The sequence below is a fragment of the Carettochelys insculpta genome, chromosome 7, assembly GCF_033958435.1.
Source record: "Carettochelys insculpta isolate YL-2023 chromosome 7, ASM3395843v1, whole genome shotgun sequence".
NCBI lineage: Eukaryota > Metazoa > Chordata > Testudines > Carettochelyidae > Carettochelys > Carettochelys insculpta.
This window is the reverse complement of record NC_134143.1, coordinates 59,585,393-59,729,571: the sequence shown is the minus strand read 5'-3', so window position 1 is coordinate 59,729,571 and position 144,179 is coordinate 59,585,393. Positions and strand designations below refer to the sequence as shown.

Genomic DNA, 144,179 nt, shown 5'->3' with positions numbered 1-144,179 from the left:
TCCTTTGCCCCGGGAGCTATTCGGCTCTTGTTGCTCATATCTAGCCTGAGTCTCCCTTTTGCACTCCCCCCACTCCATCACATGCTGCTGCTGCTGCTGCTGCTGCTGCGGGGTGTCCCACTCCCTCCTCCCGGGGGCCCCTTGAGGTTCTGCTCCCCCCTGCCCTGGGGATGGGGCATGGCACTGTTGTGCGGGGTGGTGGTGGGGGGCAGGGGCTGATGCACTGCTGTGAGGGACACGGCCCTGCTGTCCTTGGGGCCATGGCCATGTGAGCATGTGGGGGGCCCTGGACACATATCTATTACCCCCTGCCCCTCAAGCCCAGGGGTGTACACCAGAGGGGGGTACAGACCTGTCGGTCCACTCCCACGGTCCGGAGATCCCCGGGGGGGCGGAGGCCCGGCTGCTGCTCCGGGATGGCAGGAGGAGGATCTGCAGCCCGGATTCTGCGGAGGAGGAGCCCCCCTCCTCCTTCTCCTCCTCCTCCTGCCGCGATGGCCCGGGGGTGGGCTCCGGGGGGGGTCCCCGGGGTGCGGGGCTTACCTCCGGGGCAGACTCCGGCTGAAGGGCCTGCTGGGGCTTGTTGGCCGAAGTATCAAGGGTGGCCGGAGGGGAGGAGGTGTGCTGGGGGCCCAGGATGTCCCTGAGCTCCCTGTAAAAGGGGCAAGTGACGGGGGCGGCCCCAGATCGGCCGGCCGCATCCCGGGCCCGGGAGTAACCCTGCTGCAGCTCCTTCACCTTACTCCTGACGTGATCAGGAGTGCAGGCAGGGTGACCCCGGGCAGCCAGGCTGTCGGCCAGCTGAGCGAACGCATCCGCGTTCCGCCTCTTGCTCCCCATTACCTGGAGCACCTCCTCCTCGCTCCAGAGCCCCAGCAGGTCCCGCAGCTCGGCCTCCGTCCAGGAGGGGCCCCGCTGCCGCTTGCCAGCCTGGCTGCCCGCCTGGCTGCCCTGGCTCCCCTTGGGGGGGGGTCTCCTGGGGGCGCTGGGGGGGCTGCCGGGCAGCCATCGCAGCTGGGGTGGCTGTCTGTGCTGGCTGAGGAACGTGCAGGCTGGCCACGTGTCTGGGCTGCCGCCTGCACGTTCTCTCAGCTTCCTGCACAGGAAGGGAGGGGGAGGGGACCTTTAAGGGGCCGCTCCACGCGGCCACCATTGAGCTGATGGGCTGCAGAGAGCGTCTCTCAACCCCTCAGCTGATGGCCGCCATGGAGGACCCGGCAATTTCGACGTTGAGGGACGCGGATCGTCTACACTGTCCCTACTTCAACGTTGAACGTCGAAGTAGGGCGCTATTCCTATCCCCTCATGGAGTTAGCGACTTCGACGTCTCGCCGCCTAACGTCGAAGTTAACTTCGAAATAGCACCCAACACGTGTAGCCGTGACGGGCGCTATTTCGAAGTTAGTGCTGCTACTTCAAAGTAGCGTGCACGTGTAGACACGGCTGTGGTGTCCAGAACAGGACATGATACTCCAGTTGCCCCTGCATACACTGCATACAGCACTGAGCAGAGCGGAAGAATGATTTTTCCTGTCTTGCTCACAACACTCCTGTTAATGCATCCCAGAATCATGTTTGCTTTTTTGGCAACAGCATCACACTGTTGACTCATTTAGCTTGTTGTCCACTATGACCCCTATGTCCCTTTCTGCAGCACTCCTTTCTAGACAGTCACTTCCCATTCTATATGTATGAAGCTGATTGTTTCTTCCTAAATTGAATACTTTGCATTTTTCCTTATTAAACATCATCCAGTTTACCTCAAACCATTTTTCCAGTTTGTCCAGATCATTCTGAAGTAGGAGCCTATGTTTCAAAGCAGTTGCAATCCTCCCAGCTTGGTATCATCTGCAAACTTAATAAGCGTACTCTCTATGCCAATATCTAAATTGCTGATGAAGATATTGACTAGAACTGGTCCCAAAACAGATCCCTGCGGAACCCCACTTGTTATGCCCTTCCAGCATGACTGTGAACCATTAATAACTATTCTCTGATAATGGTTATCCAGCCTGTTATGCATTCATCTAACAGTGGCCCCATCTAAGTTGTATTTGCTTAGTTTATTGATAAGAAGATCATGCGAGACTGTGCTAAATGCCTTATTAAAGTCTAGGTACACCACATCCACTGCCTCTCCCTTATCCACAAGACTTGCTATCCTGTCAAAAAAAAGCAATCAGATTGGTCTGGCGTGATTTGTTCTTTACAAATCCATTCTGGCTGTTACCTATCACCTTATTTTCAGCCAGATGTTTGCAGATGAATTTCTTAATTATTTGCTCCATTATGTTTCTCAGCACAGAAGTGAAGCTGACTGGTCTGTAGTTTCCTAGGTTGTTCTTTTTTCCCTTTTTATAAAGGGGCACTATGTTTGCCCTTTCCCAGTCTTCTGGAATCTCTCCTGACTTCCAGGATTTTTCATAGATGATAGCTAAAGGCTCAGAAACCTCTTCTATCAGCTCCTTAAGTATTCTAGGATGCATTTCATCAGGCCCTGTTGACTCGAAGACATCTAATTTTTCTAAGTAATTTTTAACCTGTTCTTTACGTATTTTATCCTCTAAATCTACCCCCTTCCCACTAGCATGCATTATATTAGGCATTTCTGCATTGGCCTGCTTGGTGAAGACTGAAACAAAGACATTATTAAGCACCTCCTCCATTTCCAAATTTCCTGATATTGTTTCTTCGTCCTCCCTGAGTAGCAGGCCTACCCTGTCCTTTATGTTTCTCTTGCTTCTAACATAGAATGACTTCTTGTTACCTTTTATGTCTTTAGCTAATTTGAGCTCATTCTGTGCCTTGGCCTTTCTAATCTTGCCCCTGCATACACACATTGTTTGCCTATATACATATTTTGTAATTTCTCCTACTTTCCACTTTTTATACAACACCTTTTTGATTTTGAGATCATGCAAGATCTCCTGGCTAAGCCAAGGCAGTCTTTTACCATACTTTCTAACTTTCCCATGCAGCAGTATAGTTTGCTTTTGGGCCCTTAATAACGTCCCTTTGAAAAACTTCCAACTCTCCTCAATTGTTTATTCTCTTAATCTTGCTTCCCATGGGACCTTACCTAACAGCTCTCTGAGGCTACGTCTACACGTGCATGCTACATCGAAATAGTCTATTTCAATGAATAACGTCTACACGTCCTCCAGGGCTGGCAACGTCGACATTCAACATCGACGTTGGGCAGCACATCGAAATAGGCGCTGTGAGGGAACGTCTACACGCCAAAGTAGCACACATCAAAATAAGGGTGCCAGGAACAGCTGCAGACAGGGTCACAGGGCGGACTCAACAGCAAGCCGCTCCCTTAAAGGGCCCCTCCCAGACACAGTTGCAGTAAACAACACAAGATCCACAGAGCCGACAACTGGTTGCAGACCCTGTGCATGCAGCATGGATCCCCAGCTGCCGCAGCAGCAGCCAAAAGCCCTGGGCTAAGGGCTGCTGCACACGATGACCATAGAGCCCCGCAGGGGCTGGAGAGAGAGCGTGTCTCAACCCCTCAGCTGATGGCCGCCATGGCGGACCCCGCTATTTCAATGTTGCGGGACGCAGATCGTCTACACGTGCCCTACTTCGACATTCAACTTCGAAGTAGGGCGATATTCCCATCCCCTCATGGGGTTAGCGACTTCGACGTCTTGCCACCTAACGTTGATTTCAACTTCGAAATAGCGCCCAACACGTGTAGCCGTGACGGGCGCTATTTCGAAGTTGGCGCTGCTACTTCAAAGTAGCGTGCACGTGTAGACGTGGCCCGAGTTTACCAAAATCTGCTTTCCTGAAATCCACTGTCTCTGTTTTGCTGTTCTCCCTTTCACTATTGCTTGGGATCATGAAGTCTATTATGTCATGGTCACTTTCTCCTAAACTACCTTCCTCTCTCAAATTCTTAATGAGTTCCTCCCTATTTGGTAAAATCAAATCTAGAACTGCTTCTCTGCAGTAGCTTTTTCTACCTTCTGAAATAAAAAAAATGTCATCCACACAGTCCAGAAACTTTCTGGATATCCTGTGCCTCACTGTGTTAATTTCCCAACACGTCTGGATAGTGGAAGTCCCCCATCACCACCAAGTCCTGTGTTTTGGACAATTTTGTTAATTGTTCAGAGAAAGTCTCATCCACCTCTTCTACCTGGTTAGGTGGTCTGTAGTAAACCCCTATCATGACATCACCCTTGTTTTTTTACCCCTTTTAACTTAACCCAGACACTCTCAACCTGTGTCTCCTGCATCTATCTCCACCTCAGTCCAGGTGTGCACTTTTTGATATATAAGGCAACACCTCCTCCCTGTTTACCACGCCTATGCTTCCCGAGTAAGTTGTACCCTACTATACCAACATTTTTGAACATCTAGCTCCAAAAGGAGAAAGATTATGTCAATTCTTCTGTGCCCTGAGCCATCTGTCACAGTTATACACACAGAGCTGTTTAGTACCACAGAGTGTATTTTGAAAAAAGAGGTATTTCTTAGCAATGATTTGAATCACAAAATTGTGATCCAGATTCAGATTGGAACTTCTCCAAGCTTCCAAATTTGGGGATTCGGGGTTTTGGGTTGGGCCCATCTACAGATTTTACTGAAGTAGAAATGGAGTAAGGCATTTGATACAATCTCGCATGATATTCTTATCAATAAACTAGGCAAATACAACTTAAATGGGGTACTATAAGATGGGTGCAAAGCTGGCTAGATAACCACACTCAAAGAGTAGTTATTAATGGTTCTCAGTCCTGCTGGAAAGGTAAATAAGTGGGATTCTGCAAAGGTCTGTATTGGGACCAGTTCTGTTCAATATCTTCATCCACGATTTAGATATTGGCATAGACAGTACGCTTATTAAGTTTGCAGATGATACGAAGCTAGGAGGGGCTGCAACTGCTTTGGAGGATAGGGTCAAAATTCAAAAGGGTGTGGACAAATTGGAGAAATGGTCTGAAGTAAACAGGATGAAGTTTAATAAAGACAAATGCAAAGTGCTCCCCTTAGGAAGGAACAATCAGTTTCACACATACAGAATGGGAAGCGGCTGTCTAGGAAGGAGTATGGCAGAAAGCGATCTAGGGGTTCTAGTGGACTGCAAGTTAAATATGAGTCAATAGTGTGATGCTGTTGCCAAAAAAGCAAACGTGATTCTGGGATGGATTAACAGGTGTGTTGTGAACAAGACATGAGAAGTCATTCTTCCACTCTACTCTGCCCTGGTTAGGCCTCAGTTGGAGTACTGTGTCCAGTTCTGGGCTCCACATTTCAAGAAAGATGTGCAAAAATTGGAAAAGGTCCAGCAAAGAGCAACAAGAATGATCAAAGGTCTAGAGTACATGACCTATGAAGAAAGGCTGAAAGAATTGGGCTTGTTTAGTTTGGAAAAAGAAGATTAAGGGGTGACATGATACCGGTTTTCAAGTATCTAAAAGGGTGTCATAAGGAGGAAGGAGAAAACTTGTTCTTCTTGGCCTCTGAGGATAGAACAAAAAGCAATGGGCCTGAACTGCAGCAACGGAGGTTTAGGTTGGACATTAGGAAAAAGTTCCTAACTGTCAGGGTGATCAAACATGGGAATAAATTGCCTAGGGAGGTTGTGGAATCTCCATCTCCATTTCCGGAGATATTTAAGAACAGGTTAGATAAATTTCTGTCAGGGATGGTCTAAACAGTACTTGGTCCTGCCATGAGGGCAGGGGGCTGGACTCAATGACCTCTCAAGGTCCCTTCCAGTCCTACCATTCTATGATTCTATGATCCATCCCCTGACATATTTTAAGAATTCTTCAGAGTCTGATTAAGCAGCAGGATTGTCAGGTGGCATCACTTTCATTGTGTCACATGCTGTGCTGCTAATGAAATGATGATGATTGTGAAATTTTATTCATTCTGTATCCTGTCGCCTTGCATGGGGCTGTGTAATGGATCTTATGCACAGAGTCCAGACAAGGCAAGCAGGCAACTTAGTGTTGTAGCTTCTTGAAATCAAAAGCTTCAAAGCTGGGTTAATGAGCACAAATGACAAAATGCAGCAATAAAGAATACCCAAAAAGGACAGTACATGCTATCAGAAAGGGTAACAGATTTCTCACCCAGGCCTATATGATGCGCAAACACTCGTTACAATCTACATTATTATATGCTATTTCGAGTTTTAAACTAACTAAAGGATCACAAATTGAAAGAAACAACTTCTATGCATTCCAGTGCAAGATCGAAGATTAGAATGTCACTGTGTCTTGATGCAGGTAACATAAGTAACATCAACTTTTTGATCTTGAAATCACTGCAAAGCAGTTAATGAAACAAATGTTCCAAAAACATCAATAGGCCATCAGAGATGTAACTGCTTCAAGCTGTATGTGATTCATGTTAATATCTAAAAAGACCTAAACATTTTTCAGTTTGAATTTTCCAATGAAAGCCTTTATTTTGGACATCATGATGATGAGATAGGCATGAACAGCAAATTAACAGTGACAATAAGTCAACAAATTATGCAACAGATTTTGTAATTTTAACCTTATAATGTGCACATTAACGTCCCGCCCTGTGAACATTGAAGCCAATGGGAATACTTGCATGTTTAAAAGTATTGCATGGGTACCACTATTTGCCAGAGTAGGGCCCAAGTAAGGCCATATTTTAAAGTATTATTTTCCCATTACTTCCTCAGACCTTGATCCTTCAAATACTTACACGATTCTTAGCTTTACGTCTTGAGTAGTCCCATTAATTTCATGGGTTGTTCTTGGTGGAAGAGTTAAATATGTGTGTAAATGTTTGCAAAATTGGGGTTGACAGTTATATGTAAAATATTCATATATTTTTTCAAAAATTATTGAACACGTTAGTATCTATATATATTAGAAAAATAATACTTTCTGTAACAGGAAAATTAAAAACAAAGAAACCTATATAGCTTCTCTGAGCTGCTACTTCTTAAAGGCCATGATAAAAGACAGTGGTACTATGTTGCATATAATATCTCAATATAAAGTCACATGCTTATTAAAATGCACGAATTGCAAGGTGAGAATATTTTTGCAGAGTTGACAGAAAATATTGGATTTTTTTATTGTTCTATGGTTTAAAAGTAGAATTGCTTGATTATAGACACATTACTTTTCAAAAAAATTGTGAAATATATAAATGAGGTTTAACAACTTTTTCACCATTTTTGTGTACTGTATTAACTGGGTGATCAGATGTCCTATTTTTAAAAGGGCAGTCCTATATTTAAGCCCTTCTGTGGGTATTGCAACTTTTTCTTTAAAAAGAACAAATTGTCCCATATTTTCAGTCTTTCCCTCCCCCTCCATTAGGTGCTGGTGGGTGCTGCTGCTGGCTGGATCCCTGCTTGCCGGCTGCTCATTTGCCAGTGGTGAATGTGTATTGGGGGGAGCTCTGTGGTTATCAATGAGAGTGGGGTTACAGTTACACTGTAGCCCTACCTCAAAATAACGTTTGCAATGTGTTGGCTGTTCCCACTGCTGGTCTATCACAACAGCCTTTAATGTGTTGGCTCCTGGAGAGCAGGGCCCCATCACCCACCCCATTTCTGGCCACCATAGGCTGTGAACTGTGGTAGCTGATGAGTGTGGGCAGGCACCAAGTGGCAGCTGGCTACATGCCACTTTTGTGGCCCTCCCATTGGTTTTTTACTTGCTACTCCTCTCTCTGTACTCTCCCTGCTTTGCTACTCACACCCCAATGCTTCTCCATTCCCCTTCCCCTCACTGGGGTGTCCTACTCCTACCACTGTGTGAAGACCTAGCCTCTCATGCATGGCTCAACTCACCAGCAGCCTGACCAGCAGTCGCCTTCCTTCCCCAACCTCCTCTGGCTGGACTGGCACCTAGGAAGCTCCAAACCCTCTGGCCCAAGCTCCTGGCCAGAAGGAAGCAAGCTCTGCACAGTGCAGGCATGGATAAACCACTCTCTGCCTCTCAGCTACGTTCTGGAGTAGGTGGGGAAGAGAAGTGATTCCAAACTGTTCATGCCCCACATCTGCAGGCTCTGCAGCCTCCCACCTCCCCATCCTGCGCCCGACGAGTTCAGGACTGCTCCACTGCCTTGGCTCCCTAGTCTGCTGATCCCCTTCCTTTTTCCAGGTTTGCTGAAGCCCCTGCAGTCTGGTTCACTGGATTCTGGTGTGCAACACGTCCCTAGGGCTTAACTTCTTCCTGGCTGCACTTTCACCAGCCAGTATCAGAGGGGTAGTTCAGTCTGATTGGAGCACAGTGTCATTACTTGGCATGGGATATACTGGGTGTTAAGTGGCAGTTAACCTACCTTCAAAGTGCAAACATGTTGGTCCTAAATTTATATCAGAACTGGTCCCCATCTTTCAACTTCTAATCCATCCAGAGCCAGTTGTGAGTTCTATCCAAGTTTGGGAAGAGTTAGCTCAAAACATTTATAGCTTAGACCCCATGTCTTTAATTACACAAGTGAACGTTCAGAATAACGTCACTAAAGTTAGTGCTGCTGATTTACTCGAGTGTCCACCATTTAAAACAGATTTAGATGCCATACACTTATTTCCATAGGCATTCATAAATCCTGCAAAATAACCTTCTGCTTGCTAGCGTTTAATGATTTTCTATGGATGCTCCCTATGCAGGGTCTTCACTGTCTTCCACAGTTTAGCAACTGTAACACTTTGCTCTGATTTGCAGAATATAATGATCTTACCTTTGGTTGTTGGGAGCTTCTATTTTTGGCACTGGCTGTGCTCCTGGAATGCGGCAGAACATGAAAGGATTATGTGCCTCACACCCATTGACGGAAAATGGCTCCCGGGGTGATATGTTGAAGTCTGAAAAGAGCAGTGGAGTGGTGCATGAGGAAAGGGTCAAAAATCTGACAGAATTCACTCTAACAGAAGGCCTTGAAGTGAAATATACTGCATGCCAGTTCATGTCTATCAGCAATGTCAAAACAGGCCTTTCCACATTATACAGCATGAGATTCTCAACATGGTGCCAAACTGAAGTGCTGACACCTTGATGTGCATTTGAACACAGACAGACAGCATCATTACTTCTAAATTACTCAAGCGCTTGCTCTTGGATGATGTTTCAGACAACTGAACTGGCTAATAAGAAAGGGTAACAAAGATGACTTATGTTTAGCATTGGGTTTAATGTTATTCTCTTGACTCTTGTGTAAGCCCCCATAAATTTAAGCAAGTTATAAGCCTTTGGAAAGTCTGCAGTTTGCACATGATCAGAAGAGATTTGTTAGCACTTCACAACTAAACTCCCCCAAGACCTACCTGCATTCATTATGCTGAGCAGGACTTTCACTGCATTTGCACCTCTGGGATGTTGTGAACTAGTCTGGGCTAGAACCGCCCACAAAAGTGAGCAAGCAGACTCTCTCTTCCCTGTGTTCTTTACTAAATACCTGAAAACTTGTATTTTTCAAAGGCTTATCTCTTGACCAAATTTGGATAGATTTTCTCAGATATCACAAAAGACACAACCTTTACACAAATGCAACCATCTGCAGATTTTCAAAATCCTGCTCAAAGGATGGGTGTGCTACTGCTTCTTAAAGAACAGATTGCTAGTATGTTCTAACAAGAGCAAAACAATATGTGTTCCTCCCAGCTTCATTTTAATCACTTTCACTAGTGATGTCATTAAACAGCAAGTCTTTTTGTACTCACAAACTGCCTGGACTATGGCAAATATAACAACTTTGGGAGCAACATTATATGCTATTCATGTACTCTAATATTAGGTTATAAAAGAAAATTTCATTGCAATAACCACAAAGGGATATTAAATCCAGCTCTTATTTTTCAATACAATAACCTCTAAGGGCCAACTTCTACTTCCAGTAACACCTGTGCAAGTCTAGAGTACAGCAAAACCAAGACATTTAGAAATGTGTGAGGAATAAACAAAAGACATCATCTAAACTAATCCAAAGCACAGGACTTGGTGGTGATGGGAGACTTGAGTGATCCAGACATCAGTTTAGAAAATAATACAGCAGGGCACTGATTATGGACCAAATTCTTTGAATGCATTGGAGACATTTTTTTTTTAATTTTAGAAGGTAGAAGAAGCTACTAGAAAGGAAGCTGTTCCAGATTTGATCTTAAAAAAGGGGAGGAACTGGTTAAGAATTTAAAAGCAGAAGGCAGATGGGGTCAAAGTGATTACAAAATGCGAGAGTTCATGATTCTAAGTCAGTGGTTCTCCGAGTGTGGTCTGTGGACCACTAGTGGTCCACAACCATCTTGCAGGTGGGCCCCAGGACTGGGACTTAGCCACCCCCTGCAGCAGGGAACCACCCTGCCACTCCAGACCTGCCTCCCCCTGATGTTATGTTATAGTACACCCATGCTTTGAGCAGAATTTTGAAAATCTGCAGATGGTTGCATTTGTGTAAAGGTTGTGTCTTTTATGACATCTGAGAACATCTATCCAAATTTGGTCAAGAGATAAGCCTTCAAAAAATAAAAGTTCTCAGGTATTTAGTACTTTAGTATTTTATGTTATGTTCCAGTACACTAATATGAATAATTTAGTATTTAAAGTATTTCTCTCTCTTGGCAGTCACTTGATAACAAGTAGGATGTTTTCATGCCACGCTCCTATTTGTGAGTCTGTTGACGGCTGATCAGCCCACTTCTGGAGTCACAGATCTTATCACAGGAGAGGCAAGTGTTAGTAGCTGTTGGAGGGGTGCAGGACAGTTTTTGATGCTCTTCTCTTCTCTGCCTGTCCTTATTTGCACTGCACGGAGACCTCTCAAATTGCACCATCCCCACACAAATTACTGTTTTCCACTGGGGACAGTCTTGGGCAAGGTTCTCCCAAGTGTTGACACCAATGCTGCACTTTTTCATGTGTGCCTTCAGCATGTCCTTATATCACTTCTGTGGCCCCCAACGCTCCTCTGTCCATCCTCCAATTTGGAAAACAGAATCTACACAAATATATTTTGTCATCATGGGTGGCTGGCTAGTGATTTGCAGGAAGTTTTGTATTGAGCAAGGTGGGCCAAGGACCAAAACACTTGAGAGCCCCTGTTCTAAATAATAGTAAGAGGGAGAATAGCAACATAGACAATGGATTTTAAGAAGGCAGACTTCAGAAAATTCAGGGAGTTGGTAGGTAAGATCCCTTGGGAAGCAAGTCTACAAGGAAAAACAACTGAAGCCAGTTGGCAGTTTTTTCAAAGAGATATTATTAAGGGCACAAATTATTCCTATTCCACTCCATAGAAAAGATAGGAAATATATCAAGAGACCACTGGCTTAACCAGGGGATCTTGAATGGTCTAAAAATGAAAAAGGAATCCTACAAAAATTGAAAGCTAGGTCCAGTTACGAATTGCTAGGTCAAATTACAAGGATGCATACAAACAAATAACACGAGCATGTAATGGCAAAATTAGAAAGGCCAAGGCACTAACAGTCATCAAAACAGCTAGATACAGAAAGAATAAAAAAAACATTCTACAAATATATTTGAAACAACAGGAAGACCAAGAACAGAATAGACCCATTATTCAATGAGGTGGGAAAAAACAATACTAAAAAATGGGGAAATGGCTGAGGTGCTTAATGATCTCTTTGTTTCAGTTTTCACCAAGAAGGTTCGTGGTGATTGGATGCCTACCATTGTAAATGCCAGTGAAAGTGGGGGAAGTTCAAAAGCTAAAATAGGGGGAGAAATGAATTAAAATTACTTAGGCAAGTTAGATGTCTTCAAGTCACCAGGGCCTGATGAAATGCATCCTAGAATACTCAAGGAGCTGACTGTGGAAATATCTGAGACATTAGCTATTATCTTTGAAAAGTCATGGAATATGGGACTGGGCAAATATAGTGCCCATCTATAAGAAGGGAAAGGAGGACAATCCAGGGAATTACAGACCAGTCATCTTAACTTTTGCACCAGTTCAGATAAGACATCGTCCAGAGGGAAGGGACATGGAGCAGCAGCCAGTGATGGAGTATCAGTTCTGGGCCTAAGAGATGAGCATAGACTGGCAGGTTCACTTCATCCTGCAGGATTGGAACAATGAGCAGTGGCTGCTGAACTTTTGTATGCAAAAGGTCACATTCCTGTATCTATAAGCCAAGCTCACACCAGCCCTCCAGCACAATAACACCAGAATCAGAGCTGCATTGGCACATGAGAAACGAGAGGCAATTATACTACGCAAGCTTGCAAAGATGGATTGCTAGTGGTGTATGGCAAATTATTCTGAAAAATCCACAGTGGGGGCCCTTGCCATGCAAGCATGTGGGGTCATTAATCATATGAATAAAACAATGAAAACTAGATACTTGTATCTTGCTAAATTGGTGCTGGGCAGAGCATCATCTTCATATTCAAATATTTTAGGGGAAAATGGACTTACCCAAGTTTCTTTCCTCTGGATCAAGCTCTTCTGTGCTTGGCTGAGGGGACTGACTAAATTGTAATAGAGACTAAAAAGACCCTACTTTAATTGATTATATAACCAATTTTCCTACCTCCTATTTCTTCCAACAATTCTAGAACTCCTAACACGTCAGATAAAGCTTCAGAAACTGCAGCTTCCTGGATACACAGGGCTGGATTGGCCTCCAGTGTTACCAAATTGCACTTTGAGCTCAACAGATCACGCAAGCCAGCCGAGGTGCAGCTTGGCATTAGCTGATAGGAGACTTCCAGAGAAAATGTAATTACAATGTAATTTAATAGGTGGTGCCAAAGCATCTTAGGGGCCATGATGCTATTGGAGCTTCCCTCTTTTGTACAGGATACATAACAGAGGATCTAATCACGTGATCATTAAAATCCCATGGCTCTTTTCAAGGTAGTCTTTGATCTGAGGTCTGGGTGTTTTTGGAACGTTCTTTAGAGCCTCTCCCACTGTGTTAGCGGCCATCAGAAAGGAATCATCAGCGGGTGAAAAACATTCTCCTCTGCATTCTCTGCTAGCCAACTAGGCAACCTCCAGTTCTGGATTCTTCCCCACTTCCAAAGAGGACAGCTGAAGGCGGTGGAAGAACTCAGAGTAAGGAGATCAAGCAGCTGGCAGAAGGCGAGGAAGAAGCTGCCATTGGTCCAGTGGCCATAGCTACTGCAGCCACTGATCCAGACCCTGTCTTTTTGAGGGGCACCAATGGGCCAGGTGGGAGGGACTGAGGAGTGTATGCTGAAGAGCTGGGAGGACAGAACTGAGGATGTTGGGAGAATTGGTTGAATGAGAAGACAGCTAAAATGCTCATGCAATCGTGGAGGGAAGGAGAAGAAGCAGCTGGGAAAGGAGAGACAAAGCTGAATTGCGAAGGGGAAGACTGATGCACACACTGGTGAAAATGATGGAGTAGATGGTTTTGTGTTGTTGGGTTCCAACATGGGATTTTATGCACATTTCACACAATTTGTCTCCCCTCAGGCACTCCCTATGTAGGCAGATTGCCCACTCCTGAATACTGACTCCTTGTAACACTCATTCTTCTTTCAGAAACTGGTTCAAATTACCCAGCAGGCAACACTCCCTGACCCCACTCCTTGCCTTCACCCACCCAAGCTCCCTCTTCCCATATTAGCTCCCATCAAACCCAACTCATTTGCTCAGGCTCATAATCACTCCCCCATCAGGCCCCTTTGTTAACAGGCCTGGAGAAATGCATAAAGCAAGCAGGAACTCCCACTCAGATGAATCCACCCTGACTAGGTTCCAGGCAGTAGGCACTTGGGGAGTCCAGACCAGGGTGTCTAAAATTAGCCCTTCAGAGTACTGGGTTTGGACTGTTCTGTCTCTTCCTTTGCTAGCTACAAAGTCTCCAGAAACAGGAGAACAATCAGCTGCACTAGGATCCTGCTTTGGCAACAGATAGCCCTGCCGAATAGCAGCAATTTTGAGGCTACATCTCTACTTGGAATTGGAGGTGGGGTACCCAGATCACTAAAAATAGTACTGTAGCCAGGGCAGCGGAGAGCTGAGCACAGGCTAGCTGCCCCAAGTATGTACCCACGGAGTCCAGGCTGTTTTGTACTTCAGGTAGCTGGCCTGTGCTGTAGCTGCTGCCTATGCTACTGCAGCTACACTAACATTTTTATACAGCTAAAGCCAAGAATGTCTATCTGAGCTTAGAAACCATATCCCCAGCTAGGGTTGCCAAATTAGTCTCTCCCACCCCGTTTCTCCCCACAAGGCCCCACATTGGCCCCACCTCTTCCCTCTGAAATCCCTGCTCCCATTCACCCATTTTACTCCTGCCCCTGTTGCTTGGTCTTCTCCCTACTTCCTTCCTGGATCAGGAGGGATTCTCCTGCGGAATTGGAGCTGGAGCTGCCTGATGCAGGTCTGGGGCAGCTCTGGGTGAGTAGGGTCTGGTGCCTGCTCACTGACCACACCACAGTAACTGGACTTCGGTTGCCTAGTGAATAGATCTGACTGGACACTCTCAGGTCAACTGGACTCTCTGGTTGAAAGCCAGACCTCTGTCTACCCTGTCCCCATCTTCAAGTACAAACCAACCCTTAGTTTCTGATGCTGTAGGGGATCTTGGTGCAGGAATAGGACCTTAACTCAAGATGTTCAAAAGCAACCAGTGATTCTGTTTTCTCAACTTCAGATATCTTAGGAGAGGTTTGTTTTCAGGAATTTTACCACAATTTTATCAAAAGGAGGCATCTTCAAAGTGCTTCTCCTGGGAGGTACATACATGTTGAAGTAAACAAAATTGCTGTCCACTTTTGAAACTCTTGGCTTTACTCTAGATCAGTGGTTCCCAGCAGGGGGTCTGCAGACTCCTCAGGGTCCATGACAATATTGCAGGGGAGTCTCTGAAAAAAGTAAAAGATGAATAGAAATGAAGATAGTAAATAAGTTTTAAAAAAATTGCAAAGTTACAATCAATTATTTTTAAATTAAATACTTTCCAATAACGTTGTTATACCACTATCTTGCAGTTTCCTTTTTCATGTAATAAAGAGTCCATAGCAGCTAGAATTGGCTTTGATGGGGGTATGCAAAATTTGGGGACGCAATTGGGGGTCCACACTAGTTGAAAGGTTGGGAACCACTGCTCTAGACATTGTATAATTTCTGGCTGCTACAAATTCTATACTTGGTGGTCAATGCAAACAATTTGAATATCTAAAACTGTTTAAACCTCTCACCAAACATCTGCAGACCAAAAACTGAAATAAATTAATATACTTGAAAAGTCATAATCTTTTCACAGATAATTAAACAAGAAAAGAGGTGAGATTTGTCAGATGAATTATTTGTTACAAATTTTTTGTCCATTTCTATCTGGAGATGAGAAGCTTAAATCAACATCATCGCACACTGTGAAAGTGTCAGATCGGCTGTGTAATTGTTAAAAATGGAAGTAACTGAGTATTTCTTCAAGTGTTTTGTAGCAAAAGTAGGGATTTTATTCTGCTGACTTACATTAAGCTGCGTGTTCAATTCCCTATCCAGCTTTTCTTTAAACAGCTGTATTGATTCAATTGCATATGATAAATTCTGGACAAAAGAATGCATGTTAAAGATCAAATGGGAATTCCTAGCTAGTTCAATTACCTTGAAAGCTACAACAGAGACTGTGGGTAGGATTCAAAGTGAACATTTAAGGCATAGCTTCAGCTGCTTGTGACTTTGTTTTTGATTATCTGGAAGATTGAATTTGGCTTTCAGTTGCCAAAAATTCAGCAACATGTTATTTTGATATAAGCCCCCTATGAACCTGATGCCCTTCTGCAAATAGTCTTACCAAAATATCATATTTTCAGTTTCATATTCCACCCCAGAGAAAAGAGTGATTTGAAAGTTCAGGAACTGGGTTGCTTAACCTATGATATTGCATCCAGATTTCTCCTGAACTGTAGAATGGGATGCAAATTATATTCTGGCACCACCAAATCTTAATCTATTCTTTCATATTTGCTAACTCCCCTAGACTAACCAAGCCAAAGGTACAAATTTGTTATTTACAAGTTGAACAAATTGAACTTGCTCATTTGCTAAATATTAAAAGAAATCCCAGCTCTTCTCAGCACCCTGCACAATTTTTTTGTTGAAAAGTAACAGAGAGACAGCCTTGCTAGTCTATACACTAGCAAAACACAAAAGAAGTCCAGCAGCACTTTAAAGACTAATAAAATGATTTATTAGGTGATGAGCTTTCGTGGGACAGACCCACTTCTTCAGATCATAGCCATACCAGAACAGACTCAATATTTAAGGCACAAAAATAGAAATCAAAGTTGACAAATCAAAAAAATATTATCAAGTCAAGACTCCCCCTGCCCTCCTTCTGCTCCTCTGCTCTTTGATTTGCTCATTTTGAGAACAACAAGAAGTCCTATGGCACCTTATAGACTAACAGATATTTTGGAGCATAAGCTTTCATGGGCAAAGACCCGCTTCATCAGGTGCATGACTGAAGACACTGAAAAATCATCAGAACAGTATAGGGAAAGTAAGTCCTTAAATGCTTCCTCCCAGCAACATTTTGTTCTGCATGGGTTTCATTACAACCTTCCTTTTCCAGCACCCACTGAAATCAATGGAACGCTCATTGATTTTAGTGGTGTTGGCTGCAACCCTGAAAGACCTGATGGGTTGTTCATCATATAAAAGAGCTATATGTAAAAGTTGGGTGTCATCTGCATACAACAGCAACTTCAGGCCATATGGTCTTTCCAGATCTCCTAATGGCTGCACATAGATACGGAACAAGTGATAGGTGTGTATCAAACCTTGTGGATAGTAGAAGAGGGGGGGCTCTGTAGAGTGAGGTATGGTCTACACTATACCTTACGGTCAACTGCAGATGGGCAATTCTAGCTACGGCAATTGTGTAGCTAGAATTGACATATCTGTAGTCGACTATAAAGTCAGTCCTCACTGAGGGAGGTTGATGGGAGCGTTTCTCCCATTGACCTCCCTTATTCCGCACAAGAGGAGACGTACAGGGGGTTGACTCATAACCCCAGAGAGATTAACTTTACGTGTCTTTACCAGACCCGCAAAACTGAACTGGGTCAATCTCTTAGTAAGTGTGGACATACCCCAAGAAGGAGTTACCCATAGTGACCCTGGTTTGGTCTGGTCTGAGAGGGAGAATTTGAGCCAGTTCACTCCATTGACTCCTGAAGCCTTTTGGAGGTAAAACACCTCTATTTGATGATCATCAAATGCCAGCAAGATGTCCATTTAGTCAGGACAAGGATTGGTTCAGAAGGTTGGAAAGCCTGGCCCAGGAGCTGAGCAGCAAAATTTACAAATATACTTTAACATAGTGTACTGGCCTTGACAAAAGCAACTTTAAATATATTCGCATGGAATGATCTTCAATTCATTTATTTGATTTATTACAGCTCCTGCTGTCTTATTGTTCATGTAAGTTACTTTCTTATTTATTAAAGATGTCATAGCAAATCCCCGAAAGCACAGCTGCTTATAAAAATGGGTGGAACAAGGCACCTATGTCAGATAGCTGAACAGAATCCAATATATTGTCATTTTTTTAAAAAATCCTGAATAATTATTATGGATCAGTGAACCTGTCAGTTTGGAAACTCAAGCCATTTCCAGTCCAAAAAGGGGAGTTGCTTGAGGGAAAAAAGTGCACATAAAACCAAGCTACCTTGTTTTTCCCCCCAAAGTTATAAGAATTTGTGTAGAGTAGTATAATATTCACTAAAATGGTGAGCATCTTTTCATTGAATAAATCTGATGAAAAGTTTCATAGACGTAATGGTTTTATGAGTCATTTAGTGGAAAAGATTGATCTCTTTAAGAACATCCAGCTGTAACTTGCCCAGAGCATTTTATGAATTCTTCAGCTGAGCGGATGACTTTTTTTTTTTTTTGTACGTGTGGTTGAAAGTGATACCCAGTAGTTTTTTTTTTGTTTATCAATGGGAGAACTTGTTTAAACACATTCAGGACTTTGCTACTCTTTTTTATTGAATCTAACCCATGTGTTTGCCTTATTTAGAACACAAAGATTAATAAAATCTAATTTTTGAAACTGTGTGCCTAAGATTCATACTTAAATTAAGAAACATTATAACTACACTGTGTGATGTTGCTTTCCAAGCCACAAAAGTTTGTTAGGCTATAATATTTCTTTGCAGGTAGGGTTTGTTTGTTTGTTTGTTTTTGTGGCGAAGAAATAGGGTCTTTTGTAATAAAGTAAATTCCTTTTTTTAACCAAGAAAACTGAAATATTTGGCACCTTAGTCACACAATCTTATACAAAAGTTACCCAGACAAACGGAATTTGACTTCATATTGTAGCATTGTTGGAAGTCGCTGTCTTAAACTGTTGCAGATTTTCTTTCTAGTTCCATTTATTTGAAGGTACAGGAGTTAGATCTGGGAAAAATATTTAAGTCAAATGTGAGGCTGTTTTGTTTTATACTCCAGGAATTTAGTAAATCAAATCTGTTTGCCTTAGGCCTGGTCTACACTAGGAGATAAAGTTGAATTTAAGGCTCTATGGCTGATTTTATAAACTCTCCATCTACACACCAGTGGTCAACAAGTCAATTCTAAACTGCTGTAATGCTGACTTCTACACTGCTCACTTCCCAATGAAGTTACTCAAAAAACCCCCAAATTTGCAATGCAAATCTAAAACAGTGTAGATTACCAGGTTTAGAATAAATTTTATTAGCCCTGGAAATTATCCCACAATGCCCCTTGAGGTGTCCTTACCAGTCATCACCCCACCCCCACTGCTCTCCAGAGCTGCGTCTACACGTGCACGCTACTTCGAAGTAGCGGCAGTAACTTCGAAATAGCGCCCGCCACGTCTACACGTGTTGGGCGCTATTTCGAAGTTGAAATCGACGTTAGGCGGCGAGACGTCGAAGTCGCTAACCCCATGAGGGGATGGGAATAGCGCCCTACTTCGACGTTCAACATCGAAGTAGGGACGTGTAGACGATCCGCGTCCCGCAACATCGAAATAGCGGGGTCCTCCATGGCGGCCATCAGCTGGGGGGTTGAGAGATACTCTCTCTCCAGCCCTTGCGGGGCTCTGTGGTCACCGTGGGCAGCAGCCCTTAGCCCAGGGCTTCTGGCTGCTGCTGCTGCAGCTGGGGGTCCGTGCTGCATATACAGGGTCTGCAACTAGTTGTTGGCTCTGTGTATCTTGCACTGTTTAATGAAAGTGTGTCTGGGAGGGGCCCTTTAAGGGAGCGACTTGCTGTTGAGTCCGCCCCGTGACCCTGTCTGCAGCTGTGCCTGGCTCCCTTATTTCGATGTGTGCTACTTTGGCGTGTAGACGTTCCCTCGCTGTGCCTATTTCGATGTTGGGCTGAGCAACGTCGAAGTTGAACATCGACGTTGCCAGCCCTGGAGGACGTGTAGACGTTATTCATCGAAATAGCCTATTTCGATGTCGCAACATCGAAATAAGCTATTTCGAAGTTGGGTGCACGTGTAGACGTAGCCCAGGTGAGCTGGAAGTAAGTGACAGGAAGTGGTGTTAACCAGCTTGGGAATTTAGATTAGATTTCCTTTCCTCCCTGGCCAGCATGGTGCGGAGATGTGCGAATCTCATCTCTGCAGCACACCTAGCACATCGTGTAGCCATGAGCGCCCAGGATCACAAAAGGGCCCCAGCATGGAGTCATCAGGAGATCTTGGACCTCTTTTCAATGTGGATCAAAGAAGCTATTGTGAGCCAGCTTGAAACCGAGGATATCTTACCATAGCGTTGACCATAAACCTCTTTTGTGGACAAACTCAAAGCATTCAGCTTGGAATCATGCATTCTTCTGCCTTACAAGTTACAAGAGTGACCTTGCAGTTGCAATGTGTTCTTCAATACAGACAAGCAGGCATTATTTCAGTGACTGTGGTCATTGTTCCGAGTAAAGATAAAAATGTTGCTATTGCTAATGCATATTTCTAAATTCGTTTTATCAGCAAACGACCCTGGAAAAAGACCAAGAGTCCGCAGTTCAGCAGTCATTCCCCACCACCACCTTCAATACATCATCCCTGCACAAGTTCAGCACCCTCTGCTTACTGGGGACCCAGAACAAGGGGAGGAAGGCCACAAAGAGCCCAGCTTCCTATTCCCGAAACCTCAACACCCACCAGGAGGCAAACCTTAGACTAACCATGACTGTAGTACCCTTTTTACCTATACCCCTCTCTCATTCTTTAATGGTCCCTAAATAAAAACATATTTTGGAAAAAGAGTTTTATTTATTAGTTAACACGCTTTGGGGTTTGATGGGTGGTGATGGTTGTGTCATGGTTATGGGGGAATTTCATAAAGGGTAAGGAAACAGCCTGGTCGGGGGAAAGGGGTTGGATGCCAGTTAACGCCCTCCGTGCTTATTCACAAACATGTTTTTCAAGGCATACGTGATTTTCGGTGCATCTTTCTGGGGTTTCTTACTTTCCCTTGGGGTCGACTGCTGATAATTTCTTGGCAGGACCTCTGCTTTTTCACCTAGGATGGAATTGACTTTGACAGGGATTTCTCCCTTCCTGTGTCTCAGAGTTGGGTTCTATATCTGTTCAGAGGCACCCAAAAGGAATTAGCAGGACGGCCAAATAGCTTGCATCTTTTAGATAAGACTCAGAAGGCGGGGAAGTGTTAGAGCAAGATATAACATACCTATCTCATAGAGCTGGAAGGGACCTTCAGTGGTCATTGAGTCCAGTCCCCTGCTCTCACAATCACCATCCCTGAGAGTTTTTTTTTAAATCTCTTTGCCACAGATCCCTAAATGGCCCCCTTAAGGATTGACCTCACAACCCTGGGTTTAGCAGGCCAATACTCAAAGCACTGAAACACAATGCTACAGTCAGCTTTTCAGAATCTTAGGCTACAGACATACATTTTAAAAGTGACTCATGGGAGAGGACATGTCTGCTTCATCAAGACTGGAGAGTCCATTTCATCTTTATTAATTACTGCTTTGGAGACAGGTGGGTTCAGTGTCTATGATGCCATACACCTCACGCAGTCATTTAAACCACTTCTAAGTGTATAAAATTGTTATCATTCTGCTTTAGTAGCACTTCACACCTACCTTGAGCTAGTGCAGCTTATACAAGTTGTTGGGACATGAAGGTTTGGCCCAGGTTTGAAAGACGGTACTTCTGGGAGGTCCAGAACTTTGTACTTGGTGAAGGACCAATGCCAAAGAAACTATTGAAAAGAGTCTGAGTTTCACTGCTTATGAAAGGTCATCTAAGTGCAGTAGCTGGAAGTTGGCAGGTTTCAGGAGTGTTTCCTTCAACAGGTAGTAGACAAAACTCCTGGACTACATGTAAATATTGTCTTGAGAAATACAGACTACATATGTATCCTTTATGCCCATGGAAAGCTGTACAGCCGGTGGTTGGCTGTGGGAGAGGCTGTTTTCCCAATAGTATAATTAAATATTCAGCACTTTGAGAGACCTTTTAAAAACATATTATGTTTGCACAAGGTGGAAACAAAAAACAAGATAATTATCAGAATTATATGATTTTAAGAGCTCAGCTCTCATAATCTGCAAGGGCTAATGCTTTGTCAAATATTTTTGGAAAAAGTAAACTTTTTAATCACAAATTCTGCACTAGCAAAGAGTGATGAAACCCTGAGTTTCTCTCTGATAAATTATAATCCTATTCCTTAAGGTTTGATGACGGGAGTTGTGGGTTCTTGAACTTGGCAGTGTTGTTGTATTCATCTTTACAGCTGTGAACCTGAGAAAGAAACAATTATTCTGCTGTGGCATTAACTAACAGAAGCAAATTATGCCAACAATTATGTCACCAAATCATCATTATTTTGCTGAATACTTTCCAGCATAGAAAGGGATCTACCATTTTAATATCTCATCAAAAGAACAACCTCATTACTGGTAAAAACAAAAAAACAGTCCAGTAGCATGTTAAAGACTAACAAAATAATGTATTAGGTGATGAGCTTTCATGGGACAGACCCACTTCTGTGCCATGAAAGCTCATCACCTAATAAATTATTCTGTTAGTCTTTAAAGTGTTACTGGACTGCTTGTTTGTTTTTTATAGTATATAGACTAGCACGGCTATCTCTCTGTTACTACTCATTACTGGTAGGCACTGTGATTTTTAAAGTAAATTTTGGATTCCAGCTTAAACCTCACAACTTTTTTTCCAAAATCAAGGAGGACATTAACTAAGATTATGGATGTCTTAATGTAGTTTTTACTGGTCCATAGGGTGCATGGGGTGTCCAGGGAAGGATAGCACCTCTGGTGTGGGGACTTTTCATGACTCTTTGGGGGCAGTTTGTGCACCTTTGGTCCCCACCTGGCACCTAGCTCTCACCTGTGGCTCCAAGAAGCTGTAGCATGCAGCAGCCACACCCTGATAAACCACTTCAACGGGGGGGGGGGGGGGGCTAAACCACGTGAGGGTAGCTGGCAGGTCTAAAACCTGCTGTGAGATAGGGAATTGCCTATCCCAGCATGTAAAGTCAGCCCCAGCGGATTGGATGGATGAGATCAGCAGCAAGATCCAATGACCAGGAAGGTGGTTCTGCAATGCTCTGTGAAGAGTGAAGGGCATGACAAGGTACTAAAGACAGCATGGCCATCCACTGCAGCCTAGGAAGTCCCAGCCGTGATGACTTTTCATACCACTGGGACAAGGCTTCTGAGGTCGAGAGAGTGGAACTGCCCCTGTGCAACGGCTTTTCCACTTTAAACGTTCTCCCGCACAGGTTCTTTGCACATTCATGTCATCATCGGACATGACAGACTAACCTACTACTGGTCCATACATGCAATTTGTTCTCTTAAAGCTTGCTGGGAAAGGAATTCATTATGTAATTCAAAGCTGTGACTAATAAATCCGGGACCTGAGCTTGCTAAGTCTCCTGACAGCCTAATGAGCACAGCTGGGCTTCATCAGCTAGCCCACCTGAAAGGAAGCTTTGCCTGATTAGATGAAATGGTCTGCTTGTCAGGTAGATTCCAGAGCTGAGTTCAGCTCAAAAGTATGTATCCTTTAAGTACTCTCTCTTTTTTTCAATTCTATAGAATACTTAACCATGTCTACAGTAGAGTACAACATTCTCACCTGTTACCTTTGTTCAGCTAAATTCTAGTGCATGTACAAATACATTTATACTTAGAAGTATAACAACAAGGTAACAAATAATTTAGTACTAAACTGTTATACAGATGGGTCACTGATTTCCCCAAACAAACAGGTTGAAATTAATTAATTTAAACCAGACCCTACCTAAGCCAAAGTAAGATGAAAAAATGACAGACTGTATTTGACAAAGTCTACCAGCCTGGTATGGGCTTATTCAAAGCTAGCTGATTAGTTTTTCTGAAAAAAAGTATCTAGACACTTCTTCATATGGGATCATGCAACAATTTGATTTGAGATGTGTGTGTGTGTTTCACTAACACACTGTCAGATGTGGCAAGAACACTGATCTCTTGTTAAGCTCGGCCATTCACCTGTTCACACAATATATGCTGGTGTGTTATTTTAAATGTTTGCTACTCAACAACTTCACCTAAAAACTGAGTTATATTCTTTTTTGCTGATTCTTTTTCATCTTTTTCAAATCTCACCTTCTCTACCAACACAGAGAGGTAGTCATGTTAGTCTATATCCTCAGAAAACAAAAAAGCAGTTGTGTAGTGCTTTAAAGACTAACAAAATGATTTATCAGGTATTGAGCTTTCATGGAGCAAACCCACTTCTTCAGATCTGGAAATAATGCTTAATTTTGTGCACTATTTCTAGATCTGAAGAAGTGTGTCTGCCCCACAAAAGCTCATCACCTAATACATGACTGCTTTCTTCTCTATTGAGACTTTCAAGAAATTGCCTTGCTCCTGGTACACTTTAACTTTCATGGAATCATACTTTAACTTTCATAGAATCATAGAAGTGTAGTGAGCAAAGACTTCAGAAGTCATTGTTCTGCTGTACTCTGCACTGATTAGGCCTCAATTGGAGTACTGTGTCCAGTTCTAGGCATCACATTTCGAGAAAGATGTGAAGAAATTGGAGAAGGTCCAGAGAAGAGCAACAAGAATGATTAAAGGTCGAGAGGACATGAGCTATGAGGGAAGACCGAAGGAACTGGGCTTGTTTAGTTTAGAAAAGAGAAGACTTAGGAGAGACATGATAGCGGTTTTCAAGTACCTCAATTAGGGTTACAAGGAGGAGGGAGAAAAATTGTTCTCCTTGGCCTCTGAGGCTTAAGCTGCAGCAAGGGAGGTTTGGAGCAGACATTAGAAAAAAAATTCCAAACTGTAAGTGTGGTTAAACACTGGGATAAATTACCTAGGGAGGTTGTGGAATGTTCATCACTGAAGACTTTTAAGAGCAGGTTAGATAGATACCTATTGGGGATGGTCTAGATGGTGCTTAGTCCTGCTGAGAGGGCAGGGGACTGGATTTGATGACCTCTTGAGGTCCCTTCCATTTCTAGTGTTCTACAAGTCTATGATTTTACATCAGACTTAGGCCCCCATTCAAAAGAGACAAAGAATCAAGAAAGGAATAGCTTTTAAATATGGCTACAACTAAAACTCTTCTAAGTGGGGGTTTAGCCCCACTAGTATGCATGGTAATAGTGTGTGTTGGAATGAGTTTTTTAACACTGTTCAAAAATACCACAGAGACTACAGACTAAGAAACAGTTAGTATATTATAATATGTCTACTATCGCAAATACACATTAAAACAAAATCATTCCACAATATTGCCCAGTTTTTATGTCCCCTTTTCATCTTGAGAGATGGTGGTTAGCAGTGGGTGAGGCTCAATGGGCAGCATTTGATTCTGCAGCATCTCTCGTGGCTCATCTGTCTACTACTGGATTTGTACGGTCAATTGCAATAACCACGTTAGTCTATTTCTGAATTCTTGAGTCTGAGAGATTTTCCTTCTAAGACGAAGTCCTTTTGCGTGGCTTTCACATATACTATCGAAGGATGACGTGCCCTGTCATAGCAATCATCACCAGATATTTTGATCTGATGATGTAGATTTCCACAATTTTGGATCGATATTGAATTTTTTCATGGCGTTTTTGCATGTAACCTTGAATTTTAGCTTTGGTCTTCCTCTTGTTCTCAACCCACATGACAGTTCACCAAAGAGGACGTCTTTGGGAAGATGTTTGTCACCCATGCTTCTCACATGACCAAGCCACCGTAGTCTTCTGCTGTTGGGGATCGCTATGAGGCTGGGTATGCCAGATCTTGACAAGACATCTATATTTGAAACGTTATCTTGCCAGTTGATATTCATAATTCTGTGGAGGCAGTGAAGATGGAAGCTGTTCAGTTTTTATTCCTGGTTCAAGTAGATGGTCCATGCCTCAGAACCATGTAGCGGGATACTCAATACACATGCCTGGTATATTAGTATCTTTGTTTTCACTATCAGCTTAGGATTGTTCCATGCTTGTTTCATATGTCTGCCAAAAATAGTAGCTGCCTTCTTGATTCTGATGTACAGTTCTTCTTCCATCGATAGGTTTGTGGTGACAGCAGATCTAAGGTAACAGAATTGTTGAACCACACATAATTAGCTGTTGTCCAAAATGACATTGGGTCGCTGAAGTATACCTTGAGTGACGACAACAATTTTCTTCATGCTTATGTCAAGGAAAAATAACTTGCAGGCTCTGCACAGAGAATCCATCAGTGACTGTAGCGTGTCTTCATTATGAGTGATGAGAGCTGCATCATCTGTGAAGAGGAGTTCCCTAATGAGGACTTTCTTGATCTTAGTTTTGGCCTTGAGTCTTGCCAGGCTGTAGAGACAGCCATCTAATCTTGTGTGGAGAAATACATTGCTGCTTGAGTTCTGAAATGCACAATTTAGTAGAACTGAGTAGACTATGCTGAAGAGGGTAGGGGCAAGAACACCCTTGTTTGACTCCACTGTTCACTGCAAACAGTTCCGATGTAGATCCAACATATTGCACTGTTTTTGTGAAAAGCAAGAAGGACAAATCAGAAAAAGATAATCAAGGTGAGCAAATCAGAGAGTGGAGGAAGAAGAACTCTATGTGGACTCCCCCGAGGGTTGCAGTGAAAGCCTGGACTTCTACGTACAATGCTTCCACAACCGTGCTCAGGCTGACATTATACACAAACAATGCCAAATGAGACACAATCTCAACTATGCTGAACATCATGCTGTCCAGAGTCTCAAAAATAACCCAGACATCATAATCAAACCAGCTGACAAAGGGGGTGCTGGTGTCATCCTGAATAAGTCAGACTATGAACAGGAGGCAGCCAGAAAACTCTCCAACACCACATTTTACAGACCTCTCTCTGCTGATCCCACTTTGGAATTCCAAAGGAAATTACAACAACTACTGAAGGAACTTCCTGCTGCTACTCGGGACCTCATTCACTCAGACACACCATCTGAGCCGCAGCCTGGATTATTCTATTTACTTCCCAAAATCCACAAGCCTGGAAACCCTGGACGCCCTATCATTTCAGGTATTGGCACCCTTACCACCGGACTATCCAGTTATATGGACTCCCTCCTCAAACCCTATGCCACCAACGCTCCCAGCCATATCCGAGATACCACCGACTTCCTGAGGAAATTACAAAACATCGGAAAAGTTCCTGATAATGCCATCCTTGCCACAATGGATGCAGAGGCTCTGTACACTAATATTCCACATAAAGACGGATTACAAGCAATCAGGAATACCATCCCTGATGCCACCACAGCCAATCTGGTGTCTGACCTTTGTAACTTTGTTCTCACACACAATCATTTCCATTTTGGGGACAATTTATACCTCTAGATTAGTGGAACTGCTATGGGCAACCGCATGGCCCCACAATATGCTAATATATTTATGGCTAACCTGGAACAACGATTCCTCAGCTCTCATCCCCTATTACCACTCCTCTACTTAAGATACATTGATGACATCTTTATGATTTGGAGCCATGGTTCAGAGGCTGTAGAAGAATTCCACAGAGACTTTAACAATCTACACCCCACCATCAACTTATGCCTCGATTACAACATGCAAGAGATACACTTCCAGGACACTACAGTATTAATCAAGGATGGCCTGATCAGTACCACACTGTACCGAAAACCTACTGATCGCTATACTTATCTACACCTTTCTAGTTTCCATCCTGCACATGTGACTAGATCCATTGTTTACAGTCAAGCTCTTAGGTACAATCTCATTTGCTCTGATCCAACTGACAGAGACCAAAAACCACAAAAACTTTACCAAATATTCATAAACCTGAATTACCCACCAGGAGAAGTGAAAAAACAAATCAACAGGACCAGACGAATACCCAGAGATGAGCTACTCCAAGATCGGCCCAAAAAAGCCAAGAACAGAACACCACTGGTCATCACCTACAGCCCCCAACTCAGACCACTGCAATGAATTATTAAAGACCTACAACCTATCCTTAATCAGGATGCTACACTCCAGAAGGCCCTGGGTGACATGCCTGTTCTCTCCTACAGACAACCTTCAAACCCCATGAGGATCCTCACTAACAGCCACAGTCTATACCCCAGGAACACCAGCCCTGGAACCTTTCCCTGCAACAAAGCCCGCTGCCAGCTTTGTCCACATATTTTCACTGGAAATACCATCACTGGACCTAACCAGGTTACTCACAGAATCACAGGCACTTTCTCATGCTCCTCTACTAACATCATATACGCCATCATGTGCCAACAATGCCCAGATGCTTTGTATATTGGACAGACTTCTAACTCCCTTAGACAAAGGGTCAATGGGCACAAAACAGACGTCAAAACACTCCAGATCCACAAACCAGTTAGTCAACATTTTACTGGAATGGGGCATTCTGTCAATGACCTAAAGGTATGTGTGTTACTCAAGAAGAATTATTGCACTGTTCTGGAAAGAGAAGCAGCTGAGCTGGCTTTTACATTCAAATTTGGCACATTAACACATAGTTTAAATCGTGATGCGAACTTTCTGAGTCACTATAGGGGCTTGTCTGCATACTTGGCTCAATCTAATTCTTGACCTTCCCCCCACCCCTCCACTCTCTGATTTGCTCACCTTGATTATCTTTTTCTGATTTGTCCTCCTTGCTTACTGTTTTTGGTTCTCTGTGCCTTAAATATTGAGTCTGTTCTGGTCTGGCTATGGTCTGAAGAAGTGGGTCTGTTCCACAAAAGCTCACCTAATAAACTATTTTGCTAGTCTTTAAAGTGCTACTTGACTGCTTTTTGTTTTGATAGTGTATAGACTAGCACGGCTTACTCTCTGTTACTGTTTTTGTGAAAGGTTGTTATGAGCTTGAGTAGGGTCGGTGGGCAGCCAATCTTGGTTAATACTCTGGATAGTCCTGATCTACTAACTGTGTCAAACGCCTTTGTTAAGTCCACAAATGCTATTAATAGAGGCTTTCCTTGGTCTCTACATTTTTCCTGTAGTTATCTAAGTGACAAAATCATGTCCATTGTTGACCTGCCAGCACTGAAGCCACAATGTGTTTCTGGATAGATTTGATCTGCAAGTTTTTGCAGGCATTTGAGAACGACACTGGCAATACCTCTGATGCTCAGCAATGAGATGCCCCTGTACTCGTTGCATTCACCCTCCTCACCTTTGTTTTTACAGAAAGTGAATTGCCCAGTAGTACAGTAATTATTAAAGTATTATAAGCTGTGGAGGTTTGGCCCATTAATATAGAATACTGTAGCATCTACTATATATTTGAGAGACTTTGTGGGTCTGTCTGTATGTCCATCCATCTGCCTGTGAGCTCATTTGTTCAAGAACTCCTTGTAAACAGTAAAAACTAGCTGCACCAAGTTTGATGTGCAGCTTCCTCTTATCATGACTTAATGGGAGGTCAGGGTTTGGTTGTGCCAGGACAATGGGATGCACAAGGAATGTGATTGTTTCTCATAAAACAGAAAAGGAGGGATGTGGTAACTGGGACACTTATACTGATGAATGACCACAGCGTGGCCCCACCACCGAGCTACTCCCAAGGGAAAAGCCACATACCCCAAGCCTCCTGCAACCGCACCCCCTGCCCTACACCTCTACCAGAACCTGAGCAATGCTCTAGCACTTTTTTAAGGGAATGGCAAGCTATTAAAAAAATCCTAAAGGAGGTTTTTAAATCTCAAATGGAATCCTGTATAAAACAATCCCAGAATGATAGTGATTATTCACAGCCCATAAAAATGGAGTCATTATGCCCATAATTCATTTGTAAAACAAATAAAAAATACCTACTTGGGCAGATCAGGCTCATGTTCATTTCCGTATGCTTAAAATAGTTATTAAATAAACTAAGATTATAAAAAATATCAGTGTATTTAAGCTATATAATTGCATTCACTATTTTCAAGTTAGTTAAATGCACAATCCCAATGGGAAAGAAAAGCTTTATTATAGGGGACAATGGAAAATACTGATAACTAATCATTCAGGAGGTTATTAAAATGGGTTTTATAATGTGGTTTCTGACTGCATTCTGGAATCAGCATATTGACATAACTAGCCCAATAAGAAGCCATCTTCCTGAGACCATTGTAAGAATCCTTTACAAATGGCAGGATATTCATTAAATTTAACACTAGACACTTTGATGTTGCTTCTAAAGGTGTCCTGGGGAGTCAATTTTCAAGGAATTCTTAATGTAAGCAGCTGATATCTGAGAAGGAAGCCCTCATCACCTAAGCAGACCTTGCATGAATCATTTACAGAATGAGGTGACAAGACACATTTCCACATTTTCCTTGTTAGAGAGTCATTGACACCTTGTGATAGACACCTATATGAGGCAACAATAAGCCAATCTGGTCTGCTGTATCCAACACCAGATTTTCTGAGGCGCTTTCTAGCTTCTCAGTGAAACTGGTTAGTTTAATCCCTAAAGATTATCCAACAGTGTCCGAGGGACCTGGCAAATGGAGGTGACAGCTGGCTGAAGCTCTTCACTTCTGCCTGACATCTGTCTTAAAGGTAACACCCTAATAACTAACCCATCTGCTGAACTTCCTAGTGTTAGCTGCTCCTGCTGCATTATTCTGTTCATCCTGTTTTCAGTGTGATACTGATTCTGCTAATAAAGGGTGCGGTGTTCCATTCGGTTAAAGAAAGAATCTGGCACTGTGTGGAAATTGGTTCAATGGGAGTCTGATCCAAATTAGAATATTTGGAACAGGCTCCCTGATGTGTAGACTACAGACCATTTTTCTCCCCCCGCCCCCGCATCTATTTGCTTCATTATATTCAATACTTGATTAGCTCACAGATGTGACGCCTGGTGGAAAGAGAATACAACCATGGGAAATGACAACCCTTCCCTTCACCAGCTCCATTTTAAAATGTTTGGGATATAAGCATGTGTGGTGGTTATTTTTAAACTAAAAGTACCTCAGAACTTAGCCACAGGTTGTCCTTCTGAGTAGAATCCAATCATTTTATAAAAGACTGTGCATTTAAAGGCTGTACAAAAACACTGTTTAAAAATTGCACGTGCCAGAAGAAAAGCCAACTAGCCAATGATCCATTTGTGTCCTGACAAGGTTTCCCTCTACTTTTTTCCATCCAAGGGCAGAATAATTTTGTTGTCTGCACCAAGGTATGTGCAGATGTGCACCACTTATAACCTGCTTACCTACTGTAAGTGGGTACTCTGCTAATTAGCTGAATTACACCTGAATTTCTCCTGGGCAGCTGCCGAAGTGCTTAGTTTACAGGGAATACTGGTCCTGGCCTTTACATAGCTATTACAGACCCAATGTCTTGAAGCATCACACTTTTCAAGTTGCATCATATTTTTCACTGTAACATTTTAAGAGCCTGCCTTGGAGGAATAGCACAATTTTAAACTGACAGTATTATATAAGCACCGGGATCAGGCAGATTTCCCTAATGGTTTATTTTACTCCTACCTCTTAAAAACTCCACCCTACCCCCACCCCCAGAATAATTTCAACATATACAGGTTGAACCTCTGTAATCTGGAACTCCCTCATTCAGCAAACTCCATAATCCGGAATGATTCTAGTTAGCCAGATGACCACTTATCATGGGTATGGCCAAGTTTCATGTGGTCCCATAAAGTTTGTTTGCAGACACCAGCCCTGGAGCTCAGTATTCTGTGCAGTTATTTAGCTCTAATTTACCCCTAAAATGTCTTCTAAGAGCCCAGTAAGCAGTGGAATTGTTGGTAATGTGCTAGACATACTGACCTCTCATTGTCTGGCAAATTCTCTCGTCCTGCACTGGTCAAGTCCCAAGGGTGCCAGATGAGAGAGGTTCAACCTGTAGTTCATTAGTTCAGAACTAATGATGGGCTTTGTTTTCAGTCACTGGTATTTATCGTTTTACTGATGCACCAAGGTTACAGTAAAGGGCAATATGTCCCAAATAAGCTGCAGACCAAGATAGCAACCATTACTACATAAAAATAGTATACTATTTGGTTTGCTATTAAAATATAGAAATTAGATCTCGGGCTTTGTTCTGATGAGCACCACAACCAACCAATTTTTGTTTATACAGCTGCTGGAGAGATACTGCTCCCACTCTGTCTCTTGTAGAATATGTCTAAGGATGTTAGTAGCCGTCTCAGTTGATGTATTTTTTACATCTGTCATTCACTTTTCATCAAGAGTTTGTGGGAGTGGGAATACAAACATTACAACCAAATCTAATATGGAGAATCTGAATGCTCTGGAATATATCCAGGACTGTATCTGTCTAAAAAAATTGTATTGTCTCCAAAACTGCTGTTTTTGAGTAGCTAACAAACACTGAGTTTATCTTCTCAATGATCTCGGGATGTGGGGAAGTATTATATCCATTGTACAGAGTTGGAGAGCTTAAAGTCTAAAATGGGTGTGCAATCTTTCCAAGGCAGTGTGCTGAAATTTGACCTTTGGACCTCTATGTACAATCCAAGTGCTGGTGATACTTTTTAAAGTCACTAATAGTCCTATTTACAACAGCTTCATTAATAAATAAATGACAACACAGAGTTTTACTGTTTAGGTGGTGGTTGGTAGCATTAGTTGGTCTTTTGTTAATCCACAGGCGGCATGGCTTTAAGCAAGCTCCCAGCTGCAACAGGGAGGAGGGGCAGGGCTGAGTTCCCACCTCACATGCAGATGAAAATTGGCTTGCACGCGACTCATGGCACACATACCTGTGGTTGCTGTCCCCTGGCCTATAACAACAATGGGCAATGTAAGCTAGTGAGTGGGCTACAAGATCGTCATAAGGAAGACAGTCTCCCATGATAAGGTAAGTCTTGCTAACAGCACTTCCATGCCTTTGAGCCTCCTATCTAGGTGAGGAGTGGTACAAAGCTAGTGAGGAGAGGAAGTTGTGAAGCCCAAGGGAAAGTTGCAGAAAAAGAGGAAATCTACAGAAAATTGACTAAAACTCTTCATTACCAACCCATGGCATAGATGCCTCAAAATCCATGGAGGTATTTGTAAATCATGTTCTTAAGGCATATTTAGAACTTAATATCAGCAGTTTCTGGCAACATAAGCCCCCTGAAGACAGCATTTAAGGATTGACCTATTTAAAGGGCAGACCTGCCTAATGCTAGGGTCAAAATCCAAACAGTTGTGTGTGCATAGGACTCAACCATCTGCAATGAGGAGTATCTCTCGCCACTCCTCCCCAACATCAGGAGAAATGACTATTGACCTGGGTTAGGCTCCACCGACAGGTTGTGTCAAGGAAGGAGAGGGACTGAACAGAAATAAGATTGGGCTGTCTTTAGTGCAGATTTGTGGATTCAGTGGCATCTCCAGAAATCATGAAGCCCAGGTCTTGTCTCTAGCTAGCTCCCATGTGTGATGTCATCAGTCATACACTGCTATGGATTCCTGAAGGGTAAAGTCTGTCAGAGGGAATATGGGGACTAGGAGTTGGCAGATGCCCCCATATGCCAGTGTCCAGGCAACAGGATCTGGATGATGAGCAAAGCTACCTTGCCCAAGGCATACAGGCTGGGTAGAGTCCTGGGTGGATACAAAAATGGTACCTGCATCTGCAAAATTGATCAGTGGATGCCGATACCACTGATATAAAGTGAATATCCACAAATCTGCGGGGTTCTAGATGTAAAATTTGTATCTGCATTCATACCTGGAATAATGAGCTGGCGATATTCGCATCCACATCCATGGATGCAGATATAAAGGGCATACCTGCAGATTTGGAGGGCTCTATAGGTGGGATTCCCCTCAATGCCTTGTCTGACTGGGACCAGCCCTGGGGTGGCTGGGCAGAGTATAGCAGGCCCTGTGCTAAGGCCTGTTGTTCCCATTGAATCATAAGGCCACAGCTGCCACTGAATGAAGTCAATTAGAGTGATTAAAAAAAAAGTGAAAACATTATCTTTATTGAGAGGAGTGTAGAGAAATAATACTTTTGGAGGGCCCTCATTGTAATCTCTCTTCAGATGAGATTCTCTTTTGGAGGTGTCAGCCAGGGAAAATTATGTAGATTGTACATATCTCCAACCATTATCTTCAATGGATAACAGTCAGCTTGCTAAGTGCCCCAGACCTCAGTGCCAAAGACCTCCTTATTATCAGTGATGTTTTTGCTGTGTGAAATCAGACGAAGGTGATGAGGTTTGGTGACTAATGCCTCTCTACTATAGAGCAGGCACATATTTGGAACAGTGGAGCAAAGTGGGTCTCTTGCAACAATTATGTTCTCAAGAGGCTATCTAAAAGGAAGTTTCCAACCAGGCAGGAAATGCATTCTTACCATGGTTGCCAACACTCCCTGTTTCTTTGGAAGTCTCTCAGAATCAGACTATCTCCCAACAGCTACTGAAGCCAAACTGGAAGATTTTAGGTACTGATTGTCTGTCTGGGCTAAGGCAGGCTCCCTGCCCTGCTCTGGACTTGTGCTGCTCCCAAAAGCAGCTGGTACATCCCTCAGGCACTTAGGGGGTAGGTAGAGGGCTCCATGCACTGCCTGTACCTGTCAGTGCTGCCCCTGCAGCTGCTATCCAATGGGAGGTGCAGAAATAGTGATAGGGGTCAGGGAGGATGTGGAGCCCCCTGCCTACTCCAGGAGCCATAGGGACATATCAGACTTAGCTCTGCTGCACCACTAACCGGAAGCCATCCAAAGTTAGCACCTCCTAGTTAGAGTATACACCTTGCTCCCTTCATGGACCATAACATTCTGTCCCAGTCTTGAGTCTTGCACTGCACCCAGGCTCCTTTGCAGATTCCATACTCCCCATCCCCTCCTGCCTTGCAATCCCCACTGCCCGAGCCCTAAGACCCTTCTAGCACCCAACTCCTGTACCACAACTTCCTGCTGCAGGCTCAGCCCGAAGCCCCATCTTACGCTCTGCATCTCTTGGCCCCACCACTAGCCCAGAACCTGTAACCCTTTCCAGACTCCAACACCCTTCCCCAGCCTGGAGAAAATGAGTGAGGGTGGGCAGATGAGCAAAGGAGGGTGGGATGGAAATGAGCAGGGCAGGGTCCCAGAAAAGGGAAGGGGTAGGGTTGGCCAAGGGTGTTTGGGTTTGTGTGATTAGATGGCTGGCAATCTTATTCCAAAAAGTCCTTGAAAAGATACACTCCTTGTAGTTCTCAAAGCCTGAGTACTATGTCCTGAAATGATATAGTTTGAATGTCTATAATCTGGAACTTTCTCGTTCAGCAACATCCGTAATCCAGCAGTCCTAGCTCTCAGTCTTCTGTGCTGCTATTCAGCTGTAATTCACCCCATATGTCTTCTGAGAGCCCAGTAAGCAGTGGAAGTGTTGGTTATCTGCTAGACTATATTGACCTCCCATTTTCTTGCAAATTCTCTCATTAGGCACCAGTGAGGTCCTCAGGGTGCTGGATGGGAAAGGTTCAAACTGTATGTGATTAGAATGTTGAAATCGTTCATGTTTTGCACATATCCTAGACACATATCAAAGTGCAAGACATTTGCTGTAGTGCAATGTGTTTTATTTGTGTTACACATGCAATACTGAATTAAAAGAAATTCAAATATTAAGATTACATATTTTAATCATCTAAAAAGTGTTCAACAGCTATTGCATATAATAAAAATGCTTCATGCAATATCATAAGTCTATATTGTCACAGGTGATATAGTCATGAATCCCTAACTTTAAAAATGTATACAAACCACCATTCATTGCACGAGACAAATCAACCATTTAGTTTTAAGTAATATTCAAATCTTTTACACACCTCCTATATAACTTGGATCTTCAGCATTTGTAATACAAGCCACCTGGAAGCTTCTAAGAAGAGTGAATGGATCATTTGTAATATATTTAACAGCAAATACAGTGGACTTTTCTACATACAAATAATGAATGATAAAATAAATGCTACCTCTGCCTTTCTCAACAGAAATAAATCTCCAAAATCTTCATAAACAGATTAAAGTGCCACCAATTGCATACTGAACACTTCCAGTGACTGTATCTAGATGTAGATGTTTTAAATTCCTGAAAACGGGTTGAAAATGGAAATGCTCGCAAACCTTTAGTATCAGGAACACAGCAGCACTACAACCCTTCATCATTTACCTCCAAAGAGAGCAAGTGAATCAACAGGCTTTAGCTATAACCATTTTAAAATGCACAACTGTCACCTCCATCATAACTACCATTGTATGGGCACACAAACAGCAACAAAGCAGGAATTTAGTTTAAAAACTTGGTGTAATACAACTTTCTTTTTAAAAAAGCTATCGGTATTAATAGAACTCCAGTGCAGCAGTAAAAGAATATTAAGACAGCAGCTCTGTTTCTTTTCAGATGTATCTACTTAAAAAAAGGCATCCTAACAGGGGTAAAAAATTAAACTAGTCACTAATGAGCTCAATTCTGTTTGGTCCCCATTTGCAGAGCCCTTTCAAATACAAGGCATTTTTCACAGTTGGAAAATTACAACTAGTTCATGTTTTAAGACAACAGCAATAGACAGAGGTATGTATAATCTATGGATAATGCTACACTCACTAGTAGGTGGCAAACCAAGATCAACGTAACAATCTTACTGAATGCCAAGAAGTTTGCTAATTATTTACAGCCATAAAATATGGCCTTGATATTAATTCAATAAAGTAGTTAAACACATTGTTAGTACCAGAGCAGTTTCAAAGGAACATTTTAAGGCAAAGTACAAACACTGATGAAGCTTCCCATTGATTTTTCTGAGAACATATCAATAAAAATGCATGGATTGCCACTACTTTCATCTTTAGATTTTATAGTATTAAAAGGTGTATTGTGTGGTGAGATACTACAGACTCAAAAACTGGTAAAAGATGCTTTTATCATGTTATGCTTAAGAATAAAATTAGCAGAAATTGCCTTGTGATTTAAACATAAGGAATATTCTGTATGAAGCGTTTTGATTTGAAAATTTTGTATGGTTCATAAAATACTTTTATAATGAAGATTTCCTACTGGATGGGGAGAAAGGAGAAAACCTGTAAAAATCTCCAGAAAATGTAAATAATTAAAACAGAAAAGCCGGTGAATTTAATACCATTCCAGAATTTAATCAAAAATAATTTACCTTAAATTTAAAAACACTATACAAATATTTTATAGTTGTATATTTCATTCTGCATATTTTAGGAACTGTACCTTTGTCTAAGCTATATTTGTCTTTTTCTCAGTTTTATGACAAACTATGAGAAACAAAAGGTGCTTTTATTCACTTAAAGATGAGATAAAGAACTAGATAGCACATTAAAAGCTTCACTAAAATTCTTCACTAATACACTAAAAATTATCTTTTTACTACCTTTAATCAGCTTGTCATTTCTACTGTGTAAATATGTGAAAAGATCTACTTTTACTTAATTACACATTTTGATCTTCAACATTAACATTCTAATGGAAGTGATTCAGAGGGTCGAAATACAGTAGTTTCATTTTACTAACTACAGATAGGCTTGCAGAAGTGAAAACTCATTGTCTGCTTCTTCATGTGCCACCTCTTCTGGAAGCAAAATGGTAAGGAACAGCCCAGAAGATGCTAATGGTATGTGGATGTAAATTTCCTGTGACTCCTTAGCATATGGACATGTAATTCGGAGTCCAAAAGAAGCTCTTCTGGACTCCAAAATACACATGCAGACGTTCATCCCACAGCGATCTTCCAGAACAAAACCCTTCTTCCTGAAGCCTCCTCTTCCTCAAAATTTGGAGGAGGGTTTCCTTCCAGAAGATCACTGTAGGCCATGTGTCTGCACGTGTTTTTTGGAGTCTGGAAGAGCTTCTTCCAGACTCCAAATCATGTGGCCATATACTAATGAAGCATGGGATATTTACATCTGCGCCTCATTAGCATCTTCTGCATTGCTCATTGCCATGCTGCTTCTGGAAGAGGCACCACATGAAGATGCAGTCTTTGAGGAATTTCTACTGGTTTGCTTGTGAAACTCCTATTGATGTGTGCAAGAGAATGGTGAGAGACAAAATTGTACAATCTTAGGATCACATGGTGCCAGTGATTTTTGAAATTAGTGTGGAGTTCATCTTAAAATTCAATGGCACATTTCCCCAGTATATATAGAAGCCATTAACTTTAGCTAATACTCTAAAATATTAGAGAACCTTTGTGGGAATACTGAACAATTAGCATACAAACATATAATTTCTAAATTGAAATCTGTTCCAAGTACAAAAACTAACTCAATAAATGACCTGTAACTTAATATGCTATCTTTGGCACTTTGAATATATTACAATAAACTTAATTACTGAGACTTACCTAGACAAAAGAACATTCATACTGGTTTATGAGGTACTATACTGGATGAATCCTTGGGTGATCTTAGTAGCAACTACTTAATAAATCAGATCTTAATCCTGAAACATGACCTGCTAATGCAGAACATTATAACCAGGACAAGTCCTAGTGTAGTTACTTTGGCTCCACCCAAGCACAATGGCTTATGCTAATGAATCCCACTGCAGAGTCAGGGCTTTTATGCTTCACACTTTTTATGAAACTGGCACAATCAATCCACCAATCTCCTTTTCCCTTCCCAGATACCATCCCATGTCATTCTGGAGACTGAAACAACAAAGTCATAGAAGGGAAAGAAGTTATTTACACTGTCCAATTTTCCATTTCCCTTCTAAGTACAATGCAGTGCTGTTGTAATATTGTTACACTTTCAATAACTCTCTGATACCAAAAGTTTAGCTCAGTGTCCAGAAACAGAACAATTCAAAATGGATTTGTTTATTTTTGAAGTCTTAAAATTAGGGGGGGAAAAGTCTTATTCTTCATAACAACAAGAAATATCAGAAGTTAAGTTTAGGTTAGTCTCCGCAGAAAAGCCCACCATATGACAGTGCAAGAAAAATAATCAGTTTACAAAAACAAATGGAGAAAACAACAAACAATCCTGCTGCCATGCATACAAGCTTTTCCTTCAAAAACCAAGAAGTTGAACTTAAAGCCACTGCTATCATAGTCTCTAGTGTAGGTACCTCAGAATTTCACAGTAACAGAAAATCTGCTTAAGACTTACAAGAAATTTAAAATAAAATAATTTAGTGGATATTAGTAAAATAAAGATTTTTTTTCTAATACCACTGTTTCCCATTAGAAGTTGATTACTCCATTTAGCTGACATGTGAAACAGGACACACTTCTGTACTCAATATTATATGCAAATATAAATAATTAAATGCCTATTTATTTAAATACCTCTTCTGTCAGCCTCACTAAAAACAGAATTTTAAAATGATTGCAAAGAAATACAGACTTCCTCTTTTTACTTTAAGTCTTTTTCAGAAACACTCCAGGCATGCTTAAACTCCACACCTGTTTTCCCAGCAGCCTTGGAAATCAACGGAAAGATGCACAATATGAAAAACCCAACTTGAGATTGAATTGCTTTAATTCTTCAGAATCATGTCTCTAAGTCAATCTTCCTATTTCTTCTTCCAAATGTCTTTACTGCTATACAATTTGAGTGAAATAAGTATTAGTGTTTTTATCTGCCATTTTTTCCGTCCTACTTTTGACTCTATTTGCACTGTTTACACTATTTTAATATATAAAAAGGCATGCAAATACCAAAAACTCATACTATAATTAGCTTATAACTTTCTGATTTCAAAGTTCAATGTTCATTATTTACAAAATCTACAATTTAAATGTGAAAATAATAGACTGAAATACATGCCATTTTTGAACTGACATGACACTTTTAATATTCTTAAAGTATACCATATAGGATATGGCATTTCTTATTTTGTTTCCACTGTTTCTCGCTAATATATGCTAAGACTTCACTACACTGATATATCACATCTGAACAATCCATATCCACATCCAGCTAAATGTACCATACAGACTTTAGCATGACACCTGTGATGGCATGCTGTAATACCAAAAAGAGTGATTTTGCATAACCGTGTATCAGTAAATAGTAAAAGTAGTTGTATGGTATCAACAGCAGCAGTGCTAGCAGTAAGCTACTGTGTAAAACAACTGAATGGACTTTTTCCAAGTTGTATTATTTGCATTGCCTTACAAGTAAAATACAGCTAAATGTAATTTCTGAAAAGGAATGTGAGACATTCATTTCCTAAATCTTCTATTTGTTTTTAATGTTCTTTAACAAACGTAGCAGAATACTAGTTTTGAGAGTCCCTGCTAGTATTTGGAGGACAAAATCCTGATTCCCTCAAATGGGCATTGGAGTGGAAAATAAAATAAAAAGTAAGAAATCAAAATGTGTAGTGCAATGTCCTTCCACTAACATACTCAATAAAAAGAAACATGGAGTGTTATTGCCTTAGCTTTTGGCAAATTTGCCAGCTCTTCGAGAAGGTTCATATGGCACTCTGAGAATACTAGGCGTTTCCTCCATTACTCGTACAAGAAGGTTGTCAATGTAGTCCTCAAGTTCTCGGATATGAGTGTCTTTCTTCTTAAGTTGCTCTTTATGTTTCACCAGCTCCTGCAAGACCTCTTCATATGTAAGATTACGGTACCCTGCAGTGGCATCAAAAGGATTTCCATCCTATAAATCAAAAATATTGCAACATTTTAATATGCAATGGAAGACAGTTCAATATTGCGAAACAGTTGAGAGGTTATGAAATAGAAAGTTGCTTATAATAGTGTTCTCAAGCAGGGTACACCTCACATCCAGAAATAAGTTTCTCCCTATAATAATATAATGACCCTAAAGTGGTTGAATCATCAAGGTGGGGAAAAAAACAAGAAAGCCCCTGACTGCTCAAACCTTACAACCACTACTTGAGAGTCCTCTTCCCTTTACTATAAATCTTTTAAGATGTCGTTAAAATGCTAGATAAACTCTTTGTCGCAGTCATCAGGACTCATGTGTCTCTAATTTTCCATTATTGGATTCCATCAGTGGCCCTCCAAGTCCTAGCCTCATTATCTGTTTATTGTATATTAGAACTTCTTATTTAATATTTTGGAGAAAGTTAAAAAGCTGCACAAGAGGTTGTCATAATTATACAAGTGCACTTATCTAGAAAGGAGAACTACCAGAAGTTAAAAAGGCAAGTGCTGCCTTCAGAGAATTCTAAATTAAGTAGCAAGAGAAACAGGAACATTTTCAGTAATGCTTCCTGATGATTCATTATGTGCAGAGGTATTAACAGAGATGGGTGTGTTTAACTGCAATGGATCCAGGAAACTATAACCCTGGGATGGCTTATTTTCTATTGGGGAGAGATAACATGCAATTAAGAAAAAGATTATTAGCAAGAGCAGGTTTATGACAATAATAGCACTATATAGACATATATAATAATTAGTTGTATCTAGTTTACAGACTGGGACATTTAAAAGATATAAAACATTTGACAAAGTAAATCATCTAACCTCTCAAATCCTGACCCTTAGACTGGAAAATAAGATAAAGTAATTCACACTTAGGAGACAGTTTTTGTTTAAATTTGAATCTTCTCATTAAAAATGACAAATCAGGCACAATCAAGGAAGCATGCTGAATTGTAGCTTGCTTCACTCCTTTTCATTTCAGCACAGCTAAATATTTACACTTTGGCATCCATCTCATCATTAAAATACACAGGTGGCCAAAGTTTTCAAATAGGGCTAATTAAAAATGATAGTGTATTGCAAATCAGTTGGAACACTACAAGTTAACCAAGCTCTCCCCATCAAGTGTCTACTATCAGTAAATCATACACTATTTAACATTTTAGGATTTCTGACTGATTCTGAAAGATTTAATTTCAGCTAAGCTTCAGTATTTAGTGACTAACACTTGATTTGCTATTTACAACACTAAAAATAGTTTCTCAGAGCTGATACCATCATCCACTCCAGAAAAATACCTCAGGTGGTGAAACTTACAAGTCATTTAGTAGCACACTTCCCACAATATGCATAGAACAGAACCAGTTCTTGGCAATTCATGGGTTTTGCATGTTTTCTTCCACTCTGAGGAAGGAAATGGTTCTGTTTACAGTACTAACGTTTTCTCTGATATGTATAAAGTATTACAAAAGTGTCTGTGTCTAAAAATAAGAGTCTTGGTCAATTTTCTTATTTGTACAACATCTAAATCTAGCACGCAATGAGGTTCTTAACTCTTCAGTATTCTTTCCTGGAATGTTTGATGTAACATGTATGTTTTAAGGTGTTTTCTTACGCTCTTTTTAACAGGAGCACTGAGAAGATATACAAGAAAATTCCAGCTAAAGAAAAATAAAGATTCAACTACCTATCAGCATCCTTTTAATACTTAAGGAAAGCAAAATGCAAATAGCATGGGGAAAACTCACATTTTGGTTTTAATTTTGCATTGGAATATTTTGCCAACATAGCATGTTAATGGATTAAGGAATAATCTAATTATTACTGTCTAAAAACTATTGCTACTCAAGTTTTACTATGAAATATTTATCTTACAAAATCTATAGTTTTATCAAAAAAGATTTTAAATTGTAAAATATTTACAGAAGGATTGTCCTGGTAACCAAAAACTACTAGAACACAAACTGATATCCAGAGCAACTGAAGGAGAGCTACGAAGATAAGATAAAGGCTTGGCATTCGCTAATCATCTCCCTATTGTTCTAATGAGAAATTTTGCTCTGGGAATATCATCTCAGCTGCTTTCACATCTTTTGTCCACATGCTTCATCTCCCTTTCAGTTCTTAATTAGGCCTTAAAGAGCTCACACTGCCCTTTCAACTGGCTACTGCTCCTGTTTAAACACTGCTTTCAGAGACAGGTGTTGGCACCAGAGTAGAAGACATACAAACTTAATTGCTAAACACTGCATCCATGGGAAGAAAAAAGCATAACTAACCGAAGGGCTCTTACTGCAAAAGCCAATATAAATTACTTCAAATAACTTAAAAACAATCATGAACATTAACATTTTTCAAATTGTTTCATTCAAAAACTAAGGGTTATAAAGATAGTGCAAAATGTAATTAAGAGTAGAAGACACTAAATACACAACCCCTCAGAATCTTGCATTTGACATTTAAGATAGTTGGTATTCCAAGAAACATCGCATCATCAAGGATTTATTTTATCACCTTTAAATCCTTTAAATAAAATAATGCAAATTTTATTTTTAAAAGAATTCTAACGATGATTTTACAAACAATAAATTACATGATTTGGGGTACTACATTTACAAGTGCATAGAAACTGTAATTAAGCTTACTTTACAGACAATAACTACTAAGTTAAATCAATTTTTTGATGTTGCTTTTTGTCAGAGATTAAGTAAGTGTCTGGTAGAATTCAGTTTACTATCTGATCAAAGGCAGCCTTCATACGTTCTGACATCTCCCACAAGTTTCATACATTATGAAAACTTGGGCATTTATTATGAAACATCAAACGTTATTGCAAGTCATTTACATAATATAGTAAAACACAAACAGTGTAAGTCCTATTTGCCTATGCAACTTATTTTAAGATGGAAAACAAACCTATTTTAAAAGATCTGATCTACTCATAAAACAAATTCTAGCAAGATTATATTTTCTTTTATACAAATAAATTGCACAGTAAATGTGTGCATTTTTCCTTTAGTTTTTAGTATCGACTATATTCTTGCGATTTCTAGTGCCAAACAAGTATGCCAAAGAAAGACAAATTCTTTTTATTACAAAGCCTTATTGGCGTTCTTCATTAGGTTGTTTGTTATTTGTGTTTGTAATCATATCATATTTACTCATTTTCCTAGACCACTAGATGACTTTCATTTTGATTAGCCTATTAAAAACTGTCTTCCATAAAGAAATCACAGAATTTACAGAGGGGAGAGACCTGGATCCAGTCCATCCCTGCCACTGCAGGATTGTTTACAACGCAATTCATTTTAGTTCTTTGTCCAAGATTATTTAAAAATGTCTGAAGCAAGCAGTCTCTCTCTGCTTCCCTTGGGAAGGCTCACTGCATACTATAACTTGAGCTGTTATTCCAAATACTCTGCAAACTGGTCTTTAAGTCTCTTTTTAGCTTCTTTGAACTAACCCAGTCTCTGACCAAGAAACAGAGACTTTTGTTAAGAATTTTTGGATTAAAACAAGCAGGAAAGTTTTTTAAATTTTCATATTAGAAATTAATTAAAACCATATTTGGTTTTTTATTCTGTGCCATGCACCAAGTCAATGGAGAACTGTTAGTTCTCCATTACACTCTCACTCACCCTTAGTTTCCGGTGGTCTTCAATGCTTGCAGGATTCATATTAAAACTAGGAGAACAAACACAAAAAACAATCTATCACAGATATGTACTCATCAACAAAAATAAAATGTAAAAGATAATTTTGTATTTAGTATCAATATTACTTTTATGTGAAGTGTAGAAATATTACATAATTTCTTGACTTCAACAATGTTTAAGAGAGAGACAAAGTCAAAAGATAATTTTCATAAAGCCATAAGTAAGCAGCATTTCTAGAACCTGTATAAATACTAGTGTTAAAATCATGATATTATACCAGCCAGAAAACACAGAAATTAAAGGTTTGAGGTGGTTCTTGCACATAGTAACTCAACTGCTGTGTTGTAGTACGCAAAATGTATTTTTGGAAGTTTAACTTTAGGTTAAATTAAAACACACATATTTTTGTAATCATGTTTTCTACTCTAAACATGTAAGGAATTGCTATCACTTTTCAGTGAAAACCAGACAAAAGGCTTTTGAAATATTTTTGTTTTACTTTGTCTTTTGGTAGCCTTACAGATTCAGGTTCTCTACGGAGAGAGAGCAGGTACACTACAGATAGTAAGAGTCATGGTTTGCACATGCTTCACTGTCATTATGCCTCAACTTTGACCTGGGAAAGATCATCTCTGGGGTGAGATGCTAATACAGTTTCAGTGACCACCTGGTCATATACCTCTGGACTTAAATTGTCAAAGGTCCCAACTACTGCCAATTTTTTTTTCTGGTGTCTTTTTATTGGAGATGTACCCTTCAGAAACTCAATTGAAATCACTACTTCATTTCACAGGTCAAAAAGCCACCTCACATTAACAATGCTTACTCTCTACCAGATCTAACCTAGGCCATTTTTTTTAATCCTTCCAGTTCTTTGCTACTTGTTCAGCTTTTCTTCCTCTCTATATATTACTTGATGCTAGCTTTAGTCTGATCCCAATTCTCCTCACTTGTCTTGCTCAATTTTCCAAAATCCCTATTAGATAAACTCCTCACAGATCTTCTTGCTTTCACTTAGTATGTACTCCAAACTTCCCTATTCCCTGCAGTGGTCACAGACAGGTATTTCTGATGACACAACACTGTACATGAAGGTGGAATGCTTTGGTTATAATCTATTAGTCAAAATTAAATAGGCATTTAATATTGGACAGTAACTACATCATGTATCTGTTTGTATATGTAACAAATTAAGGAAAAGATACAACTGTAAATAGCAACATTTTAAAATAAACATATTAAGACCGACCAACCACTCAAACCTATTATTATTCACATACAAAAAGATAGCTATTTTAAAATTCTCCCAAATTAACTGAGATAACAGATTGCTGATATACATAATACTAAAGTTGTCATTGTCAAAGTGGCAGGCATGTATGTATGTATCTATATACTTTTCTGAATATACTTTAAGTTTCAAAACCAATGCTTGTGAGCCCTTTTATACCTGTTACAGATCACTGAAATAACATTTACTCTCTGGAAAATGGGTACAGTTTTTGCAATACAATAAATTATATTTTATTTGAAAGCATTATTTTTAGTCTTGTATTATATATCACAAAATTTACTATTTGGTATGACTGGGGCTATTCCTACATGACCAAGTAACATCGAAATAGCAGTTATTTTGAAATAACTTTGGCAGCATCTAAATGATGCATATATTATTTCAAAATATTCCAAATAATGGATGCATTATTTCGATTGCAGTAAATCTCATTCTCTGAAGAATAATGTCTATTTTGAAATAGGCCATGTGGGGCCCACTAGCCCTATTTCAGAATAGTGCTATGGACCCAGAAATGTTACATTGAAATAGCTGGGTGCTATTCAGAATGCATTTTGCATGTGGTAGTGTTATTGCAAAATGGGGCTGTCAAGTAGACATAGCCTGGGGGACGGGGAGAGAGAGAGAGAGAGAGAGAAATCCATGTATGAACTGAAAGTGCTGAGGCTGAAGCTTGCTGGCAGAGTTTTTGCAAAAGGGCCCTCTTGAAACTTGTCTGCCTGTAACATGTATCAAACCATTCTGATCAGTCCAAACTTTCTTGGTTTATAAGTAACGAATTCACCTTTAAGCATTAAAGGGAAAAGAAAAAAAAATCTCAGTAACGTTGTACTCATGAATATATTAAACAAGCTGGTACATGAAAGAAGAAAAATATAATTTGGTAATAAAACATTTCAGTTTCAGGCTACTGAAAGATTATTACAGGAATCTGAAAAAACAATTCTGAAGTTATGAAAACACCATGCAGTATTGTTAGTTTTAATATAAAAATTAACCTAACATAAGCAATGGATATTTTGTAGCTGTCCATTCTTTCCTTTGCTAAACCTAAAAATCTTTGATAATATGTGTAGTTGATGTGGAAGAGTGGAATGGATTTATTTTATACATAGACTTGGAAGGATTAGACTGTTGTCAGTAAATGTTTGTAAACATCAATTTCACCATATGCAGTGTGGAAAAAATATTTCCATCTACAACAACATAAAGTTACTCAGAGGCAAAATACAAATAACATGCTCCTAGAAAAAAGATTTTGATTTAAGATTTACTTTGTATATTTTCACATACAATATTGAGCCTTTGTTTTAATGGTTATAAAGCTTTAACTTTTTGAAACTCAACAGTATTGTCTATTGCTCTCCCATCATATTTTCTGGCTATGGTGAAAATCTGAATTGATAAAAAAATGAAAATGTGTTTAAACATAAATGATACAATACATCCAAAGTATATTTAAAAACCCATTTAATTCTCCCAAGCTTAGCTACATAGCAAGTACTCTGCAATTATACAGCAATTAAAGGCCAAATCAGCTCTAGGAAACTTGGACATACTGAAGCCCAGTGAGACAACTGCAATAATGAGAATATCATATGAAGACTGGATTACACCAACATTCACAATTGTAAGGGAAAAAGTATCCGAAGAATCAAGTTCTGGTTAATTTCTATTATACCTGTTTGTAACAGTGATCTAAGGCATTCTGCCCCATTCACTAGAGAACAGTTTTGAATGAAGGGCCTCTTTCATCAGGTATTGTCTACAAATCTAAAGGCAGGAACCCTCCCACATGGTCCGCCTTTTAGTCACACACTGACGTGTTAAACACATGATGAACTTACTCATTCATGGCCACCTTTTGTGATCTGTTCTGGGGACAAAAAAAAAAAAAAGTGAACTGAACTGGATCGAATTAGCTTGGCGAAAACCAAGAATGTCTTTATTTAAGGAAGTGTGGAGTTTATTCAGGATACCTTTCTTTTGGGACTGTTTCCTCATGTCAGACAAGATATAGACTACTACAGTGACTGCTCAACTGAGTTTCTGAATGGTTAAGGAAGCAGGATCTTTTATAGCACAGAACCACTTAAGTATTCTTGTGAAATAAATTCTGAGATACTCTTGCATACTACAAGGTAAAGAAGAATAGGTAAGAGTCAGTGTACATGAAAGCTGTATTTTGAAATTAGAAATGTAAGCTATGGGGAGTACTAGTTTTTTAAAAACTGAAGAATGTATACACTTACTATGACACTGCAGGCATCTAACTGCATCTACAAAATTAGGAAGTGCGTGGTATGTAGTATGCTGCAATCTTACACAAATATGGCAGCAAAATTACAAATTAAACATACACAATTCAAGTTGTAAGAATTAAGTAGGAAATATTTTCCCTCTCAGCACAACAGGAAGAAGCAGGTGCTCTGAAACCTTGTAATTTTTTTTTTAAATGAAGAGCTCTAACTAAATAACTTGGGAGCTCCATGGTCTCATTGAGCCTAGTATGTTTTCCTGCCAGCTCTTCCAGCCTGAGGTGAACCTGAGCAGTTCCAGACTCTCTCAGACGTACTCATAACTCACTTACTGAGAACCCTGCAATAGCTTTAAAGAACATACTGTTAAAATTGCAAATATATATTTTCTGAATGTGTGTTATGTATTTGAGGTTAGTGGGCTCTGTTTCATAAATACCATACCCTTAACTTGTTTGATTAACTCACCCTTAACTTACGTAAAAAACAAACAAAATAACATACTCGTTCACACAATAAATTGAATATACACTATTAAATTTACACTATATTGAATATAAGTCTTTCTGTCTCTCAAAAAATGTATAATTTCATAAGGCCATTCTGATTTTAACTGCAATCACTGATGTAAGAAATGTAACATATTTCCATACAATCTATACATCTGACTAATAAAAGAACAAAAATATATCAGTTTTGTTGCTCTTGTAATAGTAACAGTACACAACATAGTTAAAATAGTTAAGATCCTAGGATTATTTTTTTTCCAGGGTTTGATAAATTGGCAGTAATGTTTCTCTGTGGAAACATGACAAAAATATGTTCACAGCTTGGGAGCATATTTTCTGCTTGTTTTTAAAGTGTGGTTCCACTGCAAAAAGTGACTGTACAAATTGGCATTGTGGTATTTTATATTTGTTACTTCTCAATTACTTCAAAAACTAAATTTGTTCAGTTTACAAGGAAAAAAGATGTTTCTTTTCTAATTAAGCAACTCAGCCAACTCACCCTGGGAACCAAAAGTCAAATTATTTCTTTTTGGCTCACACATCCCTACCATCAAAACTGTGTTGTGTGTATGCGTGGTTACTATTTCACAAAATGCATTTTGTATGTATTGGCTATTAGAGAGGAATTCTGATGCTTGCACGTGAAGTAAATACAGATTTTAATAGGAATTTGCAGCTCCATGAACATTCCAGAAATCAATGTACATTAGACCCCCGACTTACGTTGAGGTTGTGTTCCTGTGCAACCCTGCAGAATAAGTCAAATTCTGCATTACTTGGGGGAGCCAGGAAACTGATCAGCAAAGTTGCACTGGTCAGTTTCCTGGCTCTCCTGAGTGGCAGGCAGCCTGGAACCAGGCGCCAGCTCCCCACCACTCAGAGTTGCATTAACCCAAGATTTGCACAACATGAGTATGTGTATTTCGGGGTTCTACTGTACTACATATTGCTTGGTCACCCTACACATGGTCCTAAGGTAAATTATCTATTAAGTTTAGAAGGAATGGTATGTAAAGTGTGGTTTAAAATTCCCATTATAATCCAAAACGACCAAGTAAGGTACAGTAAACCCTTGAGTTACGTGGGGGTTGTGTTCCTGCAACCCCCATGTAACTCAAATTTTCGTGCAAATTGAGGGGAGACAGGAACCAGGCTGTAGCCTGGTTCCCAGCTGCCCTGGGCTTGCAGGAGCTGGGAAACTGATAATGGTGGGTCAGCTTCTTCAGTCCTGCAAGCAGTGCTGGAAGCCTAGCTGCTTCCTAGGTGCAGGACTCCGGGTCTCCCCGACCCCCAACTGGGGACCTGTGGCTGGCTCTGCTTGCCAGGTGCTGCCCAGCCAGTTTCCAGCTGTGGGGTTGCAGGGTCTCCCCCTGCACCCCCTCTCGTGTAAATGCAAGATATGTGCATTTCAAATGTATGTATCTTGGGGGATGACTGCACTAAAATAAGCGTTAATAAGATGACACTGGGTCCAAAAATGACAAAGGAAAAAAAAAGAATTGGTAGATCAATAACTTCTGCTACTAAACACAGCTTATGTATTCCTTCTACCCTTTTTAGAACCTTGACCCATGTTACTCCTTTAACTCACATCATGTGCAATAAAATAACTTCCACTATTTTCTTTCAAATCTCCCCTGTGCAATACACAACTCCTTTTAGGTGTTTTCACTGATAATCTGCCACAAAAATTGTATCTCCATCCTAAGACTTAGTTACACCAGAAAAAAATTGTTAAATGTAGACCATGTCAGTAAGGGATGATTTTTTTTTAAAACAAGTTTAGTTTTGCCAGTAAAAAGTCTAGTGCAGACACGGTTATACTGCAATTAGGTGCTTTACCAGCAACGCTTATTGAGCTTCATTAACTAGAACAAGTTATACCAACATACACATTTTTATAATGGCATAGGCACTAGAGTTTATTGGGTATTTTTGTTTCTCCTTTAAGCATATCAGCACAGTTAAAGTGGAAAAGACTATTAACAAGCATTTGTGCATCAGAATTGTGTTGGTTGACTGCAAAGGAGTATTCCAATTAATTTTAACAGTATTTTTATGACAGCACAGTTAAGCTGTGTCTACATTGCACTTCCATTGATAAAAATTTTGTGGCTCAGGGTGTGAAAAAAGACACATCTTGACTGACAAAAGTCTCACTGATGAAAATCTCCAGTTTGGACAGTGCTTTGCTGGCAGGAGATGCTCTCCTGCTGATAAAGTGATTGACCCTCACTGGAGGATGATTTTGTTGGTAGACAAATGACAGAGAGGATATGCTGAGTAACTTGCAGTGATGCAGCTGTTCTGCTGTAAAATGTGCAGTATAATTATAGCCTTAGATGCATTTGTAAGTGTTCTCATGATGAGAATCTTAGAATGTAAGAACTTTGAAACAGGGACCACATTTTTCTTTATGAATATAAAATGCAAAGCATTCTGATGACACTCAAATAAGAAAAAATGATGCAGTGTCTTTTCTTAGGGGAGAGTGATTCCAACTACTAAAATGAAAAAAGCAACAAAATGTGATGTTTGAAATGATGGTTGTCATTCCCAAAGTTGTGCATACTTCTGAAATAGGAGTTTCAGAAGAGCCCTGAATGCCACATGTACAGTACTTAAGCCTAATGGAGGGAATCAGACACTTAAACCACAGAATCCTAAGGTTCTACCTTCTTGTTCCTATTTTTCTATAACTTTAGAGGAATCAAGGCATTTCACACCACTTCTATGAATACAGATTACCAGAACCATCCCCACAAACCACACGCACTGCCTATAGCATGTTCTCTTCCCAATTTTCCAAGGATAGCCATATCTTCAAACTCTATATCCCAGTTCCACACTGGCTTCCATTAACATTCCAAGCGTGGTGTCTCAGTGCAAATATTTATCAGTTCCTATCTCTGGAAGAGGGGACATGATTTTGCAGTGGGGAAGTACAGTACTGTAAATCATGCCAGCAGGAGATGTCAGTGAGTTTAGTATAGATGCAAAATCATCATCACCATCATCATCATCAACAACTGTGGGCTCAGTGCCCCTTAGTGTCTGATGCCTTTCTCACTATTCCCTTCCATCTTTTCCTATCCAGTTCAGAGTGGCTTAGTTTCTGAAGACTAGCTCTGCACCAATCTACTACATCATCTATCCATTCTCTGTGGGGTCTGCCTCTCCTATTCGAACCATCCATTATACCGAATACTAGGGTCTTGATTTTTCATTTGTCGTCCATTCTGCAAATATGTCCAAATAGTTGTAGCTTCCGTTTTATAACCTTCTGCAGCAGGTTCTCTTTCGGCTGTATTTTTCTACATAATTCCTCATTGGTGATCTTCTGCATCCATCCTATTCTCAGAATCTTTCCATAACAACTCCTTTCAAACGCCAATATTCTTCTTTTCAAATCTTTTGTTATCACCCATGTCTCACATCCATACAACATGCTGCTGAATACACATTTTCAAGATGGCCAGCTTCGTTCTTAAGCTAATTGCTTTGCTTTTCCAGATCTTATCCATCTCCTTCAAACTCACTCTTGCTTTTGCTATTCTGGTCGCTATTTCCTTCTTACAGTCTAGATCATACGTTATATTGCTCCCCAGATATGTGAACTTCTCTACATTCTCTAGTTCAGTCCCATCCACACTGATCTTTCTTCCTATTTCCTTATCTCCAAATACCATTGTTTTTGTTTTATCGATGTTCATAATCAGTCCGTACCGCTTCCCTTCTTTGTTTAACACCTGCACCATTTTCGCTAGCTTCTCATCTTCCTCAATGATAACTATATCATCCGTGAACCTCAAGTTGTTAATTCTTTTCCCGTGAACAGATATCCCTTCTACCTCTTCCTTGATCTTGCTCATCACTTTCTCCAGATGTGCGATGAAGATACTTGGCGATATTGGATCTCCTTGTCTCACATCTCTACTTATTTTAAACCAACTTCCCAACTCCCCACATGTTCTCACCGCTGCCTCTGCATTATCACTGACATCTTTCAACAACCGTATTAGTCTGCTATCCACTCCATATGACTCCAACACCGCCCAAGTCACTTTCTGATCTATACTGTCAAATGCCTTTTGAAAATCGACGAAGCAAGCATATATGTTTTTGTTCTTTCGTCGAGCTGTCTCCACTATCAGTCTTAGTGCCAATATCTGTTGTATGGTACTTCTAGCTTTTCTGAACCCTACTTGCTCATCTGATATATGTTCTTCTATGTGCAATCTTCATCTCTCACTCAGTCTCATCATCAGCACCTTACCTAGATGACTCATTAGGGCAATCGTTCTGTAGTTCTTGCACTCCAATGTACTTCCTTTCTTGGGTATTGTCACTAGCACAGATCTTGTCCATTCCTTAGGTGCCTTCCCTTCTTTCCATGATGTATTATATAGTCAGTGTATTTCCTGAATCATGCTTTCTCTGCCATATTTGATAATCTCTCCCATGATCTTATTTCCAGGGCTCTTGTTGTTCTTCGTTTCACTGCTTTTTCTACTTCCTCCTTTGAAAATATCCATCTCGCTCTCAATGCTCGGGGGGAGATATCTCTTTCAATTCTTCAATCTGTCTCTCTGAGACACTCTCAGGTCCAACTGTGCTTTGTATAGATCAGCAGCAGTGAAATAGTACAGGAAGAGATATATTCCAGTTAAATGCCAGAAATCCAAGCTCACTCCTGAACACAGAAAATTCTACCTAGCATAATCATTAGCCAATTCCCCCATGACACTCACTTGGGAATTAACTAGCTTCCTAAGGGTTATTTTATTTATATCTGTTATTTTATCAGGTTAAATCAGACTCCTTATTTTATTGCATCTATTTTTTAGAGTCTAAAATTTATTAAATAGTAAAAACTGTTTGAATTTCCTGGCTTTTATTACTTTAGACTTCAACTTATTTGAAGTAACAGCTGAAATACCCCTTAACTCTCACCACAGTGAAAAAAGCAAACAGAAAAAAAATGTTATAAGCTAAGACAGTCTGTCTTACCAAAGCTATCATTTTATGGATTGCCTTGGTTTGCATCACAGCCATAAGAATATATTATTTTATACTTAATTTATCACGTGTATGATTCTTCCACCAGTTAGGCCGTGTCTACACTAGCCTCTTTCTTCGAAGGGGTCATGGAAATGACATGGACGAGGGAATATTAATGAATATTAATTTCAAAGTTGGGAGCATATTTTGAAACACCCACATCTAGACCACCTGTCAGCACTTCGAAGTTAGCAGCTTCAAAATTCGCACAACCACCATTATGCTAATGAGGCGCTGCATATGTACGGCAGCACCTCATTGATATTCCCCAGTATGTGTCACTTCCATGCCCCCTTAGAAGAATGGGGCTAGAATAAACACTATCTTAAATTAATTATTTAATCACTTAGATATAAAGTACTTAACTTTCCCTCTAGTCAAGCCACCTGTAAAGAATTAGGTAGTTTGGTGGCTGTATATTACTTGAATAGCTCTTTTTAAATTGCTCTGATCCGTTTTATGATTGAAACTTTTGTTTTCTGAAGATGTGATGGTAAACAAAACAACAGACCTATTGGCTATTTAAATACTTGCTTTCTAAATAGCCAGAGATTAAAACAATGTTTTAGAAAACTGTTGTACAACAATTTCTTAAACTTTCTGAGCTGTCTACTTTCACATTGTAATGAATATGCAAACATATTATATGTAAATCATATTTTCCTTAAGAAGTAAAAGCTTTTTAGATACTTACCTTTGTCTATTCAGATTAGTTATACAATCACTACTGTGTCTAATTTCAGTATAAAATATGTATTTCTTGGTTAATGTTATATCAGAGGTCAGTGTGTGTTGCGTATGTTACACAATCCCCATTTTACATGTAATTTGCAAGATACACAATTCATTTTTCTATTTTACTTAACTTGTGTATTAACTTAACTTGTGTATTAATTTAACTTTACTTAACCTGTGTATTTTTAAATTGAAGCAGAAATCACTCCTATCCAAAATCTTCGGACAGTGAAATGTTTCATTATGCAGAAGTAATACACTGTTCAGGTTTCTTTTCCTTTTTCTTTTTTTTTTTCAAAGAAAGTTTTATGACCTTGAGATTTTAAGATTTATTTTCATACAAAGACATAAATATAATCCTACTACTAACAAGCTCTAAGAAAAAAATATTGATGAATGCAGATGATATAGTTAATGAAATTCAGACACTAAGTTTCCTTCAAGTAGTACCTGTCACAGCAGGCTGGTAATGCAGACACCACTTCCTAAGGGGAATGACCATCCTATATGATAGCTATGGAAGGATGGATTGGATATATTATTGCTATCTACTTCCCACTGAGATTCTGGTGAACAATGATTTGAAATTCATGCTATATAAATTGTCCTGCCACAAAGCAAGCATCCTGGGTTTTCTGGAGTTTATGTAACCCACAATGCTGCACAAATAATGCCAGGAATTTTTGCTGTTGTCATCCTTCTATTTTGTTAATATTTTTACAAATTTTCATAGTAAGGAGGTAAGAAAATAGTTAAAAATAAATCTTGGATGAAACACACTTTTGGTTGCATCTCTTCCTCTATCTACATGTCATTTATGTTGACCCTGATTCTCCAATCAGCTATGCACATGCAGACTCTCAAGGAGCTTCATTTAAGTCAGCATGAGACTCTCTGCAGATGCAAGGAACCTTGCACAATGAGCTCACTGCCGAAATGGGGCCTTTGACGGCAAACCCTTCAAGGCAATCGCCTTCAACTCCTTTTCTCATGTTTGAAAAGCACTTACTATTTAACTAAGTTAGTTCTATTACAAAAATGTTAATAATGAAACTTTGTATTTACATAGAAATTTTCATGAAGAGATTGCAAAGAACTTTGCATAAATTAGACCACACATTACTCAACAAGAGGTTAGACTGGTTAAAGATTGGTGAACTGTGGAAAAGTGGTTGTGACTTATCCTAAGTAACATAACAAATATTCTCCACAGATCAGATAACAGAACCTAGATCCTTTGGTGCTCTAACAAATAAACCGTAATTGTTCTCAGATATTTGACTTAATATAGTCCACTGTATTAAGCAACTGCCAGCTGTAAAACTGAGTGTCTATCACAATAAACAGCTTGCCTATTCATGTACAAAAAAGAAGAGTGAACACTGAATAGAGACAGAGAGAAAAAAATCTGGCCAAGACGGAAATGAAACATAGATCAAAAATTAACAGAGAGGGAAACGTGCTAGTCTATACACTATCAAAACAAAAAGCAGTCAAGTAGCACTTTAAGGACTAGCAAAATAGTTTATTAGGTGAGCTTTCGTGGGACAGACCCACTTCTTCAGACCATAGCCATACCAAAACAGACTCAATATTTAAGGCACAGAGAACCAAAAACAGTAAGCAAGGAGGACAAATCAGAAAAAAATTATCAAGGTGAGCAAATCAGAGAGTGGAGGGGTGGTGGGGGGTGAAGGTCAAGAATTAGATAAACCCAAGTATGCAGATGAGCCCCTATAGTGACTGAGAAAATTCCCATCCCGGTTTAAACCACGTGTTAATGCGCTGAATTTGAATGTAAAAGCCAGCTTGGCTGTTTCTCTTTGAAGAACGGTGCCCAAGTTTTTTTTTCAGTAACACGCATACCTTTAGGTCATTAATAGAATGCCCCATTCCATTAAAATGTTGACTAACTGGTTTGTGGATCTGGAGTGTTTTGATGTCTGTTTTCTGCCCATTAACCCTTTGTCTAAGGCAGTTAGAAGTCTGTCCAATATACAAAGCATCTGGAGACAGTGCTGTACTGGAAATAGAGAATCAGTTTCACAGTGGGTTGAAGGCAAATTCTAGACACATACTGGGGCTTCCTGAAATTGCTGAAAGAAACAGGAGTGAAAGATCATGCACAGGAGACCTGCTGGAATAATGTCTTAGACCTGGTCTGCACTAAAAAGTTAGGTCAATCTAGTTAGGTCACATCGCTGAGTGATATGATTACATAGACCTAACTTTTGGCATAGACAATAGAAAAATCCCTCTTGCATGGGCATAAATAGCATCTATTCCATGGGTTGGCAAGATATGGCATGCAAGCCACCAGATTCAGCCCATGGACTGCCCCACTGGGACCCTCAGACACACAGCAGGAGACTACCCCATACTGTTTTAAGTAGCTTCCTGCTCCGTGCAGCTCTCTGCTCTGGACCCTAGAAGAAGCAGGAGGCTTTCTGCACTGCCCCTGCCCCCCAGCAAAAATTTCTCCACTCCCATTGGCTGGTTTCAAGTCAATAGGAACTCAGAAATTTGCCTGGGGGTGGGTGGGAGCAGTGCATGAAGCCTCTCCTCTTAGCATCTGGAACAGAGAGCCACATAGAGCAGGCTTGACTGATCTGAGGCTGCAGAAAGCAGACAGCCACCTAGCTAAGTGCTTCCCGGCCACAGACCACCCCAGCCCCTTCCTCCCTCATCCAGCTCCCTGCCCTAGGTCACCACCCAAAACCTCCACTCCCTCCCTGCCCCAAGTCACAACTTCCTTCCAGACCCTGCACCCCCTCCTACACCCTTCCTTCAGGCCAGAATCCTCTCCTGCCCCCATAACCCCTCCCTGACCCTGCCTCCCAAGACCCTGCCACAGGTCACAACCCCCTCCTTCACCTAAACTACTACTCAGACCCCCGCATCCTCTCCTGCACACCAATCCCCTAAATCTGAACTCCCTTCTGCACTCAACCTCTGTCCCAGACCCTGCACCATTTCCATAGAAAAGCCCTTGAGCACTTACCAAAATCTTGTAGTGACCCCTCATCAAAAATTATTACCACCTTTTATCTATATTGCAGAACTACTGTGATGCAGCTGTGCCACTGAAGTGTTTCAAGGACAGACAAGCCCTAAGAAGAAGTTTCAAATATAAGTATGTTGAAATAAGTGAACTTGCACTTTGAATACAACAGCTAAATGTGAGCACCACTATCTTCAAATTATTATAAATCATGCCAGTATGATAACTTGAGTAACTGCACAGGGATTAAAAGACTATCTGAACCTCAAATATAAAGCCACAGTGCTTTTTCATTATATCCAAAATGAATTTTATTACAGTTTCTATAAGCAATATTGGCTTATGACAATAACATTAAATAAAAAGGGAATATTGCTAAACATTGAAATATTTTTCTTTTTTATTAGGCATTTTTAAATCAAGCTAAGGAATCGAGTATTGAACAAATGATGCTGTAGCTAAACGGTTAATGATGTTTCATCCTCAGGGGATGTCTTATAGATCATTCAGGTCACACTAGTTTAGGCTGTGTAAGCACTTGGACTATAAGGGATTCAGGGATCTATAACTCCACTGGAAAAATTCACTCCAAATTGAAATTAGGTTTTTAAAAGTCTCAAGTTCAATTAACTATTTCTGAAGACTTAATAACTAGCTTTCTAAAGGGAGGTTTACCAGTTTTAGATTCTTTGTGTGTTGGTTTAAATTAAGAACTACACTTGAATAAATGAAATTTGAGAAAAATCTAAAGCAATTATAATTTTTAAAAGTCAATGTATTCTGCTTTGAATGTAATCTACTATATATATGCACAAGAACCGAATTTCAAAAGATTTCACATGCCTTAATATGCATTTATAAGGCTATAAAAGCTTGTAAAAAGCTTGTAATTATTTAATAACATGAACTTTGTGCACCAATAGTATGTATAAAATAGGTACTCTAATCAAATTATTTAATTCGTTTACTCAAGTCAGGACCAATTCAAACTGTTAATAGAATAGCCCCCAGGAGTCAGTCACTGTTCCAATCCAGCCTAAGTAACAACCCAGTCACTGAAGAGTTGCTTTGGGGTGGCATCAAACCTGTTCGGAGTTCCTTCATGTTCAGATCTCAAAACCGCGATCACAGCTGGCAGGTTTAGCTCAAATGTCAAGACAGTGATATGATGGAGATTTAACTACTCTCTCACCACAAGGGATGTCTTTCTAGATCAGAGATTAAGCACACTGGCAGGTTGGAAATCTTGTCCTGGTTCTATGAGCATTGTATTTGTCCTGTACTTCAGAAAAAGGTCAGACTGGCCCCTTCCACACTAAATTCACAGTTCATATTACAATTTTATGGTATAATACATGGACTCAGTCTATCATTTTCATAATTTGTTTAATAAGGTTAAGAGATCAAACCACTAATCTCATAGAAACTAGAAATGTGGCAATTTAGCTATAATCTCATGAATCCCAGCTGAGGAAAATGAAGAAAATCCAAGTTAAAGGTATACAGCTGCTAACAGAAGAAATTTTTAAAATGCAGAAAAAAAAACACAATTCAAAATAGCGTAGCCCACATACCTATTCTTTGTGAATGACTGACAAAGACAAATACATTATGAGACTTCATTACTGCGGCACGCACAATAATTCGTTTTATGGAAAGAGGATCGCCTACAAAAATCGTAGGGAGGAAAGAAGCTAAGATGCACTAAAGCAACTAAACAACACTGTACTCCTTTATGCAGCTCCTACAATGAGCTCTGGCAGGAGCAGGGGTCCACTCACCTGAAGCTTATTACAGAAACGGAGCCATAATGTATCAAGCTCAAGGGTGAAACTGAGAAGTAACAGTGACAGACACTAAACTTTAATGAAATTTTAAAACCAGAAAATATAGTAGGTGGTGTTCTTTGTCCTCTGTGTGTTCTGGACGCTTGGATACTCTCAAAATTCCTGTAATTTTTGTGCTGACTCTCAAATGTTTTGAAAATGAAGAGAGAGCAAGAGCTGTTCATTGAGAATATGACAAAGCACAAGAAGACAGGAGCAATGCAAAAATCAATATTATTTCAGACGTCTATAATTAATGCAAGTATTTGTAAAGAGAAAGTTGTTATCGCTACTAAGAGCAAACACTCAGAAATAGTCAAGTCAGGCTGTTAAGTATGATGAGCAGGCAGAACCACTGAGATTCACTGAAGATGCATACACTGTCAAATTCGAGAACTGCTCTCAAAACAAGAAAGATAAACAAAACAGCTGGAGATTATTAAATAACTTTTTTTAGGGAGCTGCAATTTGTAGGCATGTTTGTAGTATAAGACCATTTAAAGGCACGATAATCATTATAGGATGGAAGGAACATAAAGGGCTTGTCTGCTCTCTCCTTTGAAAGGAGCCTGGCAAGTAAGGTGCTGGGAGTTTATTAATGAAGTGCTGAGCTGCATATGCACCACTTCATTAAGCAAATTCTCTCCCCCCTCCCCTCTCCCCCACCCACAGCAATTTCAAAGTTTTAAACTTGGAAGTGCCAGCTTGCACGTAGCCGCGGCTCGCCTGTCGGTACTTTTGCGGAGTAAAGGAACTTCGAAGTTGCCCAGGCACTTCAAAGTACTGGTGGGTGAGCCATGGCTACACGCAAGCCGGCACTTTGCAGTTTAAAACTCTGAAGTTGCCGCCGGGGGGGGGTGGGGAGGCGGGGATTTGCTTAATGAAGTGCATGATATGCAGCGCAGCACTTCATTAATAAACTCTCAAAACCCTACTTATCATCCTCCCTTCGAAGGAGGAAGGTAGTGTACACACAGCCAAAGCGTATTTGTATTTTGTTATGATGATATATATTCAAATAGATTTCAATTTCTGTAAGAATTTAAGTAAACACTTCTTTGAATGTAATTAATACACATATATTAATATGACAGTGTTAATGTAATGTACAAAAGACGTGACAAAGTATGGGAACAACATCTATATTTTAAACATTATTAATTTTCTTTTGGAATCAACAAAAATAGTAAATATAATAGTAAAAAATAGTGGTAAATTTCCAGCAACCATACAAAACTGTGATCTTCTCACATCAGTCTTTCAAAAAATTGACAGGAAGCTTTTTTAAAAACAGTGTGAATGGCCAACAGTTTGGTATATTTTAAACATATACAAAGAATCTTATTAAGAGCTGAATATTTCCTCCTCTCCATTTCTATATTTCCCTTTTCTTATTCCTTAAAATACACAACATATAGAAGTACTTTATTAGAAACCAGAAATCAAGAAAATAACCACATTCTCTCACATTCTTCTGAAAAGTCTGATCAGAAGTTAGCTTTGTGAGGAGCGAAAGCCGCCTCATACTTTTTTTTTAAACTATATATTCTAAGACTCACTCTAAGTCAGCTCAACATCTAGAACATCTAGTTCACAGGTTTGTTTAGTTGCTCCCCTGACTTTTCTCTAAAATAGACAATGATTATAGATACATGGCACCTAGTAACTATTCCTCTTGTGCCTCTTTAGTATGCTATTTTCCTTTTAGGTACTACACTATTTTATATTCTCTTACGAAATTTCAATCTCATCTAGCTTTTAAACTGTTTTAAACTGTTGAATTACCATTATAATGACTACTCTGTCATGGCAATATAATCTAAAGAGTTATTTTGTAATGCTTCTTAGAAAGCTCACAAATATCTATCAATTTACTTTCCCGAATCTGCCATTTCATCATACTAGTAACAACCTGTCAGCTTTTAACTACTGGACTATTTGTTACCCTGTGTCCAGTGCCTAGAAGCTCATTAATTACCTAAACTCTCTTTCTTTAGGTCTTGTTAATTACCCATCTCCTGTCTCAGAGGACCTTGTTAATAACTTGTACAATCTCTCAAAAGAGGTCCTAACAACACATTAGAATTAAAGATGCTTTTCTTTTAGCACCTGTCAAGTGGTGTAAATTGAGAAATTTTCACATCAGTTATTAACTTACCGTTGTGTATTTTTTAAACAAACAATTTTAGAGAAATAATGCACAAAGCCTTGGTCATTTGATGACAGATTTTATTTTGTAAGACAAAGATCTATTTATTTAGGTGTGTTCAGTATAAATTCAAAACGGCTGATGACCACACATTAACCTCCAGAAAGCTCATCAGCTAATGTGAGCAATTAAAATAATGAATATAATATAATATATAGGGCAAAAGTTTCAAAGCACTGGATTAGGAGTTAAAGAGAAATCCCATTACTGTTAAAGGATGACTAAAAATACTAGCATGTATTTTATGCTTAGTGACTTTTCACTGGCTGCATATTGTAAATGACTTAGAATTAGTGGATTTAAAAACATCTACAAAAATGTGTTTTCTTTTACTGCATCCATCTAACTGCTGAGAACAAACTAGGTGCTGTAAGCAAACTACTGGCATCTATATCCATTTCTGAAGCAGCAAACACAATAACTTTTTATTTTCATTATGCATTGTTTTCTCTGAGAGAGAGATTGTTTTATACTAGCAAGGCTGACCAATGAAGTGGATGCTTAATAGACTGGCCAAGCGACGGGTAAAAGCCTTCTTCCAGAAACGGATCTAGCAAACAATGCTATCAGGAAATTCTGTTTCTCAATTTATTATTGTTTAATCAAAAAAGCTAAACTAAATTGCTTAGGATGAATTTGGGATCTGATCCACAGCTCACTGAAGACAACAGAAAGACTCACATTAACTTCAAGAGGCATTGTAGGCCCACAAAGGTTTCACTTAGTGTGTGAAAGTTAGGCACCTAATTACGTGCATGTGTGCTCCAGGTAACTTGGCTAATACGTCAGAAAAAAAAAATTAAAAAATATGGCCGCAGACTTTTTCAGATTCACTTGATCAAGATATAAAATTTGCACCATCCCAACCTCCAATGTTTCCTCAGCTCCTGTCCCATAGCACTCCTCCTCTATTTATGTTACATTGCTTCATCATTTGGACCCATGACAAGGAGACCCTTGAAGAATTCCAGAGATTTCAACAATTTCCACCCCACCATCAGTCTGGATTAGTCCATTCAAGAGATCCACTTCTTGGACACTGCAGTACAAATCATTACGGTCACATAAACAACACTTAATACCAGAAGCCCACTGTCTGCTATTCTTACCCACATGCATCCAGCTTCTATGCAGGACATTACACGACCCATTTGTCTATGGCAAAACCCTAGGATACCATCTGCTCCAATGCCACTGATAGAAACAAATACCTATTAAGATCTTTATCAAGAATTTTTAAAGCTGAATTATCTACCTGGTGAAGTAAGGAACAGCCAGAAGAGTACCCAGAATTCACCAGTTCAAGACAAGCCCAACAAGGAAAATCACAGAACACCACTTGTCATCACCCACAGCTTCAACCCCTTCCAGCGTATCTATGGCCATTTATAGCCTATTCTAGAAAACAATCCTTCACTCTCACAGATTTTGGGAGACAAGCCAGTTCTCTCCTACAGACAGCCACCCAATCTCAAGAAAATATTCACCAGCAGCCACACACCACAGCACTGAAACACTAACCCAAGAACCTAACCCTGCAATAATCCCTGTTGCCAAATCCATCCATATATCTATACAAGCAACACTATCACAGGCCCTAACCACCTCCAATACACCATCAGAGACTCATACACCTGCATATCCGCTAACGTGATACATGCCACTATATGTCAGCAATGCCCCTCTGCCATGTACACTGGACAAACTGGATCATCTCTGTGCTAAAGGATAAATGGACAAAAATCTGACATCAGGAATGGGAACACAAACTTGTAGAGGAACACTTTAACCTCCCTGGACATTCAATAATGGATTTAAAAGTAGCCATTCTACAAAAGAATTTTACCACAAGATTACAGAGGGAAACATCTGAATTGGTATTCATTTACAAATACATCACCTTTGACCTTGGCTTGAATAGAGATCTTAATGATCATATGCATTACCAGGGCAATTTCCCCATCTTTGATATGCACAGGAATGAGACACATACTACTTATTTGGCTTCATTAACTGGTTCTTCTTCCCACTCACTATATAAACTCTGGATTCTGTTTTTCCTCTTATTTTCACCTGAGGAAGTGGGTTTTATGCACAAAAGCTCATGACCTAATAAATTTGTTAGACTCCAAGGTGCCATAGGACTGCTTGCTATTTGTGAAGCTACGGATTAACACAGCTACCCCTCTAAGATGGGAATGGCTGGAGGAACACTTCAGTCTTTAAACTGTTAATAAGTACCTAGCGAATTTTTGATATTACATGTCTGCTGAGTAAGGAATCAGTGTCCCTGACACAAAGAAGTTATAATATGAGGAATAAGGAAAATAGAAAATAAGCAAAAAGTAGCTCAAAATCTAACTTCTTAGTATGTACATTTTATCCTAATATTGAACACACATATGTTAAAGCTGACTTTTTCAGCCAAACTTATACTGTCCATAAATTTATACATTTAGCTATTTCTTGCCATGTCTCTAACTTCACTATATACATTCTATTTTACTTATCTTCCACAATTCAAATTAGTAAAAGTAAAGTTAAATTTTGAAGTTATCACATATGCAAGTAAGTTTCATAAGTAAAAGTTTATAATACAGTAAAAGCTTAGTTATCTGACACTAGGATAACCGGCACACTGGGTTAACTGGCTGCTGTGGGGCTGGCCACTGATCCAGCACATTTGATTATCTAGTTATTTGATTATCCCAGTTCTATGGGGGTGCCAGATAATAAAGGTTTTACTGTACAAAGGAAAACCTTATGTGCAATGTTCCCTGTAAGCTAGGCATTTGTGTGGCTACTCAGGAGAGATTCAGATACTGCCCAGCCGATTAGCAGAGATCCCAGTGCTAGGTTCTTGTGGTGGTGGTGCACATTAAAAAAATTATTGTGCATATACATGGGAAAGGTTTGCACATGGATGGAAAAGACTAAAGGAAACCTTGGCTAGGTGTACAAAATATACGAAAACACATGTAGAACAGCCAAAGATTTTGAAATGATTATAATGTGTAAAAATTTTAAAAAAGCATTTCCTTATAATATTCTTATATTTGTGACTCTGTCGAAGCAATGGGAAGAACTTTGCATTATAAATGCAGAAACCCAAAAGGCTTTGCAATGTCTTACTAAAAGTTTCTGTAAACATACAATCAAGATTATTTTTCTCAAAATAACTCCAATATTTAAAAGATGCAGAATGTGTGGCCAAGGATCCCTATTAAATGGGCACTATGATATTCAATGTGACCATAAAACAGAGAAAAGTAGAAGTTGAATACATAGTTCTGCCACAAGTGCAGAGGACAAGATTCAATGACCTGTCCAATCCTATGATTCACCAATTCTTACACCCTGTATGTGAAACATTCCCACACTAATACTTAGCAAGAGAAATAAATGCCTTATCTTGGATACAGAGGTGTTGTAATAATTAATTACTGCTTATAAGTGATCATTAATTAGATTCAGTCATAAACAAGTTTCCATCTAAAACTAAGGTTTTAAAGACAAATCCATGCTGAAGCTAAAATGTCTTCAGAAACTGAAAACCAAAGAACACTCACAGATCATGTTAATAATACACAATGTAACTTCAAAAAGATCAAACTATACAAGAAAGTCATCTTTTTTTACTTACAAATGGATGAGCAGTGGCATAAATATATATGACACCACAAATATATACTTGAACACTACACATTTTCATTTATTCAACATACTCAAGCTATCAGGTCCAAATAAAGTAAAACCTACCTGGATGTTGGCAACGTGCTTGTAGGCTTGAAGTTTGTTGAAAACGGATTACGTGAATCAAAATCAAAAGTATCCTTATGACTTTCACCAAATGCACTAGGTGATTTCAAGTCAGTAGAACTGTCTGAGCCCCCATTGCTAAGTTTATCCAACTTCTTCACATCTTTTTTTCCAGTCACTCTTTCAAAAAGGCTAACTTTCTCCTTTTTCTCTTTTTTAACATCTTTTTTTATTTCTACAGGTTTGGAAAATAGATTTATGTTTTGATCCCATGATGCAGGGCTTTCTTCAAATGGATTCTTCTGTCTTGGCAGTGTAGCAAACTTTTGGGGCAATGAAGCAGTCACGTTTGTAAATGGGTCGTTTTGTAATTCAGATGCTGATTCATTTTCATCAGCTGTGTTGTCAAGCTGGTTCATTTTAGAAGGATCAGCACTTAATGTCCTCCTATGTGGAGATTTTAGATTTCCTGCAAACAATTTTGTTGTTAGTATATAAGCAGTGAGACTTTACATCACCTTTTATGACAGGTGGAGAGCCCATATTATTAAATTCAGGTTTTGACATTTTGCAATTGGTTCTAATTTTAAAGGGCATAGTTGAATAATTTTTAATTATATTTTTTAAGAAGCAAAGCAGTTGTGGTTAAGGAATTTAAGGAATCCATATGTTCTGCAATAAGTACTTGTTTCTATATTAAAATCATGTTGTACACAAAAGGTGTCTGACCAGTTTGGAATTTTGGAAAATGACAAACATACTGCTATATGAGAAACTTTGCATGACTGAAAATGTATTCAATTCTTCATTTATATTAGAGTTACTCTGACGACAGTATCTGGACATTCTAAAAAAAGAGATCAGATTGATTTTTTTGCTTAAAATATTTCTGACCAGTTAAACTATTTTTGTATTGAAATGCTAGATAAAATATAATGCTATTAGTGTATACTTCAAATTTCAGAAAAAATGGGCAATGAAACAGTCACAAAAGCTGCTCATTGGTTTTTGGTAACAATATTTAACAGGAAGTAGGCAGCATCCACTGACCTAAACAAAAAGGCAGATTGCTGTGAATTATTTACTGTACAAAAAATTATTCTTGACTTTTCTTTCAGGAAGTTATAGTATACACTAAACTTCATAGATTCTTAAACTTTTCCACACTAACAGTAGTGAGCTTACAATCACAGTGGCTAAGATTAATAACAAATTTTACATACCACTTTCATCGAAAGAACTAAAAGATTCTAACTGACGTCTCAAGAGGTGCGTGTGGCCAATTGTGCTGGATTTCATTTTTTCTGAAGACACGTGTGGTCCAGTTAAATCAGACATTGAATGAGCTGAAGATAATCGCTGAGGTCCCAAAAGAAAGGGTTTTTTTGGTTTCGATTTCATTTGTATTTCATTACTGGACATTTCAATGTTCGCATCAGGTATGTGAGTACTCAGAATGATAGCAGAAGATGTATCCGAAAGCGTCCCATCATTCTTTCGACCCTTCATTTTGTCTTTCAGTTTAGCAAAAGGTGATTTTGTTTTGTCCTTCATTGACAAATCAAACATACTTGCTGTCATATTATTCCTCATAAACTGAATGTTAACCTTTATTTCTCCTCTGTCTTTAGTTCTTTTTCCTTGTTTTGACTCTAGGCTAAACCACCTTAAAGAGAAAGGGTGAAAGAGAGAGAGAGCACAAATTTTGATATGAAAGACTTGTCAAAAATATGCATGCTATTTACAAGTTAAATTAATCTTGGTATTATAAACTGAATACCAAGAATTCCATGAATAAAAATTAAGATTTTCTATGTAATAAAGGGGGTGGATAGACCAAATTTATTTTTCCCTATATACATTCTTGAAAAGGAAGCTTTAAAAAATTACTTCTCACAAGTGTCACAGTCCAACTGAGAAAGTCAGACCTAATGTAAGTGTACTAAACCTTATGGAAGTCAGTCAAGTAGCATCTGCTTAACAAGTCTGAATTAAGCACCTAGCATTAGAGAACCTAATAATTTTTATTTTGCCTTTTAAAAGGACATGGACGTTTCAAAAATAGCCTTTATTTATATATTGTATGCAAGGTATTTCATCCAAAACTTATTTTTGTTTCAGTTTTACTTAAGCTTATATACCAGTAAATATTTGCTACTGTTTTTCTACACTGTTTAGGTGAGCAGCACTAGCAGAATCACAGAATGCTAGGACTGGAAGGACACTAGACAGGTCATCAAGTCCAGCCCCCTGCCCTCATGGCAGTACCAAACATTTTCTAGACCATCCCTGACAGACATTTATCTAACCTGTTCTTAAATATCTCTGAAGATGGAGATTCCACAACCTCCCTAGGCAATTTATTCCAGTGTTTGACCACCCTGACAGTCAGGAACTTTTTGCTAATGTCCAACTTAAACCTCCCTTGCTGCAGTTTAAGCCCATTGCTTCTTGTTCTATTTCAGAGGCCAAGAAGAACAAGTTTTCTCCCTCCTACTTATGACACTCTTTTAGATATCTGAAAACTGCTATCATGTCCCCCCTCAATCTTCTCTTTTCCAAACTAAACAAGCCCAATTCTTTCAGCCTTCCTTCACAGGTCATGTTCTCCAGACCTTTAATCATTCTTGTTGCTCTCCTCTGGACCCTCTCTAATTTCTCCAAATCTTTCTTGAAATGCGATGCCCAGAACTAGACACAGTACTCCAACTGAGGCCTAACCAGAGCAGAGTAGAGCAGAAGAATGACTTCTTCTGTCTTGTTCACAACACACCTGTTAATACATCCCAGAATCATGTTTGCTTTCTTTGCAACAGCATCACACTGTTGACTCATGTAGCTTGTGGTCCACTATAATCCTAGATCCCTTTCTGCCATACTCCTTCCTAGACAGTCACTTCCCATTCTGTATGTGTGGAACGCATTGTTCTTTCCTAAGTGGAGCACTTTGCATTTGTCTTTATTAAACTTCATCCTGTTTACCTCAGATCATTTCTCCAATTTGTCCAGATCATTTTGAACTATGACCCTATCCTCCAAAGCAGTTGCGACCCCTCCCAGCTTGGTATCTTCTGCAAACTTAACAAGCATACTCTCTATGTCAATATAAATCATTGAGGAAGATATTGAAAAGAACAGGCCCCAGAACAGACCTCTGTGGAACCCCACTTGTTATACTTTTCCAGCAGGATTGAGACCATTAAGAACAACTCTCTGAGTATGGTTATCCAGCCAGTTTTGCACCCACCTTATAGTAGCCCCATCTAAGTTGTATTTGCCTAGTTTATTGATAAGAATATCATGTGAGACTGTATCAAATGCCTTATTAAAATCAAGGTATACCACATGTACCACTTCTCCCTTATCCACAAGGCTCATTATCCTATCAAAGAAAGCTATCAGATTGGTTTGACATGATTTGTTCTTTATAAATCCATGCTGGCTGTTCCCTATCACCTAACACCTTCCAAGTTTTTGCAGATGATTTCCTTAATTACTTGCTCCATTATCTTCCTGGCACAGAAGTTAAACTGACTGGTCTGTAGTTTCCTAGGTTGTTCTTATTATCCTTTTTATAGATGGGCACTATATTTGCCCTTTTCCAGTCTTCTGGAATCTCCCCTCTCTCCCATGATGTTCCAAAGTTGATAGCTAAAACTCAAATACCTCCTCTATCAGCTCCTTGAGTATTCTAGGATGCATTTCATCAGGCTCTGGTGACTTGCAGACATCTAACTTTTCTAACTGATTTTTAACTTTTTTTTTATTTTATCTTCTAAACCTACCCTTTTCCCACTAGCATTCACTATGTTAGGTATTCCTTCTTCAGACTTCTCAGTGAAACAAGGAAGTCACTAAGCATCTCTTCCATTTCCAAGTTTCCTGTTACTGTTTCTCCCTCCTCACTGAGCAATGGGCTTACCCTGTCCCTGGTCTTCCTCTTGCTTCTAATGTATTTATAAAAAAATCTTGTTTCCCTTTATACCTGTAGCTAATCTGAGCTCATTTTGTGCCTTTGCCTTTCTAATCTTGCCCCTACATTCCTGTGTTGTTTGCCTATATTCATCCTTCATAATTTGTCCTGGTTTCCATTTTTTCTATTATTCCTTTTTCATTTTGAGATCATGCAAGATCTCCTGGTTAAGCCAAGGTGGTCGTTTGCCATATTTTCTACCTTTCATACACAGCTTGCTTTTGGGTCCTTAATAATATCTCTGTGAAAAACTGCCAACTCTCCCCGTTTTATTTTTCCCCTCAGTCTTGCTTCCCATAGGACCTTACTGACCAGCTCTCTCAGTTCACCAAAATCCACCTTCCTGAAATCCATTGTCTCTATTTGGCTGTTCTCTCTTCTACCCTTCCTCAGAATTGTGAACTCTATGATTTCATGATCACTTTCACACAAGCTGCCTTCCACTTTCAGATTCTCAATCAGTTCCTCCCTATTTGTTAAAATCAAATCTAGAACAGCTTCCCCCCAGTAGCTTTTTCAACATTGTGAAATAAAAAGTTATCTCCAATGCAGTCCAAAAACTCATTGAATAGTCTGTGCCCCACTGTGTTAGTTTCCCAAGTATATCTGGAGAGTTGAATTCCCCCATCACCACCAAATCCTGACAAACAGTGCGGACAATCTGTCTTTGGAACCTTTGGTGATTCAGGTCCAAACAGCCCATCAGTTGTGCCAGTTCATCTCCAGCTGCAAGAGCACAAATAGCTCATTGAGGAGGCAGGAGTAAGGAGAATTATAGGACCCTTTCTCCTAAAACCAGCCTAGTGAAGCCTCCTGTTCAAGTGCAGTAAGGACCTACCTGACCCACACTGTACTCCTACCATTTTTCTCCCAAGTCCCACAGAGGCAACAGTGCAGCAAAAACTCCCACTACGTTCTAAACCTACTCTACCTCTTAAAAGGGCTCAGTGAGGGTAATTTTCTCCTCTCACATTTCCACCACAAGTTCTTTGCATGTTCTGAGCAGGATTCCGGGGGCTTTCAAGACACACGCTGAACCCAGTGATGAAAGGAGGATAGGCGCAGGTTGAAAGCATTCCTACTCATTTACTTCCTTTCCCTAAGAGGGTGTGATGTTTCCTCCAGCTCCCACTGCTCCTGCACCTGTGTGAAATATATCAAAGGATCGTGGGGAAATCTTTCTCTGGCACCAGAGAAGAGATCAAGGACTGACGGACAGAAAGAGAATGTCTCCATGGCTCACTGAAAGAATCCAAGGAAGAGGACACACAGGCTACAGTTACACTATACCAATCTGAAGACAGAAGTCACTGTTAGAAGAGATTTCCCATTTCTGTCAACAGAATGTGGCCACACACAAAATCCAATCAGAAGAGCACTCTGCTCTGTCTGCCATTTTGATTCCAGGTGGAGGGAGTTTCGGTTTCAGTTGGGACTGCCTGCCTGACCTTTTGCTTCCTTGATCAGCCTTCCCCTGTGTGACTCATAGGGGGAGGGCCTGAGAGAGGCCAGCAGGCTTAAAAGCCAGAGGCAGGACCGACCAGGGGAGCGAAGCGGACAGGGGAGTTTAGAGAGGGAGTTTGACAGAGGGAGTGTGACAGAGGACTATAATGGTTAGGAAGACCCGCAACACCTGTGCCAGCACTACTGCTGTCTCCTCCACTTGTGCCTGTAGCCAAGACAGACTGCCTGACCATGGATGTTTCTACCCAGATCCTGGTGTGGTTCTGCAAGGACTGTGGCTTGCCGTTCCCACTTACTGATACCCAGGCTGAGGGGAATATTCGGTGTGAAAGGTGCCTGCTGGTGGAATCTCTCAGGTGGCAGGTGGGGGAGCTACAGGAGGAGATGGCCAGGTTGAGGAGCATCCGAGTCCATGAGCAGTTCCTGGACAGTATTCAGGTGCAGACTGCGGAGGTAACTGTCCCAGTGCACAGGACGGCTGATAAACCACTGGAAGAGGTGGACCAGGGTGGACACTGGCAGCTGGTTACTTCTCGCAGCAGGCTGTGTCCCACCCCTGCTCAGAAACCTCCCACTGTGGTACTGGAAAACCGGTATGCTGTACTCGATACAGGAGACCAAGAATTACCCCGTACAGACAAGGAGAAGCCTCGTACGCCCAAGGCTGGGAAGTCTACTGCCACCCCTGCAAGAAGGAAACGTAGAGTAGTGGTGGTTGGAGACTCTCTTCTGAGAGGGACGGAGGCGCCCATCTGTCGCCCTGACATTTCCTCTCGGGAGGTCTGCTGCCTGCCGGGGGCCCATATCCGAGACGTTACACAGGCATTGTCGAGGATTATCTGGCCCTCTGACTACTATCCCATGCTTCTCATCCATGTGGGCACTAATGATACTGCGAGGTGTGACGCTGAGCAGGTCAAGAGTGACTTCAGGGCTCTGGGGGCACGGGTCAGGGAGTTTGGGGCACAGGTGGTATTCTCTTCAATCCTGCCTGTCAGAGGTAGGGGCCCAGGCAGAGACAGGTGTATCCTAGAGGTGAATGCTTGGTTGTGTAGATGGTGTCGCCAGGAAGGCTTTGGTTTCCTTGACCACGGGATCCTTTTCCGGGAAGGACTGCTAGGCAGAGATGGTGTTCACCTTTCGAGGAGGGGGAAGACCACATTCGGACACAGGCTGGCTAACCTAGTGAGGAGGGCTTTAAACTAGGATCGACGGGGGCAGGGGGGCAAAGCCTGCAGGTAAGTGGACAGCATGAATACATGGGAGATGAATTTGAAATGGGAGGGAGCATGGGCTACACTGGGAGAGTAAAAAGAGGGCCAGGGCAAAACTGGGAGGCAAGACCAAATCAATGTCTGAGATGCCTATATACAAATGCAAGAAGTATGGGAAATAAGCAAGAAGAATTGGAAGTACTAATAAATGAATACAACTATGATATCATTGGCATCACAGAAACTTGGTGGGATAATACTCATGATTGGAATGTTGGTACTGAAGGGTACAGCCTGCTTAGGAAGGACAGACAGGGAAAGAAGGGAGGAGGTGTTGCCTTGTACATTAAAAATGTGCACACTTGGACAGAGGTGGAGATGGACGGGTTGAAAGTCTCTGGGTTAGACTCAGAGGAGTAAAAAACAAGGATGAGGTCCTACTAGGAGTCTACTACAGGCCCCCTAGCCAGGTGGAAGAAGTGGATGAGGCTTTCTTTAAACAGCTAACAAAATCATCCAGGGCCCAGAATTTGGTGGTGATGGGGGACTTCAACTATCCAGGTATATGTTGGGAAACTAATACAGCAGGGGACAGACTGTCCAATAAATTCTTGGATTGCATTGCAGACAACTTTTTATTCCAAAAGTTTGAAAAAGCTACCAGAGGGGAAGCTGTTCTAGATTTAATTTTAACAAATAGGGAGGAAATTATTGAGAATTTGAAAGTGGAAGGATGCTTGGGTGAAAGTGATCATGAAATCATAGAGTTCACAATTCTAAGGGAGGGTAGAAGGGAAAGCAGTACAATAGAGATAATGGATTTCAGGAAGGCAGATTTTGGTAAACTCAGACAGCTCGTAGGTAAGGTCCCATGGGAAGCTAAACTGAGGGGAAAAACGGCTGAGGAGAGTTGGCAGTTTTTCAAAGGGACATTATTAAGGGCCCAAAAGCAAGCTACCCCACTGTGTAGGAAAGATAGAAAACATGGCAAAAGACTGCCTTGGCTTAACCAGGAGATCTTGCATGATCTCAAAATTAAAAAGGAATCTTATAAGAAATGGAAACTAGGACAAATTACAAAGGATGAATATAGGCAAACAACACAAGCGTGCAGGAGCAAGATTAGAAAGGCTAAGGCACAAAATGAGCTCAAACTAGCTGCAAGCATAAAGGGAAACAAGAAGGCTTTTTACAAATACATTGGTAACAAGAGGAAGACTAAGGAGAGGGTAGGGCCATTGGTCAGTGAGGAGGGAGGAACAGTAACAGGGAATTTGGAAATGGCAGAAATGTTTAATGATTTCTTTGTTTCGGTCTTCGCTGAGAAATCTGAAGGAATGCCTGACATAGAGAATGCTAGTGGAAAAGGGGTAGGCTTAGAAGTTGAAATAAGAAAAGAACAAATTAAAATTTACTTAGAAAAATTAGATGTCTGCAAATCACCAGGGCCTGATGAAATGCATCCTAGAATACTCAAGGAGCTGATAGAAGAGGTATCTGAGCTTTTAGCAATCATTTTCGGTAAATCGTGGGAGACAGGAGAGATTCCAGAAGACTGGAAAAGGGCAAATATAGTACCCATTTATAAAAAGGGGAACAAGAATAACCCGGGAAACTACAGGCCAGTCAGCTTAACTTCTGCACCAGGAAAGATAATGGAGCAGGTAACTAAAGAAATCATCTGCAAGCATTTGGAAGGTGGTAAGGTGCTAGGGAACAGCCAGCATGGCTTTGTTAAAAACAGATCATGTCAAACCAATCTAATAGCTTTCTTTGATAGAATAACGAGTCTTGTGGATAAGGGAGAAGCGTTGGATGTGGTATACCTAGACTTCAGTAAAGCATTTGACACGGTCTCACATAATATACTTATCAATAAACTATGCAAATACAACTTAGATGGGGCTACTATAAGGTGGGTGAACAACTGGCTGGATAACCGTACCCAGAGAGTAGTTATTAATGGTTTTCAATCCGGCTGGAAAAGTATAACAAGTGGGGTTCCTCAGGGGTCTGTTTTAGGACTGGTTCTGTTCAATATCTTCATTAAAGATTTAGATATTGACATAGAAAGTACACTTATTAAGTTTGCAGATGATACCAAGCTCGGAGGGGTTGCAACTTCTTTGGAAGATAGGGTCGTAATTCAAAAGGATCTGGATAAACTGGAGAAACAGGCTGAGGTAAACAGAATGAAGTTTAATAAGGACAAATGCAAAGTGCTCCACTTAGGAAGAAACAATCAGTGTCACACATACAGAATGGGAAAGGACTGCCTAGGAATGAGTACAGCAGAAAGGGATCTGGGGGTTATAGTGGACCACAAGCTAAATATGAGTCAACAGTGTGATGCTGTTGCGAAAAAGGCAAACATGATTCTAGGATGCATTAACAGGTGTGTCGTGAACAAGACACGAGAAGTCATTCTCCCGCCCTACTCTGTGCTGGTTAGGCCTCAGCTGGAGTATTGTGTCCAGTTCTGGGCACCGCAGTTCAGGAAGGATGTGGAGAAATTGGAGAGGGTCCAGAGGAGAGCAACAAGAATGATCAAAGGTCTAGAGAACATAACCTATGACGAAAGGCTGAAAGAATTGGGCTTGTTTAGTTTGGAAAAGAGAAGATTGAGGGGGGACATGATAGCAGTTTTCAGGTATTTAAAAGGGTGTCATAAGGCAGAGGGAGGGAACTTGTTCTTCCTTGCCTCTGAGGATAGAACAAGAGGCAATGGACTGAAATTGCAGCCGGGAAGGTTCAGGTTGGACATTAGGAAAAAGTTCCTAACTGTCAGGGTGATCAAACACTGGAACGAATTGCCAGGGGAGGTGGTAGAGTCTCCATCACTGGAGCTATTTAAGAAGAAGTTAGATAGATGGCTTTCAGGGATGGTCTAGAAAATGTTTGGTCCGGCCATGAGGGCAGGGGGCTGGACTCGATGGCCTCTCGAGGTCCCTTCCAGTCCTACTCTTCTATGATTCTATGACAGAGTGCCCAGCCTGCTCTCTGCCCCAAGTGTTCACTGAACCTTTTTCTTGAGAGAATCTGTCAACAGCAACATTATACCAATGAAAGTGCTGAGTTTTGTCAACAAACTGTCAACAAACAACATTTTGTGTGAGGCTGTTCCACCAAGGTTTTACTTGCAAAACTAACTAGCGTAAACATAGCCAGAGACACCCATCCAGCTACTCATGTAATTGACTCTGGCAGGTGTCCAGGAAGTGATATTATACCTTGATTCCTGCAAGATCAATACCATTTCCGTTTCTCTAACACACACACACACACACACACACACCCCCGCAGCAGCAATATTCAGCTAAACTATGAAGTATCAGCAGCTCCACAGCTCATACAGTCAGGAAAAAAAATATGCATATGAATTCCCATAGCAGTAGATTACCATGATGAAACTAAGAACAGGAGAGTAGGAAGTGAAACTGATTATGTACCTAGCACTATGAACTACTCAAAGTAAACAGGTTAAAAAAGAAGAGAAAAATATATCAATATCCTTTCAGGTTTTTTGTTTTCTTTGAACAAGTGATGGCTTAAGTAAATAAAAAGGTTTCATATTGAGAAATATTATTTCAGTATTGAGAATATCCTTCAGAATGTAACCTATCAAGGAAAAAATAAAAAGAACAGACATTTGTAATTTTTAAAAATTGTGTATGATGTATAAAGAAGATCTAAAAGATTTTATACCTTACCAGTATCACGTCTTGACTTCCCTGCTTTTACTAACAATGTACATTTGAAGGCCCAAGTAAGAGGTTTGAGAATTTTTCCCATCCCTTAACTAAAGGGTTGGAGGAATTATGTTTCTAATAATGATACTCTTCCTCCTAACTCTTAGGCATTTAATTTGCATATATGTTCAGCACAAAGAAAAGAAGGCATTTTTAAACAGTGAAGAAAAATATTTTTTCTTTTCAGTTAACCTGACTTCACTCTCTAGATGATGACAGAAACCCTAGTTAATTCATCCACAGACTCTTTAATGGAAAAAAAAGACAGACAAAACCTAAATTTCTAATGTAAACAGAAAATATACGTGCACACAACTTGTCCATTGCACATTACAAAGTAGCAAAAAGAAGTGAAAAACCCAACCTCCTTCATGGTTTTGTAATGTCACCGGTAACAGAAAGCTTGCTCACACTCATTATGTTCTACTGCCTGTATTTAAACAAAACCACAACCACCCCCACCAAAAATTCACACACACATACCATACACAACCCTTATGTTCTCTTACCAGACTTAAATTGTACATTATGAATGAAAACCCAACAGCTTCTCTGACAAGCAAAAGATGAAGCAGTGACAACCCTCTCTTCAACTGGGCAGCCCAAAATTTGTGGGTTGTGTGTCTGACTGTTGTTGGGGCACTTTGATCAGTACTCTGAAAAATAAATTCTGGCAAGCCAGACCAGGAAACAAAAAACTACACAAACTAAGTGAGTTTTTCTGAATTTAAACAGTCCAACCTCAGCAGCAATTAAGCTACCTCCGTTCCCCCATAAATCTCAGACAGGAATATTTTATTTTTGACAATATTCTTGCAAGGATATTCCTGAATTTGCATAGATTTTCATTTGTGACCAGAACATTACTGTAATTTAAAATTGACTTCTGATGCTTATTAACTTGTTTTGTAACAATGTCAAAATGTACATTTGAAATTTAAAAACAAATGTTAGCATGCCTATCGGTGGATAATCTTTTACTGTTTAATGTAACCCAACTACTGAAATCATTATCTGAAATCGCAACTAGTGTGCCACTATCGGTATCACCTATTACTGGTACACTTACAGCAAACTATTTTGACTTTCACAGAAGTCTGAAGGAGAGTTGGAATACAGAATGTTCACAACTTGCACTTTGCCTTTGTACTACATGCTACATGCGTTCGAAGACTTAAAGAACTTTTTCACTGAAAAACTAGTTCAAATGCAAAAGTGAATAAAAAAAACAAAAAACTCCCTTGGAAAATAACTAAAGCACACATGGTGCTTGATGGTGCACCCACAGACGTCAACAACAAAGTTCCTGTTGATCTGCTGGTACAAGGCTAGGCTAATGGAGCCTAATCTTGAACTATTTATTTAAGCAAAAGTCTCATTGACTTCAGTGAAGTTTTACTAGTATGACCACCATAGGGTCAGACCTTTCTTAATATGAACGTACTCATTTGATTTTTATGACCAATCCAAGGTTATTTTGGTAACATTGGATATTGCAGATTACGTATGAGTTGTAATGAAATTTCCATATGCTTCAGCTCAGAAAAGAATGAGAAGTATACTCAATTTCTGATTTCTTTATTCACAACCTAATATGTGTTTTTTCTGACACTGATAGGAATAAACTGTAAAATGTATTACTAAGAGTTCAATATGAACAATAGTCTGAAACAAACTGAACACTCCTTATTAGAATCTGGTTTTAAAATATAAGGTTGTATGTAGCTAACAGAAAGAATATTTATAATAAGAAAAGGATTTGGAAAATAAGGTTGTGTTCAGATAGCAGCATATTGGACCTGAATTATTAAATTCCATTGTTGTAGTCAATTTTTATAGTGTAGTATGTTATAAAACGTATAGAAGTTTCTGTTTTGGTTTTGCTAAAGAACTTGTAACTGCAATAAATGTTGCAGTTGACAGGATGCCATGAGCATTTCTTTAGAAAGTCTACATAAACTAGGGAGATGGCTAATAACATGTATGAACAGGGACTTTTATTTAATAATCAGGAATTACATCCATTTTCAAAATGTCATTTGAACAGGCCTCATACCAAGGCTCAATTTCAAAGGGAGTCCTATTGTCTTCTGCTTCAGATTTAAATTTTTTGTCCTTACTTTTAAAGGTTCTGAAGATGATCCCTTTACTTACATCTTAGCCTCATATTTTCTTAGATCTCATCTCTTTCTCACTATGCCTCACATCTAAACAACCCTGATTTCCTTTTCTCAGACATGTCTGAGAACCCTGATCATGGGCTTTTGCTCATCCTCCACAAGTTTTTGGTTATTTATTATTTGTACTACTCTTCCACATTCCAACGGCCCTCTCAAAATATAAAAATTAGAAGACAAAGATTCAAAACAAGAAAAAAATCCTATTACCTACCAGCCCAGGACCACAAAATATCCAGTCTGAACAAGGTGGGTTATTTACTAACTACCAAAAAAATTACTTAAGAATCACGTAATTACCAAAATAAGAGACTTTGGTTCCTTATTAATCTTAATAACCATCTTCATTCTATATAAACAAAACACCACAACAACATGAAACTCCTTTAACTGACAGTAGTAGACTGGAAAGGTAAGGAGGAAAATACACTGTGTTTCTATTATAGTGTATATAAAGTGGTATATTAATTAAGGCCAATTTTCACAGATACAAACAGTCAAGTGAAAAAGCAATTCAAAATGTTCACTCCACCCAGCAAGAGCTCCACAAGCCAACTTCTTATTTCCTGGATTTGTCAAGCTGTTATTTTATCTCTCCTTCCTCTATCTTTATTTTCTTCTGATTCTAGTGGTTTCTCTAATGTACTTTTTCATATTTGACACTTTTTACCTCACACACTTTATCCTGCCTCCAATAACTGTTCCATGACTAACAGCCTCTCTTCCAATCGTGGCTGCAGGTTGTATTAGTACCACTGTGATTCCGCTGTCCGCCCCCCCCCCCCCCTCCACCAACTGCCACAGAACTTTCCAATTTCAACATTTAATCCTGCCTCCTGTTGTTGAAGAATTGCTCAAAACATTCTACTCATTATCTGAGGGAATCTCTATAAAGTCTCAGAGAGGTAGCTGTGTTAGTCTGTATCTTTGAGAACAACAAGAAGTCTTGTGGCACCCTATAGACTAACAGATATTTTGGAGCATAAGCTTTTGTGGGCAAAGACCTGCTTCACCAGATGCATGAGCGTGGCGGGGGGGGGGGGGGGGGGCTTCAGAGGAGTACCCACTCATGCATCTGACAAAGCAGGTCTTTGCCCACAAAAGCTTATGCTCCAAAATATCTGTTAGTCTGTAAGGAGCCACTGGACTTCTTGTTGTTTTCTATAAAGTCCGTTGCTCACAGACAGCCTGATACAACTCCCTGTGTAGACAGAGGGTGACTTTCTATTCACTTCACTGGGAAGTGGACTATATCCCAGCATATTCAACCTGTGGCTCAGAATGAAAGCTGGCCCCCATCTCAGTTTCCTGACACTACCAATGGAGCAGTTTCCCCACTGGGTCCACTAGTTCCTGAAGATATTCTTTGTTATCCCTCTCTGCCAGTCTCTGCTACCCCAGTCTGCTGACTTCATTTAATTTTAAATTTAGGCAAGGATTTTAAATATAGGAAAAGTCAGTAACCATAATATGGATTTAGATTTCTAAATTAGCTGTCTGATTTTCAAAAGTGCGGAGCACCCACATAGAGTGAGCACTCTTTCCGTGGTTTCAGTGCTTTAAGTCCACGCAGTGGTTTAGTGATTAAACAAGAAAAAGGTTCAACTTATCACAAAGTCCCATACACCAGTAGATGCCTCTAGAATTACACAGTCATACTGTCAAAATCCAAAACCAATGACAGAGCACATGCATGCTTAACAAATTTTTAATCACTAGGTCACCAGCCTTTCAAGATAAATGGCTCCTGGTGATACTACAGTGGCAGAGAGTTAACGCAATGAAGGCAAAACCTAAAGACATGCATGCACACTCCAGAGCAAAACCCATGTTTTGATTTAATGCAGATAGGAGTGAATGACCCAAGTATTTCCACTCTCATTAGCCACTTGCTTATAGGGGAATTATTTACAAATAGCAGCGTCACCAGATCTTGCGTCTGAGGACGTCTGGATTTAAAGCTACATGGGGATGGGCATTACCCATCAGGTATTAGAATTTTTGCCTGTATTTGAAATAAGTGTTTTCCCGTCTCCATTTTAACTTCATCTTGGACAAATGCTGAAAGTGACATTTTAATTTATACTAAAGTGAAGGCGAAACTAAAACATAACACCCAATGAGTCAGACATGCTAAAATCAACAGAGTAAAAATAACACTCCCTACAATAATACTCTGAGGGAGAACAAACAGAATACAAAGAATGTCTTAGGTAATCACAGCTACAACAGTAATTCATTTTAATTTACTTGAGAGAATGAGACCACAGCCTGCAAATCGGGATAACCACATTTTCTTGCAAGAAAACAAATTTTGAAATCTTAGGTGCTCGTGATGAAATGACCAGCCAGGATTTAAAGTATTCCAAGGATTAAATCAGCAGTGTGAATAACTAATTATTCCATTTAGATTAGTTCCTTCAAGTGCAGGATTTCTTCATAGAGCCTGACTAGTGTGACAACCCATAACTGCCTGGTCTGTGGACAGAAAGAGGATTTCAGAGTCCACACCTGTAAATTCAACATTTTTCACTAGCACTAAATTTAATTAGAAAAAACATAGAAGGCTGTTTTCATAGTAAGGTGTTCAGACACTGTATCAAGATTGTAGACTGAATGCAATCAAAAGCTGATATATGGTGAAATTAATGAAAGAAACAGAGTATTGATTGTACTGGATAGGGAAGGAAATGACAGGGAAAACTGATTTATTACTTATTAAAATAAGATCTAAGATGATACCAAGAAAGAAAAAAAACAGTACTGGAAAGCAAGCACTATTTTCTGGAAACTCATTTAAAATGTGATACAGACTTTAAATAAAATATACTGCAGCAACCTCATGTCTCCCCAAAGTGAATGGAAACAGGTGTACTAGAATATTTTACTGAGGGCTTGTTTTACACCAACTGGAATCAAAATAACTAAACTGACTTTAACTTACGCCATCACTTATTTCAGCAAAGACTAACTGAGGACACTTGTATTTTGGATCCAAAATAATTAAATGTGTGAATTTAAATAAAGTTAGTTATTCCCAGTTCAATGTGTGTGTAAACAAACCTCTAATCTGTGCTTGAAACTGAAGGCCAAATAATATTCAATCCTGATGAGTGTGTGACAAGTGACAAGTCAAAGATTAGAATATCTATGGATATGGCCAGAGTTACATCTGCCTCCCTTGTTCATGCTACATATTCCCATTTGTTATTAAAGTTTTCATTCAGGGGATAATACTGGATCTTCAGTTACAATGAAACTATCATCCAGCAATCTGGAAAAGCAGCTTTTCATTTTTATCTGACCAGAATATTATGACTATTTCTTTCAGCAGTGGGCCTTGCTACCAACAATTATGCCATTGTGACCCAAACACTGATAACTATAACATGTTCTACATTGTGTTAAAGTTGATTTCTAATTGTAACCCAAAGGTTAGCACAGAATGCTTGACTTATTACTTGTAACTTATTACTTGTGATTGAGTCATTTTACAAAAATAGAGAAAAGGCATCAATCCACAAAAAGCTCTGGGCTCCTGTGATATCAATGCACAGCGATCTGGACTTGTAGTCAGTTTCTGGGTGTTGAATGCGTTTTGGAAAATAAAATCTAATTTAACATATTGCCCCATGGCATACCGCCAGAGTTACAGCCAGAGATGCTCAAGCTGCAGCCCCCCTCAAAGAAAAAGAGAGGGCCATGCCAGCAAGAAGAAAACCATAACTAGCCACAACTTTTGGAGAATCACTGGTTTAAAATAGCTTGGATTGGTCAATGAGAAATTCATGGTATGCAGCCATGTCTTTTAAACATGCTTTCGACACACATGCATACATTTGCACAATAAAGGACAGGTGTTTGTGGTGATGGGACATACTGATTGGACTGACTTAAGCTTTGGTCATTTTAGAGGGGTTGGAAAGGAGATTGGGATGAGCAGAACATGCTGATGACTATTTTACATGACTATTTTAACTGATCTCTTGAGCCTAGGACAGGATCTTTTTTGTGTATTAAATAAAAAGCCAAGAGAAAAACCACATACTTTGCACTTTTGCCAATAGAGTCACAAAGAACTTTTGGAGGTTAGGTCACAGAATGGATATTGAAACTGTACTCTGCAACAAATTTCAACATGCAAGAAAAAGTGTAAACAACAAAATAAGTTGTAACACTGGACAAGTGTTGCATTTACAAACAACTACTAGCAATTAGAAATTAGAAACTACTAGAAATTTAAAGTAATAGCAAATTATTCTAAAAAGTCAATTACTGGAGATAGTTTTTAAGCTGGCTCAGGAAATTGTATGTTCCTTTTTTAGGATATTATGCTTTGATATATGGCCAAAAGCTTCTGGGGAGAAGTGACCAATTGATAAATAGATATATCATAGAATCACAGAATAGTAGGATTGGAAGGGACCTCGAGAGGCCATCGAATTCAGCCCCCTGCCCCAACGGCAGGACCAAGTACTGTCTAAACCATCCCTGACAGACATCTATCAAACCTGTTCTTAAATATCTCCAGCGATGGAGATTCCACAACCTCCCTTGCCAATTTATTCCTCTGTTTGACGACCCTGACAGTTAGGAAGTTTTTCCTAATGTCCAACCTAAACCTCCATTGCTCCAGTTTAAGCCCATTGCTTCTTGTTCTATCCTCAGAGGCCAAGAAGAACAAGTTTTCTCCCTCCTCATGACTCCCTGTTAGATACCTGAAAACCGCTATCATGTCTCCCCTCAATCTTCTCTTTTCCAAACTGAACAAGCCCAGTTCTTTCAGCCTTTCTTCATAGGTCACATTCTCTAGACCTTTAATCATTCTTGTCGCTTTCTTCTGGACCCTCTCTAATTTCTCCACATCTTTCTTAAACTGCAGTGCCCAGAACTGGACACAATACTCCAGCTGATGCCTAACCAGCGCAGAGTACAGTGGAAGAATGACTTCTCGTGTCTTGTTCACAACACACCTGTAAATGCATGCCAGAATCATGTTTGCTTTTTTTGCAACAGCATCACAGTGTTCACTCATATTTAGCTTGTGGTCCACTATAACCCCTAGATTCCTTTCTGCTGTACTCATTCCTAGACAGTCTCTCCCCATTCTGTATGTGTGAAACTGATTGTTCCCTCCCAAGTGGAGCACTTTCCATTTGTCCTTATTAAACTTCATCCTGTTTACCTCAGACCATTTTTCCAATTTATCCAGATCATTTTGAATTATGACCCTATCCTCCAAAGCAGTTAAAACTCCTCCCAGCTTGCTATCATCTGCAAACTTAATAAGCGTACTTTCTATGCCAATATCGAAATCATTGATGAAGATATTGAACAGAACTGGTCCTAACACAGACCCCTGAGGAACCCCACTTGTTATACTTTTCCAGCAGGATTGAGAACCATTAAGAACTACTCTCTGGGTACGGTTATCCAGCCAGTTATGCACCCACCTTATAGGACCCTCATCTAAATTGTATTTGCCTAGTTTTTTTATAAGAATATCATGCGAGACCATATCAAATGCTTTACTAAAGTTTAGGTATACCACATCTACCGCTTCTCCCCATTCATAAGTCTCGTTATCCTATCAAAGAAAGCTATCAGATTAGTTTGACATGATTTGTTCTCTACAAATCCATGCTGGTTGTTCCCTATCACCTGACCACCTTCCAAGTGCTTGCAGATGATTTCTTTAATTACCTGCTCCATTATCTTTCCTGGCAGTGAAGTTAAGCTGACTGGCCTGTAGTTGCCTGGGTTATTCTTAGTCCCCTTTTTATAGATGGGCACTATATTTGCCCTTTTCCAGTCTTCTGGAATCTCTCCTGTCTCTCATGATCTTCCAAATATGATAGATAAAGGCTCCGATACCTCCTCTATCAGGTCCTTGAGTATTCTAGGATGCATTTCATCAGGCCCTGGTGACTTGTAGACATCTAATTTTCCTAAGTGATTTTTAACTTGTTCTTTTTTTATTTCAACTTCTAACCCTACCGCTTTCCCACTTGCATTCACGTATTCACTAGCATATGTAAAAATATGTACACATTCTTTAACACAGAGAGAGAAACACAGATATTAAATGCAGACTACCGTGGCAACAGGGATGTACTCTGCAATAGTAGACAAAAACCTATTTGTAATGTAAAATGAAAAACTTGGCTTATGTAATGGAAATATATGCACAATTATTATACTTGATAAACCAGCTTCTTTAATGAAGCTATAACACAGAAATCTTAAAGAGATCTTTAAAGGCTTATATTAGCAACATCCTTTAAACAAATTTGAGTACCTCCCATGTTTGGGAACACTCAAAAACATATCATCTATGTCTTGGCTACCAGAATGGATCAATACTCCAGTTTTTCATTATGAGGAACCTGAATTCAAATTTATGTGAAATGAATCTGATGATCCCAGTGTAGTTCCAAATGGACAAAAAGGCAAATTACTAGACCACCAAAGCATGAGTAGTGCTTTCTCACCAAGACAAAGTAAGAACTGGAAATGGTTCCTGGGTAAGGGGTCAAGGAGAAGTTCAGAAAGTGAATGCCTGAGTCACAACTAACACAGAGGTAGCCAAGTTAGTCTGTATCTTCAGAAAAAAACAAGATGTCCTGTGGCACCTTACAGACTAACAGATATTTTGGAGCATAAGCTTTGATGCGCAAACACCCGCTTTGTCAGAGCTGTGAACGCCCCCCCCCCCACAATTCATACATCTGACTAAGTGGGTCTTTGCTCACAAAAGCTTATGCTCCAAAATATCTGTTTGTCTATAAGGTGCCACAGGACTTCTTGCTGTTTTTGAGTCACAATTGGATTTAATCATTCCAACAATTCATTTTTATGAGTGTGAAAAATCATCAGCTGCTAAGAGAGGGAGAAAAAAATATTGCAAAATGGCATGACTTTTTAACAGCAAGTTATAATAAACGTGGTTTATATTCGTAAGTCTTGTGCCAGAAAAAGAAAATTAGAATACAAGATGTGTAAGTTCTCTCACCATGCCTCTGCTTGAACAATTTATTGGCTAGAGTATTTTTCTCTTTAAAAAATTCCCATTTTTGCTAAGGTACAACAAGTAGCAAATATATATCATTAAAAAAAAACTAAATGAAAAAAGACTATTTTTCCTGAAATGCATTCTTGAAACTGCAATAAACTTGTAAATATACTGACAAACAAAATTACATGTCATGCTCCCTGCAGTTTTCTTAGGAATTCAAAATCAACTGGTAGCCTTCACTACTCATACATGTATCTATAAAGCACTGGGGAATTGCTGACAAGGTTCAGCTTTGTGCAGAATATTAAATATCTTTTTTGTAATACTCTAGTGACTCTTGAGTCTGTCTTACAGAACCATATGCACAGCTGCAGTGGAAAGAGGAAACTATTAAATATATTAAAAGGTAGACTTATTACCAATAAAGACACTTAATCAAACAAATGGATCCAATTTTTCTCCAAACAAAGCAAGAAATGTTAACACTACATCAACATAAAAAATCACTTTGGATGTAAAAATACCTCAAGCCTGTTCAACATACCTGAAAGCAGGGTTTAATAAACTCAATTAGTGCTTTTGAAACCATCAAAATAGCATTGAGGCACCACAATTCCTAGTGTCCAAGAACAACAGGCCTGATCTTGAGAGGTGTTAAGCATCCTTAACCTCCTCTGATTCAACCAGTTAACACTCCTATTGGAGAACACTGTGCTTCCAATATTTTGACTGTGAGTTTGAGGTTAACAGCATGTTATACCAACAAAGTCAATAATAATAATAGAACAAAATTAAAAACAATTCTTGATGTTTTGTTAGCAAGGCTGCATTTGTGTACACATACCTGAAGGTTGTTTTTTTTTTTCAAACACTCATGCTTGCATCTCCAGTTAACAGCAATGGTTGCTGATAAGCATGCATACAGATGCTTCCATAGAGTCAATACAATTTGCAAAACTACCTAAGTGCATTAGCAGCCTAAGACCAACTTTCAAGAGCGTCTTAGGGCCAGATTGTTCAAGGTATGTGTGCACCTCAAAATGTGGAAACGTGATTAGCATGCACTTCTGATATTCTCAGCAGGTGCATGTCTGCATGTTTAGCACACACCCCCTTCCCCCCGCCCGGTACAATACTTACAAAAATAACTGATTTTCAAAATTTACTCTTATGCTCCAATTTTGAGAGGTGTAGTTTGCATGACACAGCTGTAACTTTGCAGAGACCCACTGAGTTCAAAAGGGCTCTACAAGAGTGCATGTTACATTATGCGGAAAGGATCTTCTTCTCACACTTGAAAATAAGAGGTATAGTAAACTCTTTCATATCAGGCAATCCCTGGGAGGTTGCTGGATGTTAAAATATTATGGATAATAGAGAGCGATCCCTTTGCTACCAGCAGTGCTCCCCTCCCCAAAGCCCTTGGCAGAGTGATCCAGAGTGCTGCCTCCACCCGCACAACCCACTCTGCACTCCCCAGGTTCAGCAGCCTCCACCAGCTCAGGCCCGGCAATGCCTATCACACGGCAGGACTAGCACTTGGTGGACGGGTGCTCTACACTTCCCCCTCCCCACCGGCAGCAGTTGCCGAGTGGCCCTGGAGCCTCCACAGCCCAGGCCAAGGGAGGGATGGAGAGTGTCAGGTGGCAGCAGTCTCTTCTCGCCTCCCCAACTGTGTCCCCATGCAAATCCCTTCTTAAGAAGGGGCAGCAGCATCAAAGGCTCAGGGCAGGACAGGATGGATCCCTTTACTGCCTGTGAGCAACACAGCTCTCCCCCCGCCCCCGACAAGAAACAACCTTGGCACTGGGATCGCGCCTGATGGCAGTTACAGTATTAATGCTGGTTATCAGAGTACCGGTTGATTGAATACCAGTTAAAATAGAGTTTACTGTATAAAGGTATCATATACACGTAACCTTGTGTTACCCATAAATAACACACAAAAAGGTATCTTGAATGTTATGATTAGAAGCTTATTACTTCAGGGCATATAATACTAGACAACAAATCAGTTGCATTTTCTGGGAATAATTTTGCAAAACTACAGTTCAAGAATTACTTTCAGTTATATTATAAAATAGAGGTGAAACTGCTGTAAAAGTACTGTGTCAAAATGTTGTGTCATCTTAAATAGGAGTGATTTTTTTTCACTGTAATTCCTGATAAAGTTAGATGCATGTCATTTTTAACTTTTCTACTTTCTGGACACCTATATTCACTGTGAATTATTCCATGACGTCCAACATGCAAGCCATATGTGGCTAATTGGCTGGTTGAGTGTAGCTAGTTGGCTTGAACAATAAATATATTTTCAGAATAATACGGCTTGTTTACTACAGAACCAGTTGGACACCACAGATTAAAATCAAGAGCTTGCATTTACTGGTGTCTTGTTTTATTTTGTATTTCATTTCACCTTTTTGTTTTCAATGGTGCTAATCACATATTTAAAGGTAAGCAAGTGACTAAGTGTAGCACAGGTGTTTAATCATTACTTCCAATTATAGAACCTTAAATGCCATTTAAGAACTAATTTTGAAGAAACAGCGAAACATGTTTGAATCAAACTGAAATAGAAATTAGCATGCCATGAAGGTTACAAGTGTTAACATCTATTTCAGAAGAGCAGTTGCAATCTTTTGGCCTGTCTTTAAACAGACAATACATTTAAAAACTAATCTATGCCATAATTCTGCACCTGACAGGCTGAGCAGACTTCTAGACACATGCAGAGTTAACTCTAGAACTGGGGCTCCAGGCAGTTAAAGAAGAAATAAGTGCAATTGACACACCTAATTTATAGCTTGTGCACACTGTTTTTGTGCCAGTTTAACTACATTGGTTTTGGACTGGTCCATTTAAAGCTATATGACCTCTAATGTGGATACACTCGTACCAGTACAAAGGTACTTACTTATACCAGTACAACTTATCCGATATATTTAGAAAAATAAGCCACACTTCACCAAAATAATTGGATCCATGCTAAGAGTTGAAACAATTTAACTACTTCAGATTAAAAAAACAAAACAAAAAAAACCAAAACCCTAATCAAAAGAGTTATACAAAAAGGGTGTGTTTACCAGATCCTGGGATACTCAGTCTTTAAAAATATAATACATATATTGTACAACATTTATAAACCTGACTTTTACATTCTTGCCTTTGAGTTCTACTTGAAGAATGTGAGTTAATTATAGTTTTATCTGACAAAGGGGCATGTGGGTATTGCTGACGGCTACTGCAGTAGAATAAACTTTGAGGAACTGGACTAACAGGAACAGATCAACTCCAGTTTGCTGCTGAAGGCCCAAGCCCTATCCTACAAGCTTTTCTATTTGGACCTGCAGTCCAGAATAATTTGCAGGATCAATACCAAAAACTAATCAGAATCAGAAAAAGGACAATACACCAGTGGTAAATCTTAAATTTGAGCAAAGTTCATTCAGCGCTAAATAATAAATTTGGCAAATTTAGTTTTGCAGAATATAAAGACCAACCACTACATTACATAGCTTGATGCTAAGCTTATATGCTTGAGTTTTAAGGATTTCCTACGTCAGAAATGTAGTCCAAATTTTGTGCCACAATTTGAAAATGGCTATACAACTGATGAGTATCAAAAATAGAATGTAAGAAGCTAATGTTAAAAATACAATTTGAAAATACTGAAGATTACTTTATTATCTATGATCCCACTCTGTCCAGGTGGGCATATGTGAACACAGGAAATCCTACTGACTTCAGTTAGGATACTCCCTTGTTGGAGAGCTCACTGGAGGACAGAGGCTTATTATACATCAGGGAATACAATCTAATAACCTGTACTTTTCAGTTAATTTTACTTCAGCTGTAATAGCGCTCATCAGGAAGTACATCCCTAAAAAGATGAAAAAACTGTAATACAAAACATTACTTACTCTGTTTTTCTTCGTTGCTTGTCTTCAAATATATCATTCAGATTTATTGCCACCTGTCCTAGAAACTTATCCAGACCCACCAGTGATCTGTGCATGACAATCAGGTAGAGGATGTATTTCTCTGGATTCCCCTGCATCAGTAATCCAGGGAGCTCAAATGAGGCCTCTTCTTTCCAGACCGGCTCTAGGGTCTTCTCAGCTACAGAGGTGGAATATTTTTCCTTGCCCAGTTGTATGATAGTGTAGGTATCATTGGTGCCATTTTTGCCTTTTGGCTTCAGATCTTTGGCTTGAAGAACTGTAACCTGTACGTGGGTTGGGAACCACTTCTGGGCCTGTTCTCCCAACATCATCTTGGTTGAGTTCAGTAGTACAGTAGTAGCAACAATATATAAGTTTGTAAATCTTCTGGTTACTGTGTAAGTGCACTTAAAATGGGGATATCTATGAAATTCCCAGTGTTGTTTCTCTGAGTACTTTGTTTGGTTGTATTTTTGAAACACTAACCATTGCTTAGATTTCCCTCCAAAGAACTCACACCTTTACCTCTACTACTAATTTTGAAAACAAAATGCCCTAGTACACTATGTTTTGCTTCCACAGCAATTAATTACCTCTTCTTTACTCAGTTTCTCCCCTCACTCCTAAAATATATACATACAACTCCCACATCCTTCAATGGTAACCCTGAACTCACAAAAATTCTCATTCCCAGAGAGGTGGTCTAATATGGCAGGGCCCTGTTAGCACTTCCTTTGCCGAGGGAGGGAAGTGCAGGGTGAGATGGGTGAAGGAACAAGATTTCAAGGTCTGTAACCAACTCCAGCCAGCTGTCCTTCTCCTCCACAGACTCCACCTAGGGAAAAACACTCCCTAGTCCCCCGCTTATTCCACATTCTCCCAGGAGCCCCAGCATACCCTCCTGCATAGATCATCCCTTCAAGTTAAGTTCTAGGTCCCCTTCAGCAGCCCCCTCCTCTCCCACCTTGCCCCACTCAATGCTGGGAAGCCTGGGGTCACCTTGCTTAATCCTCCACTCAGACCTAGAAAACCATGAAGTCCTCCCTTACATCTCCCCTTGTGTCTGGCAAAGCCCCCGGATCCCTGCTTATCCCCCCGCTCCCCGATCGGAGAAGCCCTAGGGCCTCCCCCCACAACACTCTCCAATCTGGGGAGCCCTAGGGTCCTCCCTTGCTGCTCCTCCACCAGATCTGGGGAGCCCTATGGTCCGCCACTGTCCTCCTCCCTCAGACCCGAGACGCCCTGTGGTCCTCTCCCTCCCCGGTGTGGGGAGCCCTGGAGTCCGCTCGCTCCCCCCGACCCCCTCCAGTGAAGCTCTGCCCCAGGCCTCCCCCTGCCCCTTACAGCCTCAGCCCCCGGCTCTCCAGCTGCGGAGGGGCGGAGGCAGTTCCCGGAGCGCGGCGGTGCCAGGCTGGGCTCCTCTGCGGCGGACGGAGCAGCGCGCCCGGCGACTCCCAGCGCGCTCGCTCCCGACACGGACGCGGCCCGGCCGCTCGCCCTGCCTCCCTCCGCCCGCAGAGCCGGCAGCGCCCGGCCCGCCGCAGCCGCAGCCGCAGCCGCTTCCGCCTTCCTCCGCGGCGGTCAGAGGGCAGGGGGCAGGGTTCAGTCCCCTCCCTGGCGGCCCGGCTCCGAGCCCGGCCCTACGAGGCCTCCGCGCATCCCACCCTGCCTCAGCAGCCTCCTGGAGGCCGCCAGGCCCAGTCACGCGTTGCTGTGGGGACAGAGGGGCCCCCCTCGGCCGGGGGGGCTCCCGCGCAATAGTAGAGCGGGAGGAGCCCTTATTTCGGGGCAGAAGAATTCACCCCACAAGCGGGGGAGAGGGAGGGTAGAGGAGACCCTCTCCTGGGGCAGGATGTGGTGGGTCTCCCCCACGAAAGCTTATTACCTAATGCAATTGGTAGTCTTTGCAGTGCTACAGGACTGCTTGTTGTTATGTTTTCTTGGGGGAGGAGGGAATCTTGCAGCATTAGTGGGAGAAGAAGAGAAAAGAAAATACTCCCTTATATTTCTAGAGGCACAAGGAACTGTCACTGGGCTGGGGGAAAGCAACAGGGGGCCTTTAACATTGGGGGTGGGGTGTTTAAATTCCCCCTTTTTTGAAACCGGGGAGAAAGAGATCCCCCTAATATCTTGGGGTGCGGCAGGATGGCACAGTTGTCTGGATGAGAGGAGACTCCCTCGGGCTGTGATTCATTTTAAAACCATGTTTGAGGAAAGAAAAATGGGAAGGGAGGGAAGGAGGGAGGGTGGGACACAGCAGGTAAAAGTCTTCAGGTACATGAAGGTTTTTTATTAAAAAAGACAATAATCAATTGTTCTCCCCACTTGCTGAAGCCAGGACAAGAAGTAATGGGCGTAAGCTGGAAAGAGGGAAATTTAGGTTTAATACCTAGAAAAAACTTTCTGTACACAAGTATAATTAAGCTCTGGAACACGCTTCCCAAGAGAGTTGGTGTAATGTTCATAATTGGAGGCTCTAAGAAAAGGGTGGACAAACACATTCAAGGGTTAGTAGAGGTTGGTTCTGCTTTGATGCAGTGTTCTACACATGATGACTTCTCAAGGTCCCGTCCAGCCCTTCTATGATTCCATGAAAAAACTTGCGACTGAAGGGAGATCGCTATACTGTGTGTTTAAATAAGCTATTTAAAATATCACTTTCTTGATATAGAGATTATTCAGATTGTTGTAGCATTTTGAAACTACCAAATATTTCACCATTTCTGCATTCACAGAGTCCGTACTTGAGAAACAAGTATGTATATACAGATAGTCCAAGCCTGTGATTTGTGTCTGCAAATTTAAAAAGAATTTTCAAATTTTAAAAGGAATTTCTCACTCTCATGATTCAAGATTTTGTGACGTCTGTTTCAAGAATCTGAACCTCATTTTTTTCTAAATGGCCTTGACCACACAATTTAAATTAAAGCACAAAAATAATTGTAAAGTGTTAGGGAATACAGTGAAAACTCAAGTACGAATACCAGAGTTACAAACTGACCAGTAGAGTTCTGGGTTAAATGTAATCTAAAAAAATAAAGGGAAAATTTATTTAAAAAAAAAAAAAAAGAAAATTTGACAAGGAACCTGTTTCTGTGCTTGTGTCATTTAAACTATGGTGGTAAAAAACATTTTTCTTTTGCACAGTGATGTTTCAAAGCTGTATTAAGTCAATGTTCAGTTGTAAACTTTTGAAAGAGCAACCATAATATTTTGTTCAGAGTTACCCACATTTCAGAGATATGAACATCTGCCATTCCTGAATGTTCTTAACTCTGAGGTTCTACCTTGTATAGTTTGAGTGGTATTACCACCACCACCGCTGCTACCCCAGGAGGCTTGTGCGTGTACAGGCACGTGCGGAGTTATAGCAATAGATATTAGCTATATTTCTAAATGCAAAGGCAGACACATCATGGTTGCTAGCAGAGCTGTCATGTCCATGGGATGATTGGGGCAGCTCTTCTGGACCCTGCGCTTGGGGAAGACATTCAGCAGCCACCATCCTACCATCCATCCTATGGATGGGATGGACCCCCATATTGATGATAGCCTACAGGGCTCACAGGGCCCCAGCTGATTGTCTAGGCTAGGCAGCAGGGTTGAAGCCTACTACACTCACTGGTGGTGGGAGCCGTGGGAAGCAGGGTGACACAGCAGACTGCTCCGTTCTGCTGCCCAGCTGGCTTCAGAGGTGAAGTGGGCTGCAACGAGGTCACTCCACTGCATAACTTGCCATAGTGAAGCAGAGCAACCTGGCTGGGAGATACCGGTGGAGCAGAACAGGCTCCTATGTTGCTCTGGTTGTCACAGTAAACACTACCGCAGTGAGGGATGTGGGGGACAGACCTGTGCCAGGCCTCCCCCGAATCTTTCAGCTCCTGTAACATTAGGAGGATGTTTCTGGGAAGGGGTGAAATAGGGATAGGAACGAATGCAGTAGACTTGGGAAGGGGTGTGATGAAGCTTAGGGGAAGGGGCAACATGGGGTGAGGGTGGGGAGGAAAAAGGACAGGAAGATCTGGGGCAGAAGGTGGAGCCTGGGAAGAGGACGGATTCCCCTTGTCCACACTCCCTAGGGACAGCCCTGATTGCTAGACTATGTATCCTGCAGATATTTTATGGTTGCTAGATTATTTGTCCCACCAACACAATCCATAAAATGCAAAGAAATAAATGTCATTCAACACCTCATGTATACAAGTCAATCCTTTTTGAAACCTCAGCTGCTTTTGGCACACCACCTACAACCCACATGTCTCTGTGCTCATCCTGAAGAACTACTGGCACCCTTGAACTCTGACTGTGGACTAGGTATTTATTTGTGTATGTGTACTGATGAGTAATATGGTTGGTGTGTCCGTCATAAATTACTGTGGGTAGTTTTCTACTGGTGTAAGATTGCAAAATTTTTATTTAATTAATTAATTTATTTATTTTGGTAATGTTGAGTAAAAGGCGAATGGATGATCCATGTTAGTTATTATGATAACTTGGTATTGTTATATGGTAATTACAACTATTAACCTGTCTATTTGCTAAAGTGTAGATTTGTGGATGGAATTGAGGCTGCACATTGGCTGTTCTAGAAGAACAGCTCTTCCACACACGTGCTCCTCCTTTGCCTGTCGTATAGGCCCTTTAGCATCCCCAGTGATCATCCCTTAGAAATGACAAATGCTGGAGTGGGGGTGGAAAGACATAAGGAACATGAAGGGATGAAAAGTCAAGGGGAGCTGGCAAGGCTATTGATGATAAGAGGATATGATAGGTAATGTCTTGGGAAAAGGCAGGGTAGGGTGACAGTCTGTTTTGTAGAAAGTTGGCTGATTTAGGGAAGGGCACAAGGTTCTTTGGGATCTTATTGAACACTTTGAGTACATCTTGCAGAAGTATTCACAACAGAAACAGAATTTGAAGTCTGAATGTTTGCAACAGATACTAAGGGAGCCTGTCATCCAATCAGGAGTAAAATTATACAATGTAGTCTATGTGTCCTTCTGAACTAACAAACACCACCCAATTAGCCAAAGTTTAAAACAGAGAGGCACCCGTGATCTGCTGACAAAAATATTCACCAAAATTATCTGGCAAAAAATTCCAAATAATGCAAAAATAGCAAACTGTTTTCAATTTGCAAACAGAAAGCACAGAGAAATTCATTTATCAAATATATTATTTGGAGGAATTTATTTGTTTATCTCAGCAAACAGATATGTTGATTCTCTTCACTACCATTCTATGTGCAATCGGAAATGAAACAGAAGAATGGAATGATCTCAGAGCAGCCACATGTAAAAGGAGGGTGTTTTCTTTTGCTGGGGAAACTGAAGTGTCAGCTCTGATGTGTAATTAGAGATGTATTGTTGGCTTACTGGCTGAGAGCAGAGAGAGTGTATTAAAAATTACTGAAAATGATACAACTCTTGGAATTCCACATTTAAATACTGATTTCTTGGACCAACCACATGCAGAACAGTGAATTACTAGAAAAAGATGAAGCACATGGGGATTAAAATTGAATTAAGTGTAACTGCAGTGATCACAGGGCAAGACTCCCTTGTCTTGGTTATTATTTTGTCTCCTGGTGATTTCCTCCTTACAGCACCTTTTAGTTAACTCTTCACAGCCAGGGAGGATCTTACCACACAGGTAAACTGAGGACCATTTATCTCTATATGTATAAAAAAATGTCCTCCCCAGTGACAGAATGATATCACCATGCAAACGCATCTGTCTGCCACTGGAGAAGACTTGGTGGAAGTTGCTGTGGACAGCTTGTAGGGGGCGGGGGTAAGGGAGGCAGGGCAGACCCTCTGCCCACATCCATCCCTGGCCCTCTCCTGATAGGGGAGTTGTTTCCTGCTGCCCAACTTGGGGATGGAGGGAGTCAGTAGCAGCAGACAGAGCTTGGCTCTAAATGGCCCCTTCCCTCCCTGCCATGAAATGACAGCAGTGGCAACACCTAGCATACTGATAAGCGTGAGGCTTATTGGTACGCTTACCAGTTAAATGGTTAACCAGCCCATGAGGTTGAACTCTGGTAGCAGCCAGCCATGCCAGGCCAGTGCATCCCCAGCCACAGATGAGCCAACAGGCCAGGTGGCAAAGCCTAGGGGAGCCAGCAATGGGACCTCACAGCCATGGCAGGATGCCCACAGCCGAGGATGGGCTGGGTGGTGGGCCAAGGGGCAGGCCCTAAATTAAAACAATTAACTGGGTAAGCACTAGTGTTTAATCAGGTAAACATTTTAACCTCCCTAACTGCTTCCTTCCTGGTTTGAAGAAAATCTGTTTCTCTGTTTGAATAGTAACAGAAAGAAAGCTGTGCTAGTCTATATACTATCAAAACAAAAAAGCACACAAGTAGCACTTTAAAGACTAACAATTTATTAGGTGAGCTTTCGTGGGACAGACCCACTTCTTCAGAAGGGGGTCTGTCCCATGAAAGCTCACCTAATAAATTATTTCGTTAGTCTTTAATGTGCTACTTCACTGCTTTTTCGTTTCTGTTTATTTGGTCTTCAACTGTAAAGCACAATATCAGTGTGCATACATAATTTTTCATAGTGTTTATGCATATATTTTACTATATTAATTTCCAATATGTTATTAGCTTTCATAAAAGACCTTACCTGATACACTTTTAGAATACAATATTACGGCTTATTCTTTGAGATTCAAATCCTCATCTAAAACCAAATAAGCCTTTAAAATGTGTTCTTAGATAAACTTATTTTGTTCCTGTTGCAAAGAGATATCATGCAGGCTAGTGCAGAATTTATGCTGGTTTCTCACTTGCCGGTGATAGTTGCTTTGTTACCCTGGTTAGCTTGGTAGATTTGTTTAACTTTTATGTAAATATATTCATTGTCTCTGCCTGAGGACCAGGCTAGTCAGACAAGCAAAATCTCATTCTTTTAACTAGAGCAGACAGCGCTTGTGCAACGCTTGCTAATCACATTTGAAGAACATAAAGTTTAGCACATAGCCATAACTTTTTGCACATATCCCATACTTACATCATGCAAGAATATTTATGATCAGTGAGAGATTAGTTTTCCAGGGATCTATTACATGGCACCTTTTGGATTTATATTATGACTACAGTGTGTTAGGTGTGGTAAGTGAGCATCAGTACTAATAAGAGTTGTCATAGAGTACTGAATCAGCAGCAGGCCACAGTGTTACACATCCCCTAATTACTCAGCACTAATTCACCTGAATCAACTGCAGAGTCACGACACCTAATAACAGGTATGACAAAAGAGAACACTACCTTCTGATTATACCAACTAAAAATTCGGGTATATGAAAGATGAATTTTTGTCTCTGTGGCTATGGCTGCACTAGCCATAACTTGAAATAAGTTATGCAAATTATGTTGCACACATCTCGTAAATTATTTTAGGTTACCTTATTTTGAACTTGGTGCTGTCCAAATAGCACTGAAGTTCAAAATAAGTGGCTATTTTGAGGTTTATGCTACTCCTCTCATGACAAGACCCCAGAAATAGCAACAATAGTATAGCCACAGCCTGTTAGACTTAATATCCCTACTCTTGTTACCTGCTCTAGATGTGGTACACAAAGAATATTCCAACTATTCATCATATGGGGTGTGTCTATGCTAGCAGGCTACTTTGAAGTAGCTGGAACAATGTCAAAATAGCACACATTGCGTCTACACACACTGTGCGCTATTTTGACGTTGAAGTTAACGTTAGGCAGCGAGGCGTCGAAATCGCTATTCCTATCTGAAGATGGGAGTAGCACCCTACTTCGATGTTCAACATCGAAGTAGGGTGTGTGTGGATGATCCGCATCCTGCTACAGCAAAATAGTGGGGTCCTCCATGGCGGTCATCAGCTGAGGGGTTGAGAGATGCTCTGTCCAGCCCCTGAAGGGCCCTATGTTCCCACGTGCAGCAGCCCTTAGCCCAGGGCTTCTGGCTGCTGTTGCTGCTGCTGCTGCAGCTGGGGCTCCATGCTGTGTGCATGGGGTCTGCAACTGGTTGTCGGCTCTGCGGACCTCGTGCTGTGCAGGCTGAGTGTGTCTGCGAGGGGCCTGTTAAGGGAGCGACTTGCTGTTGCCCCAGAAGGCTAGGCCAGCCTGTGACCCCATCTGCAGGCTTTGCTGGCCCCTTATTTCGACAGGGAATGCTTGTGTGTGTGGACGCTCCGCATTTCCTTCTGTCATGGCTCTTTTCGACATCCCCATCACTACTTCGACGTTGAACATCAACAGCACCAGCCCCGGAGGATGTGTAGACAATACGCGTTAAAGTAGCCTATTTCGATGTTCTTACTTGGAAATAGGCTACTTCGACATAGTGTGCTAGTGTAGACATAGCCCATATGTTGCAGACCTGGTATAAACCCCAGGAGAGGGAGGAAAAATAAAATTAAACTTGTATTTTGAAAGAAAGTATCCTGTCACTTAATTAATGAACAGTGCAGATTTTAAATCAGCTCTGCTCCTTGAGCAATTTTAAATTTGAAGACAGAAAGTTCTTTAAATATGTGATTAAGAACATCTAAACCAAAATGTTGTGGTGAATATTTTTGCACGTTACGTGCAGGTACTACCATTCTTCAACATTAATTCCTAGAACCCACTTTTCTGTGGAACACTGCTTATTCTTAAAAACATCAAGCTTCTCCTAACATTCTTCTCTCAAGCTAGACAATTTTGTTAAGAACAAGCTATCGACAGAAGAATGGGTACAGAACATGCACATGTAAATAGGGAATGCCAGCTGACTGTAAATTCCATCCTTTTATGAGCACAGATAAGAATGATCTAATACCAAATCATACAATAGACACGTCACTCATTCCAAACAATTTGCTGTGTAACTTCTTCTCTGCACCAAATGTGGGAAGCATTGTAAGAGCCATGGGAATTCTATAAATTTGTTTTGGCACTGGCTAGAGTTACAAGTACCCTGTAAACCTCTACTGGCTGTAGACTCAGTCTGGATATAAATTAGCTTTAGGTTTATTATAGGAATTATTTGGGGAATGTATTATGAAGTTATAGTTAGGGCTTTAGTTAAATCAATTATTGGGACCAAATTGTGTTGTCATTTACATCATCATAACTCTATGATAAGGACACTGAAGTGAGACCCCCCCACAATAATGGATTTGACATTTGATTATTATTTACAGCTTTGAAGACCATTTTCCTATACTGGAAATTAACTGATTGTCATAGTGTAGCATTAGTATTGTGCTTGGCAGTATTACTGGTTTATGGAAACAAAAGTATACGGTCTCCTTTAGGCAACTTACCTTTTGGGGAACTCATCATAAATCAAATCAAAACCAGCTAGTTGACGTAGATTATTTTTATTGACTTTGCCTTTGGGATAACATTTTTATCTGTACTAATTTCCTCCAAACGTTGCTTCCTCCTCTCCTAGCTGCTCTCAGTGTTAGGGAAATTTTCTAAGAGTGTCCCACCATTGCTAATATTGGTTCAGCTCCACCTGTGAAGGCAACTTTGAAAGTGCTGGTGAACGAAGGTCACATTTTGAACTATTGTTTTAACTTATTTTTTATTATTAGACCTTGTATACTTGTATACAGCTAGAAGCTTTGTCCCAAGACAGAGTGAAGTGGAGGAGACTTGTAGATGACCTATGCTCCATGCGGAGTACAAGGGTTAAATAGTAGTATATGTGACAAGGTGGTTAAAATATCAGCAGCAGGTAGCAACACATGTACACTAGTCATCCTTTCCAACTGAATTTTTAACATGATTACCATGTACAATGATACATGCCTGTCTAATTGTGACATGCAATGAACCAAAGTAAACAAATTTGTATACTTGTAAAGTTGTCTATGTCAGGATATGTTCTGAAACCCAAGCTTGCCAGAAAAAGTTCCAAATAAATATGCTGAAAAGTACCAGGAATGCAACATAAATGGAGAAAACTCTAATCCTTAAGAAAATTTGCCTCTAGAAATATCCTCACTAAAGAAGGAGCAAAAATAACTGCCCATGTAAGAAAATACATGGCTCATCATGCAGCAACATTCCTGACTTGATGGAATGCCAATGAATGGATATAACTTCCTAGCTGTAACTCAAACTTGAATGTGAAGCACACTGGGATACTAGCCATATCTTTTTCAATACAGTTTCTTGTTCTAATGTGAATACATTATCTGAATGTATCTTTTGTGAGCCAAAATGAATTTTTAAAAAATAAATTAGTCAGGCTGCAGAAGTGATTTTAGGTTACCATCAATATTTTGTGTTCTCTCAGTTTCTGTTTCATTTCCTTTATGCAGCTCCGTTGCTTTCTCTCTCTTTTCCACATGTTCCCACAGAAGCAATGAGCATCAGCAATGGCAGAAAGGGTAATTCAGCATTAGGTAGTACATGTTGGCTTGCTGTTGATATATATTAACAGCTATCTTCAGGATGTTCTACTGCAATTTCTTTCAAAGATCCAGCTCACTAGATGCCCAGTTTTTAGGAGACTTAGCAGAGCCAAAATATCCCAGAGATGTACATTCAGGAAGATAGCAGTGTTACCAGAAAATAATTCCAGTCATGTGTTGAGTGGGGTTTCAATGAGACACTGAATAAAAGAAATTCAAAAATACTAATATTAGTACCTCAGAGTAACCTAATACTAATACCCCATTGTTGTACTATTAACATAACCCTCCGTGTGTCATTCATAAACAGTTCTTAATACAAGTTGAACCTCTCTAGTTTGGAACTCTCTCATCCAGCAACATCCGTAATACAGCATGATTTTAGGTTAGCGGACGACTACTTATCATAGTTATGGCCAAGTTTCAGGTGGTCCCATAAAGTTTGTTTACAGCTATAGGCCTGGCTCTCAGTGTTCTGTGCTGCTGTTTAGCTATAATTTACCCCTAAATGTTTTCTAAGAGTCCAATAATCAGTGAAAGTGTTGATAATGTGCTAGACAATTTTGACCTCCTGTGGTCAGCAAATTCTCTCATCTGGCACTGGTCAGGTCCTGAGGGTGCCAGATGAGAGAGGTTCAACCTGTGCTGATTTTGTATAGTCTAACAACATCCAGAAAGTCAGTCCTCAAACACATCAGTGAAATTGCCTACAGGTGACTTACAGCTCAGAAGACAGGACCCGGTTCAATTCTTCATATGCTATCCAGTATATTTTCTGTGGCTAAATCACTTTATAGAGTGATCCAGCCATATCAAGCTTGATATCCATGAAAATGTGAAGACACCGAGGAAGGCTGAAGACATGTAGAAGAAGAAATTACAATAATTAGGTTTGTACATTGCAAAAATGGATTTGAGTCAGGAGCAAGGTTTGCTTTCATTTGCACATTCTGCATAAAGATGTGTCTGCTGAGATGTGCAGTGACAACAGGCTGGATTTATAAAGGTACTTAGACACTTAGGCCATGTCTACACAAGTAGCTTTTCCCAGCAAAATGGCTTTTGTTGGAAAAAAACATGGAGCGTCTACATGCAAAATGTGCTCTGTCAACAGTATGTCAACAAAACCCAGCACATCCGCCGGCAATGTTATAGCTCTCCCTGTTTAGGTATAATGCCTTTCTTGACAGTGTTCTGTTGACAAAACAGATGTGTAGACACTCCTGGGCCCTTTCGTCGACAGATAGGGCTCCCAGTTGAACATTCAGCCATTCTGTCGAGATGACCGGGCACTACGCTGCTCTGTTGACAGAGCAGATTGCTTTTTTGATCTGCTTTTGTGTGTAGATGTAATCTGTCAACAGCGATACTGTCGGGAAATCTCTTCTGACAATATCTGTCGACAGAGGCTACCCATGTATACGAGAGCTGAAAGACATAGATCACATTTGTGGGAGCAAAGGATCCTCAAGTCCCCTCCTTCCCACACTGCCAGCACTTTACGGTGTCCTCTCATCCAATTCTTAGAACAAGGGTTTTGCTGAATAAAACAGACTAAAGAAAGGTTGTTGCCCCTCTTTTTCCCTTAGGAAAGAAAGGGTTCTATATGGGTATGTCTACACTACAGAGTTATTCCAGAATATCTTTTTCCAGAGTTATTATTACAAAACAAGCTATTCTGGAATAAAGCATCCACACTACAGGAAAGCCCCAAAATAAGCAAAACTGTCCACACAATAGAGCCTATTTTGGATTAGAGTCCCTGAAGCACATAAAAGATAGGCACCTGCAATCAGTGTTCTGCCTACACAGCAGCATTATTTTGGGATAAACTATTCCAGAACACCTAATTTTGAAATAGCTCCTATTCCCTGACTATAGAGCCCCATTTCGAAACATGTGTTTTGGAATAGGTGCTATTGCTTGTAGAATGAGGTTTACAGAAGTCAAAATAAGCCATCACTATTCCAAAATTACTTCCAAATCATGATTTTGTTGTGTCGACGCTTGCAAAATTATTTTGAAATAGCGGCAGTTATGCCAAAATAATTTTGCTGTGTAGCTGAACCCTACGACAATAAAGAAAGGCAAAAGTGAACTACCTATAAGGCAATCTTCCTGGATTCTTCTGTCCAGGATTAGTCAACAAGCTGGTTTGCTATTTTTTAAATGGGTCTTATCTCCAATCCTGTCTTTGGAGCATACTGTAACACATGCAGGTAGACATGCAACTTCTGGAACAGTGAGGCCTGCTGATATCTCCCTATAGGCTGGCCTGCAGCTGCTCTAAGTAGTCTCTGAAGTGGAGCAACCCTCCTTCTATGCCTGGTTTCCCCTTTTTAAGCTCCCTCCCACCCTTCTAAGCAAGAACAAGCCCTGCAGGTATGACTTATTAGACCTGAATAGGTCCAGAAGACCTCGTTAATTTCCTCTCCACCAGAGCGAACGTATGTCCATTCACAAGTACCTAGTGGGATTTTCACATTGCTTAAAAAAGTTTGCTGCCTAACCCCACTCCAACTGAAAGTCAATGGGAGGTAGATGCCTAAATTCCACTAGGTGCTTGTCTGCATCTCTAGGTAACAAAACATCTGTGTAAATCTGGCTCAACATCGTTAGTGGATAACCAAGTTTGGTAAAAGTCTGAAATAATTTCTAAAAAAGGGCTTGGTAGAACTGCTGTAGTTAATCTGAAGATGATACTGTAGCAGGTAATCAAAAACACCTTGGACTTTCTGAAAGAATGATGAGTTACTCCAGAGAATGTAACTTGTAAAATTATGGCTGACACTGTCTTGTCAAAGGGAGAGAGGCTATGGTTACACTAGCAAGTTTTGACAGCAAAACCCCGTTTTGTCAACAAAGCTCACGGAGCCTGTACACACAAAATGCATTTTGTCAACAGTATCTGGATAAAACACAGCACTTTTGCCAGCAGCATTCTGCCTCAAAGCTTTGAGGCATAATGCTGCTGTTGACAGATTCTGTTAAAAACAAAAGCTGCTGGGGGGGCATCTCTCAACAGACAATGGACAGTCCTGTTTGCTGTGCTTCCAAGTGCCTGTTTTGTTGAGAGAGCGGTCAGGCAGTCCAGCTGCTTTGTCGACAGAGCCAAGTGCTCTGCCAATTGATTTCTGTGTATGACCGCACTCTGTCAACAGAAGTTTTCTTGGGAAAACTCTCCCAACAGTGACTTCTGTTGACAGAGTGCTGTAGTGTAACTGTAGCCAGAGAGAAATGAATATTTGGTTACAAATTATTATTAGTTCTTTCCACTTGATTACACTTAGTCTGATCATTACTGAAGTTTATGATATAGATCTGAAGTTTAATAAGTATTATTGCACCTTGAGTCTTAAAACAAGGTTGGCAATATTGCAGTTGTATGCATGAGAAGAGACTAAAATGGCCCGATTGCATGTCATAATTAAAGTGACATTAAATTACTGGGAAAATTCTCCCCTCCAAGAAATATATCACCTTTGGCAGTAAGGATATCAGTACTTCCTTTAAAAACTACTTTTTTTATCATTTGTATGACTACTAAAAATATTGCCCAAAAAGTGTTCCAGCTTTTGACTTTGAAAATATGGTTCTGTAGCGAGCCGCTGTGGCCTCCCGCCGACTCAGAGGCAGAAGAGGCTGCGCAGAGGCCCTGGTGGGCGGGCCCGGAGCCAGAAAACCAGTGGCCTGCCCCTCAGAGGGCGGGGCCTAGAGCCAGAAGGACCAAGGGCAGAGCTCGGGACCCATTAAAGCCTGGGCCTCCAGGTGGGGAAGGGGCTCCTTCGCAGGTTCCCAGGCGCCAGGGGCAGAGAGCCCACCGCCGCCCGGCCGGTTGGGAGGAGCAAGCCCCCAGTGGCCCAGACCAGCCAGGACAGCCACAGATCCGGATGCCCCAGGGGACCTACCTGAACTTCCCAGATCTGCCAGGGCCCTCACTCCGGCGGAGGACCCCCTTCTTGGAGAAAACCCCAGGCCCAGCCAGATGGGCTGGGGCTAGCAACCACGATGCCCCAGGAGCGGCCTGCCCCGGAGTTCCAGTGGACCCCTGCAGCCCCCAGGCCCAGGATCGCCTCGGATCCACCGCGCTACCGCCACCGAACTACCCCAATGATGTGGAGATGACCGACTGGCCGGAGCCCCCAAAGGTAGACGATTTGGAGGGGGCCGACCCCACGGGACCCCCTGACCATGTGGACTGGGACCTTCCCCCAATGGAGGTGGAGGTAGGAAGTGGCCCAGGGAACACTGCACCAGAACCCATGGCGGTGTGTTGCGGCCTGGATCCCCACCGCCGTGGTCATGTGTAAGCAACCCGCAGGGCCCCGGGCTGGGTCGCAGTGGTGTTCGAGGGCCTGCGACCCCCTACCCCCTCCCTGACGGGGTAAGCTCTCACTGGGCTTGTTCCTCAACCCTTGTGCTGCTGCCCCGCCCTGAACTGAGGGCTGGGCTTGTTCCGCAACCCTTGTGCTGCCGCCCCGCCCTGAACAGAGGGCTGGGCTTGTTCCCCAAACCTTGTGCTGTTGCCCCAACCTGAACTAAGGGCTGGGCTTCCCAGGACAGCGGCTGTGACTGCGGTCCTGCCCGGGGCTAAGGGCCGACCCCGGACTGTTTGACTGGCTGCGGCCCTGCCCCAGCCTTTAAGGCGGGGCCCTCCAGCTGCAGGCTGACCGATCGCCTACCCTTAAAGGGGACAAAGCCCTAGGACGGCTAGACCCAGGGCAAGCGGTAGGGGCCTGCCCCATTCAGAGGGGCGCGGCCATAGCACCTGGGTGCCTACAGGTTCCTTTAGGTATGATGAGAGTGTGGACCAATTTATTGCCAATTGCTTATTCTGTATATAATATATTTCTTTTAGGACTGATCCTTGTAAAGGTAAAAATAGAAATACATTTTCAGGCCAGAAGGGCACATGACATCTTATCTTACCTCCTGCCTAAAACAGGCTATAGAATTTCAATCAGCAATTCCTTTATCAAGCCTATAACTTCTTGATTAAACCAGAGCATAGCTTTTAGACAGAGTTTAAGACATCTAGTTATAGAGACTCCACTCCATCCCTTGGCAAGCTTTCCAGTCCTGAACTTCACTGTTAAAATTTGCATTTCCCTGCAGTCTGAATTTATTGAGCTTCACATTCCTGCTACTGGATATTTTTATGCCTTGTTGTGATAGATTAAAGATCTCCCTGTTATTAGAGATCTTCTCTTCATGTAGATCTACTAGATCATGTTCAAGTCATTTCTTAACTTTTACTTCATATACCCCACTTTTAACACCATCAGTTGGTTTTCTGAGATTGGGGTCGCAGCAGCTGTACCCTCCAGGAACAGGGAATCTGTGACCTCAGGGAAAGTTTTTTTTTTTTTCTTTAAAGACAGATTCTTTTATAGGCAAGGTGGTTTTTGGGCCCCCACTTATTGCATTCAAAGTGCCAAAGTGGGGAAAGAACACTGACATGGTGGCGGTGCTGGTGGCATCATTTTGAACCAGGAACACAGACCTTAGGATTTTAAAAGGACAGGGTTTTTGTTTCCTTTTGCTGTTTGGAAATTTTGAAAATTCCCCCCACCCCCTCTTTTTTTATCTGTTGCTGCCTGAGGGGAAACAGGTACACACAGAGGTTTCAGCCGCAAAGCCAGAGGGTCCACACCAAACAGATTGTTATTATTTTTTTTTAAAACTTTCAGGCCAACTGGATAGCTAGGGTAGAGTAGAGCAGGGAGCACCCCAATGCAAGAATTAGGGACAGGCATAGTATCCAAATGTCCCAATCTGGGGGCAAGGGAAGAATGACTCTGAACCTGGCACTTGAGGGGCTTCAGAATGGGAGGCTGCCTTGCAGACAGAATACTGCTCTCTAAGGACGAAATAAAGTTCTTCATCCAGACAGAGGAGAAGTGTATGAAAGGCATCCACACAGAAGCAGAGGCAAAACACACCCAAGCAAAACCAGAGACGAAATGCGCAAAAGCAGAGGTGAAGTGTGTGGAGCTGGAACTAGCAGCGAAAAAAGCAGAAGTTGAACTGGAACAACTTAGGAGGCAGAATGCTCCAGGTATACCACCTGTCCTGACTCCAGCCCCTGCTACAATCACAGTTCAGCACCCTAGAAAACAACCCATGTACCAGGTGGGAGATAATACAGATGAATTCTTTGTACAGTATTCCCTCTGAATGTCCAAGACAAGATCCCAACTCACCGGGACCTTAATTGGAGTAGCTGCTACCACGCCTATAGAAAGAATGAATGCTTATAACCTCTTTAAACAGGAGGCCAAAATTAGAATGGGGTTCAACCCTGATGAGGCTCACCGCCAGTTCAGACCCCTAAAGTGGAGAACAAACCTGCCTTTTCCCACCATGCCTACAAGACTATTGAAATAAATGGAGAGGTGTGAGTAAAAGGAGCAAAGGCTACAACTTGGGAAGAGCTATTTTTCCTGGTAAAAACAGAACAGTTCTTAGAGGGTGTTCCTCTTGAGATCCAAATGTACATCCTAGACAATGATCCTATATCCGCAGTAGAGGCAGGGAAGATTGGCACCAAATGGGTGGAAATACACCATCAAAACAAAGTTCCAAGCAGTTTATGGGCGCAATCCAAGAACCTACCTTGCAAGGAAGGGCCCTAGCCAACCAAAGGGAGCCCACAGACACTCCCTCATCCCACCCTTCCATCCTCCAACAACCCACCTCACTCTAATGATATACCAGTTGGGTGCTGTTTTAAATGAGCCAGGGCATGTAAAGGCCAACTGTCCCCAAAACATCAACAGAGTGCAGTTCATTGTACCAGGGTCCCATCAAGAGTCCTCGGGCCATGATGCTGCACAGATACCTCTGGCGCAAAGGGAAACTGTGAGTGTAGGCGGAAAGAAGGTTATAATATAATATAATATAATATAATGTTATTTCATGAAGAGACACTGGAGCACAAGTGTCTGCTTTCCACCAGTCCCTAGTGGACCCCAAATTCATCAACCAAAGCAACAGTCCGCAGTCCACACCAAATTCAAAATAACCATAACCTTCTACTTATATATCTATGGCTGATTTTGAGATGGTCAAGCTATTTATTGGATTCATTCTAGTTGTTTGGGAAAAAATCATATATCTGTCTTCCCTCTGCATCAGTCAGAGGACAAAAGACGCCTTAAGCTGCAATTATTCTCAGTTCAAAAAAGTTTTTCTCCCTCCCATTGGCTTACCTGACCACCCTCTGCTGTGAGTTCTTGGGAAAGAATAACTCTTTCTCTGCATTCATTAATGACATATACCTGTTAGAATAATAGAATCGTAGGATTGTCAGGGGCCTCAGGAGGTCATCTAGTCCAGTTCTCTGAACTCACATAGCAAGACTAAGTATTATCTAGTCCATCTCTGATATGTATTTGTCATTTCACAACCTCCACAGGTATTTTTCCCTTGTGCTGAACCACCCTGACAGGAAGTTTTACCCATGTCCAACCTAAACCACCTCTGCTGCAGTTTAAGCCCATTGCTTTTTCTCCTGTCCTCAGAAGTTAAGGGCCATGTCTACGTTATGGTGATCTTTCAAAGTTCTTCCAGAAGATCTCTTCTGAAAAAACTTCTTTCAGAAGAGTGCATCCGCACACAGAAAAGCAGATTGAAAGATTGATCTGCTCTTTCGATAGAGATCATCCGCACAGCCCCTGCTCTTTTGAAAGAATGGGCCTGGGATCGGAAAATCTGGTGCCATAAGAACTGCTCTTCTGAAAAAAGGGCCCAGGGACCATCTACACACACTTTTTTTTAAAAAAGAAGAAGCTTTCAAAAGGAGGAGCTTTTCCTGATCTGGAAGTAGAAGATGGCTTTCACAAGAAGAATCCTGTTCTTTCAATTTTGGATCAAAAGAGTGCATTTTGTGTGTGGATGCTCCACGAGTTCTTTCAAAAAAAGGCCTGATTTCCAAAAGAACTTGCTAGTGTAGATATAGGCAAGGAGAACACTTTTTTCCCTTCTCCTTGTAACAACCAGCTACTTAAATCTCTCACTATCAGGCAAGATTTTCAGAGCAGAAATCAGTCCTGGAGCTCTTATTTGATACCTTTCCAGTTTTTTTCTGTATCTTTTTTGAGTGTGGATAATGGAACTGGGGTCACAGTACTCCAGCAACAAACTCACCAACCTGTATAGAGCCGTGACTATTATGCCAGAAATAAAAGTATCACATTTATAACTGGTTTATATTTAGGAAATTTAATAGAGGGTATAGAAATCCTCTTTTTTTCTCCGTGTAATTAAAAAGTATTGAAGCATCTCTTTAGTTAAAAATAAATGCAAAATCCTGCATTATCATTGTGGTTGCATAGATAAAAATTACAAAAACTCCTAAGATGCATACATTCAGTTTCAAATAGCAATGTTCGTGAAGCCACACTGAAAAGTTTTGAGAGGTTTGCAAAAGCTATGCTCCAGTTAAATCCCGAATCACAGTCTGCTTATGGTCAAGTCACATCTGTATGGCAGCAGCATGAAGAGAATGGCATGCAATTTAATATCTGTCAGACTTCTTTTTCAACCACTTAATAACCATGTATGTAAATTCTGTGCAATAAAAAGTTCTAACAAGTAGACCAAGAATAACTTTCTATGTGGTGGCTCCCACCCTAACCTCCAGCCTCTTTGAGTGAGTTTTCCGTTATCATATCTGCCGCCTACTCACCACTTCTTGATGGGTGCAAATAGGTTTGGGAAAATGACCTGTGGTTTCATTCCAGGAACTACCATTTCACTCACACACATGCATTCCTTGAGGTAAGCCCTGACTTTGGTGGAGCTACACTGGGGGAGTGGGAGGAATTTGGCTGCAGAATATTAAGGCAACATTTTATTCTGGCCAGAAAATAGGCAAACGAAATGCCTTCCTTTAGGAGTGACATGGTTTGACTCTTTGGACTAGCCAGCAATAGATATGTGTTCACTCAACCACCATCTTCATTCACCATCGAGAAAGAAACAGAGCTCCACCAAAGCCACTTTCCCAGAATCATCTACAGCCTTTATCGTACAACAGGATCTAAAACTCCACTGAAAGCTGGTTTGTGGAATTGGGAATGTATAAAATACTAAGGCAATGTCTACACTTCCAGGAAGATCAACCCTGTCAAGGTCGATCTTCCAGAGTTCAATTTCACACACCTAGTAGAGACACACAAAATCAAATTGTCTGGGGTCAACCACTGTACTTCTCATAAGGAGGGTGAGGGTAGAAGCTCTCCCATCGACCTTCCTGTGTGTGGATGGCCAGGCAAGTTGATTGCAGATAAACCAATTCAAGATACTCAATTGCCATAGCTAGAATTGTGTACCTGCAATCAACCTATCTCCCTAGTGTAGACCAAGCCTTACATATGAGGGTATTTGTTCCAGATTTGTTATAACGACACTAACAATAATCAGTGGTAGCAGTGCTCTTCTTTCACTGGTTTTTAATACTTCTGCTTTTATTGTTGTCTTTTGATAAAAAAAGTAAAATTCACTTTCATTTCACATTCGAGTTCTCTCTGGGTCTTATTTAGCCTCACTTGTTCAAATATATTTTGCTTTACATATCATGCTTGCCACATTTATTTTTAACAGCTAGTCATTATCTCATTTAGTTGTTATAGAAAGCAATTTTCTTTCCAGGAGTCACCAGAAACATGATTTTAAATTGTATTTCAGGTTTTGGAAAACTTGTATGAGACCTGATCTTGTGTTCTTACTTACACAAGCTGTCCCATTATAGTCAATCAGATAATTCATATAAGTGATACTCCTCGTTAGCATGACTAGTTTTAGATTATATGTTTGAAAGTGGTTGTTAACATCATGATAGTGTAATCATGTAATGTGTAATATGGTTGCTGTGCAAGTTGAATACAGATCCTTACATTTCATATATGGTCCAATCTAACAGTCTTTATGCAGATAACACTTCCACTGACTGCAGCTGGACTACAGAGTCTGGCCTATGGATGAATATATGTCCATGTGAATTAAAAATAAATACTCGTCTGAAGATTCATCAGCAATTCCAAACTATTTAAGCCTTAGATATTTCCTTCACCTGCTGGACTAGTAAGCATTTCACCAAATAGGATTTCCAACATTGCTGCTAAACTCTCTGAAAATACTCTTTAGTGGTTAACAATTCACCTTCTTAAGTTAATACCTATTAAAACCCCAAAATGAATTAGATTTGGAATTTCTTGGATTCTAGTGTTTGTCATGCAAATTTTCAGTTCTGTTCTTTTTATGATAATGTGAAATAAAGTAGTTCCTTATAGTAACATTGTAAATCATTTTCTTGCTATTACACGCAGCTGATTTTCTTACAGTAATGATTTTGTATGAATGCACACTGCAGAGCATATTAAAGGCAATGAGACACTCTTTTCAGGGCTCACAAGCAATTGATGTTTGCACAAATATAATGAGATAATGGCAAAAAAAGTAATTTATTATAATATATTTCTGGGATGGACCTCCCTCCACTCACCATTCACCTCCTCATATAAAACTTACAAAGTTTGTGCCTCCCGAACCCCCCTGGATATGCAGTCTACAGTTTTCAGCTCACTAGAGATCCAAAATCAAAATTGAAAACAGCTGGTGTTGTCATGTGGGTGTCTTACTTTAGCTTACTCAAAAGAACACAGAATGAACAGTAAGAATTAAATAAACCACAAATTATTTTGAACTGTCTGGTTTATATTAGAAATAAACATTTCACTGCTGATTGTAGTTTCGAAAACATGACCCATATTTTTGATTTTCAACCTTATGATCTAATATAAATGATGTCCTATTAATTTAATCTATCGTTAGTCCGGGAATATTTTTATTATTATCGTCATGCATTATAAAATATTTCTCACTGGGTTTTGTTTTGGCCATTGGCCAAAGAGTAAAATTGTTTCAAGTGGCATGAAAACATAATATTAAAAGAAATATTTCCCTTTCTTGTTGGCTCGTACCAATTTCACACCTTGAAAGGAGTCTAACCACATCAAAATGTGATGTGTTTACTTTCAGTGCACTGACTAGAAGAGAACGAAGTGAGAGTTGAGAAAACATCACAACTGTATCAACATTTTGTTAATTTTCTGCATAACTCAGAACTGAAACAACTCTCTTCCATAGGTTTTCAAGTTGCCTGTGCATTTATAAAATCTACAAATTTGTATTTTTTGATTTTTAAATAAATTGCTCATTATTACTATTACTACATTAGATTGGTAATGAAGATGGGCCACCAAGGAGTGGAAAAAGACAAGTGAATTGTATTTAACCTGTGCTTCCTCCAAATGCATCTAGCATATTATACTTGTCAAATACAGGTAACTTAGACTGCATAGTAAATACATACTTTGCAAAAGACAGGACTGAGAAAGGGCACAATATTGCATGGCACTTCATTACCTAGTAAAATGTAACTTGATCCATTTGCAGGAGTGAAGAACCAGAGATGGCTGTTTCAGAGTTGAATTGTGCCAGAAAGATGTAAGCATCAAAATGTTATTTTTTCAGAAGTTTTATGGAACCCATGTAGTTAAATTTTTTACAAGGTAGTAGGTTGCCCTAACAACAGCAAAAAAGCAAAATCTGTGTAAATATTACAATCTTCATGAACATTACTTTAGTCAAAAACCAGAGGGCAAACTCATATATTTTTGCTATAACTTTGTATAAATAAAAAAGAGCCAGATGCCCAGGTCTGACTGATCTGCAATCAGCAAAACACCTGGAAAGAGGAAGGGAAATAGGTGATTTTAATCCACATTTTCATTCCCTGGGTCCTGTTGTGCTGAGGGCTGATACGATAAGCTGCATATACGTACAACAGGGCAGGGTTAAAGATGGAGCTCCAGCTTAAAATCTGAATTTGACATGGTTAGTCAATTTTAAGATGAATTCTTTATGAGTGATTTAAAAATTTTGTATCAAATTTTACATGTTTATATTCACTTTGAGCATTAAAATTTTTGAATTTTGACCCTACAGTTTTGAACTTTCAGCAAACACATAAGCATAGGGATGTTTGTCTCTTTAAAAGTGAGAGACAGACCTTAATTAGCATATGCTTACTTCTTCCTGAGTTCCTCTGGGCTGGGAGCAAACAGGCAAAAAATTGCCTTCTGCGCTGAATATGGGCTCTTACAAAAACTGCATTAGAAATATGAGACACTATTGCACCTGGTGAAGTGTTCAAGAAGCCAAAAAGCCTGGGAAAGACTGAAGAAGTAAATAAGTTTGGTGTAAAATGTGCATGGCTTCTGCTGCCCAGTTCTCTTGCCTTCACCCCCAGGATAAACCCAGGTCCCTTTCCGTCCCCTCAAATGCCTCTTTCCCTCATTTCTTATTCTGCTAGCAGAGCTGGGTCTGACTCCCGAAGACTGGATACAGGAGGCACAGTCCTGGAACCCCTTTTCCACAAAAATTTGATTTTCCCACCCTTCTTGAATCGTAGATAGGAGCAGATGAGTGACAGGTGCTTCTGCTGCCCCCTAGCTTCTACAATTATCCACGGGACTGGTATTCATATCCTCGGCCTGTGCACCATAAACAGGGAACAAAGATTCACTCCCCAGGACACAGCAAACTATACCGCGGTTCTGCTGGTGGCAGCTGGAAGGGCAATCGAAAACCTGCTGTTTAGTCTCTCAGCAGCAGCCTCTGCTGGCTGCAGCCAGAACTACAGCCTCAGTAACAGCTCAAATCCTGAGCTGTCAGAAACGTCTCAGGAGAGGCCCATGTTAATACGGCAGCATCACAAAGCTCACACAAATAATGCACAAGTTGGCAGATCTGTGCAAAGTACAGATGAACTGCGGATGCAAAGTTCTGATACTGATCCAGATAAAAAATCCAGTTCAGAGGGTTTGAATCTCTGTTTGGCTTCAGGCCCACCCCCAATACAGAGTATCACTATGTAAAAATAATTTTTATCGATGAGTTTTTAAATGTGTCTATAGGCACAAAGAGCTGTTGATCATTAAAGCATGTTTTAGCCCCTCCCCCCACTCCCCTGTGCACAAAACTGGAGCTCATTATAGAGTTATCACTTGCCCATTTTCATATATACACATATATATATATATATTTTAGACAGGCTGCTTTTAAGCTCATAAGCATCTAACACCCTTACACTTGACCTCTTTACACTCATTTAAGTATTTCTGTAGATGTCATTGAAATATGTCTATATAAGGTAATCTTAAGATGCGTAGCTATATAATATGAAATATGGCAATCAATACATTATAACCATATAAAAAGGTGTGGCAGCTGGAAATTTTACATACTGGTATGTTTTAGAATCCAGTAGTTACAACCTCATTTAGCTTCTGAAATGAAGTTTCATCTATTTGTGCTGACACAATATTATCCTAAGCAAATATGGAAAGTAAACAAGAGTTGGCTAGGGCCAGTAACAGCAAATCTGCCCATAAAATACACCTAGATATCTGTCACTTTTATTAATGAAATGGTTGGATATATATTAAAGCAATTACTGTGTAAAGAAGGTTATCTGACCTGTAATAGGAAGCTGGAGCATGCCTTGTGAACTGGCCTCTTCAAAACGTCTCTGAGGGAAGGTCTATATGTACCTGCCAAGCGACGCTCCAGAGTTTGAACTTCTGAGGTTCATTTTCAATTTAATAGTAACATGCTAAATTGAAGGTTGCGTGCATTTCCATTGATTCTGGTACTCCTTGCAGTTGCAAGCAGCAAGGGAAGTAAAATTTCTCCTATCAACCTCCTGTTGTGGGGACAGCACCAATGTTCGATTCAAGGTACATTGATTCCAGCTACACAATATCCGGTGTTACGTATTTTAATTTGAATCTCATCCTCTAGTATAGCCAGGACCTTAGTTCTTCACCTACATGTTAGGTGTTCCGGCCGGGTTCTGCTGAAGTCACATAAACTCTCATATTGGCAGGGGAGGCATCCTTGAGTATAACATAATGTAAGAACATCAGGACTTAGCACCAGAAATTTAGATCTTTACATTCTGATATTTTATTTTCAAGTGTAGAATTTACAAAAGCACTGAGGAAAGAGGGGAAAAAAAGATTGCCATTAATCCTTGCTTTATGATCAATTAATTATATAAAAGTGTGACCATCTATCCTGTATTAGGTGGGATGGTCCCATATTTGGGAAGCCAAAAAGGCATCCCTACTTATTTTTTAAAAGGGAATAATTATCCCATATTTGCACCCTCCCCACACTGACCTTTTCTGCAAGCACCTGTGCAGGTGCAGCTGCTGGCCAGAGAGCATGTAGGTCATGTCCCCAAGTCTCGGGGAAGTGGGGGGGAGCGTGGGCAGCTGCTGCATCCCTGCTGCTTTTCCCTGGGGTCCCGGTGGGTGCTGGGGGCTGCCACTTCCCGAGGGCTCTGGGGGAGGGCTGGAGGGCTACCGCCTTCTTCCTGGCTCCCCCGGGCTCGGTGGAGATGTATTTGGGACAGAAAGATATGGTTGCCCTATTATATAAGGTTTTTTAGGAATTTTCATATCAATAAAAAGGTCAGATACTTCGCAAGGTCCAGTTTATACTGGCTGTAAAAGAGGCATGATCCTCTGCCTGGATGCTGCTCTATCTTGCACTCCACACCTGGTTCCCAAGAGACCATCTTCAGACTGGGGATTGGCAAAGTGCACTGTACTTCACCCACTCCTCAGCTGCACCTCGTTACCCTGCTGGTACTCAGACCTCTGGGAGGGTGATGCAGGAGTTGTCTCCATTGGTCCTATGCCCTTCCAATCAAATTCCTCATAGGAGATCCATGGCCAATCTCTGCATGAGTGGACCATAGCAAATAACCATTATAGACGCAGAGGTTATTATCTAATAGGTAATAACAGTGCCTCCCCTGAGTTGCACACAATAACACTTGCCTCTCATAATCATCATTACCAATGGTAAATACATGTACAGTGCAATGCAATAGACCAAGGCAGAACAATTAACTTGCCCCAACCCAACAGAACATATGAACACGTGGTAGATGGATAGAAAAGTCATCCCAGATGTCAGCTATTTACAATCAATATAGATACAAAAACAGCTTCCAGAAGAAATCACAAGTATTCATGAAATTGCTAAAAAAAAAAATGGAGTCATTCTTGCGCCATCAACATGCATCCCACAGAAAAAAAGACTGTGATGGGGAGTACCAGACCCACACTGGCACATCGGGGTTAACTCATCTTTGTTAGCAGCAGAGGCCATGCTCCTTCTGCTCTGCTGGGTGTGCTACAGCTGGAGCCAGGGTATAAAAGGTCTGAGAGGACCTCAGTCTGGTTGTACTGCCAGAAGAGGAGGTGGTGCACCATGAGCTCCAGTCAGTGGACCTCTGTCACTCTCAGAGCTGGGAGCCAGCCACACTGATGAGGTCACTGCAGCGAGTGCAGGGTCTATTCAACTGCGGACACAATGGACACCATAGGATTGGGTCGGAAGGGAACCAGGGGCTATTGGGGGAACAGCGCCAGAGCCAGGTTAAAGCCTTAGCATGTTGCGGGTGGATCCCTACTGAGCTGATAGCAAGGGAAACCACCACCAACAGGGTCCTGGCTCAGAACCTGGTAGAGACGAAGGGTCCAAGTTCCTCGACCATGATGACCATGCACCAGAGGATAGCACTGACTGCCAGGGGGCCATGCTACCCCAGCCCCAGGAGTATTCCACTGACTGGCCAGAGGGACACGCTACCCTGGCAATGGAGGAGCATTCTACTGACTCCGGCTAGAGGGTTGAACTCCCCCATGCTGCAGGGGAGTATTTTACCATCTTTGCTACCCCAGATAAGGGAAATTATTATAAGGGCCACAATAACCAATACAGGACACTCTTTAGACTGATTTGTGGGATTTCAAGTTGCTTCTCCCCCACTCCAATGTATAAGGAGATGTATCAGTCCCATGACAGACTACAAAATGTTTGAGGCCAATGGGCTAATGAATTGTTATCCTGACACTTCTGGGGGGAAAATAAATGTTAAGTCAAGTCATGCTAAGGAGAACCTAATGAGACATTGACTTTGTTGATGTGTTCCAAGCAGCTCTGAAGGCTATTCAGGAAGTTTGGCCCTAAGGTCTGGTCTATGCTCGATGACCAACTAACTAGTTTAGTTAGGGGTGTGACTTCTCCCTGACATGGTTATGCCAGTAAAAGCCTCAGAGTAGACGTAGTTCAATTTAGCATTATAAAGGTACCTTATATCAAAATAGTTTATGCTGGCTCCTGAACTCAAATGAATGACACTGGTATAGTCATATAAACATGCTTATAACTGCATTCATGCTAGGAGTGCCCAGTCACTTAACTAGGCCAGATACAGCTGCAAATCTTTTAAGTGTAGAAAACCCATAAGCAGCTAACCCCTAACCAAATCCTGCCAACAAGTAGCCATGCTTTGCTAAGCAATTGACTTGAATTTCATTAAGACAGTGTTTTGATTTGCTCTATTGGCATGGAAAGCCAGAAAGTGCTTCTTTATAATCAGTCCTTTTACTATGGCCCGTTATTAGAGACTCTTATTCAAGCCAAGAATTTGCCTTGTACAGCTGCAAAAGCTATTTTTTATTTTTGAAAGCTCATCCAGTTTAGAGTTGGTTTTAACAGTAGGAGGCCATATCCTTTTACCCATTGGTGGGAAGCTCAGGACAGACAGCTGTCTCGTTGTCGTCAGCTGGTAGTAATTCATTCAGCACCAGACTTAATGTACATACATGGTCTCCACTACTGACAACACATATAGCCATCAATTTAGCTTGGTGTGGAGTCTGCAAATAGTTAAACCTTCCTAAAGTAGAGCCAAGCTGCTATAGATTTAGATGAGAAGTCTGCATGACAGTAGAAGATCATTTCATCTGCAGAAAAAAACCAACCCTTATTTGTGACAGCACTGATGTATTACCATTACACTAATCGTACCTATTGACAGTCACAGGCCATAGCTATTGACAGTCACTATAGAGGGAAAGGAATACACAGATGTCAGGAAGGTCTGATTGTCCATAAGCCAAAATTTATTGTAGTGGATGCCTGTGAAACCTACAAAAACCCCGTGGAGTACCAGAAATCATGCACCAAATGGTGATTGTAGGTGCTTTGTGTGCTATCTACAACATTGTATCTTAGCTTGACAATAAGGCCCAACATCAGGTCAAAGAAAAAACACCATGACCAATAAGAGAGAGTTTACATATCAGTCTTTTTGGCACAAAAATACCACTGTACTGATAAATTAGTACAGCTATCCCTTACTACCGACATTAGCAAAATATTCAGAGCACTGCATGACATCATAACAAATTAAAATACAATTTAAAATAATTTAAAATCAGTCTCTTACAGTTCAATCAGATAAAAGCAAATGAGAAAACCCATTTAAAAATGAAGTAAAGGCATGACAACAGAAATGTGTCATGTAAATGTGGAGCCAACTGCGATCGCTTAAAAATACACTGTCTCTGGAGGAAAGATTTATGGGCTATTTTAATACTCATACAGTGAAACTGACCAAGAAAGGTTTTAGATGTGTGTGAGAAAGCAAGAGCCTACCACAGTCAGTGCACAGAATTGTAAGTACAATCTATCTCCTAGCCACAAGAAATTCATGGAAATAAGTATTAATTTTTATTATGATGATGATTGTTAATTGAGCACTGACTTTATGCTTGGCTCTGTACAAACAGAGGACAGCATGGCCTCTGACCTTGGAGCAGATCAGTGCAGTAGATCAAATAGATTAATGCAGTGAGTTGTTAGCTCCAAGACCCAACACTCCAAAATAAAAGATATTTTTTAATTAACGTCTGGTCCTATTAGGCACAAGGTTGGAGAACATGTGTTTCCTTTTACGGATGAACTGCTACACTGGTATTGTTGTCAGAGCACCTTTAGCCCCATCACTCCCCCATACCACCTTTGTGCTGATGTGTTAACAAGCAGACACAGAGCTAATGACTTGGATGTATGTAATCTTAAAAAGTCATTTTGCCTTGGTCTTTCTTGTGTGCTCAGTTGGGTCTGTCTTACATCTTCAGTATGGGCTGTTTCCCATATATGGACATGTTGAGGGGAGGCAGGCAGTGCCAAGCTGCCTGTGGATCTTAACTCCTCATTGCCAGATCTGATTTCTTTGTCCATTTATAACTCTCGCCTTAGACCCATCCAAACGCCACACCTAGTTTTCAGTGTGTTTGTTTTGATCAATTAAGCACTGAATCTGAGGAAACATTAACAGAAATTTATCGCACTATAGGAGTAGATGAAGAGTCCAGCATTCATGTGTATGTCACAGGATTTTTCAAGGCTGGGTGATGAGGCAGTATTAGGGCAGAATAAAAATGAGATCTGGACCCCCCTCACCCCCTCCACAGTATTTTAGCTCCTGGATTCAAGGAACAACATGATAAGTTCAGTTCTCCCAATATTTTGGCCTCAGAGAGAGATTTAAAATGCTTTTGCTAGCCAAGCAAAGTGAAATCAAATTCTTAACTTGATGGCGTTTTTCTACACTGATTTATCTGCCCTTTCTGCTAACCTCAGCTCTTCTCATTAAGATCTGAGGGCACTCAGCACTGTCAGCTGGGGTCTGACCAAATTGTGGGCCCAATCCTGTTACTCTTGAAATCAATAGGAATGTTTATACTGATGAAATGGAAAAAGGAGCGGGCTCTATGTATGTACATTGTGTTTCATGAAATAAGTTCTTCCTTAAACTAGATAATTTTCAGAAAGATAACAATTTTAAGAATGCAGAAGCTGCAGACTATGTTTTCAAAATGGGATTGCTGTCTGTGGCTGTGATATACACGATGGAAGTTGTACCTGCCTTTTTATTTATTTATTTATCTATTTTTTGGAACTCAAAGTATGTTCAGTTTTAACATGTGGGTGACTGACTAATTCACAATCACAAACCCAACTTCCCAAAGTTGTTCAGCTCTTGTTATTGGAAGCCACAGTGAATTGCAGGGTACAAAATTTAATGTTTCTTCTGTTATGGAATTGCAACTACAAAAAGACACCAAAGCAGAGCTTTAGTGTAAATTATGGCCATGGGCACCAATTGTGAAATTCTGATGCTTTTAGACCTCACTTAAAAGATTATTCACGTTTGGCTCAATACCTCAGTCTTCACTTATGTGAATAACACTTCATGACACAATTAACTCCCTAGCTGTTCATGAAACTAAGTGTTTGAACAGGGAAGATTCAAATGCATAATGATGGTGGGCTCAGTTGCTTGAATGGGGACTCCTTGTCTGAATAAGTATTGAAGGGCTGGACGTACATTTTGTACATTTCTAGGATCTAAGGCTATTTAGTTCTCTAAACATTTCTTTGCTGTCTGCCCCTGCTGTTGGTCAAACTAAAATGTTCCATAGCTCAAATACCTAGGAACAACTATTTAATTTGACAATTTGTAGATGGTATTCTTGTATTACCCTTTAGGACCTTAATAACAGTTTTTTCTTTAGTGAAGCATTAAAACATTAAAGGCCATAAATTCCACAGTCACCTGTATCCATTTATTGCTAATTTATTATGGACCATATAATAAAACTTTGCTTGACATATAGGCCTCTTCATAACTATAAATCTTTTTTCAACTGTTTAGATAACTTATGCTTAAGTTCAGCAAAAGACCTCTAGGAGCAAACCTTTAAAACATCTATTTATTATGCAGTAATAATACATACAAGCTAGCCATACTGAGTACACTATGAAATATTAATCTGTATTCAGATTATTTATCACTTCATATGCTTAGAAAGACACATTTATTAAAAGAGAAAAATGTAAAAATACCAATTATGTGTCAGGCACCTGTTTTATTAAATGGTTTAAAAGATCTGATTGAATAAAGCTGTTTTTGTAGTTAACACCAAACACATAAATGTTTCTCCGCAAATTAAATATGAAGATTTTCAACTGCAGTTATACAAAAATGATGTAAAAGGTGAATATAGTGGAAACGTACGAAAATTTCTAGACTTTATAATTTTAGACAGACACTGTTTTTTCAATAGAAATATGAATAGTATTGCTATGAGGCCAGCTCTGATTAAGTCAATGGAAAAACTCCCACTGATTTCAAAAGGCTTTGAATCAGGCCAAGATACAGAAATATTTGGAACATTTCATTTATTTTACATCAAATCAGAAAAGATACTAATCTGTGCAATAAAAGTGCCAGAAAATTAAAAATAAGTTATGACGAGAAATAACTACTCGTGGGCCTGATTGTGCAACCTTTGCTTATGTCAGTATATACCTAGGCTATGTCTGCACTACTGTGGTCCTTTGAAAGAAGTTCTTTCGGAAGATCTCTTCCAAAAAATCCTTCTTTTGAAAGATAGCATTCACACACAAAAAGTAGATATAAAAAACCAATCTGTTCTTTTGACAGAGTGGTCACATCCTGGCCGCTCTTTTCAAAGAACACACCAGGAAATGCTACAAATCAAAAAATCCAGTGCCACGGAGAACTGGTCTTTTGAAAAAAAGGCCCCTGGGGCATCTACACACATTTTTCCCAGAAAGAATCTTTCAGCAAAAGATGCTCTTCCTCATCTAGGAGTGGAAGAGGGCAGCTGGAAAAAGTGTCGCTTTCTTCTGATTTCATATCTGGGGGATATTTTGAAAGAGACCCTGCTTTTTGAAAAAACTTGCTAGTGTAGATACAGCCCTAGTGTGACTACTCAGGTGAAAAAGGGCTTGATCCTGTGATCACTGAAGGTAACGGCAAACTCTTCCATTAGTTTCAGTGGGAGAGAAAGTCTTATACGCTCCTGGCTCTGAGGTTAGCGCAACAGAGCCCTATCTGAGGCTATGTCTAGACTAGAGGGTTTTGTCAACATAAAGGATGTTTTGTTGACAAAACCCAGGGAACATCCAGATTACCAGTTGCTTCGTCAACAGCCGTACCCAGCTCCCCACGAGGAAGACCACCTCTGTTGACAGAGATCTGTCAACAGAATGAGGGTCTGGACATTGAGGGGGGGCCTTCTGTCAACGGAAAAGGCCTCCAGAGCACCACACAGGTTCCTCAGGGGATACCCTATCCACAGCAATCAGTGTTCATGGTCCCTGCCTCTGGCCCCTCTTAAAGCCACAGGGAGCCCAGGAAACTCTGTGACAGGCAGGAAGCTGAGAGTGTGCAAACAGCACAGAAACAAACAATTGTGTCCCACACCCTCACACTCGCTCCTGAGCAGCCGGCATGCCCAATGACTAAGCAGCAGGCAGCCTGCGTCCCCCCTGGGCATTCAGGAGACCAGCCTCAGGGATCCCAGGAGCCACCCCAGGCAGCAAGAGGTGGGGCTCCTCCTGTACCAGGGCTGAGGTCCAGGCTGTGTTGGACCTGTAGGGAGAGAAGGAGACCATCCAAGATCCCAAGACAAAGCGCCAAAATGCCACTCCCTACACTCAGATGGCCATTGCCCTGGTTGAATGGGACCACTGCCTCCCCGCCCCCCAAACCATAAGCAGGTGTGGGCCAAGGTGAAGGAGGTTCACCAGGGCTCTGTTCGGGCTCAGGATGTTGCCTGATGGTCTGAGCCAGGACCCACCACTCTGAGCTCCACACCATCCTGCAGGGAGAGACACATGCCTGCTGCACCACACCATGGACACGGATCTTGAAGCCCCCTAATGCAGTGGGAGCCCCTGAAGGAGGAGGAGGAGGTCTCCAAGTCCCAACCCCGACCAGAGCCAGACACAGGGTCAGAGGCCAGCAGCAGTCTCTTAATTGTCCTGGAGCTGATCCCTGCCAGCCAGGCTACCTCCTGGGCATCTTTAGAGCTGGGCAAGGGCCGCTCTAGTGAGTACTCCATGTGTCCCACACCCCAGAGCATGGGACGTGGGCCCTGCCAGCATCTGCTATGGCTGGAAGTGGGCTGGCCACAAGGTTGCCAGACTAACCCCAGACGCACCAAGGACTGCCGCATCTGGCACGTGGGCATGTTCTCAGACACAAGGCAGCACCTGCTCCTGCAGACAGTGCCACAAGCTGTAGATGTGTGTGTGTTGGGGGGGTATCAGCGAGAGCCAAGCTGCTCCTGGCTCACCTGCCTCCCATGAGGAGACCCCTCTGTAGCTGGACACGCCCCCCCTGGCCGGTAACCCATTGAGGGGAGGAGAGGAGGTGATGTGGTCAGCCTAGTTACAGAGCCACCGCAGAACCCATGTGGAGCAGGGCTCATTGTGGAGGACTGGGTGGGAGGGTGTTGGTCACCACTCACAGTGGGGCCAGGGCCCTAGGGGCTGCTTTGTATGAATGACTCACCATCTCTCCTCTATGTCTTCCTTACAGCTGCACCTACACCATCTGAGGGCCAGGCCAGGCTCACCTTAACACTTAAGGCAAGCCTGCAGCCAAAGGGTCCATTGGCATGTCCAGGAGAACCTCTTCTGGGACCACAATGCTGTCCCCTCAAGGATGACTCAGATTATGGAGCAGCGGCTGTGGGCCAACGCAGAGTGGTGGTCGTGGGCCTGGGACCAACTCATGTCCCACTTGATGCTGCCACTGGTGTCTGGTAGAACATGATGGCCCAGCTGCCCATGGCTGCTGCCCCTGCCCCCTTGCCACTGCTGCCCTGCCCCCCACAGTCTTCCCAGAGGGTGGCCTGGACCTGCTCCAGTGGCTGAGAGTCATGCCCACCTGCTCTTCCTCCCCAGGCCCCCTCATCTCCCTCTGCCCACCCAGACCCCACCACAGACCCACCTCCTCTACACCTCTCCCTGGTCCTGGCCCCTGCCCCAACCCAGCCCCGACAAAGGCCCCTCAACCTGCTGTGGGAGGGGAACCTAAGGCTGATGCCGCCTAGGATCCCACTGCCTCTCAGTTTTGTGGCCTCCCACTCCTTCCATGTTTTGAGGCCCCTCCACCCCTGTCCCAAGCCCCCCCATCCAAATTCTGATGCCCCGCATCCCCTGTCCCACTGTATATAGTCCACTGCACTCCAGTTTGTTGTAAATAGTTTTGAATTGAACTCTTTATTTTTGGCAACATTTTTGTTGTTGTTGAGTAAAAGGTACCTCGCTGTTCACAACACCCATATCCCTCTTCACTGATGAGGGGTCAGAGGGGGTGATGGGATGAAGGGAGGGATTGTGGTGGGGATGGAATAAGTCTTTGGGTCCAAGGCCCTCCTTGGGGGAGGGGGTCCTAGGTATGGTTTCTGGGGGCTGTGGGAGAAGCTCTTCCTCAGGGCCTCATAGATATGCACCCCATCCTGGTGGGCCTGGTGGAGGGAAGCTGTGTTTGCCCCGCACCCTAGGAGGAAGACCTCCCGCTTTCCCTCCACAATATTGTGCAGGGCACAACATGCAGCCACAATGTGGCGGACGTTGTGCTTCCCCACATCTAGGTAGGTGAGCAGGTACCTAAAGTGTGCCTTGAGGCAGCCAAATGTGCACTCGGCCTGCATCCTGGCCCACTTGAGGCAGGCATTGAAGAGTTCCCAGCTGGGGTCCAGCTAGCAAGTGTTAAGCTTTATGAGCCATGACACAAGGGAGTAGGCCATATCTCCCATGATGCAGAGTGGCATCTGCACATCCCTGACTGCCACCCTCCATCCTCTGGCACAGGCTGGAGTTGTGGAACACATGGACATTGTGCGCCTGACCTGATCACATGACATAAATATCTGTGAATTGTCCATGGTGGTCAACCAGGGCATGGAACACCATTGAATACTATCTCTTGTGGTTGATATAGTTGGCCATGCTATGCTCTGGGGCATGGATCAGTACGTGGGTCTTATCTATGGCCCTGACACAATTCAGGAACCCCAGGGTGGTGAATCCAGCAACGACTGCATCCATGTCTCTCAAACAGTTGACCTTCTGAAGCAAGATGATGTTGATGGCCATCATGACCTGCAGAGGGAGGGGACCAAACACATGTCAGGGGCTGAGGGAAGGAGTCTGTCCCCCTCCCATCTCACCCCAAGCTCTCTGGGAGCATCCCCTGCGAGGCCACCTCTCTAGCAGGAAAGCTGTGCCAGGGTGGGATGGCAAAGTCTCCCAGGGATGGGGCTTTCCCACCCTCCACCTCACCCATGCATGGACTGCAGCCTGAAAGTGCCTTATCTCCATGAGGGCCCCAATGGTGGACTTCCCCATGCTGAACTGCTTTCCTGCCAAGTGGCAGCTGTTGGGTGTGGTGAGCTTCCACAAGGCGAGGGCAACCTACCTCTCCACAGGGATGGCGAGCCTCGGCCGGGTGTCCTGTCTCTGGAGGTTGGGGGCAAGCCAGGCACAGAGCTCCAGGAAGGTGTCCTTCTGCTTCTGGAAGTTCTGGAGCCACTGCTGGTCACCACTGCAGCGCCTGCAGATCTGCCTGTGCAGCCGGGGTGGGGCAGGTGTGACCATCCTGCTGCCATGGTGAGGTTCTTGAAGGTGGTCTTGGGCTCGCCCTCCATTAAGAGGCAGACAGTCATCAGGAGGTGCAGCAACTGCTGAAGTACCTCTGTGTGTGGCCAGCACAAGCTCGGTGGGCTGCTCTGGCACCATGGCTCCCTGGATTGAGCTATGTCTCTCAGAAGCTGTGTCTACACGTGCACGCTACTTCGAAGTAGCGGCACTAACTTCGAAATAGCGCCCGTCGCGGCTACATGCGTCGGGCGCTATTTCGAAGTTAACTTCGACGTTAGGCGGTGAGACGTCGAAGTCGCTAACCTCATGAGGGGATCGGAATAGCGCCCTACTTCGACGTTCAACGTCGAAGTAGGGACCGTGTAGATGATCCGCGTCCCGCAACGTCGAAATTGCCAGGTCCTCCATGGCGGCCATCAGCTGGGGGGTTGAGAGATGCTCTCTCTCCAGCCCCTGCTGGGCTCTATGGTCACCGTGGGCAGCAGCCCTTAGCCCAGGGCTTCTGGCTGCTGCTGCCGCAGCTGGGGATCCATGCTGCATGCACAGGGTCTGCAACCAGTTGTCGGCTCTGTGGATCTTGTGTTGTTTAGTGCAACTGTGTCTGGGAGGGGCCCTTTAAGGGAGCGGCTTGCTGTTGAGTCCGCCCTGTGACCCTGTCTGCAGCTGTGCCTGGCACCCTTATTTCGATGTGTGCTACTTTGGCGTGTAGACGTAACCTCGCAGCGCCTATTTCGATGTGGTGCCGCGCAACGTCGAAGTTGAACATCGACGTTGCCAGCCCTGGAGGACGTGTAGACGTTATTCATCGAAATAGCCTATTTCAATGTTGCTACATCGAAATAAGCTATTTCGATGTTGGCTCCACGTGTAGACGTAGCCAGAAAGAGTCAAAGCCCTGCTCTGGCTGTGTTGTCCCTTGAGGAGGTAGGCATGCCTGCAGAATAGGCAGGGAACGGGTGTCGGGGAGAGAGCCTCTTTAAGAGAGCATCTCATTGGGGCCCCTGGAAGGCAGTGGTGACCCGCAACCCTATCTGCTATGGTTCTGGGTGGCCATTTTGCTGGTAAGAGTGGCCATGCAGTCTGGTTGCTCTCTGTTGACAGAGCAGATTGCTCTTTCGACCTGCCTTGCAGTCTAGTTGTGATCTGGTGAGAGAAGTTTTGTTGCAGAGTATCCTCTGACAAAACTTCTGTTGATAAATTTCTCTAACCTAGACATAAGTGTACAAAGAAACAACTTCAAAGGACTTGTAATAATATTTTCATTCTGTTTCCTTTTCAAAAATCTTGAAATGTGCCGCTGTTAAATAATAGAATTTCGCAGTCAAAAAGTTTTTCTTACAATAGAGGTTCAATAGCAGATTTTATAAACTGAAGCCAGCCTTCTACTGAATGCCACTTTTTTTTTGCTATAAATATTTCTACCAGAGTGAAATTTAAGAAAAGTTACTGTATATATTTGAATTGTATTTAGTATATATTTATAGGCATGAAGCTTATGTTTCTGCATCAAACAGGACTCATTAACAAAAGCCTGGCATTCAGAAAATTTTGCATAGTTACTGTAAGACTCCATAATTTTTTTATGCCTCTCCATCATTACTATTTCAGGTTGCAACTCTGAAAGCTGGTACTCTCTTGCCTGGCAGCATCCCTTTTCCTGCATGGCCACAGATGTTGCCCAGATGAGAGAGTAGTGGCTGGTGTAGCAGCCCCTGTAGGGCCAGAAGCCAGAGTCCCTGCCTGCTCCATGGCAGTGCTTGGGGGCCAGGATGGAGCCCCTGCCAGCCCCCAGCAGTGCAGAGATTGGGGGCAAGAGCCCCTGCAAGGGCTGGACTCCCCAGCCAGTCCCACAGCAGCATGGAACTAGGACAGGAGCCTCCGCTGCCCTGCAGCAGCATGGGGATTGGGGCCAGAGCCAGAGCCAGAGCCAGAGCCCCGGCTCCCTGCAGCAGTGGGGAGCACAGGGGCCAGAAGCCTGGAGCTCCTGCCTGCCCCACAGCAGCAGGGGCTGAGAGGCTGGCACAGGGCTGGGACCTGAAGCCCACTTCTGCTCCATAGCATCCATGGGGGCGGGGGCTGGCTGGAGCCCCATGGTAGTCTGGGACTGGGGAGAAAGGCTGCAGGCTAGAGTTGCAGCAGCCCCTGATCATAGGGCTTTCTGCCTTCAGAAGCCCTACACTTCCACTCAGCTATCAAATTCTCTTGTCTGGGACCAGTCAGGTTCCAAGCATGCTGGCTAAGGGAGGTGCAGCCTGTATTTCTTGTTATTCTACATCATCAGTTGCCTTGAATGGAGAGGGAGATTTTTGGGTTTTATATAAAGTTACCACAGTGAAGGACCAAATTAAAGAAGGCACAGTCCCTTCAAATGAAAATGATCATCCCGCACCTTTAAATGTCAGGTGACGGGGGCATTTGGCTGACTGGCTGAAAGAAGGAAACTGTGCTTTATGGCTTAAATGGGGCAGGAGATGAAAACTGCTGCAAAAGGGTCAGTGCTGTTGCTGACTCATCCTCTAGGAATGAAGGAATGAGGAGTTTAAAAGGGGCAGCGCTGTGCCTTAATAAGTTTTGCATGGAGCAGGTTTGAGCGGAGGTGGATGGTGAAGTCCTGGCAATCCATTTGCTGGGGGGACCCAGGGATGGAAAAAGAGGGGGAGATGGTAAATTGCTCTCCCCCAGTTAAGCATGGAATAAATGGGGTTACGTGTACCTTTCACTTTTATTTGCTGCATAGTCCCAGACATCGAATAACAAAGTGGTGGGCTGGTCAAACCCATCTCATATATCTCATGTCCACCTTTTGGTATAGCCAGAAAACCCTTAATTTCATTATATGCAGCAGACTAAATGTTTCCACTTGATCCTCTATTTATGACCCACACGTGATATTTGTTCCCATGTATTCTATGGCCCCTCTCAACTGCTCAGCTGCTATATAGTAGTTAGAATACATCAGTTATAGGTTTTAGTGGCAGGTGTTACAATGGTTCTGTAGCCCTAATTTTCTTAGCTACTAAATATTGTAAAAATAAAAAAGATTGGAAGACCAAGTTTGGGTCAAAGGTGAAGTGTAGTGGGGGAGAGGCTTGTGTGTTTCAATGACCCCAAGAGCGATGTTGCCTGAATACAGGTACTCCCTTAGCACCACCCATGGCAGAACAGTCACGGGTGAGGTTCCAAACAAAGTGTGATCCAAGAAGTCCCCAACAGCAAAGCAAATGGAAGATAACTGCACAATGGAGGTGAAACTATAGTGTAACTTTATAATGACTACTACGGCAACAAAGGCTGCAGCTGATAGAGGATTTCCACTTACCATGGTGTCTATGCCATTGGCTTCAAATCTGTTAAGGACAGTGTCATGACTGTTGTTTACCAGTCTCCCCACTTTAAAAGAAGTCCGCACGGGCATCTTCCAGTTTTTGGGAAAACAACACTTGCCCAAAGTGTTCCACCAGCCCTCTCCAAATGAGGTATCACATGTTCCCTCTACCAAAATCAATGAAGAAACACTGGAGAATGTTGACCATATCCTCTATCTTAGAAGCCATCTGTAAGGCAGATATTTATGCAGAAATTCAATACCACCTGAGCTGTGCCAGTAGACAGGTAGATCAGTTGGAGGGTAGGGACAGGGTCCAGAGTGACCTAGACAAATTGGAGGATTGGACCAAAAGAAAGCTGATGAGGTTCAACAAGGACAAATGCAGAGTCTTGCACTTCGGACAGAACAATCCCAAATGCTGCTACAGGCTGGGGACCGACTGGCTAAGGAGCAGTGCAGCAGAAAAGGACCTAGACATTACAGTGGATGAGAGGCTGGATATGATTCAACAGTGTGTTCTTGTAGCCAAGAAGGCTAATGGTATATTGGGGTGCATTAGGAGGCACATTTCTAGAAGATCTAGGGAAGTCATTATTTCCCTTTATTCAGCACAGGTGAGGTTACACCTGGAGTGTTGTGTCCAGTTCTGGGTCTCCCAGTATAGAAAATATGTGAACACATTGGAGAGGGTCCAACCGAAGGCAACCAAAATGATTAGGGAGCTGGAGCACATGACTATGAGGGAGGCTGAGGGATTTGGGCTTATTTAGTTTGCAGAAGAGAAGACTGAGAGGCACTTGATAGCAGCCTTCAAGTTCCTGAAGGAGGGTTCTAAAGAGGATGGAGAGAGGCTATTCTCATTGGTAACAGATGGCAGAACAAGGAGCCATGGTCTCAAGTTACAGCAGGGGAGGTGTAGGTTGGATATTAGGAAAAACTATTTTACTAGGAGGGTGGTGAAGCACGGGAATGCATTACCTAGACAGGTGGTGGAATCTCCATCCCCGGAGGTTTTTAAGTCCCTGCTTGACAAGGTCCTGGCTGGGATGATTTAGAGTTGATCCTGCTTTAGACGGGGGCTGGACTTGATGACCTCTCTTCCAGCCCTAGGATTCTATGATTCTACGAGCGCAGTCTTTGCTCATTTATGGCCCAGGGTTTTTGAGATCACAACATTTTAACAGACACTAAGCTTTTTGTTTATCAGGACATTATTATCCCAACATTGTTGTATGGGTCTGAAACCTGGACAACCTACATACATTACTTGAAAGTTCTTGAGAGGCGTCACCAAGCCGGCCTCTGAAAGATTTGAAGATCCAATAACACACCATTAGCACCCAAAACTCAAAGCAAACCTCAGACAAAGCTACAGATTTTTTTTGGTCTGAAACTAGAAAATAAACGTTAATTGGTTGAAAACCTCCACATTTTCTGTTAATTCCCTCAGCATCTATCTTGTCACTTTGGCGAGTGTCTATTGATTCTTCATTGTTTCCATGTGGATCGGAGAAGTACTAGCCTCCTTCCGTTCCAGAGAAAACAATACATAAATAGGCTATCCAAATACCCTCTCCATGGAATTTTCAAGTGTAAGTGAATTAGGTGCTGAACTCCAACTGTAGATGCCTAACTCACTTACACCTTTTTTACTGGTCCCTATCCGTATCTTTAAGAACCTTTGACAACCGACCGTACTTAGGATGTTTGGTCACTCATCATACGATCATCTGTAATCCTATAGTTTTGCATATAATGGGGGTTATGCTTTCAGGTTGCTTCACTCGACTAGATTATGCCATGAACAACAACATTTTCAATACAAATAAGGTTTTCATTATTTCTTTGATTTTTATGTTATGGGTGTCAGGGATCTTCCAATTAAAAGCACGATTATGTGTGTTACATATTTATGTACAGTCATTCAATAGGTTTTAGGGTATCTCATTAATGCTCTTCTTAGGGTTAGAGTTATGTAGTTTCATTATGCAGCCCATGAAGCCGGGTAACAATATTGTTTATGATGATATAATAATAAAAATACATTTTTATATATAATAAGATCTACAAAAGAACAAAACTTCAGAAAAAAAACTCATGACAAACTTAAATGTGATCTAGAAACTTGTAACTAGAAATTTGTTGCTACCAAAAATAGTGGGTCTTCTGGAGCAGCTTCTCAGCTGGTGTGTATTTATATAGGCCGATTAACTATCTTTACCTTATTGACATTGATGGCAAAATTCCCCTTGACTTCATTGGGAGCAAAATCATTTCTTATAGATCAAGAGACGTCTTTAGCTGCCACAGCCTTCACAAACTCCAGACTAGTTGTTTCCAACGAGTCAAACTGCAAACATATTTTGAACCACAGTTTCAAACAAAGCCTCTCTTTTGAACTTTGCAGCTTTGATTGATTAGCAGTAACACATCACACCAAGTTCTGACAATTTCAAATGAACTATGCTCAGACTATTCAAGTGCTGTGATTCACAAGCTCTCTCTTTATCTCCATTGGTGTTCTTTTCTCATACACCTCACCTGACAGGGTTTCTGTCATTTGCACAAGTAGATATGGTGACTATTAGAGAAGGGCCTGAAGCAGTTGCTCCTCCTGCTTGCTGGAGAGAGTTTGACTGGACGGGTAGTGGATAGAGTAGATATACCTGGGGACACTGTTCCCAGTAAGCTGAGCACTTGTGCAGTAATTCAGGAGACAGTCACATGCTGCCCAGCTGATTAGCAGAGCGCCTTCAGCTAGGTTTTTTTGTTTCTACTGGTGGTGCACATTCGCACAGCTCTTGGTGCAAAGAAAAATATTATTCCATATGGGTGAAAAAAATCTGCACATGGATGGAAAAGATCAGAGGGAATTTTGTCTCGGCTCTTGGCCAGATAGTGTAGGGAGAGTGTTCAGCTGCTATGTGGTCCCACCACATAACAGGGAGAGGTGGAACATAGAGCAACCTTCACTTCCATTGCCCATTAGCTATTCTGTGCTCTGTTGGGGTGAATCTTTTGTTCCCTTGTGTACCACTGGTTGCTTATGTTCTCATTAAATTACTCACTCTCATACATTGGCATGGGGTATTTAAGTTTGAGACGGGACAGCAATAAAGGCAGTGACCCACCCTGCTATCCCCATTGGTTCATATTTCATTGTTGCAGTGATTTCAGGATGTTTTTGCCTTGGCTCAGCTTTCATTGGCTTCCTGAAACGTTTTGCCTATACAGTAGATTGGAATGTTTCTGAGAGCATTATTGTCCTACCTTTGAGTGCTCATCAGGAGGTTTGGGATGGGAAAATATTCATTATTATGCCATTATGTTGCAAGAAATCCAGGGGGAGTTCCGTAAGAGCAGCAAGATCCAGTATTTCCAGGATACTCCTGAGAGTATGTAACTGAGTGGTAACTGGGCAGGACTGCAGGATAGGTTCCAGAATTTCACTCTGAATGGAGTACCTCTTGTCTGAGCTCTCATCCCTTGCACAACAAAAGAATGGTTAAGTTTTTGCTACTTGCGACTCCTTGTGATGCCAACAGGCTCTCCACCAGGAGCGTTAATCGATACTCTTAGCTGTAACTTTGAAGCTCAAGTAGGTCACTGTGCAGCCCCTGCTAGCTCCCTTTTTGGGCCTGGGAAGGGAGTAAAGAGAACAGACTCTCTAGATGTGAGTATAACTCCCTGGAAGCATTAGGAGAGACTTCCAAGTGAAGAGATCAGCCCACTGTAGAGGATAGACACTTGCTGGTGACAGGGCAGATGTCTTGTCCTAGATTCCAATCATCTGGCCCTCACACCTTCAGTTCTTTTATTCCTATCACCCTGAACTTTCTCCCAGCCTACAAAGCATTCACACCAAACTTCATACATACCTGCAAGATCCCAAAACAGGCTACTCTCGAACTCTCCACCTAATCATCATCTTTCTACCACTGTCAGAGCTGTTCAATGGTCTCTGCTCACCCATCACCCATTTTCTTCTCAGGCAGATGGAGATGGCAGAATGTTTCCTGGAATCCACTGGGAAATTTTCAAGGACCTGGGTCTTTGCCTTTTGCTCACCATATTCTCTCTCCACATCCAGTTCTGCAGAACATTCTGTAGGAGTGCCTCTGAGGAGCTCCCAGTGTTATTTCTATACCTGGAGCACACAGAGAAAACATCACTAAGTATGGGTAGGACTTCCTTTTCTTGCTGCCCTGGGTTCCATGGCTGAGGGTTTCCCCTTTTAACCCCCTACTTGGGAACTGGTTCTTTGCAGAACACTACTAACTGTACAATCTCTCCGAGTATCTGTACAGGTTCTAACTGGACTCAGTGTATGTCATTAATTCCACAGGAAACTTTGGTAAAACACATGCACCTGCATTCCCCTCTGAAGGGAGCAAATCTGAAGCATCCCTTTCTTCACTCCCACAGCCATGGGAAATTCACAGCCTGTCAAAGGTGGCGTTAGCTCATCAGAGCAGCAAGGTCTTTCTTGTCAATGACCAGGAACGGAATCAGCAGGGAAAGAGAGGCCTAGCTCCCTGGGTTCCTGTGCCCCCAACTAATCCAATCATAGACCTTAGGCAGCAGTGTCTCCAGGAGAGATTTTTACCATGTGAACTCTATATATTATTTTCTGCCTCTTGATTGGTTGTTTGCCTCAAACTCTTCCTGCCTCTCCTGACAATCCTGCTGCTGAATTCCCACTCTCTTTGCCTTATACACAATCTTTCATTCTTCCCTGTCACTGCAGCTCTTTCCCTTCATTCTCTCCTCCCTTCTCTCCCTTAAAAGAACAAACCCACATTCCTGTTTACTTTTCCTTTCCTGTTGTTCCCATTTCCTGCACCCATTCCCCAGAGGAAGTACCGGTTCTGATAGCCACACAAACATTGAATAGTACTCACTGAATACTAAATAGTAACAGAGAGGAAGCCATGCTAGTCTATACACTGTCAAAACAAAAAGCAGTCAAGTAGCACTTTAAAGACTAGCAAAATAGTTTATTAGGTGAGCTTTCGTGGGACAGACCCACTTCTTCAGACCATAGCCAGACCAGAACAGACTCAATATTTAAGACACAGAGAACCAAAAAGAGTAAGCAAGGAGGACAAATCAGAAAAAGATAATCAAGGGCTACGTCTACACGTGCAGCCAACATCGAAATAGGCTATTTCGATGAATAACGTCTACACGTCCTCCAGGGCCGGCAACGTCGATGTTCAACTTCGACGTTGCTCAGCCCAACATCGAAATAGGCGCAGCGAGGGAATGTCTACACGTCAAAGTAGCACACATCGAAATAGGGATGCCAGGCACAGCTGCAGACAGGGTCACAGGGCGGACTCAACAGCCAGCCGCTCCCTTAAAGGGCCCCTCCCAGACACAGTTGCACTAAACAACACAAGATACACAGAGCTGACAACTGGTTGCAGACTCTGTGCCTGCAGCATAGATCCCCAGCTGCCGCAGAAGCAGCCAGAAGCCCTGGGGTAAGGGCTGCTGCCCACGGTGACCATAGAGCCCCGCAGGGGCTGGAGAGAGAGCATCTCTCAACCCCCCAGCTGATGGCCGCCATGGAGGACCCAGCAATTTCGACGTTGCGGGACGCGGATCGTCTACACGGTCCCTACTTCGACGTTGAACGTCGAAGTAGGGCGCTATTCCTATCTCCTCATGAGGTTAGCGACTTCGACGTCTCGCCGCCTAACGTCGAAGTTAACTTCGAAATAGCGCCCGACGCGTGTAGACGCGACGGGCGCTATTTCGAAGTTGGTGCCGCTACTTCGAAGTAGCGTGCACGTGTAGATGCAGCTAAGGTGAGCAAATCAGAGAGTGGAGGGGTGGGAGGGAAGATCAAGAATTAGACTGAGTTAAGTATGCAGACGAGCCCCTATAGTGACTCAGAAAGTTCACATCCCGATTTACATTAACACATGGTTTAAATCGGGATGTGAACTTTCTGAGTCACTATAGGGGCTCGTCTGCATACTTAACTCAATCTAATTCTTGATCTTCCCCCCCACCCCTCCACTCTCTGATTTGCTCACCTTTATTATCTTTTTCTGATTTGTCCTCCTTGCTTACTCTTTTTGGTTCTCTGTGCCTTAAATATTGAGTCTGTTCTGGTCTGGCTATGGTCTGAAGAAGTAGGTCTGTTCCACGAAAGCTCACCTAATACACTATTTTGCTAGTCTTTAAAGTGCTACTTGACTGCTTTTTGTTTTCATTGAATACTAAGTGCTAGTACCACAGCCCTATTGATTGCAGGAGGTTTATTTGATTATTAAAGTGCTATGTGGTGTAAGGGTGACAGACTCTAGTGCTAAACAAATAATTAAAGAAAAAGAAACTGAACTTACATTGAGTGTTTCTCTAATCATCCTTATTAGGCTACTCAGTTTTACTTTTCCCCCTCCAGTCTGCTTTTTGTCCCTTCAGATTGCATGTTATTCAGCCTAACCATAACCCTAATTCTGTGTTAAGTCCCTGACATGCATGATTCAAAACAGGGACTTGAACTGGTATCTACTACATCTTTGGGGAATGCCATAAGCACTGGCCTAATCAGGTCAGTTGCTCCAGGGCCCAGAAATTCAAAGGGGACTGGGGCTTCTGGTGTCCACTGCTGCTACTATGGCGGCAGTGGTGGCAGGAGCCCTGGACCCTAACTACCAACATGCGTACTCTGTGCTACTTTGAGGGCTGGGGAAGCAGGAAGGCCCCTCTCCAAACAGCACAGAAGACTGGCTGTCCCTGGCCCTGCCGGTTCTGGGAGCACAGAGCTGCCCCTCCCCGCATCTTGCCCAGGGGCCGACGCAGGCTGTCAGCTTCGGTGCATCTAATTTAGGATCTCTCACATTCTCTCTGGTTTTGATCAGAAACTCCATCCTAGATCTGAGACACTTTTCCTGATGAAAGGCTCCTCAAAATTGATGTGTTCTCACAAAAAGTTTAGGGTGTGACTAATCATCATTTTTCATCAAAAATATTTCATCAAAAATTTCCTGACCAACCCTATCACTATTAAGAAAAAGAAGAAGAAAATAAATTAGTATACACCTGACAAAAATAATCAGAACCATGAAATGCAAGCACAGATACTCTAACCAAGTAAAATAAAATATACTTGATCAGACATCCCTTTAATATTACTTTTGGACTACATGCTTTGCTGAAAAATGCTCCTGGCCAGTCTCTAACTTTTATTATTACACTATAGTAAATAACATTTTATATTACTTTCTTACATTTGACCTCTCATGCATTGTTAAATTATGTTGCTGATATCTGACAGCATGAGCAACTTCCAGAGCTATTTACGGTGTCTGATTTCACGAAAGTATATGTGCAATGTGCCTTTAACTGTTGCCAGGCTCTGTGAAACTTATCAGCCTCGAGCTAAGAATTGAAGAAAACTTTTTAAATTTGTACCATTAGTGGATTTCAATTATTGGCACAATCTTTCCAAAATAAGGCAATTGTTTTTTAATATGTTATAACACTGTCTGTAATGGGATTTGAGAAGCCAAGTCACAGTTATGTTCAAATGCTTTGCATTTTCTCCACAGAGCAAACCTCTCAGCCAGAATAAACGCTGGTGCAACTTCACTTAAATCAACAAATGGAGTTACACCCGGACTGAATTTGTCTCTGTGTTTTTCTAAATAGATTAGGGGTCATTTGAAAAGCTGTAAATAAACCTTTAAAATTCTTGAAGGCAAAAAAGAAACAAACGTCCAAGAGAAAGGGAAAGAAAAAAAATGATTTATTCTGCTTTCCCAGTGCTGCTAGTTTCCAGGTGTTCACCTTTTGATCTGGCTACAGGCAATGATTTTCTGAAGTGGTTTCTGATGGTGTCTGACATCATTTATGGCACTCTTGAACAATCTTGTAATGTGCTAAACTACACAAAATTAAGTGAGTTAGTGGCTAACAAAGAACACCAAAAGGGCCAGGGGTATCATGAGTATTTTGCTACCTGCAACAGCATGTGCTGCTTGCTTTGGAATAATAGTATTTCTTTGATTTCATGCTAGAGAAAGACAAATACTATTCCTGATAATTTGTATTATAGTTTTGTATAGAGAACTTTGATCAGAACTGTGACCCCGTTGTTCCAAGCAGTATAGCAGACCCTCTCTTTGAATGGACTTGACTTACGCATTTTCATATTAACGAGAGTCAAATCTGGGGAGACCCTAGTTTATTGTACCCTGCGTTGACGCTTATCCCCGTGCTGCCAGCCAGCTCAGGGGTTCCTCCTGCTCCCAAGGCTGTAAGGCTGGGGGTGGAGAGGGGCAGGCATGGCTGGAGCAGCCCAGGGCTCCAGTGCCATGGCTGGAGCTGCCGCTGCTGGAGCAGCCCTGGGGCCAAGCTGCACCACAGCTGGGGGGTAGTAGGGGCACCATGGCTGCTCTACATGGCTGGCGGCTGAAGCAGGAGGTACCCTGAAGAGGGAGCCGGAGCTGCTGGCTGGAGCCTCTGCTCCAGCTGCCCATTACCCCAACCCAGGCAAATTCCAGGGATCTCCCCACAATTTACGTGAAAGTTGATTTATGCGGAGGTTGCCCAGGACGTAACCTTCGCGTAGATCGAGGGTTTACTGGATACAAATTTAGAATAAAAAGCACTCTGCCCTGAATAGCTTATAGCCTAGTTTAAGACCAGACAGAACAGTGAGAACAGCAAAATAAAGACAGTAGGTTTCAAAAACGCAGATTTTATCAAACTCAGGGAGTTGGCAGGTAAGATCCCATGGGAAGCAAGCCTAAGAGGAAAAGCAATTGAAGAAAGTTGGCAGTTTTTCAAAAAGACATTATTAAGAGCACAAGAGCAAATTATTCCACTGCATAGGAAAGCTATGTTTAACTAGGAGACCTTGAACAATCTAAAAATGAAAAAGTAGTCCTACAGAAAGTGGAAAGGATGTCAAATTACAAAGGATGAATATAAACATATAACATACATATGAGGGCATAAAATTAGAAAGACCAATGCACAAAACAAGCTTAGACTTGCGAGACACATAAAAGATAACAAGAAAACATTCTACAAATGTTTTAGAAGAAAAAAGATGACTAAGGACAAGGTAGGTCTGTTACTCAGTGAAGAGAGAAAAACAAAAACAGAAAATGTGGAAATAGCTGAAGTGCTTAATGACTTTATTCTGGTTTCCACCAAGTAGGTTGGTTGAGATTGAAGGCCTGACATAGTAACTGCCAGTGAACATGGGCTGGGTTCAGAAGCTAAAATAGGAAAAGAAGAAGACAAATTAGATGTCTTCAAGTCACCAGGGGTTGATGAAATGCATCCCAGAATATTCAAAGAGCTGACAGAGGAGATATCTGAGCCATTTGCTATTATCTTTGAAAGGTCATGGACTACCAGAGAGATTTCAGAAGTCTGGAAAAAAGCAAATATAGTGCCCATGTATAAAAAGGGAAATAAGGGATATACATACAGGGAAATAAGAACAACTCAGGAAATCACAGACCAGTCAGCTTAACTTTTGTACCAGGCAAGAAAATGGAGTAAAATTATTAAGAAATTAATTTGAAAACATCTAGAACATAATAAGGTGATAAATAACAGTGAGAATGGATTTGTCAAGAACAAATCATATCAAACCAACTTGATAGTGTTCTTTAATATAACAACAAACTTTGTGGATAAGGGGAAAGCAGTGGATGTGTTATATTTAGTCTTTAATAAGACATTTTATACTGTCTCACGTGACCTTCTCAGTAACAAACTAGGGAAAGACAACCTAGATAGAGCTATCATGAGGCAGATGCATAACTTGTAGTGTAATTGTTCACAGAGAGCAGTTATCAATGGTTCACAGTCATACTGGAAGGGCATAATCAGTGGGGTTCCTTAGGGATCAGTTTTGCGGTCAGTTCTGTTCAATATCTTCCTCAATAATTTAGATAACAGCACAGAGAATACACTTATAAAGCCTGAGGATTATACCAAGATGGGAGGCATTTCAAATGCTTTGGATGATGCAATTATAATTCAAAACTGAGAAAATCATCTGAGGAAAATAGGATGAAATTCAATAAGGACAATGCAAAGTACTCCACTTGTGAAGGAACTACCAGTTGCACACATACAAAAGGGGAAATTACAATGTAGGAAAGAGGACTTTGCAAATGGATCTAGGGGGTCATAGTGAAGCACATGCTAAATATGAATCAGTATTGTGATACTGTTGAAAAAAAGCAAACATCATTCTGGAATGTACTAACAGAAGTGTTATAAGCTAGACACAAGAAGTAATTTTTCTGCTCTATTCTGTGCTGTTTAGGCCTCAATGGAGTATTGTGTCCAGTTCAGGGCACCATATTTCAGCAAAGATCTGGACAAATTGGAAAAAGTCCAGAGTTGAGCAACAAAAACAATTAAAGGTCTATGAGGCAAGATTCAAATATTGGGGTTTTTTAGTCTCGAAAAGACAGAAAGGGAACAGGATAACCACTTTCAAGTACATAAAAGATTGCTAGAAGGAGGTGGGATAAAAATTGTTCTTCTTAACCTCTAAGGATAACACCAAGAGCAATGGGCTTAAAGTGCAGCAAGGGAGGTTTAGGTTGGCCATTAGCAAAAACTTCCTGTCAGGGTGGTTAAGCATTGGAATAAATTGCCTACAGAGATCTCGGAATCTCCATCATTGGAGATTTTTAAGAACTGGTTAGACAACGACTTATCAGGAATGGTCAAGATAATGTATAGTCCTGCAGGGGGCTGGGGTAGCTAATCTTTCAAAGTCCTTTCCAGCCCTATGATTCTATGCAAACAAGGAAGTGGGCTAGTTGATCTGTCAAGGTTCCTTACAGTCCTATGAGTATACCCAGAAAGCGTGTTATTGTACACAATATTCTGTTTGCCTAGTGTCACTCAGTCAAGCAATGGTTTATGGAGGTTTTATTCTTTCATCTATCATGGATATGTACTTCATCTACACAAGTTTTTCAGTATTATCTGCAGTCTGGTAGAATACCTACATCCCAACATTTTCAAATCATGTTTTGTGAAGACAGGCTGTAGGAAAATTGTCGGGGGGGGGCACCTCCACAAACTAAGGTTGGGATTTCATTTTAATAGTATTCATTTCCATGAACCATTCTCACCAAATTACATCCTTCATTTCACATAAACAGGAAATTACTGTCCACATGTCTGATCTCCGTGGACAGTCCTACATTAGCAACCATCAAGAGAGAAAAATGTAAGCCATAAGCCAGCACATACAAGTGAGTTTGATTGCCAGTTGCACTCAGCAGTCAAGGAAAACAGGCTGAAGGGAAATGCTCTACGCCCTTCCATGGAGGGGAAAGACAACACATACAGCAGATGTTTGCTGTCTCATACAAGCACTTCTAATTTGTGAGATATAGTGAAAGATCAGCCAAAATCTCTGTATTTCACCAGTTTAACCTCTTTAATCTCATTGGGGCAGCACAGGGTTCATTGGAAAGGAGAATTTGCCTTTATATCTCTTAGAAAGGCAACTGATAAATAAAAAAAGCCAGTTATTTAACAATTATCAGACTCATTTTCAAACTTTCCTGTAATGACTATATCAGTGTAAGCCACCCATTCACTTTTACTGGAATTTTGGGCGCTAAATATATCGAATAATCAAGTCTTACGAGAGTCTCTTGAAAATGTGTGTTAGCAGAGCCCTCTTGGCAACAAGTCAATTCTAAGCACTCCCTTTAAGATGAAGTTTCTGCTTCATTTGCAGCTTTCTATAGCTACGTCTACATGTGAAGCTTACATCGAAGTAGCTTATTTCGATGTAGTGATATCAAAATAGGCTATTTCGATGAATAATGTCTACACGTCCTCCAGGGCTGGCAACGTCGATGTTCAACATCAACGTTGCGCAGCACCACATTGAAATAGGTGCTGCGCAGGAACATCTACACGCCAAAGTAGCACACATCGAAATAAGGGTGCCAGGCACAGCTGCAGACAGGGTCACAGGGCAGACTCAACAGCAAGCCGCTCCCTTACAGGGCCCCTCCCAGACACAGTTGCACTAAACAACACAAGATCCACAGAGCCGACAACTGGTTGCAGACCCTGTGCATGCAGCGTGGATCCCCAGCTGCCGCAGCAGCAGCCAGAAGCCCTGGGGTAAGGGCTGCTGCATACGGTGACCATAGAGCCCCGCAGAGGCTGGAGAGAGAGCGTCTCTCAACCCCTCAGCTGATGGCCGCCATGGCGGATCCCGCTATTTCGATGTTGCGGGACGCGGATCGTCTACACGTGCCCGACTTCGACGTTCAACTTCGAAGTAGGGCGCTATTCCCATCCCCTCATGGGGTTAGCAGCTTCGACGTCTCGCCACCTAACGTCGATGTTAACATCGAAATAGCGCCCAACACGTGTAGCCGTGACGGGCGCTATTTCGAAGTTAGTGCCGCTACTTCGAAGTAGCGTGCACGTGTAGACACGGCTCATGTGTTTCTATTTGTGGTGCACAGATGCACATGCCTCAGTGCACAAAACAAAATTTATTCCACCTATGGATGAAAAAATAGAGGGAACACGGCTGTAATCTTATTCACATCATTCCTTTTCTGAATAAAAAAAGATTTCCATTTATGAAATTGCTTGGCCATTGGAGACACTGGCCAATCAGTTTGTTGGAGAAGTGTGTTGTCCCAGCCAATTGTATTCAGGGCCACTAAATCTTCCTTATGGGAATCTCTTAAAGGAAGTCTTTCTTTCATTGTGGCAGGTGAAAACACCTTAGGCGCTGCTGGATTGACAATAACATACATAACATACTCTGTTTTGTAAAGAGCAAAGTGTTATGATTAGCTACAGGAATAGCCTTAGGGGTTCTAAAGACCCTGGCCTGCTTCAGCACAAACCTGTTTTCACAGCATCCTCCACATCCCACTTTATCTTCCTTATCTAAAAGCTGCTTTTCATAGGAACAGGAAACATTTTCCTGATTTGCAGCACTTTAGTCAAACCCAGCCCTCCCTTTACTTATTTTTAAACAGTACCCTGTAGCTAGAAGTTAGTTATAGCTTTCACTCATGTTTATCCTAATTTGTTTCCAGTTTTTTAATATAGTTAGAAACATGAAATTACTTTAAAAAAAAACCAAAAGAACAAAAACCTCCTTCAGTTAGGTAGCTACAAAGCCTTTTCCAGTAGTTCCATAAAACTTAGGTCTGATTGCTATATCAGCAAAAGGGTGAAGTGTCAAAGGCTATGGCTGTATTAGACTAAGGAAGATGACTGCAGATATGCAATTCTAGCTACACCAATTGCATAGCTGAAATCGACCTATCTGTGCTCAGCTAACTTGTCTGTCTATACAAGGGAAGGTCAACGGGAGAGTTTCTCCCTTTGACCGCCCTTACCCGCTGCATCTTGCAAGGAGTATGGGCTGACTGAGACCCTCTAGAGTTTGATTTTGCACATCCAAACTAGACCTCAGATGGTCAATCTTCTGTGGTAGTGTAGATGTAGCCTAAGTCAGATATGCTTTGATTTTTCAAGATGATTTTATATCAGCAAAAGCCGCTGCATAGGTATTGGTGCTGGAACTAGGGGTGCTGGGGTTGTGGCTGCATCCTATGTCTTGAAAGAGTTTCCATTATACACTGGATTTACAGCTCAGTTCAATGGGTCTCAGAACCCCCCACCATAACAATTGTTCCTGCACTCCTCTTCATAGGTGCAATTAAAGCAGTGAAAAGGGGCTTTTACTGGCATGGAGTATTTCATTTGGGAATTTGGTATAGGTTATGCCAGTAAAAGCACTCTTTTGCTGGTGTAAACTGCATCTATTCACAGTGGGCTCACTGGTATAGTTAGAGCCAAACATTGGGTTCTAAAACTTTCCTAAACAATTTACATTTTTAAACATTCATGACAAAAATACTATGGTTAGGGAAAACAAAATAAATAAAACTGTGTTAAAATACTTAACCAGAAATCACTCAGACCTGGCATAACTTGTCTCTCCCTCACCATCCTCTGTGCAAGGTAAGTGGGGCACAGTTTAAAATGGACAAGATCCTGAAGATCACGACACATTTCTGCCAGGTTTACACCAGCTGACAGTTCCTTTCTAAAACAGGGATTCCCTGCAGGGCCTTTCTGGACAGAATTTGTCTACCTGGTGCCATCCAAGTAGGGCAAAAGAAACTGAGAATCTTCGGAATTGGCTCAAGACTAATTTTTTTCCATTTGGAAGGAGAAGATGAGTTCACAAAAAAAGAACTTCTTAACTTTATGTGAGCATCAGTGCATCTATCCATTTTTCTTCTTATTTAATTGCTCAGCTATCTCAGAGCCTTGGGGGGAAAGGACAGTGGTCCTTAAAGCTTAGTACTCCAAATGTAGGCTATCATTGCTCTGAGGTAATTTCTCTGGATTCTGTTTCCTTTGGGCCCCTTCCTGAAGACTTGTATGCTATGATGAGGCAGTGCAAAATCTGACCATATAGGTATTACAGGGTTTGGCTCCTTGTGAAACCCTTTGAAGGTTGGTTGAATATTGCTTTTTCTTCTCCAGCTAAGAAATAGCTTCACTGGGAATACAGATGTGCAATTATTCATATCACAGTGCATCCTTTTAGGTCCTTGGGCAGAATTCAGGTGGGAAAGTCAGGAGAGTTTTCAAATGTTAAGGATTTCATCTTTCAAAAACCATCACTTCTACCTATAACTCTTGTAAAAGAGTCACCTTTAGACAATATACTAGGATTGTAAATCTCCATGGAAAGGTATGGTGAGTAACTGATCTAATGAATTTTTAATCCTTTCGTACCGCAAACAAACACTAACACATTTTACATCCATATCTTACATCAAGAGATACTGGATCCTGGTATTAAAGCGTTAATATGAACAAAAATATTTGATCCTCTTCTCATTGAACTAATTACATTTTGGATTTTGCTAGCGTTATAGTAAAACTGTAAATTTATCTGGGTAAGCCAGCACAAAAGCATTGACCCAATATCTCCTATTAATGAACAGTCATTCTATGCCTTCAAAGAAATTTGGGACAGATGTGTGTGCTTTTTTATTTCAATGAATGCGGGGAGAAAATGTATTTAATTTCTTAGGAAATAAATTTGCCTGTTCATCTCAGTATGTGGGACCGTCAAAGTTTATTAATTTGGCAGTATTTTAACATGACCATTCTGTTTTTGTTTAGGCTGTTATTAAATTGATATATTTTTATGAAAAGCAGAGCTTGATGGAAAATGTTTTTTCATCCTTTGACATTTTAGTTGCTGGTTAGGAGGTTTTAAGTCACACTATATCTTAAATCAGAATGGCAGATGGATAAAAATACTTGCACAGGCTGTTGAAAAAGAGAAAAATTATTGGGATGCCTGGGCAACTTTTTTGTAATGGTTGGCAAATGGTTTGTTAAACTGTTGCTACTTTTTGTGCTAATGTAGCTTTAGAGTTTAATTTGCTCAATCATTTGTTGCATCCATTTGCATGTGGCAACTCATAAACGAGCAGGCGAATCTTAGCAAATTTTTCTGTTTAAATTTATGGGTCTGATTCTCAGAGGTTGTTTTAAACTGCATTTTCCAGATCTGAAGAATTGGGTCTGTCCCATGAAAGCTAATAAATTATTTTGTTAGTCTTTAAAGTGCTACAGGACTGCTTTTTTGTTTTGCATGGTGTCAAGTATCAGAGGGGTAGCCGTGTTAGTCTGTAACTGCAAAAACAACAAGAAGTCCTGTTCACCTTAGACTAAGAGATATCGTGGAGCATATGTGGGTCTTTGCCCACAAAAACTTATGCTCCAAAACATCTGTTAGTCTGTAAGGTGCCACAGGACTTCTTCTGTTTTGTTTTGTAATTTACAGCTGTGTTAAGCCCTCTTCACATTATCTTCAATGAGAAGAAGGTGCAAAAGAGAGCAGATCTATGTTCTACAGTCCTTGCCCAGAAAAGTGTCCCACTAAGTTTCATTTGCACAGTACTCCAGCATCAGTCCCATTGTTTGCAACTGAATTGCACTTTGACACTGAATGGCTCTTAACTATAGCCATGTTAATATACTATTTGTTTTGATCCTGATGTAACTATGATTGTTGGTGAGTTACTTTTGAACCCAGCTTGCCTAACTTTTACATGCACTATTTTGGTCTAATCTATGATCTCACTTGTACCTATTAAGCCATACAATTTACATCAAAATAGTTATTTCAATGTCTGTGCTAATTTACATAACAATAAGAACTTCAGTCTTGCTTTCAAGCTGAGAATATCAGCCCCAAAATGTTTGGTTTAGAGTTGTCGCACACAAGTACAAACACAAATGCTCTGAAGAAGCTATTAAAACAAAGCTTTTCAGACTCCCTGAATTTAGAGGGAACAACAGAGTATTTTCTTCTAGCCTTTTCAGTTGCCCCATGAACATTTGGTTTAATTTTGTGCCACTCAGATTAGCCATTTCCATGATAAGAAAAGAGATATTGAGAGCAATGAGAGATTTTCTTTCTGGAAGGAAGGATACTGCACACAGGAGAAGAGAGTGAAATTTATTTATGATCTAGACCCAGCCCTTCTGTGAGGAAGCACAACTTCTGTTGACTTTGTGGAGATCTGTCTACAGAGATCAGGAGTGAAACTGCCATTGCCAAAAGAAAAAAAAAACATCAGTCAAGACGTTAAGCAGTGGATCAAGATTTGCATTTGTCCCAGTGCTTTTAACAGACATTTATCTTCTTTAAATAAGAGCAAGTCCACTTGATGGTCTATGTTCTCCTTATCTTCCATGATTTTAAACCTATGTGAGGGTATTAAGTTCAGTTGCACTCTTCTTCATTTACACTGGTGGTGTGAGTCAGAGGAGAATCAGACGTCATGTAAAGTAGTGATTCTCAATCAGGGGTACACATTCCCCTGGTGGGTACTCAGAGTTTCTGAATTCACATTTTGGGCAATTTTTAAATGCCTATCTTAGCAAACATTTAATAGTAAATTAAGTTGATAAAAAAACATTTCTGCCTCTTGAGAAATTCCAATATTTTGACTTCCGTTTTCATCCCAAATGAGGGCATTGAACAGAAATACTAAAATTTTATATGGAATGAAAGATTCCAAAAAGGTGGATTTGGAAATGTTGAAATGTTTCATTCTTTTCAAATATTTCACCAGGAAGCACTATGATGGCCAAGACCCAGAGAAAGCTCATGGTGAATCATAAAAATGACCATATTAGGTCAGACACACCAGTGGTCCAACTAGCCTACCATCCTGTCTTCCAACAGTGACCTATGCCAGATGTTTTCAAGGGAATGGCTAGAACAGGGCAATTACTGAGTGAATCCATTTCCTGCCACCTATTCATGGCATCTGTTAGTCAAAGACTTAGTGAAACCCAAAGCATGAGGTTACATTCTTGAACATTTAATAATTTTAATCCAGATATAGTTTTGGTCTTCACAGTATCTCCTGACAATGAGCTCCATGGATTGATGTGCACTGTGTGAAGATGTGTTTCCCTTTTTTTTTTTGTTTTGTTTTGTTTTAAACTTGGTGCCTATTGATTTCATTGGGCGACTCTTGGTTCTTGTGTCATGGAAAAGGGTAAGCAGCACTTTCTTATTCACTTTATCCACACCATTCATGATTTTATAGAACTCTACCATATCCTTAGTCATCCTTTTCCCCACATGAACAGTCCTAGTCTTTTTAATCTCTTAATCATATGGAAGTGGTTCCTTAATCACTTTGGTTGTTCTTCTTGGACCTTTCCCATTTGAATCTATCTTTCTGGGATGGGATGGCCTTAAATACATTCTATGGTCAGAGTGCAGGTGCATAACGGATTCCTATAGTGGCCTTATTGTGTTTAGTGTCTTCTCATCTATCCCTTTTCTAAAGATTCACTCATCCTCCCTTTCCTCCCTGGCTCTATCAACCATGACATGCTTGACCACTTTCATAATTGAGTTCCCCTTCCATCTCTTTTCCCACTGGTGGGAAATCAGTACAGGTTGCACCTCTCAAATCTGGAACTCTCGCATCCAGCAATATCTGTAATCCCATATGATTTTAGTCAGCTGTATAACCACTTATCATGGGTGTGGCCAAGTTTATGGTCCCATAAAGTTTGTTTCCAGCTACTAATCCTGGCTC

General features: G+C 41.3%; 1 protein-coding gene across 2 annotated transcripts; it reads right to left on the bottom strand.

The window, feature by feature from the left end:
- Nucleotides 1-35,016: 35,016 nt before the first annotated feature.
- Nucleotides 35,017-89,282, bottom strand: RAB11FIP2 (RAB11 family interacting protein 2). Of its 2 annotated transcripts, XM_074999067.1 has the most exons (5): nt 87,874-89,282; nt 65,582-66,024; nt 64,359-64,827; nt 43,689-43,734; nt 35,017-40,036 (listed from the first exon to the last, which is right to left on the bottom strand). In XM_074999067.1, the coding sequence occupies exons 1-5, from the start codon at nt 88,224-88,226 to the stop codon at nt 39,809-39,811; spliced, it is 1,539 nt and encodes a 512-aa protein (XP_074855168.1). In that variant the 5' UTR covers nt 88,227-89,282; the 3' UTR covers nt 35,017-39,808. The 2 variants fall into 2 exon arrangements, with proteins under 2 accessions (XP_074855168.1, XP_074855169.1); XM_074999068.1 differs by lacking the exon at nt 43,689-43,734 and having other exon boundaries at nt 39,822-40,036.
- Nucleotides 89,283-144,179: the final 54,897 nt, after the last annotated feature.

Bases quoted from the DNA above. Each gene is read 5' to 3' on its own strand.
- RAB11FIP2 (XM_074999067.1), bottom strand. From the start codon at position 88,226: ATGATGTTGGGAGAACAGGCCCAGAAGTGGTTCCCAACCCACGTACAG. The intron at 66,025-87,873 runs GTAAGTAATGTT...TTTCTCTTTAAG, and splicing joins AAGCAACGAAGAAAAACAGA to GTGGTTTAGCCTAGAGTCAA. The intron at 40,037-43,688 runs GTGAGTGAGAGT...TTTGATTTATAG, and splicing joins AAGACCACCGGAAACTAAGG to GATGGAAATCCTTTTGATGC.